The sequence below is a fragment of the Myripristis murdjan genome, chromosome 8 (genome assembly GCF_902150065.1).
Source record: "Myripristis murdjan chromosome 8, fMyrMur1.1, whole genome shotgun sequence".
NCBI classification, from domain to species: Eukaryota; Metazoa; Chordata; class Actinopteri; order Holocentriformes; family Holocentridae; genus Myripristis; species Myripristis murdjan.
The window spans coordinates 9418512-9562690 of record NC_043987.1 but is presented as its reverse complement, the minus strand read 5'-3'; the positions used below and the strand labels follow the sequence as shown (position 1 = coordinate 9562690).

At 40.2% G+C, this 144179-nt stretch overlaps 6 protein-coding genes across 8 annotated transcripts in view; 3 read left to right on the top strand and 3 right to left on the bottom strand.

Annotated features, from left to right (window-relative positions):
• Nucleotides 1–29079, bottom strand: part of LOC115363648 (thyroid hormone receptor alpha) — a 147047-nt gene extending 117968 nt beyond the window's left edge. For both annotated transcript variants that reach the window (XM_030057921.1, XM_030057922.1), the window contains exons 1-2: nucleotides 28898–29079; nucleotides 10113–10216 (exon numbers count right to left, since the gene is read on the bottom strand). The gene's annotated coding sequence lies outside the window, so the exon portion shown is untranslated. The remainder of the gene's footprint in view (nucleotides 1–10112; nucleotides 10217–28897) is intronic.
• Nucleotides 29080–35331: 6252 nt separating this feature from the next.
• On the bottom strand, nucleotides 35332–97336 carry nsfa (N-ethylmaleimide-sensitive factor a). Of its 2 annotated transcripts, XM_030057312.1 has the most exons (21): nucleotides 97241–97336; nucleotides 68283–68368; nucleotides 63739–63838; nucleotides 63587–63626; nucleotides 62483–62649; nucleotides 62233–62340; nucleotides 60106–60181; nucleotides 58123–58278; nucleotides 57135–57334; nucleotides 55658–55823; nucleotides 52298–52372; nucleotides 50228–50415; nucleotides 48735–48830; nucleotides 47581–47737; nucleotides 46515–46648; nucleotides 45227–45373; nucleotides 42776–42910; nucleotides 41199–41312; nucleotides 38761–38816; nucleotides 38311–38368; nucleotides 35332–36587 (listed from the first exon to the last, which is right to left on the bottom strand). In XM_030057312.1, the coding sequence occupies exons 1-20, from the start codon at nucleotides 97250–97252 to the stop codon at nucleotides 38338–38340; spliced, it is 2244 nt and encodes a 747-aa protein (XP_029913172.1). In that variant the 5' UTR covers nucleotides 97253–97336; the 3' UTR covers nucleotides 35332–36587; nucleotides 38311–38337. The 2 variants fall into 2 exon arrangements, with proteins under 2 accessions (XP_029913172.1, XP_029913173.1); XM_030057313.1 differs by lacking the exon at nucleotides 38311–38368.
• Nucleotides 97337–101582: 4246 nt separating this feature from the next.
• Nucleotides 101583–108429, bottom strand: LOC115363208 (cyclin-dependent kinase 5 activator 1-like). The gene is made up of 3 exons (XM_030057314.1): nucleotides 107858–108429; nucleotides 106034–106681; nucleotides 101583–105764 (listed from the first exon to the last, which is right to left on the bottom strand). Exons 2-3 carry the CDS (start codon nucleotides 106547–106549, stop codon nucleotides 105273–105275), a joined length of 1008 nt encoding a protein of 335 aa, XP_029913174.1. The 5' UTR covers nucleotides 106550–106681; nucleotides 107858–108429; the 3' UTR covers nucleotides 101583–105272.
• A 5044-nt stretch (nucleotides 108430–113473) lies between these two features.
• On the top strand, nucleotides 113474–116783 carry rpain (RPA interacting protein). Its single transcript, XM_030057053.1, is given in 8 exon segments — nucleotides 113474–113664; nucleotides 113766–113957; nucleotides 114716–114788; nucleotides 114958–115075; nucleotides 115896–115914; nucleotides 115916–115960; nucleotides 116223–116363; nucleotides 116662–116783. Coding segments are annotated over 8 exon segments (690 nt in total). The 5' UTR covers nucleotides 113474–113592; the 3' UTR covers nucleotides 116692–116783.
• Nucleotides 116784–120144: 3361 nt separating this feature from the next.
• Nucleotides 120145–132031, top strand: LOC115364111 (26S proteasome non-ATPase regulatory subunit 11A). Its single transcript, XM_030058539.1, has 13 exons — nucleotides 120145–120295; nucleotides 121094–121195; nucleotides 122569–122765; nucleotides 124239–124296; nucleotides 124682–124876; nucleotides 126334–126478; nucleotides 126938–126998; nucleotides 127309–127371; nucleotides 128299–128424; nucleotides 129235–129270; nucleotides 129390–129441; nucleotides 129831–129973; nucleotides 130706–132031. Exons 1-12 carry the CDS (start codon nucleotides 120205–120207, stop codon nucleotides 129971–129973), a joined length of 1269 nt encoding a protein of 422 aa, XP_029914399.1. The 5' UTR covers nucleotides 120145–120204; the 3' UTR covers nucleotides 130706–132031.
• A 1850-nt stretch (nucleotides 132032–133881) lies between these two features.
• On the top strand, nucleotides 133882–141131 carry LOC115363900 (homeobox protein Dlx3b-like). The gene is made up of 3 exons (XM_030058241.1): nucleotides 133882–134411; nucleotides 138016–138200; nucleotides 139389–141131. The coding sequence occupies exons 1-3, from the start codon at nucleotides 134060–134062 to the stop codon at nucleotides 139845–139847; spliced, it is 996 nt and encodes a 331-aa protein (XP_029914101.1). The 5' UTR covers nucleotides 133882–134059; the 3' UTR covers nucleotides 139848–141131.
• Nucleotides 141132–144179: the final 3048 nt, after the last annotated feature.

The following is a 144179-nucleotide window of genomic DNA, read 5'->3' as shown; positions in this document are numbered from 1 at the left end:
TTCTCCAACAGCAGCACTGAGCAACCTTTTGTCTTCACTGTTCTCAACTCTCTGGTGACTGTAAATCATTCATATCAAAGCCAGGTGTATTGCTCTGTTATGTTGTTTGGTGGCCATTGTTGTTTCACAAGCTTCTGAAAGGCTGGACCAGGATCACAGGGATAAAAAAAATGGCTACAACCTACAACCAAGAATCAACATCAAGGATTTATGTCCTAGCACAGCAGGCAGTTCACCTCTTATAGCTACTGTGTCTTTAAACTCCGACCAAAACACATTTCTGACTAGCTGTGGGATTTCAAGAGTAGCACTCAATCTTTGGGCAGTTTTTGGTGAAGTTTCCCAACCAGCTTACCTCCTGGACTGGAAAATAAACTCTTCATCCACAAGCTGAGCTGATGAAAAATTTGAGAATAAACACCCTATAGTAAGATGCAGGTCATCAATCCTTGAAATAAATTAAAAGTATAAAAATTATAAATACATAAATCCCCAGAGTTTTTAAACAAAAAATCCCCAGCCTTTTCACTATTTCACCAGCCAAATATGATTTTAGGGAAAAAAAGATCCTTGTGCAGAATATAATGGTTGTTTAGAGTAGAAAAATTTGCCAGCCACAAGCATGACCAGCATTCAGCTGTTGATAGGCATCATTTCCCACCTTACTCATCTGTGGCATGCTGGGATAGCAGCTATGTCCGCCTGTGCTAACACTAGATATTCTTGATGCACAGCATACATCTGTGAGACTGAACATTAATCATATTTCTTGTCTCAAGAAGCGCCTTATGAGTTATGATGTTACCCTTGGGCCTGGAAGCTCTCGTCTATGGCATAAAGCAAGACTGAAAATAAATAGAGCGCTTTGTATTCGTTACTCTCCCTTTGGATCTCTACATTACGGCCATAATGGAAATAGCAGGGATAATTTTGTAGAATATGTAGGCTGATGTGCTGATGTTCTATGGCTGCATTATGTTGCAATATGAGATGGTGTTTTGTCATTGCCACAATTAACATCCCTCAGGGGGAAAAAAAAAAAAAATCAGAGATTACCCGCAGAATGTCGACACACTCTGTGGGGTTTAAAATGGTTCCCTTCAAATCTGGTGAATACCATCATGGAGGATAAACTCCCCAAAGATCTACATTTCCGCTGATCAAACTGGAGAGTACAAGCAAATGGTGTACTGAAAATGCTATATCAGTGAATAAATTGTTTTCTATTGATTGGGTTCTGACAGCAATGTCAGCATAAATAGAACAAGAATAATTCTGCAGTCCAATGGGCGTATCACTGCAACATCCTCTGTCAGTGGTCTGACACCCCTACTAAACATTTATCCATACTATTGTGTTACATTCTCTGAAAACCGTGAGCCACCAAACGGCATATGTTAGGCCACTCCCGTCTAGCTCTGCATCCCCAGACTTTGTCTGCAATGCACAGATACTTCCCTCCACCAGAACCACACATTAAGCAAAACACTCTGCGAGTTATTATACTCATGATGCTGCACCTATATGCATTAAAGAACATTATAGAAATGCACAGACAGGGAGGACAAACCAATTGGAGGATTGGCACCACACTCAACAGGAAGTGTCTCCATTAGTGGCCCATTAGAGGTGGTTGTTTTTATTTATGTGTGGGTCTGGGCAGCACTGATGATAACAAGGAATGTTCCTTTGACCATTAGGCCCATCAACACACTCATCCTGCTACATACTTTTTCTGTCTGCTGAACAAGGTCTAACTTGGGCCAAGGCAGCTGGTGACAGATTGGCAGATTGATAAAGGAATAGGCACTTGCACCATTAGCAGTATGGAGGAAGTATTTGGACTAAAATAAATAAACAAATAAATAACTATATGTATAAATTGTATGGAATGTCATTATTAAAATATATATGCCAGAGTTATTAATTACAGTGTGAAATGGCATCGATGAATGCATCATCAAACAAATAATTTAATACATAGCTATACAATTAAGTCTATATTTAATTATTTATCTTAGTGTTGTAAGGTGTGGCACATATACTGTGTCTATCAACTTCTTCAGGTTTTACAGCGTCTTCACTGCCTGCAATCTCAGGCAATTGGTTTTTCTGCACTAGATTTTCTGTGACATCGACAGCAAATGAATAGATTAGACAGCCGCACCGCAGAGGGATGAGCTACAAGCTAAGAGTAAAGTCAAGGCTTCAAAAAGTTGCTCTGAGGTACTTCAGAAGCAGCTAGCTTCACACAAGAGGCTGTTTCATGAACTGTCAAGCCACACAGCACATAAAGCTCAATTGATTCAGCAGGAGTATATCTAAAGAGGGGCAACCAGGCTGAGCAACGTTGCCTCTGCAGCATTTATCATGCAGCCTAATTCAATGAACAAGTTCCTTTAGGTTTGTGAGTACAGCATCATTAGTGTCTTAGTCAAAGAGGGCCGATATCGGCGCAACTGCGTCAGAGAAGCCCACAACTTGTTTTGAGAGACTACAAGGAGCAAGTGCGTCCATTTTTGCGAGCACATCCCCTGCTATATTACACACAATATCTAAGTCTGCCGTCACTTTAAAGTAGGCAGGAACAACTGATTCAGATTCAAGGAGTATGCAATCAAAAGTGAGAAGTGCTTAAAATCCACCCACTGCCTTTTCACTAATGAAATTGTTAGATATATCTATTTCACTGCATGCCAAATTTTGTGAGGCTCAGATAAATAAATTTATTAGTAGATAAATGTTATAGTTTATTCACTTGCCTCTTAATTTGTATATTAAACTGTGTATTTAACAGCACATATGTTTATTTGTAATATTTCACAATTTGCTTATTTATTTTACATTATCCTAAATATTCCTCCTTTTAACAGAAGCCTTTAAATGAGATTACATTTGCTTTATTTAGTTTGGTCACAATTTAATCATGGAGGTCTTTTGAGATATGTGGTCAATTATAATAACTTCACAGCTACAAAATATATACAGACTATAACAGTGGATGAACCAGTGTGCTGGTGTAGCTTAGAGTGAATTTACAATGCTATGACATTTTTTTTTATTAAATAAAGAGATGGTATAATAAATAAAAATTGCATTCAGATTCAAACAAACTGGCTTGTGATGACACTTTTTTTTTTTCTTTTAGTTTTAAGTAGGTTAATGCATTTTGTGCCTTCAGGTCCAGAATGTACTTGCATATGCTCCCAGAACGTCACAAAATGACTTATGCAACATTTAAAATGACTTAATAATCGAGGGTGCAGTGGATGTTTGTCTCACTTGTTCAGTGGCTCTGAAAAGCCTGTAAACTCACTGTTCTATAAAGGCATGCAGCCTAACAAGTGAACTGAAAGCATTCATCTTCTTTTCTTCTCACAGAAAGACCCTGAAAGTGTAACAGCTATGCAACACTTTCAGAGCTAAACTGTAATAACAATTGTTTTATTAGCCAAAGAATTACAGTTGGAAGTACTGTTTGTACTGATTCCTAAATGCTCTGCTGTAGCCATATATGGAATAGACGAGAACATTCCAGATTCAACCATACATTTTGAAAACAACAACTAGCTTTACACAGCTGAGTGTGTAATTTCACAGTGTGCCATTCCCACTGCAGGCCTTCATGCCCAATTCTGAACTGATGCTTGTATGTGATTTCATGGATGATTGTTCATATCTATTTTAGGATCTGACTAGAGCTGAAACAATTAGTCAATTAATCAATTAATTCATAAAAAAAATGTCTCAATTATTATTATTAATTAATTGTTTTAGTCATCAAGTTATCAAGCAAAAATCAATTATCAATTTGCTGGTTATAGCTTCAAAAATGATGGGATTTTTTTCCTCAGTTTTATATCATTATAAACAACTTCTGCATACCAGAGTTATGTTTATGCAGGTGTGGAGGAATAAAAATAAACCAAATGTAGAAAAGAGGTTGTCCTACTGCTACAACTTGCAACATGTCATCTAGCACACCATTGATCAGTTGTTTGACATCCTGCGCAATTATTTGTTTGTTTCAACATTTTATGGATTACGCAATTATTCTAAAAAAAATAATAATCAGTGAAGAAAATATTCATTAGTTGCAGGCTTAAATCTGACCCTTATCCAAAAACAATGTGGAGTGACAGCAATATGCAGAATACAAACAGCTGTGAAATCTGAAGAAACCAGAATGCTAATCCTTATCATTATGTTAATCTCCTTTCGCCTATTACAAGAATATACTATGCAGTTCTGACCCATGACTGGGCATACAGAATTTTCTCTATTCTTGCCACATGATTGGCAATTTGTGTGTTATTCATGGAGTACAATTATATTTTAAATTTATCACTATTTCACTGAACATTATTAATTTATACTGAGGAAAAACAACTGAGATAATTATTGTTATTATTATTATTATTGTTTCATTGCCCAACCCTCAGTTTACATGGTTCTTGCCACTGGCCCCACTCACCAGTAAAGTATGTGCTTATTTCATGGTTTTCGTCAGCTGAGCCAAAAGCGTTCTGACTTGAATCAACCCTGGAAAACTTAACATGGTGTACCTTATAGATGGTGACGACCTCGCGCACCTCGCAGTGCTAACGTGCTGTGCCTTCGATGACAAATTGTGGAGCAATTCCACATGACAACTGATGGGGCTTGAAAATTATGCCTGTATCAGGTGAATATAAAACATTTACTCATTGTTATGGAATGCTGACAAATACCGATTTCAGCGCTGCACATTGGTCACATGCCCCAGGATCTGATTTTGTACCACATATCCTTGTTGTCCAGATTAGATATGAAAATATATATATATTATTCTGTGCAGCTTTTGGCTGTTCATACTGATGAGAAAACAGCAGATCTGCGTCATGTCTGTGTGTGTGTGTGTGTGTGTGTGTGTGTGTGTGTGTGTGTTTGGGAGGGGGGGACTGGGACACTTTCAGCAGCAGTGTGAACACAACCATGGAGAGGTGTGTGTATGTGTGTCTGTGTGCTGTTAAACTGCATTAAAGAGACTCGAGAGTGCGAAAACAAATTGGCGTGTGTGAAAAATTAAATTACATCGAATCACATTAAATCACCCATCGTGTCACAATATGTCACGTCATGTCTCATCACATCACATCAGACGGGGCTAAAGAGTTCGCAGGAGCAGCTCTGCGAGGATCCAGCCAGAGACGTCTTTCTGCGGCACCCAGCACTGCACTAATCTCTCTGCTCTGTTTACCCTTGATTCACTCAGCAGGGGTAATAAGGGCACACGACCATTATCCATTGTCTGTACATTTTTCCAGCAGTGGGGGAGCTACCACTTTCAGTCAGCACAGAAACATACACACACACACACACACACACACACACACACACACACACACACACACACACACACACACACACACACACACAAAAACTCATCCACACAAGCACTCTTCATTTTGAATCAAGGGAACTGAATGTGAACTATTACAAACCCTCACTACTGCACTCACAAACACACACACATGCACACACACACACACCCCTACTTACCAATGCTGGAGAAATTTGAAAGACATTTCATGATGATTATATTTATTGTTCAAAATAAACAAACATAAATGCAATCAAAGGATGATTAAGCTTTGTTTAATGATCTAAGTGCTGCAGAGGAGATGGGAGCTGGGATTAGGCAGAGCAGAGAAATACTGTCCTGCAATCTAAATTACTAACTACAGTACATGGATAAATAATACATCATTTTATGGGACACACTGCTGTACCCACTCCTCTCCACTCCATAAAAGTCTGATGGTCACACAATGTACCAAAAAAACAAGTGTCATAAGAAGTTGTTTTTGTACTGCTCTGCCAGCTGCTCAAAACTACAAGTCATGAAGCTCCTCAATACTGATAATAATAATAATAATAATAATAATAATAATAATAATAATAATAATAATAATAAAGATGTCCCATATAAAAAGGTATGAATGTGACAAAGTTTGCAGGGTGTTTGGGAGAATTATTTCCTGGCAGAGTAAGACTTCCATATCTTCCTGTTGGTGTCAGGTGATTGACGGGAAGCAGAGCATAACGTAATGATATGAAAACACTGAACCCAGGCGCAATGAAATAACGATAAAACAGAAACTTTGACATAACCAAATTAGAGCTTCATGTTCTGATGGATTATCAACCTCGGGCAATTTTCATGTCTGTGGAAGCTGTTTTTCCCATTGAACCAAGAAGGAATAGTGACTTCGCCTTAAAAGGAATAAAAACAGCCTTAATATCCCCAACTATACTGACTGTGCGCAGACAACCGGGAATGATGCTGAGGACAACATACAGCAGACCAACAGAGGTCAACACAGACCACTGGCACAAACAACAAAAAAGCAAATAAATAAAGAGTAAAAAATTAAAAGTAAAAAATTAAAAATAAAATATTAAATCAAATGAAATTAAATTCAATTTAGAATAACAATTAGTATGAATTAAGGGTCAAAAAAGAGTTTTCATTTAAATAGTATTATCTCTCTAAATTTCAGCATCCTGGACAATGTTACTGACTTCGTCTGTTTGTATTACAAGTTATTTGCTCTTTGAATTGCTCTTTCATTTGCGCTGCACTTAACAAAATCTGACTGCATATATGAAACATCTTCAATTTGGTACACCCACGCTTCAAAAAAAAAAAAAAAAAAAAAAAGACACCTGGCATTAAAACAAAAATGAACAGGGATTAGTGCTGAAATCATGTTTTAACATAAGAGCTGTGTAACATTTTAGATAATATAAGCAGTTAAATAAGGGATAATGCACAGCAAGCTGTTGCAAAATGTGCAATAACGACCAATTTGCTGTATATTGTGAAGCTTATTACATGGCTATTTAAAGACAATGATTGGACACAAAATATCGATTTAATCTGATTTTATTACAAGCTAAAGAAATTTAGAGGCTCCCCGCATGTGTTTCCAGGAAATTTAACAACCATTCAGACTCGGCCTCATGTGACTCCAATGGCGTCGATCACTCTTGGACTCGTGCGACTCTAACGATAGTCTTTACGGCCAGGAGCACTGACGAACCAAGTGGTATCAATGATGTCGATAACGACCACACCGAAGTTAAATACCTGGGACTCCCCGCCAGTCTGGCAGAAGTGAAGAAGCCTCATGGATGAGAGGTGAACGTTTTCAAGGATCTACAACAGCGGTGGGGAAGGCCTCCAGGCCGTATGCGCCCAGTGAGACCGTTTGATCTGACCCGCTAGGCAATTCATAAATACTAAAAAACAAAGCAACTAAAACTGCTCTCGACGGCAAGGACCTTTACAAGAAAATAACATAAAATAGTACATGGACCAACACGTCCTTCAGGGTGGTCCCCTCTGGCTGTATGCCTGTCAAGGTCAGAGTAAACACACACACATTTGTCATTGCGCACATGCATCATGGCGACTGTCAAGATAAGAAAAGTAGATATGAAATGTCCAAGAAAAATGGACAAAAGATTATTTTTTTGTTGAAGTTTGTAATGTTTATTGGAAAGCATGTCATGACAGCTGGGAACATGCTGAAGTGGACGAGTTGCAAGGACATATGCATTTGGATAAAGTTATCGCTCTTTGGTAGAGTTTGGGTGCCCACCAAGCAGCTTTCACCAGACCAGAGACAATGTTATACAGGCAGGTTTTGTGGTGATTGAGCTACAAGCTAAGAGGCTGAAACCTCTTTCAGAAAAGTAAACAAAAGGAACTGAATATATTTGCCACGCCGTTTAATGTGGAACCAGCTGATGTGACAACCTACAACATGAAATCACTGAGCTGCAACGCAACAACAAGCTCAAAGCTACAGCAGGTACAACAACCTCCCTCTGCTCCAGCTCTACACACTGTATATACGACCCCCTGATCTACAACCAAGTCCAGTTACCCTTGATTCAACCCTCCTTGGCTTCCAGCAGAAATTCTGATGAGAAATGTCTTGACTACCGAGTGATACTTTATGATGAGATGTGAAAGAACAGTGTACTATTCAGAAATAACAAGGCAGAATATGTTCATTGGCCCAGAACTCAAAACTGTGTATTGTGAACATCAGTTTAAAAAAATGCTGTAACAGATATGAGGTGTTTTGGAATAAAACACTGTGCTAACACTCAACACTAACACGACACAACACAGCCCTCATATCCTCATGCAAACAAAAGGCTAATAAAGCTGAACTTGATAAGGGTTTCATGTTAAAGCACATCTCCTAATCTAATTAAAAAGGATTTATCTGAGACCAATTTTCTTCTCTTTTTTTTTATAGCAAAATGCCTGAGGCTTCTCCTGTCTGCTGGGTTAGGGGCGTATAGCCTCTTGCTCTGATCCTACTCTGTTGTTGCTTGTTCAGCCCTGTAGGCATAACACAATTATGCTACTGACTAATAAAATGCCAGGCATGGATTTAATTTATATGTCTGACAGCAGACTGTGTCACTGGGAGAAAGATAAGAAGAGGAGCAGACTGTCAGCCAAAAAAAACAACAAGAAAGAAAGAAAAGAAATTTGCTTTGTCTGTGTGTATGTCAGTCTGCATGCATCTTTTCTTTTTCTTTTTTAATGAACTATTATTTAACCTGCAAGTCTCATTATAATTAAGGCTACTTTGACACCTAATTTGCTTTGCAGTTTAGGTTACAGTATAGTTTCACTTGGCCAGACCTGGCAGAACTAATCATCAGTCTCATTGGGGGCAGCCAGTTGACCCTGTGAAACTTGAGCAAATTCACTTCATTCCTTTCAAAAGCCAGGCAAAAAAAGCAATTGGCAAATTAGCAAGAAATAATTTAAAAATTAATTGGAAATTAGTGAAAGGTTACACAGAAATTACCAGAAAATTAACAAAATTTGTAAAATGTAAAATTACAAAAAGCTGTGAGAAAATTAGAAAACAGTATAACATGACTACAGAACTAGCAAGAAATGTTTAGAAAAAAAGGAAATGATTGTAAAATGACTACAAAAATTTCTAAAAATGAAAATAACCATAACATGACCAATAAATAAATAAATAAACAAACAAACAAACAAGAAAATTAGGGAAAGTAATTCCACCTCAAAATTACAAATAAAAAAATAAAGTGAATTTTGTTCAGAGGGTTAAATAACGCCTCTCAAAGTAAAAGACTGGCCTCAGGCTCCTGGGACTCAGAGTTAACCGAGGTGCTGGAACAGTGCAGTTTCAAAATAATGTCTGGCTGTTTTGGTGGTGAAACAGGCAAGCATTGTGAAAAAGGACAAATCGCAGTCCAAAAAAAAAAAAAAAAATGCACATACAAAAAGAGATGTATATCATTTAGAGATGTATATCATCTACTTGACAGATGTTTAATGCAACAGTTTGGTTATTTGTGTCTCCAAATTAAACTGTGACCAAGACAAGCTCAACAGAGTTAAATCCAACAACGTTCTTCTATTCATATTTGGCTAACTGCCTTCAAAAGTTTTTGAGGGGATGAAAAGAACTTTATCCCAAAGGCAAGGTCTCTGTAAAACAGGCTATGGTCGGACCAATACACGGATTTGCCAATATAGCTAGCATAAATTAAGCTTTAATTAAATACTGGATACTGGCAAATCTGTGTCCCTCGATATGATGGAGGCGCCTCTCTGACCTCAGCTACATATAAATTCTCTGACCTCAGCTACATATAAATTCTCACATGAAATTTTGTCTTCGGATATGTCTTTAATTATTTACTGAATGTTTTAGTGTCACATGATGGTCTAAAATGCAGTTTCACCAGCTTTTCTACCCTGCCAAGAATAAAATACTCCAGGGGAACTGATTCCTTGTCATTTTTGGCATGATAGCAGCCAAATTTTAAGATAGCAAATATCAGCACAAAATACTGGCTATTGGCAGCTTCAGTACAAATATATCAGATGTGGTTTTGGCCTTGAAACAGCCACAGGGTCAAACCCGTGCAGCTGAATCAAACTCAGGAGCATTTCCCCATCTGAGTCAGTTCATCTGGGATTTGAGAATTTAACTTCTGGTGACAGGTGAGGCTGCATGTTGTTACTATCATGTAACTACCAAAACAAGTGTTGGAGAACCAACCTGGAGCTATGCAGAAGTGAGCCGGTCTTCAACCATCTGACGGTGGAGGGTCCTCTCTCAGATATATGCAGTACAAGGTTCCCAAGCAGGTTTGGTCTAAAAGTCTAAAAAAAAAAAAAAAAAAAAAACACAGAGGAAATTTACTTTTTGCATCTTGGGATTTTGAACAGTGTGTAAACTGCATGCAAAATTGTACGAAAAAAATAGTGATATTTTCTGTTATGAATGACAGAATGAGTAAACGGACCTTGGAATAAGAGAGCCAGTATCAGTTTTTCAATGCTTATACTAATACCAAGTACAAAACTAATTACAGACTGATAATGGCTAGCAATAGAATCCATTACTGTCAATGAATAGTGTAGATTTGGTCTATTAGTTCAGGTCATGATTCATAATTCATATGAAAAAAGTTTCTTTTCTCCGCCATTTGAAAAATACAGGCTTTTATGCTTAATATGCAGACAATCAATGCTTTATATGCTTTTACAGCTTTTATTTGTGACATGTTACTCAGGGCTTTTAGTGTCAGATATCTGTCTTGGGTAAAATCTAAACTCTGGTATTACCATGGTATAAGCAGCAATACAAAAACCAGTACTGATATTGGTGTATTCTTACTCAACAAGAATCAAATGTACAACGACACACATAATGCACAGATACAATCAAAATAACATCAAAGTGAAGTCAAACGACCCTTCATCAATCAATTTAAGCTCGCCAAGACAGAGCAGCTCTTTCAGCTTTAGCCTAAATCATTTTATCTTGAGATGGCAAGAAAAGGAAGAGAAGGGAGAAGTAAACTTTGTGTGTGCGTGTGTCCGTGTGAGACATGTTAAGCTGATTTAGTTTAAATGAAAAGGGAAAAAAATCTACCTACAATGTGTCCTCAGACGCTAGTAATGACTCTTTATGAGAAGGTCAGCTCCTGCCCCACATCAAATCCCGTGGCTCTGATATCAGTGAAACTTCCTCATTCGTCACAAAACAGCAGCCTTAAGACTCTTTTCCCGAGTCCTCCTTTTGAATCTCCGTTGCCCTGACTGACCCAGCGAGCTTAATGAAAATTGAGAACACAGTTAATCTTCTAACTAGTGAAAGGCTGGGTGTTAATGATGTAGCCTGTGTGACAGGCGGCACAAAGGGGCTTCTGGACACTTTGCCGGGCCAGACGCTCGCTGGCCCGCAGCAAATCCCACAACATGACGAGAAAACGTCTAAATTACTAAACAAACATCGCATTGACCCACAGCTGAACTACACTGTCAGGCTATGTGTTGCTTCCACTCCATTTACCTTCTATGGCGAGCACAGCCCAACCACTGTTGCTATACACCGCATACACATCGCTGCCTTAGGCTGCCCCCCGCTCCATCACATTTATTTATCATCAAGCAAAAAACACTCTTGACTCAGTGACGGTTAACAAAGCGATCGAAAATACTGTAAAAGACCATATTACCTACAATGAATACTATCAGACCACTGGGATAAAATTATATTAAGTGGATGGATGAATAGATGGGTAGCTAGATGATAATGGAATTGGACCGGAAATATAAAAATTTGTTCTGGGTGCGGCTGCTGCATGAATTACAGACTTTCATTTGGGTAGGGGTGGATGTAACAAGTTAATTTTCAATAAACCGCAACCTCTTTGATGACTTCAGGAGGACAGGAGTCTACATCAGCAGCCACAATGAGGCCACAGAGTGTGTATTATAGCCATCAGCTTTTTAGCTTTCAGAACAAAGCAGTTTGATGACAATAATGCCACTGGAAAGCCATTAGACGCAATCCAGATCCCTGCAACACTTAAGGCTCTTTCCTCTCCTGTTAAGGGTCACTGCTTGGGGTTATTGCGGTGGGCTTAGTGGACTGGGGAACGTGCCAAAGGCTTTCAGCGCTTTGGCCTCACGTCTGGAATACGACCACTAGCGTATGTCACCGGTCTTACACTTCTCTGTCGCTCCGTCTTGACCTCTCTATCTTTCATTCCCATCTTTCGTCTCTCTTCTTCTTCTTTGCTTTCACTGCGCTCGGGTGTCGAGAAAAGCGGCAGAGTGTATTCTTTTAAAAGTCACCGCCTGAGTCTCACTGTACAGGATTACTAAAACGCCTAGGGGGGTGGGGTGGGGGGATTAAAGGCATTGACCTTCCTATCAAAGTTCACTGTTAGCGGGGAGTCTGTCCTTTAATGTGATCCCTGGAAAACTTCCTGATGTGGCCACACCTGACGCCGGTATTGGCTTCTCTCTGGGACATACAGCTGGTCAGAGAGTGTGTGTGTGCGTGTGCGTGTGGGTTACATACAGTATATGAATGCATCTGTGAGTCTACACTAAGAGAGTGTGTGTATGTGCCTGTGTTTGTGTGACTCCTCCCTGGAGGAGCGAGTTTGTTATGAAGTCGTCCTCCCCATCCCACTAAAGCAGGTTTTCCTGCCTCTCCTCTTATCCCCTCAAAACAATACAAGCCCCTTGAGAGATGCTACAGAGAGCGTGCGCGAGAGAGAAAGGACGACACTACAAAGAGAGCAAGAGAGAGGGAAAAAGAGAGAGAGACTGCACACAGAGGGAGAGAGGGGTAGAGGGCAAAATCAGCAAATGTGTGAGAGCAGAGTGCCAGAGCAAGAGCCTGCCACAGCGAGTGAACATGGCAACAGTAAACAAGCCGTCCCTCACAAATGATGCAGTCCCCCCTCTGGGCCAGTCAGTGTAATTTTGAAGGTGGTGGAGTGAAGTGGTGAGACGCATCACTCCCTCAGGTTTTATCAAAATCCGATCAGCAGTGTCTGGGATATCACGCGTGACAAATAGACAAACAAATGAGCGATGCGGCGCCCTCCCTGGGCCAATCAGTGTCATTTAAAAAAACCAAAACATATGGATGAGATGTATAACCCCCCCTCCCTCCACCACATGTACACACACACACACACACACACACACACACACACACAGCCTACATCTCACACATACACACACACACTCCTCCAAGTTTGGTCAAAATCTGATCAGGAGTGCCAGAGATAGCCCACGTGACACATGTACAAACAAATGAAGCATGCAGCCCACGAACAGACAGGAGAACAAACAAATGAACAAATGGAGGGAGGCTGATCTGTGGTGAGAGAACAACAAAAGCGGAACACAAGAGAAATGAAGAGGAAAGAGTGAAGGAAAGAGAAGGAGGAAGAGGAGAAAGCTTGTATGAAAGAAAGAGAAAGAGGAGGAGAAAGAGAAAGAGAAAGAAAAAGAGAAAGAAAAAGAAGGAGAAAGAGAAAGAAAGAGAAGGAGAAAGAGAAAGAGAAGGAGAAAGAGAGAGAAAGGGAAAGAGAAGGAGCCTATAAAACCAGGGTTCTGTCAAGGGTTTTTTATTTTTTTCACCCTGAGGATACTGAATTTTATCACATTCCCTTTGACGGGAGCCAGGGATACATCGTGTTACAAAAGAAGCAGACTTAACAACAAGAGCTGCTCCCTTGAAAAACAGCAGACAAAGTGAAAGCTGACAGCTAGCTGGTGCAAATACCAGCGTTCATGTTTTCCAAAAAGAAGTTTTCAACTTTTTCCATACCTCGATTTCTTAAAGACTCTGGCCAGTTCACAGGACACAAGGGGTATAGCCACTGTTTAAATCCCCCTCTGTGTTTTGATCCTGCTTTTATCCTGCAGTAGTTGTGTTTACAGCCACTGTAGAAGTTCCCTTTCCTGCATTTATCCAGGATATATCCTGAAATAATACTGAAGACAATTAATTTTGAATGAGCCAAAGTGCACTTGGAGTTCAGTCAGCATGCAGGAGAAAATGAGACTCCTACACATGAGACCACACCTGTATGATGTGTCCCCAAATAAAGTAGCTTGGCAATATGACAGCCAACTAGACTCGTGTACAGTATAGCTAAAGACAATGCTTCAAAACAACACCACAACATGGGAACTACCCATGGATCTTCAGTTACATAAAATCTATAGTTAGGCATCTGTAGCTGCAATATGCTCCTTTTTGATGAAATAACCACAAATTTATCTGTTATATATGTTGGTTTTCAAACCTTTTCATGCTCTGGACCACCAAGATGACTTTTTGCTCATTAGGGACCCTTATCTCCAGGGATATTTTGGTTGATGTTCAGTTTCACATGTGAAAGGCATCTGACTGCAACAAGAAATCTGGCATGGATCCAGCGTCACTGATCTTACATTTAAATATATCATTCTAATCATTATAAATATAGCATTCTTGTGACTCATTTTTTCATCTCATTTTATTGTTCCCGGGACTTTTTGCTAATCTAATCTCCTTTTTCCTGATGTATTTTTCCAATGTCACATTTTAACACTGATAAATTGTGGTGAGATTAAACTGGACAGAAGAAAATGTTCAAATGAACTGTAACAGTTGTTGGTGAAGTGCATTACAGTGAAATCTGACTATTCGTCATTTTGTTGAGGACCCTCTGGAACCTTTTCAAGGACCTGTCTGTGACCTCGTGTTTATACATTAAAATTCCTCCATTTACCTGGAATAGTTTTTTTCTTAATGATGTTCAGGACACTGTAGAATGTATAGAATTTGCAGTGGGAGGTAAGCCGGCCATGGCCATCACAGCGACGCAGGCGACCACTGTGCATGAAGGTCACAGCGACAACAACAATGGTGGAAAGCGGCAAGAATTCAAAGAAGAGCAAAGCTAAACGCGGCGCAGGCGAGACATGTTGGAAAACATAAAGACTGCTTTTGTAACTGCATAGCAGCAGCGTTTGCTTGTCTGCCTCTTTGGTGTCTGTGGAGGGCTTTACAGATGCAGCTCACCTCGGCCTCAGGCGAGGTGCCGTTTCAAGGCAGAAGGCTTGTCACGATGAGTGACAAGTGATGGAGGGTGACCTTGACCAACTTCAGACGAAGGCGGGACCGACGATATGTAAAACAGCGGCGCGTTGTGCTGCGGCTTCAGTGGAAAGAAGCAATAATATTTTCTTGCACTTTCCCAGACATATCGTATGTCAACACTTTTCAAAACCTGGAACATATCGATTAATTTTCCACACTTGCCTCAGGAATCCTAACCACGTAGCCTGGTCCGTTACAAGAGAGAACTCGCTATGTCTCGTATCTTTTAGAAATGCACTGATACGGAATAGCAGTGCCATCTGTTTTCTTTGGCCGAGACCAATACAATAACTCAATAATAATAGTTTTGTATTTACAAAAATGAGAAGATTGGCTTATATTTTTAGCTTATAGCATTTTTAGCTTAGCTATTTCCCCACTGTCAATACAATTTTTGTAAACTGTAGTTAAAAACAAGAGATGGCATTTTTAAATGTTATTGTAACTGGTTACACCAACAAGGATTAATTTGTAAACCAGATTAAATCATGATTTAACATATTAGGTGGCAACCAACTTTAAAACTGGTTTAAACATAAGAAAGATTTGAGTTAAGGTTTAGTTTTTACCAAAATCTAAATTTAATCCTGTTGCACCAAAACTTTAAACTCCACTTTAAATTATGATTTGGTATTAGCTTTAAAGGGATGGTAAATCACGCTAAAAAGGATGATTGTCTTATTTAGTATTATTCAAAAGTATTCGTCCTCATCCACAATGATTTGAGAGTTCATAAAAGTCACTTCATCGCCACATCAACTTCATAGACTTCCAGATAGCTTTTGATAGCTTATACCGTGACACACTGTGGAAGCTCGTACAATCTGATGGAGTCCCTCCAAGATGACTGCACTGATAAGGATGGTTTACCATCAGTTTGAGTGTAGCGTCATTGTCAATGGCAACCTCACTGAATGGTTCTCTGTGGAATCTGGTGTACGCCAGGGATGCATCGTCTCCCCCATACTCTTCCTGATCGCCATTGACTGTGTTTACATGGTCTTTAGTATCCCGGTTTTGATCGGGTTTTTTAAGTATCCCATTTTTGTGTTTGTGCATGTAAACACCATATCCCGAATTCAGAAACCGGGTTATGACCTTATCCCGGTTTCAAGAAACCCGGTTTTGCTACCTGGAGTACTCCGATAGAAGCCGGGATACTGGAGCATGTATACACCTTATCCCGGTTTCTAACGGCTGCCCACCGTGTGCGCAGGCGCCAGAGTGACGCACCAGATAAACAAGAAACATGGCAACGAGAGCTTCCCATTTTTGGAGCAATGAAAAGACTGAAATTTGCCTGAAAATAATGAAAGAACTCAACATGACTACTGGCGATTTTCCGCTAGCACCTACTCGGCTCCACTCGGCTCGCCTCGGTTTCAGCCGAGTGGAGCCGAGTGGAGCTGAGTAGGTGCTAGCGGAAAAGCGCCATTCCTGTTTAGATGGCCGAAGACACAGAAATGCCGACCTGTTGTGGACAAGTTACGTGACGCTGGTTTTCCACCTCGCACCGTTGAACAACTTAGGTCACGGTGGAAATACTGAAGAAGCACTACTGAGTATTTATTAACGCTAAGCCCGCTAGAAGCCACAGAGGTCTCATGTTTGGCTTACTTCTAAATATAATAAATATATCACACTTCCCGCTCAATCTGTTGTAAATAAAAGACGTAAAAGACGTAAGACACGCCTGCGCAGAGAGGATGCAGTGATCAGAAAACGGGTTACTGGTATTTATCATGTATACAGGGATATGAATAACCGGGTTTCTCTGTGTTCCATGTAAACATCATATCCCGAATACGCTCAAAGCCGGGATAACCCTCAAAACCGGGATACTAAAGACCATGTAAACGCAGTCATTGACTGGACCATGCAAAATACCATCTCAGACAAGCCCAGAGGCATCCAGTGGACTCTCTTCACCCAGCTAGAAGACCTTGACTATGCTGATGACCTTGCTGTTCTCTCTACCAACCACACTCACCTGCAAGAGAAGACCGATAGGAATGACAGATTTGCGAAACAGATCGGTCTGAACATGAACATCTCCAAAACCAAAGTGACGTGCATAAACTCAACACCACATGCATCGATCACTGTGGATGGTAACCCCCTGGATTATGTCAAGGAATTCACATATCAAGGAAGTCATCTTAGCAAGGACAATGCATGCAGCAGGGACATTAGTATAAGGCTAGGGAAAGCCTGTAGCACATTTGCAAGCCTTCAGACCATCTGGAAATCTAAGCAATACAGCCTAAAAAACAAGATCCAACTGTATAACAGCAATGTTAAGTCAGTTTTGCTGTATGGCTCAGAATTCTGGCGAGTGGTTGAGAGTGACATGGAAAAGATCAGTGCATTCCACAATGGTTGTCTCTGGAAGATATGTTGCATCTTCTGGCCAGAAAAGATCTCCAATGAGGGCAAAAAGACAAACTGCCGCAATGTGGTGCTGGAAATCAAACACCGACATCTCAGATGGCTCGGACGTGTCCTCCGGATGGACCAGGACCACATTCCTAGAGTAGCCTTGAGATGGACCCTACCTGTAAGGTAGGGTCCATCGGGAACATAGAGGAGAAAGTAAGTAAGTAAAAATCACTAGCTGTGATAAACTGGAGTTTTAAAAGACTGAATTGTCTACAGTTTCACATGGCAGCAGGGTTTGGTGGGCCTTCCTCGGGAGTAATATTACAACCCTGCTAAGACCAACCACCTTTAGTTAAAATATCCCGCTGGTTGGAGTTGCCGCTGCAACAATATGATAGCAAACACTTTCCTAGCTAACACTGCTATAAAGCCCTGTTTCTAGAAACTTACATGTTGGAGCTTGTAGAGTTCAGGTGAGACAGTCCATGACAGACGCCGTCGCTAGCTGAAGTTCTAAATACTGAACTTCAGTATTTAGATGGAAGTCTCTCGCGTCTTCTTGTCTTCTGATATAATCTTTGTTGTGCCATGCTAACAAGCTAACAGTTACTGTAGCTGCAATTTGTCGAGGCTAATGCAGGATAGCAGGTGCAGCTGAAGAGTCAATCAAACAGGGGAGGGTGGGATAAAAACTGAGGCTGTGCTATGATTGGATGGCTGCACTCTTATGTGTATAATTAACTTTTAAATGCCTTCCCAGCAAAACTCGTCGTCTCTCTGGATAGAAAGGACTACTCTCACAGTTTCAGGATGATGATTTCTACTCCCAATGGTGACAATTCAATAAATAAATAAATAAATAAATAATGAATGAATGAATGAATGAATGAATGAATGAAAATTTGCACACTTTAGTTTACCCTCCCTTAAAACTTGCACTCAAGCTGTTAACCTTTTCAAAATGCCTGCCTTGACTAAAATAATGAAACTGTTGTGGATTGAAAAGAAAGATCTGGAAAACCGTCAAAAAAGAAATGGAGCTCCACCACCAATGCTCCAACTAATTTTTCTAACTGCTGCTGTCTGAATTTTATCTTCTGTTCTTTGGTCATATTATTTCAAAAAGTTCTCAGCGTCTCTGCCAAGCCCTCCTGACAAGGCTAACTAAATCCTTTTTTAGCTAGCTAGCACAGAGTGTAACTTTTTGTCAAGGAATACAGAGTAACTTAAAGTTGACATTTTGTGCGTGTGTGGTGTGACCCGGGGATTTTACTCAATCAGTACAACTTTGTGACACGTCCACTTGGACACATGTGGCTCCACGTCCCGAATTAACTCGCCTATAATATAATATATAATATGTATATATATATATACATATTATATATATATATATATATATATATATATATATATATAAAGCCAACTTGCTTTAGCCTCAGTAGAACCCCTGAGAAAATCTACCTCCCTCTCTCCATCGCGGGTTTAGGATTTAGGATTTAGGATAGCGCAGCCTGCCCTTAAAGGCAATGGCATCTGGCACACTGATTGGTTTAACTGGCGTAACGCCCAAAACACGCCTATGCATAATATAGCGGGTAGCGCAAGTGTTTTGCGGATAGCGGGAGGTGCACAAGATAGCAACTTTTACGGGGGAACGCCTCTTCCTAAATCCTAAATCCGCAAATAACGGGTTTAGGGAGTCTGGCGCAAGATAGGGCCCCAAATGTCTAAAGGTGGATTCACTAAACCAAGATGAGTTTTTAATGGTTTTAAATCTGGATTGACTCAATTCCAACCTAGTTTTTCTACTCTTATTAGAACTAAAAAAAAAAAAATTTGCAACAAATGATTCTGTAAATTGGGGGCACTAAAAATTTCACAATATATAATCAAATTTGCTCGAGATTTAAATTTGAATTCTTGGTTGAAATACCCACCCAGGGGTGGACTGGCCATCGGGCACACCGGGCATTTGCCCGGTGGGCCGATGTGCTAAGTGGGCCGACAGTCCCCCGACACTTTTTTTTTTTTTTTTTTTTTTTTAAATTATTATTGAAATAGCTGACCGTAAGATCAGTAGATCAGCGGCCCGATTGACACTGGGCTGGCCCAATCACACTGCTAAACAACCCCTTTTGCGTAGTTTGGTCCCGCCTGCATAATGATTTCGGCAAATAAAGTCATTGCAAGAGTTTGTTTACTCAGCACCGGGCCGGCCCTTGAGACACGCTGCTCTGCGGCCCATTGGTTATTTTTCTTTACTGACACGGGGCTGGCCCAGTCAGATCACGAGCCTGTGGCTCGGTGAGCCGGTGTGCAGTGCAACGCGAGTCGAACGTTATCTCATAGGATCTAGTGAGATGGAGAGAAAACGCTAAAGCGGCGCAGAGAAACTGCGAGAAAAAAAGCGGCTGTCAATTTTCAAACCGATCGGACTTTTTGCTTTTTCGTAATTTATCAACATGAATGAAGAACAAGCCCAAACAATGCCAGAGGAACACAATTCCCGCGGAGCGGATAGTGCCCCGGTCTGCCATGCAGGAGATCTTCGGTTCAATTCCCCACCCGGACAAAAGGCGGATTTTACTTTATTAGCCTACCTCACTTTGTTGTTAACCATGACAGTGAAGTGATTCTTATTATTCTGCCTGTCACTGGCTAGATGACACACACAGTGGCATTTAGGGTTTCTGTAATTTTCATTTCTGTACTCTTTTTGTGAATTTGTAACCCAGGTGCTAAATTATTATTATTATTATTATTATTATTATTATTATTATTATTGTTATTATTATTTTGCCTTGTTTTGTTTTGGGTTTTTTTGTTGTTGTTGTTGTTGTTGTTGTTTTTGCTTTTTTTAATGCCTTGTTCTAACTTTATGGGGAGATATATATACCAATCGAATCTGATTCAGATTTAAAGGATTTGTGTGGTATACTTTGTCGCCATGACCTTCCTATGTGCAGTCTGGACTCATTCTCCATTCATGCTGATAGGCACCTGCACTTACTGATCTGAAATAGATGCCCAAAAGGTGTTGGCCAGTTGTGGCCTGTTCAATAGGATAAAAAAGTTCAATTCCTATTCATCTATTGTATTTTATTGTTCCACTATAGTACTATAGTCCAGTATGATTGGGGCAGCCAAGTAATTTGACATATTTGAACAATTTTTTAAAAAGTAACGTAATAGTTACTTTTCCTGGTAATTAATTACTTTTTAGTAGAAGTAACTAGTAACTATAATTAATTACTTTTTCAAAGTAACGTGCCCAACACTGCTGATGACAGCTAAGTAATTGCATGGCATTATGGTTTTAAAGAGTTGCACAGTTGGTATACACATTTAAGAGAGCAAAAAGACCGGAAAGGTGTGCGTTGTCGAATGTGGTGGGCCGGTCTGGTCCAAAATGCCCGGGCCGATTTTTTGTCCCAGTCCGCCCCTGTACCCACCTTATAATGTTTTGCAATCATGGCTAACAAGGTTGTCGCCATTCAGAAACCACAGAACTGATAAATGGCTGTGGAAAGCAAATGTTTCCCCAGGGACCATTTTCCCTGGTGGAGGGAGCGTTTCGCTCTGTCCAAATTTCGAGTCATCAAAACACAACAGTGCTGCTGCTTTTAGGAAAACAACTGTGGACGACTTTATTACAGTGATGGAATACTGCTGTGGAGAAAGTTTGAAGTCTCTCAAAGTTCATTTTCATATCATATGGAATAAATGGAAACCAACGGATAGAAACATGATAAGTTATAAAATACCAGTGCTTGCTTTGGGGAAAAGATGAGCAGAAACATTAAGTTTATAAATTTTGTAAATATTACAGTAAATTCCAATGCAAAATCACTGGTCCTTTAAAATGTCAAAAGGCAAACCCAGGTTTTAAACACAGTACAGAATACATAGAAAACAGAACTGAAAATCCCAGTGTATTGTACAATATCATATAGGAAATATTCAAATACTTTGATATCTTTGCCTCTATACCTCTATTAATTTATGACAGTGTCGTAGCAATGACTATTGGCGCTTTTATAATACATTTACCATGAGATTTTTGATAAACAATCAGTAATGTGGATATGAAGACCCAGCAGGTGGAGGCATATAATCGAACAGCTAGAAAATTGTGTCCCTTTACTGTACCACTCATGCCAAATCACAATATTACAATATCCAATATCCCAGACAATATTTAGCCTCATATCACAACATTGCCATAATATTGATGTAACACCCAGCCCTTGTATTGCACTGTATCATAAATCTCACAGTCCGCTGGTGCATCACATAGCGGCCAAAGGATCATGATAAAATAATATCTGGAGCTTTCTGGTGATCCTCCATCCCTATTTTAGAACCATCTTCAGTGTCTAGGTGACTCCCTGTCAGAGGGAGGGAGAACTGTCCTTTGGCTGACTGATAGATGTTTAATTTTCTGCGTAGGAGACGCACATCAAGATCTTGTGTGTGATACTAATTTAATAGAGGCGGCATTAAATAAAGATGTTCTGGCTTTAACAGAAGAGAACAGAACATTCCAAGAAACATGTACCAAGGAAGCGCCCTGAGACTCTTTTATAATACCCTGTCTGTGTCTGTGTCTGTGTGTGTGTGTGTGTGTGTGTGTGTGTGTATGTATGTGTGGGTGGGTGTGTGTGTGTGTGTGTGTGTGTGTGTGTGTGTGTGTGTGTGTGTGTGTGTGCATATGTGTGTGTGTGTGTGTGCACTTAAGAGCTGTATAGCCTGTTTAACATGTAGTCTGTCAGACATAATGTATGACCTGTATATCCTCTTATCTACAGGAGGTGACTTCCTTCTCTCTTCTCTCTCTCTCCCTCTCTCTCTCTCGCTCGCTCTCTCTCTCTTTCTCTCTCTCTCTTTCTCTCTCTCTCTTTCTCTGTGAAAATCCTTTCGCATGAAAGGCATGCAAGCTGCTACTAGTTTAGGCTATCATCTCTCTCTTTTCTCTCTGTCTCTCCTTATTTTGCACATTTCAATTCCAAAGAGCTTTGTTGGCACAGTAAAAACCTGCCTCACACTGCCAAAGCAGCTACACAACTGCGAAAATATGAGTAGTAAAGAGAACACTGCACATGTAACTTATCACATGAAGATTAACCACTTAATAGACAATGATATATCAAAGTGGGGTTTCTTGTGTTTTGGTTTTTAACTTGCGAATGGTGAATAAGCAAATTAATAACAATTATTACTGTCACATGCTGGTAGGGATGAACAATATCGTAAAAAAAAAAATATGTTGAAACTATTTTGACAGTTTTTGATATGATGCACCATTTTAGCGGTAATGATTGTTTCTGCAGAATATTTTTTTCATTTTCACTGAAAAAAAAAATATTTAAATGGTGTGTGTAATGATGCAATTGTTGCTGGCGGCTTTACCAAACACATGTGTTTTTTTTATGTCTGGAGAAGAGAATTTGTAGGTCATGGCATCCTTGCAGCACCACAGTACATTTATAATGCTGTTTTATCACACATTTTACCTTTTACCAAACAACTGCAGCTCCAGCAATTTGTATATTACACTTTGTCATATTGTGATTTACATACTATTTCAATGCTGGGATGTATTACTGGTTTAATGTTGCTACAGGTTGTCACAAACAGCCACAAACTTTCCTTTAACTCTGTTACACGTGTGCCCTGGTTTTGGGTTGATTCCTGTAAACACCATAACTCAGAAAAATCTGGTTAAAGACAGATATCCACCCTGAAAAACACTTTAACACTGTCAAACAAGTACAGATGCTGCACAGTCCCACAGCGCAATTGTGAGAAAGTTGCAACCGGGACACTGCACAGGAGAATCACAGCTGAAGTTTGAATGAAAGGAGGGCATTGCTCACATGGACGATGTCACATTAGTTTTATTAGCCTATAGTCTGTTTATAATGCATTAATGCCAGGGGGTAGGCAGGTGGAGGGGGGATGTTTACCTCTATCATGCAAGTAAACAGCTGAATGAAATTATTGGAGCAGGAGTACATTGCATTTATTTTTTGTTTTCTTGTAAACGTAGCCAGTGTATAGTTGCTTAGCAAAATCGGACCATGATAAACACTGCTACTGCTATAAAGTTACGTCTATTGATTGGATTTTGCCACACGGCACAGCGATGTAACCTCCATTGTTTGCTGGTGCGTTTTTATGATTTCTGCATTTTCATGAGTGTCACAAGACTTGATACTTAGGTACCATCAAAATTTGGAAAGCGATACCAATACTGGTGTTTTAGGCACGGGAGTATGGACACAACTTGATACCTCAGCCTGTAACTCAGTGTTCTCATTCTAAAGCCTTTATGTTTAAATAATGAAACACAGTGTCAGTCACAGTGCTTACCGGACTGTAAATCCAAATGAAAGCACCGCAATCATACCATTGTATTTATTGTTCCAGCAGGACATTTTATATAGTTATCCAGTTCCTCTAATTTGAATTGACTGTATTTTGCTGGGTTGCTTTTTGCATTTGTAAGTGTTTTTATTGCAGTGCAGCCTCTTTTTGAATACTGTAAACACAAAGTTCCTGTTTACTTACTTATGTGTATGCAGAGTTTTTGAAAGGAGTGCATTTCTCAATTTCATGATACAATTTAACAAAATTCCAGCTGATAGTCAGCAGTGTGGAAATTTGACTAAACTCTCTTTGGAAAAAATATGAGAATCCAAACAACAACAACAAGTCCAATCTACTGCCTTATGAAAATGAGTGTCACATCAATGACAAGGTTTTAATGAGCACTCTGATTGGTCGACAGTAGAGCTGATACAATTAACCGCTGATCAATTAGCTGATTGGCTGAAAATGAAACGACTTTTATAAATTTGATACTCATAAGACATTTATTAAGAAAAACACGCCAAATATTAGGTGATTGTAGTTTAAAAATGCTAAGGATCACTTGCTTTTCTCAGTTACAAAATGCAAAGGACATACGCAAACCTGATTTGTCTTTATGCAAGTGTGTAGGAAATAAAATGAATAAATGAAATGCATGAATTTTTTTGTCATTTTGTAATATTTTTAGTATTACTATGTATGCCTGGTGTCTCGTGCCCCGTGGCTAGTGCTCAGACTAAGGAAGCAATGTGAAAACATTAGGCCGGATATGATAGGTATTTCTTGTCATTGTAACCTTTTATTGAAAAAATTCTTAACCGACAGTGAAAATATGTGTTAGTTGCTGTCCTAGTCGACAGTATGCATAGCCAACAAGGTTCCCTGTAGTGTCAGACAATATCTAGTGAGTTGTTTGACAAAGTAGCAAAAACCTTTGAGCCTCCGCTGCTGCTGAGTGTCAAAGTTACGACACAGCATGTTTGTTCCTCCAAGACAGAAACATGGCTCTGCCGTGGAAGGTTCCACTCTGCTACTGCTTCAATTTTTGCACCATCAAACCATCAAAAACAAAAATGCTCCTCGAGTCAGAATTCAATATCAAACTCTTCCCGACCGAGTTCATGTCACTGCACTGTTTAAGCCCATACTTAACCCCGTTAATAGGGTTACTGTGTCACAGAAACATCCTCCTCCTCTCACTTTTGGTTTACACTAATCTGCATAAACTCATACTTGCGCAGCGCTACCGGTACATTTTGGTGTCCACAACACACAAAAAGAAGCGCAAATTCGCAATAGGTGCCACCACATATATGCCTTAACACACATATACAACCTTACAAACACTTGACCTCCATGGCAATTTCACCCTCATAAGTAGGAAGCTGCGGTTGCTATATGAGCACAGCAAGTCCAATGACACCTCCCGCAAGGCTCTATGACAAACAGTTCATGAGTTATGAAAGGGGACATGACTAAAGTATAGGCTAACCTTCACCACTGAAAAAGGAACTCTGCAGAGTCCAGCGATGCATCCTACAAGCGTCTACGACAGCCGGTTCAAGAGTTATGAAAGGGGATGTGGCAACATGGTGTGTATGTCTGTATGTGTTTCGAAGTTCTTTTCGTTATAGGCCACTCCCCCTGCCACGCCCCCTTTTTGCCACTTGGCACAAACAATTAAACAGCTGTCTTTTGGCTTATGACCAGTCTTTGCACAAAATCTCGCGCACGTCTGTAAATCCATTCGGAACTTATGCACCTTCTTGTGATAGGCCACTCCCATTGCCACGCCCCCTTTCAGCTTATTGGTATGAACACAAACACACACCTTGACACAAACACACTTGACCTCTATGCCAAATTTCAGCCTCCTTGGGTGAAAACTGTAGCCGGGAAAAAGGATGGGGAAATTTTATTGGGGCGACGGGCTGACAGAGCAAGCTAAGGAGCTGCTGGTCACAGCTCATAAAAACACAGAGGCCAGCACTGCTTCCTATTGCTTATGCTGTTCATCACTTCATTCCTTTGAATTAAAAGTAATTCATTGTTGCTCAGTCACAGTGCAGAGGCACAGCCGGTGGCTCCACCTTTTTCATAGCTTTTTCCTGGCAGATTGGTCTATCTGTGGAGAGGAATATTCTTTTTATTGGCTTACTCATGGAAACATGGACACTCACTCGCCTTGTATCAATGGTTCATGTAAACAGCTTAACCTGAATAAGACTGGAGTACAGTTACATGAGAACGCAGCCAGTGAGTGGAGACAAAATGTGCCCGAACATCTTAGTTGTTTTTTTCTCTCTCACAACTGGCTAATTGGATAGATCTCTCTCGCTCTCGCTCTCTCTCTCTCTCTCGCTCTCTCTCTTCTCGCTCACTCTCTCTCTCGCTCTCTCTCTCCCTCTCTGTCTCTCTCGCTCTCTCTCTCTAAGCCCCCCGCACACCTCCCCCCTCCCTCCCCCAACTCCCCCCCGCCTCTCTCTCCGTGACGTAACACTGCCGTGGGACCTCGGGGATTGGGACATCAGCTGCCTCCGCAGCCCAGTTATGTAACTGATCTCTCTCAGACCAAGGCAGGCAGGGAGAGACCTTTTTTTTTTTTTTTCCTTCTTCCCCTTCCCCCTCCCTCAACCCCCTCCACCCCTCCACCAGCTATACACAGCTATACACTAAGCCTCAGCCTCAGAAAACCAGGACGCAGCCTTCCAGTGCAGGGAAGGCGGCGAGCAGCGGGGAAGGGGGAGGAAGAGGCGGGGTGGGGAAAGGACGGGAGGGGAGGGGGGGAGGGCGTCAAAAGAGGTCATGTCTGGCCGCTGGCATAAGCAGCAGTGATTATGGCGTTGTGTATGTATATATGCATGTATGTATATTTTCTTTAGGTTTTTTTAAATTATTATTTTTATTGAATGGAACTTCTTTTTGAATAGGCCAGAAGACTGCTACTACTACCACTGCTATTACTAATAATGGCAATAATGCTAATCATTTTGAAATTGTATTTTTGTTTAAAAAAAAAAAAAAAAAAAAAGTGGGCCACATATTGTCAACTAATCTTTATATGATTACGTAAATAATGTTTTCCCATGAAGTTAGATAAACATTTTTGCAGTTCAGCTGAAAAAGACACAATGTACCCGCCACATCTTGGTGTCAGTGGTACTGCTATAAGTTTAATTAAATATAGTTTCATTATTCTCAGACTGTTTAGAAATTGCTCTAAAATTATTACAATAAATAGTAGCAGTAGGAGGAGTAGTGGTAGTGATATCATCAAAGCTGTTTCAAAATTCCTCTCTACTAAGAAACAACTTCTGAGAGAAGGACTGATAGAAACCACTAAAAGTTGCTCAAAGCTGATAAAACTGTTGGCCACCAAGCAGATAACTGGGTTACTGCTGGGGCCCCTGTAAACATTATGACTTATAACAGTGTTTCTTCAGTAATTTTATGTAGCTGTCTGTGCTTGAGGGTAATGTTAGTTTTGGTCCACAACTGTCCCAATTTTGCACCAGTTATGGTACACGCAGTTTCCCTGGTTGTCTGCCTCTCCAGCTTTGAACTTCTTGACCCAATTGCAAGATTTTTTTGGACTTTGCTCAGCTGAACGTATATGCTTGGCAGTGTGACAAATCAAGAGCGTCACGTCAAATATGTCACGTCATTCTACTGCTGAAGATTCATTTAAGGTACACAATGTGAAATGACAGCAGTTGCAGCTATGTCTAATGTGTAGTCATGCATGGATCACGGCTGAAGGACATTTTTGTCATTTTTTCTAGATGTTCTGTGCGATTACTGAACCTTAAAAGACCTAGAAATGATCAAAAACATTGCACTTTTATGGCCTGTGCCCTGCTCAGGTGCCTCCCTCCGGCACCTCTAACAGCCGGTTTCTTAAACTATGACTCTAGGCCAAAAACGGGTCATAGTGCTACTTCTGACAGGACCACAAATGACAAAAGCAGCCATGCATTTCATTGCCTTCATTCTGAGGCTGAAAACTGTAAAAGAAAATTTTAAGAACAGTGCCCGTAGCCTAAACCACCATCCCAGACATACACACAAACACAGACACACACACACACACACACACACACACACACACACACACACACACACACACACACACAAACTCCCCAGTCGTGCAAGTCTATGGATCACACCAGCCTAATATAAGGTTATATCTGTTATTATGCATGCAGTATCATACATCATACAGATGCCATGCAGCAATCAGACCCACACCAGTCTGGGAAACACTTCATCAGTGGCTGAGAAGAACCACACTTCATATTTCATGCAGTCTGTACATGCTGTACATGCATAACTCAAATCAAGTCTACCGGCTCCCGGGGCATTTAAAGCATACTTTCCCACTCTTTTGCAGACACGGTCTTAATGCATGGAAACACGGGCATGTCACAGCAAAGGAATGTTAACGGTGACCGCGCAAAAAACACCAACACACACGCAGAGAAAACAGAAGATAGGGCCTGTGCCAAAAAAGTAGGCTATATTCGGTTTTCCTTATGGTACCGTCAGTGTCATCTGACTACTGTACAGCCTTGTGGGACAAACTGCAACACCGACTGCAAACCGGCTGGCTCCTCACTGTTTGTTGTGACTGTACACCCTGCACGCTCAAACTTGCATTATAGCCAAGCCGCCCTGAATGCACATATATGATTCGGGCCCACAGTTACGAAAGTAAAAAAGGCCGAATAGAAAGAGCACATGGCACTAATGTAGGCCAAACTGAGATGACACAGTTCCTGAAACGAGCCCCGCCGTGGGGAATGAACAGTATTAGCTGGAGACGAAGCGGCCAGCCTTCATTGCATTGACCTGTAGGCTACTGTACAGTATGCAGGCCGGCGCAACGCCAGGGTTGACGTGAGGACAGCGCTCACCTTGCATCGCCGTCTGCACAGCGCTGAGCCGAGCCTGCGCGCTATCCGCCTCTAATTGCAATACATTTCACTCTCCACCAAGGTTGGCTTAAAAGGGGGATATGACACCGTGTCCTGAACCGTCAACGTATAAGCCGATAAACAAGGAACACAGCGGGGTTTAACATGTGAAAGGAGAGGCAGCGGGAGAAAAAAACGCGTAATATTAAATCTTACCGGCGCGTCTTGGCGTTAAACGGTGTTAATTCCCTTCCCGGTAGCCTCTTTCCATCCGCTCTCGGTATGTGGAGACAGGAGCACCGTGTACGGCCGGGACTGCCAAAGCCATGGCCACGGTCGGCAGGGGAACTCTACAGCATTTAGTAGGTTTCTATGGTCGCTCCACCCCCTGCTTGTACAGTACGGGTGAATGCGGGTCAGGAGGAGTGGAGAGGACTGGGATGATGCATCATCTGTCTCAGCATCGCCCCCTACTGGACGAGCGGCGGGACTGTCGGGGTTGCGTAATCCGCAATCCGTGAATTAAAGGGGAATGGCACCCATTAAAAAAAAAAGAAGAAGAAGAAGAAAGAAAGAAAAAGAAAAAGAAAGAAAGAAAAAAGAAAAAAATCATTCACAAAATTTTCCTGTGCCCCATCCGGGAGCCATGGGAGGACATGTTTCAATAATGTAGCAAAATGAACAAGAACTAGAAATGACAAAAAAATAAATATACAGTCCACTAGTCATGACCATAATAATAATAATAATAATAAGAATGATGATAACAACAACAATAATAATAATAATAATAATGAAACATAATAATGAAATATAATAACAAGAATATTAGCAATAACAACAATAACATAAAATATAATAAAAATAATACTATAGTCATCAAAGTGCAGGAAAACATGCACAACAAAGAGTAATGCTAATTAAATAATGCCAAGGAAAACAGTACAATCCTGTGTTAAGACTGTATGCATAAAACGTATATCTCAAGTTCCTTCAAGTTCATTTATTTATAGAGCCATTCATCAAGCATGTCTCTGAGCTTATCTATGTCTAGCCATTCTCAGCAATCCATCACTGCACATACTGACGAAACACAAACACATGAGCAGTAAAACAAAGCACAGTGCACACAATAGCAGGTTGTAGCAGGATATAGTGAGCCTATGTGTCCTACATAGACTTGTCTACCTGCCACTGCCAGCCCTAGACCCTCAATGTAGACAGAGAAAAAAGTCCAAAGACAAACTTAATAGGGGAAAAAAATGAAAGAAAATTTTGGGTGGGTCAAGTCAGAGGGAGCTCCAGTTGCAGGGACAAACAAATTGATAAACTGACAAGAACATGGATGATGGCAATGACAAACAGATGAGGCAAAAAAAAAAATGTTGTGGTAAAGGAACGAAGCCATGGTGATGTAAATGTTCTATCCGCAGATCCATAATTTGGTACCTTTGAACCATAATAGAACTAAATGTACCGTCACATGCAAAACAGACACATATTTGTGAATAAAAGATTTGTTTATATTCAAAATGTTCCAAGACAGAAGTTACAAACACACATTTACATAATTTTCAGCTCTAAAATATAGAGAGCAGTTCAGTCAATAACATGCATTGTTGTATCCTGAAGCTAGAAGCTGAGGGGGGAAAAAAACACCCTTGGATTTGTGCTTCTCTATAAACAATCACTTTTGTTGTGTGTGTTCTTCCACCCAAATGAAGTTTAAATTCTGTCATGTGGCTATGAGCAATCCCAGAATATAAATTTCATCTCACATCTTCGAAACACCACAATTTCAGGAGCTCTTTCTGTCTCTGGTTTGTGTCTTTAGGAAAAAGTGGCACGCATTAACAGTCACCAAATCCTTCAAACAGTTGGTATTCTCCTTCAATATGATCTTTATACCTCATCAAAGCCTGCACTTCCATGGCTTTCTGAATGCAAAGTCTAAGAATAATTAGAAATATGGATTTTTTTAGAGGGCCCGGACTACAGATGGATCATTATAATGAAAGGTCAGTCTGGGTTTTCTTCTATAATATTTATCTGAGTGTTGACAGTGAGGTAAACCTGCATTTAATTGGAAACTGGATGGGTATGATTTAATAGTAACATTTAATTACCAAGGAAGCTTTGAAGTAAAGTATAAGACTAGCCTGCATTAAGTTAAACCACTTGTGGTATTGCATTTTTTTTGTTTGTTTGTTTGTTTGTTTGTTTGGACGGTGTCTTATATCACATGAGAGAGGAAAATAACATTTAAATTTTTGTGGATTGTTGAAAAAGACACTATGACTATGCTGAATGCACTTCATGACACAAGCCCTTGGTCTGGGGCTCATCTTGGTGCCTGTTTGACTAGAAGTTTTCCTCCACTTAGTCCACCTCGATTCATTTCCTCCTCAGCACTACAAACAATTGGGATTAGACTTGGGTATTGTATTAATGGTCGTCAGACCTCTGTGCACGGATTTGTCAAAATCCTGTGTTTTAATTAGTTGGATGTTGAAAGATTTAGGTCATAGCTCATGCAGATAGATTTATATATCTGTTGTTAAGTGTTACTTTAACAAGACATGCATGGTTTATTGCCTGTTTTAGGATTTGATTAGATTTTTTCTTGTCTAAGACTACTTTAACTTGTCTGTAGTCCTCACTTAATTTCATTTCACTAGATTGTATCCCAATTATAGAATGTGCCATATATTGTAGACAGTTACACACTTCAATCCTAAATCATCAGCATCAATCAACTCCTCCTACAAAATCTTATGAAACTGGTATCCAGGGGCCGGCATGTGTGTATTTGAGCTTCGTATGGATGAATTTCTAAACTTTATGGGCTATATTTAAGAGCAAAGTCTGATTATACACTGACTATTTACTGAGAGAGTGTGGGTACTTAATCAATGTTGTAGTTACTATTATTAGAAGTTTTGTTGTTGGTGATTCAGTGTTTTGTTTTTGTTTTTGTAGTTGTTGTTACATGGTTGTTTCGCATTATGATGTAATGTTTTGTGTTATGATGTAATGTTTCTTCTGTGGACCCCTAGAGTAGTTGCTACCTTTGTGGTGACTAACAGGGATCCAAATAAATAAATAAATGACCAAAAAGTGGTTTATTTCTTAAGTTGAGACCTTTCCTACCACTTGAAGCACTTTATATCAGTCTTCATTTGAACATCATATAAATTACTGCAGTGATATGGTCTAATACTTATCCTTGATATCTTGAGAAACTAAAGATTTTACATTATTACATTATTTACATGTAATATCATGTCTCTAATGACAACCCCACCTTTATTTTAGTGAGTATAGTACTCTGAAGCTTACTGAATGTAATATTTTTTCACAAAGCTTATATTAGGTATAATGTCATACTGTATATATGCTGAACGACAGACTCTGTGATCTAATTCCTATTTACTTCTCCTCATGCGAAAATCTAGATGAGAGAATCTTAAAAGGCTAAGACACTTAAACGTACAAACTTCAATGTGGTCTGCAAAGGTCCGCAGGTGTGGAATGAGCTTGGTGACTCCATAAAAGTTTCATTATCTACATCTGTCTTCAAAAAGAGCTAAAAGCAGATGTTGTTACTAAAGTACTTATGCTTGAATACCTGAAATGGCAGGGGGCTTCTAGCACTACGTACTGTGAGATTGTTGTAATTGCACAATAATCGTATTCTCCACTGGTCACATTTCTCTGCTTGTTGTAATATTTTAGTTATTTAATATAATTTTGTATTGCATAAATATTTATACATTTAGGCACTGATGAATTATACATCCTAAGACTACTGGAAAAATATTTAGGGTTGGTCCCCCTTTTGCAGCCTAACAGCTTCCACTCTTCTGGGAAGGCTTTCTACAAGATTTTGGAGTGTGTCTGTGGGAATTGTTGCCCATTCATCCAGAAGAGCATTTGTGAGGTCAGACACTGATGTTGAATGAAAGGCCCTGACTCACAATCTCTGTTCTAGTTCATACTAAAGGTGCTGGATGGGGTTGAGGTCAGGGCTCTGTGCGGGCCAGTCAAGTTCTTCCACACCAAACTCACCCAACCATCCCTTTATGGAGCTGCTTTGTGCACTGGGGCACGGTCATGCTGGAACAGAATAGGAACTGGAACTAAGGGGCCAAAGAGCACTGTTGTTATAGAGTCAGCAGAGCGTTGGCCACTTTTACGCACTATGGGCCTCAGCGCTCGGCAACCCTGCTCTGTAACTTTACGTGATCTGCCACCTGGTGGCTGAGTCGCTGTGGTTCCTAAACGCTTCCACTTTGCAATAATCCCACTTCCAGCTGATGGTGCAATATCTAGGAGGGAAGAAACTTCACCAGCTGACTTGTTGCAGCGGTGGCATCCTATTACATTACTATTACAGCACCATGCTGGAATTCAGTGAGCTCTTTAGAACGAGCCGTTCTTTCACAAATGTTTGTAGAGGCCGACTGCATGGCTAGCTGCCGATTTTATACACCAATGGCAATGGGACTGAATGAAAAACCTGAATGCAGTGAATGAGAGATGTGGCCCAATACTTTTGTCCATATAGTGTATCGTACCGGTATGTCTTATATGATTGTACCTATAAACTAAGTTGTGAATAATATTCCTGAACTCTCGTCATAATCATCACCACCACTCTCATTCCTCACCAGAAGTGAACAGTACCAAGGCACAATTTTGAGGCTCTGGCACTTATTCCCATTTTGCGAGACTTTAACCTTTAACTCCACCCCATTTCAGAGGGAAATATTGTACTTTTTGCTGCACTCCATTTTTCTGATGGCTGCAGCTACTGGTTACTTTGCAAAGTAAGATTTTACATGCAATATCTTGCAATCTGATACATTGTTAGAGTGTAAATGAGCTAACAGTATATAGGTTAATGCTTCATTAATTTAACACTTTTCACTCCTCATATTTAAGTACAGTTTACCATCCAGCCTCTTACCTAAGTGTCATTTGAATGCATGACTTTTACTTTGAAGAGAATATTTTCAAAATATGGTATTACTACTTTCTTTAAATAATGGTTTTTTGGGTACTTTTCCATCACTGACTTGCACAGTGAAGCATAATTTAGTTTCCAAAGTGGGGTCCTGCACCTAAAGTGATCCTTGATGGAAAAAGGCTCCAGGAGGCCCCAAGAAAATTGAGGAACAGTTTGATTTCACTATATTGTTATGCTCAGTAACCAGTGAGATGATGGATAACTCTGAACATTTTGATTGCAGGTGTCACTGCCCCACTGTTACCTCCTCATCTACAGTGATATAAAAAAAACAAAAACAACAACAACAACAAAAAAAAAAACAATATCTTTTCAGGCATCTGGAACAAATCTATTTGGGGAGCCTTGACATAACCGTGCTCGGGAACACCCTGACATTATCTTGGGTCAACTCCAGCAGGGATTCCCAGCCTCTTTTTTTTACCCACAGGACCCATTAACTCACTCCACATCATCATCACCACCTCCACACCTTCCATCGCGCCATCATTTACACAGACAGCGCTCATACTTAGCTCAGTAAAGGTCAGTGAAACCAGGCCTGGGATTTAATGACATTTACTTTACTTGAGGAAATATCCCCAGGTGCACGACTTTTTTTGGCATATTTGAAGACCAGCAGGGGTGTTAAAGTCCCAAGGGTGGGAATCTGGCCTACATTTTGAACTGAGGTGCCTAGTCTGGCATCCTTCACCATGAGACCTAAATGTAAAGTCATCTGTCTCTGTAATTACTGTAAAGGCCACAATTGTCTCACATTTGCAGCCCACCAGTACTGTACAGAAGCAGAACAGACAGAAGGGCCCCGCCTCCCTCAGTATAGGGCCCCCACAACCAATCCGTTTTTTTTTTTTTTTTTTTTGAAATCTAAATTAAATTCTTGTGAAAGATGTCTGAATGCAGCCCCTGACACTAATCCAACATTACTGATCTGATGTTTAAATATGTCATTTTTATTATATAAATATAGTTTTCATGTTTTTTGTTTGTTCGTTTCTTCTTGCTAATTTTCTGGGAATTTAGGATTTTGTTTTTGTGTGCAGATTTTCTGGTAACCATCCCTTTTCTGTGCTCAGTTTTTCTCAACGCTCATGATTTGATTTCACTTGCTTTCTTTCAAAAACGAAGGAGAAATCGTGACAAGGAAATTAGCAAGAAATTACCCCCAAATTAGAAAAAAAAAGGTACACAATTGGAAATTGTAAAAATTATCCAATTATCAAAACTGAAAAAAAAAAAAAAAAAAACTAAAATTATACACAGTATGATAAATGTAAAATTATATTATACTATCTATCCATGGTAAACCCCCCACCCCCCTCCTCCCCACACCCCCAATTTCTATCATTCTTCTTCTTCTTATTATTATTATTATGCCTTGGGCCCCCAGATGGCTCGGGACAGCACTACTGCACAGTAATTAAGAGCACACATAGTCACTATCTATCTATCTATCTATCTATCTATCTATCTGTCTATCTATCTATCGAGCCATAAATGAGACGAGACAGAGACATAGATGTTTCTTTTACCTGTGCATCTGTGCTTTTTATTGCAATAATATATCTGCATGTTGATAGATACCCACACACACACATTGTCAATGGTCAGAACAAAAAAAAAAAAAAAAAAAGCTTTGGACAACGAGCACTGAACACATGACATGAGAAAAACCCACAAATCACACCAACTGACTAAACCTGGTTTCACATGCGCACTCACACATTTGAACACACTGTCGCATGCTCACACGTTCATCCACACACACACACATTCATCCATCCACCCACACACACGCACAATGGACACATGCAGAATTTAGTTTCCCACACAAGCTAACACAAGCTCGCATGAAGAACGGATGTGATAAGTACTAAAGGTTTTTTTTCATTGTTTCCATGTCAAAAGTGCTGATTTTTTTTTTCTGAAACACTGATGATGCCATACCTACACACACCAGCTAGACTGAACTGTACTGTACGCTACACAGACAGACAGGCCAACGATCCAACATTTACTTTCACTACTGAAGTCACCTGGTGAAGTCAACATCTCCAGAGCTATGGGAAGGGAAAATCATACTGATCATAGTTTGAGACTGATATTTAAATAACTTTCATGATATAGTGTTTTTTAAATATATATACTATGTACAAGAAATAAATAACATACATTTAAAGGGCTTACATTTACACATTAAACAGCTTTTTGAACATCCACTACATAACTCACTAAAAGCCTCTCATAGATTGACATCTTAATATTCAAACGGCTTGAGGATTCGTGTCATTTTTGTATGTATACCACATATATTGTTCCTGTTTCCGAGTATACATATTGTACTAACGATAACTACCCCAAGCGGGACGAGAGATATGCAACAAATACAACAAATACGTGAAGCTAAAAACATACATGGCAATATATATTTTTTTTCCATTTTGTTTTACACACGATGCACAAGACAGCACTTTTTTGCGGTCCCCTATTGCAACTTCTTTACAGACGACAGATGTTTTTTTAACAGTACAATTCCCCGTACAATTTTTCTGTGATATGTCAGTAAGTGTTGTTGGTCATGATGAAGATGAGGAGGAGGAAGGACGGTGATGCTGGGCATAGCTGTGGCTACTGAGACATGCTGTGATTATAGGAACCGTGTATTCTTCTCTTTGAAAGGGTGTATAGATAGATAGATATAGACGGATGGATGGATCACTGGGTGAACAGACAGCTGGATAGATGATGGGAGACGGATTTCTTCTTTTTTTTCCCTCTCTCCGCCACTTCCTCCTCTTTCTCATGGTGGCCTGTTGGTGATGTGATGACAGCCTCCTCCATTCTTCCAAAGCCCTCTACTCATAGAAGCTGCGATCACTAGAAAAAACAGAAAGGGAGGACGTTTTTCAGTTTTTACGTGAGCTATGTTGCGTTTTTCTCCCACCCAAGAAAGACTGCCGATGGATGAAGAACCCTTCGCCGGCCCTGGAGTACTCACACAACACCAGCACAATGCGGGGCCGTGTCTGGAGCGAAACAAAAAACGACGAGCAGGATTTAACGGGCTATAAAACAAGAAGAAAACCACAGTGTGGAACCCTTTCACATTGTCCTGTGGTAGCATTTGCACTCTCGATCCTGCATATGGGGTGTAACACAGTTTTTTTGCTGCTTAATATGTGCATGCTCCATCCACATAAAGTTTGCTCAGAGTATATATTACAGTCGTGCTGAATGGCAGTCTTGTGATATTCAAGCTGTAAAAGTTAAAATATACTGAACAATCATAAAGCCATACAGAACTGGCTACTTATCAACTCCAGTGCTATGAGTCATAAAACTTGTCTGGACAGGAGAATAAAGGTCAGGGATGATAAAAAAAAAAAAAAAATGCACTGCTGCATGACATCTGCAGTGTCATGTGACATAAAGTATTGTGAAAGTCATATTAAATCAAAGCAGCTGTTAAGAGGGATGAAAGGAAATGGTGGAGGGCTGGTGCTGAGTTCACACCATAGAAGATACACTGAGTATACAAAATATCATAAATTAATCTGCAATACCCATTTCAGTCATGACAGGGAAATCCAGAAGGAAGGGAGGAGACAGGATAAAGATTTTTGTTTTTTTTTTTAAGAACTGTGATGAGTGAAACATGGATTGTGTGGAAGGATGTGCAACTCAATATTAGGAAAGGGATCCTAATATTTTGTACTCTCAGTGTTTAAAGTGTGATAAAGAGATACAACAAGAAGTACAGAGACTAAAACAAAATGAAATCATTAATTTGATAGAGCTACCAATGCTACTGCAATCAAGAGCCTAAATTAGCATGGAAAATAGGTGTATTGATTCCACGCTAATAGCTAAATAGCTAACTACAGAGCCCTGTCCCCTAAAAATTTTGTTCTCATACAGTGAAACTGCATTCTCACTTTTGTTTTGAGGGGAACATATCTTTGTTAGGGATTACGTTTGTTTGCAATGTATAGCAAGTTTGTAATCCCTTAGTTTCATGGTTGCACAAGAATGTAGGTGGGGTTGGCAGATGGGTCAAACAGTGGACTTATATCTGAGTTTGAGTCCAGCACAAACCTTAATCAAGTGTTTTTTATGCCCAAACCCAACCTTTCCTTTACCTTAACCAATTAGTTTTTATGTCTAAACCTAATCTTTGCCTAACCTTAACCAAGTAGTTTTTATGTCTAAACCTAACCTTTGCCTAACCTTAAGCAAGTAGTTTTTATGTCTAAACCTCACCTTTGCCTACGCTTAAGCAAGTACTTTTGGTGGCTAAAGTAACAAAACTGGCTAAAATGCCACATGACATGATACACAAGTTATCATTCATTCATTCATCTTCTAAACCGCTTATCCTCACTAGGGTCGCGGGGTACACAAGTTATGTTGATTACAAATGTACTTTTGACGCGTCAGAAACAAATGTAATCCATGGCGAAACACCTTTACCCCTAAACATAATTAAGAATGCAGTTTGGTTTGATGGGAACATAATTTTTAGGAGACAGGGTTGAACTACAAGTGTTGTTTTTCACTTCTAGCCTAGCCACTAGCCTCATCACTTTGTTGTTGACCTTACCAGTGAACAGCGAGAGTGACCGATGGCTTAAATTCGGATTTGATCGCCTTCATTCACCCTGGTGATTGCAAAATAAAGCCATTAAAAGTCAGTTTGGTGAGAAGAATTCACTAACTGGTAGCCTTTGTCTGCAAAACCAGCACATCTACTGCATGTGTGTAGTCTGGAAGTATGAGACTAAATTATTAAATAAATAAATAAATATTCCTTTGTGACAATGCTGAGCCACATTTTATGTGTATTCTGTCAATCATGTTTATGGAAATGATGACAGGTAACTGAGTTGAAATGTGTGTCTGTGTGTAGAGAGGGTCCTATGGTCAAATAAACAAAATGACAGGATGATAATGAAGTAAAGAAACAAGGATGAGGATGAGAAATAGGAAAGGAAATTATTGGGTGGCTGAGCCATGACAGTGGAGGTGATTGGTTCTGAGCGGCTGTACTCACGCCCCCTCGTCTCTGAGCAGAGACAGAAACTTGGTCACTCTGTATTCCTGATCCATCTGGAGGCATAGAGAGAGCGAGAGAGACAGACAGACACAGACACATTTAGTCACAGTCTGTTGACAGTGGAAACAACCAAATATGTAAAAGTCAATATAAAGCCCATGCTGTTGCGTCACACGTCTCCTAGCAACAGCAGCCAGCACCCTCATGGAGGTAACAAAGAGATAACGGACAAGAACAAAATTGTGTAGGTGGAGATCCAGGAGTGCCATATGTCAAATCTGATAAGGTATATTTGTTTCCAGATTTAGCTTTGTGGGACACAGGGAACTGCTCTGTACATCTAAATGCTCGGAGGCAATGTCCATGCTACAACAACAAAAAGTTTCCTGTCTGCACTGGCTTCTGCCTGAGCATGACCACATGACAATGATACATAAGCATTTTTGAAATTGCACATGTCATCACATCACTGATTAGATCTTCATTCACAGTAGTTAAATGTACCATTTTAGGGTGGACGGATACAGTTTGAATTGTAAACAGTTTCATTTTTGGCTTCTTTACTTAGCTATGGCTACCCGACCAGGTAGTATGACAAAATCAGTCAGGCGCATCAGTGGTGAAATGATGGTACAGATGGTACAGAAATTAACCATGTTTATTCAATTCTCTAAAAGAGGACTGACAACCGTCCAGGTTTTTCCTGGATTTTGCTTATCTGTCCCGGAAAAATGAATTTCATTGCAGGACAAAAAATGTCCCAGATACTGAGCGGTTTTGAGGTTTGCATGCATTTAGCCGACCTCTTCAAGTATGTTCTTTGGTATTTTCCCAAATGGAATGTAACCCAATCAAATACATTCCAGTTAGAGAATGATTTCCATTGGTTTAATCTGTTTCAGAAAGGCATGCTCTGACACATTTCAGGTATCACCATGTAGCCAAGAGATGAGATGAGATGAGATGAGATGATGAGAAGTCATCATTGAAAAGACCATTTTTGTGACATTATGCACCACTGACTCAATAAAAAGGGTCATACGCTTATTTACATGTAAAGTACTTATTAAAATTAACAATGATAGAATAGATTAATAGGAAATAGAGGATGCATCAAAAATTTCATGGTTGACTTTCCCTATATGGCTCACTATAATGTGAGTATTATTATTATTATTATTTTATTTTGAGCGAAGCACCTCTATGAGCTCAGGTGAAATTCACTCCCTCACAGAGGCACAGGTAGCTACAGGTGTGGTAAAAGTAAATGAACCATTATTGGCACTTCAAAAACTGAAAAAGCATCTTTGTGTTTCTGCAAGCATTGTGATGGTAATCCAATGACAATCTCTAGCTGGAATATATGCTGCTGGGTCAAAGCCAGCGTGTTACAGTCAGGTTATGGAGCACACCCGGTCATTCAGGTAACAAGTTTAATCCCACATGTATCTAAAATACATCTAATATTGCGCTATTAAGTTGACCATGTGCGCAGGTGTTCAGTTATTTTATCAGGTAGTTATTTATGCCTTGGCATAGTTATTTATGTCAGTCCGCCTCCTGATGCACACATCTCCACAGATGCCAGCGTTACAAATCTGTGCTCCCTGGATGTGTGTCTTGACTCGTTGAAATAAATCATGGTGCTGCATTTTATGTGGGTTTTCAGATTAGTTTTATGCAAAAAAAAAAAAAAGCACTGGAGCTTCCAGCAGAACTTTGTGCTTGACAATCCGCGTCCCACGGCAAACGACAGCAGCCCAGGTGGGTTCACTTGTCATAATAAAAAGGTTAAATATGTGTTGTACATAAATGGTAGCCCAATTAATTGTCTTTTCCCTATCAACCTGCATGAAAATTTCATTAATTTAAAGGTCTATACTTATGCTCCATTTGCCTGCTGATGGTCACTGATGCAGCTGCAACCTTGGCTATTACGCTTCTTCCATAGCAATTTTTACTTCCCCCAGAAAACAAAGAAAAAACAAATAAAAATCTAAAGCTTTTACATATAAACCCTAGCAGAGCGTGGGTGCAAATAAAGAGCGGTGCTTGACACCAATAACACTGTGTCCTTGTTAGTCATCGATTGGATGTCCAGGATTTTTACAGGACTGAGGTATGGCCACCAGAGGCTGAGTTACATCACCTAAAAGCTCTCTAGCATGTCATCAAGACCTGCTAGCAAATATGCACAATATGTGGCAAGTTATGTTTTAGCAACAACCTAAAACCTAACCTGCTTGTTTTGGATGGGAAATTTTGAATGTGTAGTCGATAGCATGTTAATACCAACTTCCTTTTTTCTTCATTTCTCTATGCACTATCAATTGTCATATGTGCCTGTCAGATTTGCCACAGCTTATGTCTTGAGCTTTTAAGACTTGCTGCTCGCTGTCACTACTATCCCTTCTTCAGTGAGTCTGCAGCTGTACCTGCAGGGACATCTCGATGAGCATGAGGAGTTTCTTGATGCCGATCCAGACACGCTTCCCTTTCATCTGATGCGCGATGTTGGCCCGCTCCTTCTCTGTGAAGCTCCCCAGCAGCTAGACAGACAGCAAAGACGTTACCACGGCATCTGCGGCTTTCAAAATGACAGATTCGACGTTTTTTAGGACATTTTTGATGCTGGCTGGAAGTTACGACCAATTTAAAACCCCAAAATAATGTAACACAGCTTGTACAACCAGCCTGTTTCCAGCTGAATAAGCCTCAGAAGTCAGACGAAACATTGACTTCAGATCTGGAATTCTGGATCAAACACTTTTTCTCTTTGGGGAAAATCCATGGGGTTTTCACATAATCATTCCTGTCACAGTCTGTGATTTAAGTTGGCGTTTAAAACTTGGACGTTTTTATCTGCACAGTTTTCTCTTAAATTGGACCGGATCCACTGAATTCTGCTGCTGCTTTCCAACTCAAACAACTATTTTGCTAAGAAACAATAACACTGTGGCACACACTGAGTACATGGCTGGCTGTTCTGTAACAGACTTTGCCCGCAAAATTTACAACTCATTCTAGCTTGCTGCTCAGACATAAAAAATATCGCTAGCTACCGTTTGTTCTGTTTGCTCAGGGGTGAAAACAAAAGAATTAAGAAGAAAAGAGTCTCTGCAGTTCTGGTCATGTGCAGTAGGTCATCATGATTGCCTAACAACTTTGCCATCAGGAATTTGTTTTTTAAAACTACATCAATTGCGCTTAGGTTTAAGAAATGTGTGATTTTTATTTATTTTTTTTTTTCATACACAAACATCCCAATGTCATAAAGTATTTTGAAGAAATCAGGAAAACCCTATTTCTTTCTCCCACAGAGGATCTATTTTTTGATGTGGAAAACCAAAAAATGCTACCTAACAATCCAGAGACAACTGACGACATGATTACTGAGGCTTGTGCAGCTGAATAATGTCCTGAGACTGTAAACAGTTTGTATGAGGAAAAGTACCATGTGAAGTAAATTATTAAAGACCATGGATTGTGTTTAGCAAAGCAGACAATAGGAACAAAACAAACAAAAAAAGTAGTAGTGCTAATAACCCTGTTCTTTATTAAAAATTATTTATTTTTGCACCTCTTACATTTGTAATTAAGGCATTTTAAATCTCGCCAGTACTTTCATTTTAGTGCATTTACTTTAAGTTTTTTTTTTTTTCAAGGACCAGCACAAAATACCAAGGTTACAGAGCCTTGGCCCGTACTTTGTTTGTATGCTCGTGTGTGCATTCTTGGGGATAGGGAGGTGGTTATGCATAATTCATAATTCACTAGATGCACATGTTTGCGTGTCTGCATGTGTGTGTGTGTGTGTGTGTGTGTGTGTGTGTGTCTGTGTGTGCGTGTCTGTGTGTGAATTTGACTGCAGTTTCTTTGTGTGTGTCCTTGCATGTGTGTCTGCGCACAGTCCAGAGCACATTTCCCTTCAAGCGTCCAAGAATGTGTGTGTGTGCATGTGTGTGTGTATGTGTGTGTCTGTTTGTGTGTGTGTGTGTGTGTGTGTTCATACCTCCAGGGCATCGACTAGCTGCTCCCCAGTAGAGATGTTGGGGATGTGAATGGTGGTGCTGAAGGCGTCTAACATCTCCATCTCCTGCAGGACGTCCTTCCGACTGGTGGTACCGATGATCAGCAGCTTCCGACCCTGCAGGGACAGAGAGAGAGAGAGAGAGAGAGAGAGAGAGAGAGAGAGAGAGAGAGAGAGAGAGAGAGAGAGAGAGAGAGAGAGAGAAATACGAATATACTCTAAATATAATGTCCATTTTGTGCTTTTTGTTTCCATTGTATTTTTCTTCCTGCTTTTTGTTCATATCTTTTGTCCAAATCTTCAACTGCTGATAAGCTGGTTTGCCAGTGACAATTATTTACAGCTTGTGAGAGTTGATTGGACTGTTTATTACACTGGAGTGGCTGTTAAAACTATCTCAAGTGTTCAATTGACTCTGATGGGTTTGGACTGATTACAGTTCTGTCAAGATACTGATCTTTACACTTTTATAGTTTAATTAGCACTGATAACTTTGTTGTGCAGCTGATTTTTTGATGAGAAGATTCACACGGTTAGGGTTAGGTAGCTGTGAGCTCACAAACCTATCATTCCAGTTTCTGTGGCTCTATTTAATGAGATACCTACTCATACAGTGGTAGTTGCTAATCCATATAAGTGTGGTAGATCCTCCAAGTCTGACCTGTCAGCTCCTTTCCTGTCGTGAGAACGAGCGCTTGGCCAGGACTGTTCTTATCCAAAATGAATGAAGTGTACTTGGCCCAGCAAACAACACGCATTCGGCAACCCAAAATGCTTTGTCCCATGTTGATTTACATAAACACACTAGTCAGGTGGATGAATCTGGGCTGTAGCCCCACTGCATAGTGACACAGTGGCAGATTTAAGAAAGAAAGTGCAGTGGATCCTTTCAAACAAGTTTTCAGCTTTAGTTCGTCGCTTGAAATCATGTTGTTTGTTGTTCCAGATCCACGTCATTCATTTTGGAGAACAGTCCCAGTTCTCATGACAGGGAAGCTGGCCAGTCTTTCTAGCAGGATCTATTACACTAACATGGAACAACAAATACCACTATATGGGTTGGGGATGGGTCATAATTTTGGAATTTTTGAAGAGTTAAAAAATTGTAAAAGGTCAAGTAGTTTATCTGATTATTGTCGTCTCTTTTAAAAATCCCTGTTAGTACCAGGTGGTGTTGGTGTTGCCATGGGACAACACCACGAGAGCTTGTGCTGTCATGTGAGTTTGGCATGTTCAGCATTCGCATTTGCTTAAGTTTTTCGAAGGAGGAAATGGACACAGTAAACACAATAAATACAAACTGTAAACAATGTAAAAAAAACAAACAAACAAACAAACAAAAAAAAAAAACACTGTTCAACGTAGTCATTTAAGAATGCTTAAAAACCATATGTCATTGTTACCTCTGATAAAAATCTGATCTACCACCAGAGAATGGTGCCTGCTTCCTCCCTCCATAACGGATGGGTGAAGCTGAAAAAATTCTCACAAGTGGCCAGTTTTCTCCCTGAATACTGAATTGCAATTTGTTGGAAATGCCCATGCATAATATGGGTAAAAACCCAAATCATCAGTTTAAAACTAAAAATCCATACTTTTCGTTCCCGGCAGCGAACTATTGCAAAGATGGTGAAGCATCTCAAATCTACCAGAGTGAAAATACCATCGACCAACCAGGCAACATTAACAGATATTATTTAATGGAGAGTTGAGATTTGAAAGTAGAATAGCATAGGGCGATGTAAATATGTTGATGAAACAGCAGGTTCACAGTAAGCAGCACTGTGTGGGTCACTCCACTTGTACAAAGATGATCTTACATGTAGTGCTAGTTAATGTATCTGTATCTGAGACGGCAGCTGGAGCACCTGCGCTTGATTAAGTTGATTTGTACTGGATTGGCTCGGTTTTGAAAAGATGATACAGGCACTTTATCAGCACTGCCAGCCGATAAGCTGAATGATACTTTGGACGTTGGACAATAGCAGAATATGTGGCCATACACACTGATATCATAATAGTATACTAAAGGTACAGTATGTACAGTTGAAGTGAGGACTGTTTAGACTCAACTGACAATAAACATGGAATAAGAACAACATTTTACGATTCCATGTAAATGATTCTCATTGTTGGCTTGCCTCAATGATAAATTAAATACTTGTTCTATGTTGTTTGCCAGTGTTAACTGATTTTACTTGAATCAACCCTCAGTTTTGCGCAGTGCACCTTTAATTGCAAAACAAAACCAAAAACGAAGTAACTGAAAAAGTAATGAGAACTCAGTGGTAACCAGTCGTGGACTGATTCCAATATGGTGCTGATAATTAATGATTACATAACTGTCATGCTACTTTGCTCACTCTGCTGTTGCAGTCATTATAGATGGCTTGGAATAAGGCACAGTATGATTAAATATGAGTATCTCCTGACCTTGGGTGGAGGTTTCTTCAGCAGCACCAGCAGAGCCTGCAGCACCAGGTTGGAGAAACGGGGGCCGATGGGGACGTAGTCCAGCAGACGCTCGATGTCGTCCACCACCACGCAGCTGAGCTGGGACTTGTAGGCATCATCAAATACCTGAGATGGGGAGGGGAGAGGCAGATGTGGAAGAAAGAGGGAAAGCAGGAGGCAAATGTAAAGGGGAGGAAGAGAGGAAGGAAGGAATAGGGTAGGATGGAGGATGGAGGGATGATGGAAATTATTGAAGGATAAGGAGGAGAGAAGACAGCAATTGAGGGAAGGAAGGTGGGAGACAGTGGCATTTATAGACCCCAGATAGAAGTTTTATAGCTACGTTTGGGAACAAAGACCATGTCTAGAGCACATCCCATTACTGTGCAAAAAGTATTTAGGCACACCTTATTTGCTCCTTTCCCTTTTGTCTCAGTTTGTACATCTCTCCCTCCGAAAAAACCCTTTTCTCCTCTGTCTCCATTGTTTGAATACAGGAACCACTGGGGGCTCAACTCTCGCCTCCCCTGGTCCATCAACATACTCCATCTATCCATCCACCTGTCCTCAACCCTGATTTTTTCCCTCATTCCTTCATTCCTCAACCCTCATCCTCCATCCCTCCATCCCTTCACTCCCATCCCTTCATCCCTTCATCCCTTCATCCCTTGACCCTCTTCCCTGCTTCCCCTCATCCCTCACACCCATCTCTCATCCCTTAACCCTCATCCCTAGTTCCTTTCATCCCTCACCCTCATCCTGCCATCCCTTCATCCCTCACACACATCCCTCCATCCCTTGAACCTCATCCCTACTTCCCTTCTTCCCTCTTCTTCTCCTCCATCCATACTCTGCAGTAAACTAATCTAACTAACTAACTAACTAACTAACTAACTAACTAACTAACTAACTAACTAATCCAAATCCATATCTTACTGGCGTGGTTTTTGCCAGCACATAGTAGCAAAACAGCTATCATTGTCCATATTCACCCACACTTACAGTTAGAGTTACATTCTTTGTTGCTGTTAAAATTCGAGTTTAAAATTCAACAAATTTAAATAAAAATTCTTAAATTGGAATAAAATAACCATAGTCAAAACCCATGTGCATTCAGGATAGTGGAAAAGAAAGGGTTTAACAGAATAAATAATTCCAGAGGCCACTGCCCTGAATAAAAATGTGATCTTTGTCAGCCTATTTGAAAAAAAAAAAAAAAAAAAAAAAGGGAGGGTGGGGGTTTAAAAATAAAATAAAGGCTACCCACCTTTTTGATTGCCTGGCACTTGGAAATCTCGGAGTGTCCAATCATCTTGTCTGGGGAGCAGATCTTGATGAAGGGGAACTGAGAGTCCTCTGCAATTTTAGCTGCCAAGGCTGTCTTTCCACTGTGGGGTGGACCTGGGAAGAGAGTGTGTGTGTGTATGTGTGTATGTGTGTGTGTGAGTGTGTGTGTGTGTGTGTGTGTATGGAGTGGTGATGGTTGGATGAGGGGCAGTATGAAAGAGCAAGAAGCAACAGATGAAAGAGTTGTTCCACTTTGATTCGAACTGTTTGACAAAACTATCCGCTGACCGTTTGACAAACCACTTCCTGCAGTAGAAGTGCGTGATTGAAGCAGAATTAATGCTTGAAGGGGGATTTCTTCAATAACTGTACAAGGTTACAATGAACTATTTGTGTGCGTGTGCGCAACTAAGCTCTGTAGTTAAAAATACAGTCTTTATATTCTGAGTGCCATCAGCCTCAAGGAACCACTGGCATTTAATGTTTTCAATGTATTTTTCTGTTTTTCTGTTTAAGTGATCTGAAAATTAATATTTACAGTGTTCCCACTGATCAGAGGTGTAGTCAAGACAGGGAAAATCAGGAAACTGATCAATAATCTGGAAATATCAGGAAATATAAGCACATTTTAGAAATGTCCACTTCACACCAGAATTTTACTGCTTCATTGCAGATTAGATGGTAGTTTTCAGCTTTTTTTCTCCACAGAAACCAGACTGTTTAGTCATTTACAACTTTTATGAGGTGAAAAACAACATTAACAAGCCAGGAAGAGGAAGAAGAAGAAGAAAAAAAGTGTTTAGGTCACTGCTGCACTCCAACCTAGTTATGGAAAATTATGAAAACGTCGTGGAATTTTATATCATGACCAAGATGGGAACCCTGGATTTAATTTAGAGTGTATAAATATAACATTTAACATGTGAGTTTGCAAGTAATTACTTTTCTGAATGTTTCTTCAGCCAAAGTTCAGTAACACAGCTGCGAGTGTGTGGGTGTTTTACAGCGTGTGAGTGTGTGTGTTAAGTGTTTGTTTATCGTCTTACCCTCCAGTAACACAGCCACCAGCGGTGTGCGGTCGCTGTTCTTGGTCTGCTGCACCAGCAGCTCCCCGTCATCCAGGACGTGGGTGACGGGATCGCCCCACTTGATGATGCCGTTCATGATGTAGCTGGCGTAATCCTCCTGGTTCGTACCAAACGCCTGCAGAGAACAGAGTTTTCTTTGATTTTATTCGCTTTTTGTCTTTGGTCTAAGGCAGCGGTTCTCAACCTGGGGTCTGGGTGGATTGCAGGGTTCCCCAGAAAAGGAATGTTTTAATTTCACCATTATTTCATTGACTAGAGGTTAGCCCAATGAGGGAATGTATAAGAATTTCACACTTCTCACTGTTCATATGCCAGTCTACAGTACAAGACAGTTCTGGAATCACTAAATATTATCATATGAGCATCCCTGAGACTACATCTTCTTAAGCACATCAAAAACTCAAATTTTCTTTTCCTCAAATAGGGTGAACACTATGGAAGCCCAAAAAGCTCATGGATTCACCAATTTAATTTCCTTTGTTTCCCCATGATAGCCAGTTACTTTTGTTTTCTTGATATGTGGAGTTATTTATGACATCATGTTTGTTTCCCAAGTGACTGAGAGTGATTTTCTTGAAAGCAATACTCTGCTTTGCCTAGATAATGAGTGAAATGTGCAAGCCAACACTCGACATGCCTTACACGCCTTCAGGAAGCCCTGAACGCAGATGTACGCAAGCCGTCTTCTACACTTGCACTGTGCTTTTGTGCAAGTTCTATTTTAAATTGGTGTTTGTATGAACTGGTGAAATGATGACATGTGTGCACGTTGCTTTATCAAGATCTGAGATTAATTATGTCTTTATCTTGGGAAAACAATGTTTCATCGTCTTGAGATCTCATGAAAATGATCCCGTTATCAGGAAAACAATGACATCAATTTGTTATCTTGCAATAATGACATACTTAACTCAAAATCTTGAGATAACAAATAAAATTAACTTATCACAAGAAACTGGCATAAATAAAATATGTGAATCCATGGGCTTTTTTGTAGAAAAAACCTTAATGTTCTATGGAAGAGCTTTGGTTGTACACGGAGGTCAAAGTGTTGTACATGTGGAGATGTTCTGCCCTGAGGAAGAGAGAGCCCATACAGAAACTGTACGTACTGGTTTGATGTCGTTGTTGAGAGATCCCATGAAGTCATCTCGGCTGACCTGCAGCTTCTCTGCCCGCTCCATGTCCACTTCCACTGTGGATGTAGCCTGGGGAAACACACACACACACACACCAAGATTATCAGACTTAACTAAAACTACAGGAAAAACCAAAACTAGGTACAAAAAATAAATAAATAAAAACTTAAATGGTATTGTTCTATTAAAAAATGAACCAAAATAAAATAAAAATAGAAAATGTCTTTAGTTTTAGTCTTTGTCAGTTTGGTCACATTTGTCAGCACAACCAGCATGAGGAGGCCTTGGTGCTGGTGTTTTAGTGAGACTAGGATGCCAATATGACTGGGAGAACTGCCTTCTCAAAGCTTTGGATTGGAATACCTATTCTGACAAATATCCCTTGCATTAGGATTAAAAAAAAAAAAAAAAAAAAAAAACTAAAACTAATACTGAAACTAATAATAACTAAACTAAAATGAAACATTTTGAAACAATAAAAACTAAAATGAAACAAGCACTCCCACTCTGGAAACTAACTGAGATTAAACTGAATAAAAAACAGAAATTAAAAAAGAAACAAAAGTAAAAACTAATGAAACATACAAAGCTATAATAACTCTCTCTATCTCACAAACACTCATTCATCGCTCCGCGGTGTTGAGGCGAGCTGGTGACTTGAAGATGCAAGGCTTCGTCCCCACAGCAGTGACCCGACACCGAAATGATCCAAAGCTAAAGAGACAACACATCTGCGAGCCTTGCCCATGTGTGTCTGACGTGACAGCAGGACATGTCAGTCAGGAGAGGATTCAGTTCGACTCTAATAACTAACCCTAATCCTAACACAATTAAAATAATAATGTACGGCCCTGGGAGGGGAGGAATATGTATTATAGAGCAAAGACAAAGTAAAATCTTCAGGAGGAAATAAAATAAAAATTTAAAAAAAAAAAAAAAAAAAAAAAAAAAACAATCCTAGGCATTTTCAAGTATTCCTTCTTGTCGACTATGAGCAACATAAAAGCATAGGAAACAACAGACAAATAATAAAGAAAATTGTATTTTCTTGAATTATCTTAATTTGTTTGTCTGTTGTTTCCTGTGTTTTTATGTTGCTTAGAAATTAAAGTCATAAAGACATACAGCCCAGGCCTGGGGCCTAAAGGACAGAACAAGCTTATATCTTTTCCTTAATGCAAAAAGAGTTTTTTTTAAACTCACTGGCTTGGCAGCGATTCCACCTCTTATTGCTGTGTTTTCACTTCTCCTTTAGCAATTGAGAATTAACTTGACGAAAAAGTGCATTACAGATTAAATGAATGATAATTACTGGAAGGCGAATGGCTATTCTGATCCCAAAACAGATTTATCTGGGAAGTCAAACATCAATATTCAAGACGCCCGAGCTGTTCCATTGACTTTGCTATGTTAATTTATGGCTCAGTATGATGATGCTGGTCTTGTGTGATTGGCTGGTGACTGACCTTGATGTGTCGGTTCATGGCGGTGGACTGGGCAGCCCTGACCAGCCCCTCCAGCTCTGCACCGCTGTAGTTCTTGGTCTCAGCTGCCAGTTCTTTGATGTTGACATCAGGAGCGAGCAGGCCGAAGCCTCTCATCTTGTTGGTGTGGATGGTCAGGATCTGGACGCGACCCTTCTCATCAGGGAGACCTGTGTGTGTGTGTGTGTGTGTGTGTGTGTGTGTGTGTGGAGGAAGGGTATAGGGAAAAGTAGAGGGCGTTGGGGGAGAAGGTGAGAATGATCATGAAAGAAAAAGAGAAAAGAGTGGAGCAACAATAGAGGTTGAGAAAGCAAAGAATGAAAAATGTGGGCAAAATCCATATCAGATCTCTACAGGGTTGGTTTGGTCAAGAGGCATCATGTGAAGAAAGTGAAGCCTTCATTTATTCAGCTGACAGATGATCTGCATCAAATCTGGTTCAAATATGTATCAGTATTTTATTAATGTTTTTTTTTTTTATCTTGATATGTATCACTATGCGATTCATATGCAAAATTTTTAAATTTCAAATGAATTTTCATCCCATTAAAGAATGGTAAACAAAACCCATGCCTAACTTTGCCATTTGTTAAATAAAATATATATATATTTGTTATCATGAATATGGACATCGTAAGCCATACACTCAACAACAGAGGAAACATACAAACAAAAACAATTTACACTAAAAGAGACAGTTTTCTATATTATAAACTTCAATATGTCAGCCATTGAAACAATATATTGAAGTGGTTTTATGAAATCTGTGCAGGTTGCAAAAACTGATTTAAGTACCATCACGCCACTGTTACAATATGTCCAAAATAATCATAATTAATCAATCAAACACTCAAAATGAAAAAGATTATTTAGCATTCTTCACAATCACATAATTGTGACTATTCATATCTTTTAAAATAATTATACAATAAAGGCGTTGCCATCAAATTATATTGCAAGAAATGGGTAGAACACACTTTTTATGAATATATGAATTCATATATTATTTATAGGATTTTTAATGCTTTTTCAAATATTTTTAACGCTTGTTAAGACAAAGAGGCAGTTTGGCCGCGTTTAATATAGACATCCAATATAGCATCCACCCCTTTAAAATATAAATGAAAGTACTTGAGACGGTTTTAAAAAGGCGTTATGAATATCCCAGCATCACCAGCCATGTTTCACCTCGTGTGAACTGGCCTGACTGCTCGTTTGACACGTTAGTCATTTCTATTTTCAGCTTAGAAAACAGTGATTCTCATAACACTTCTTTGGATTCCTAGACATTTGATCTCAGGACAGTATCCAAAAAATACATCTGATAGGAAAGTTCTATCTTTCCTCAAAAAAATAAACAATACTAAAAACAGGTAAGTGATCATTTTCTCTGGGAGTTTCAAATGTGGCTCCTTTGTTGTAAGCAATGAGACAATCTACCTGAGCACAGAAAGAGCTTGTTTCTGATTGGAGGGATTCTAGGCGTTATAACCGTCCATGTCTGGTGTCTGGTGTCTGGTCTCGCCTACTATTAGTAGTTTGGTAATGCACAAGAAAGAGTTCCAATCCTTAGAAAATAAGTTCATGCCATGAGAAACTTAAATTTGAACTTAAATTTGAGCATAAAGCTGAGCCATTTATGTTGAAGTCTTTGTGCTAGCGAGAGCGAGAGAGACACTATAAAGACAGGTCTACTAGCATTTTGTGCCAAGTCTTCCTTTGACTTTAAGAAGTGACTCTTAACTATACCGACATTACACATTTCAGTGTGCAGTGTATCAGTGAGTTTGTCCTCCAAGTCTGCTGCTGTTAACCTCTCGTCTTTGTTCATTTGCTGGTGATGCCAAGCTGTTTTCTGACAGAAGCATGCCGTGCAAAGCTGGTGTTTATTATGACAGCCATATGTTAATGAGGCAAATTTCAGCTGTATTCATTTTTATGCTGGTTTATAGCACACAAGCTGCTAATTTGACCATGTCCACAGATACAACGTGGTGCAAAACTCATGGTAGTTAGCGCCGGTCTTTGCAAATGTCCCACTGTGGTTCTTACCTATTTCCATCTTGACCTCAAACCTGCCGGGTCTCATCAGGGCATCGTCTATCAGGTCAGGCCTGTTAGTCATACCTGGAGAGGAGAGGAAAAAAGAGGGGGAAACAGTGGAGGGGTAAGATAAGAGTTGTGTGATTGCTGCAGACACACATGAATTAATCATTAAATGGAATAAATGTATCATGGTGACGGCGGTGCAGAGGCATGTCGAGAACAAGACGACGGGAACGTACATGGAGTGCCGAGGGGCAACGGAAGATATCAGCCTTACGTATCACATGTACACAAATAATTAAAGGTGCACTATCCAGAATTGCCGAGGGTCGATTTAAGTGAAGACCCTTTAGACTCAACTGACAAAAGCGGCGAATAAGCATGTAATCTGATGACTGAGTCTGCACGGATCTAAATTACATGCTTTTTTCCATGTTTTTTTTGTTTTGTTTTGTTTTGTTTTGCCAGTGGAGTCTCGCTCCTCATTTAAATCACGCCTCAACACCTTTACATGTACAATGTGAAACTGTGCACCTGAGGCTACCTGTAAATTAAGCTATAATGCCTCTCATTGTGATGCCATAGCCGCTCTTCATTCCATATGCAGCCCCATGATGAATTCAGCACCACAATGTGGACCACATATAGTGTCAAGACTTATTTGTACACTAAATCTATATTCTATGTACCCCTACTATGAATTTGTGTGTTACATTATGTATACATACAAAGGACTAAGAAGTTTTTCCTTGATGTTAGGCTGTGGTATTTTTAGTGTGGTATTAAGGCTATATTCTTCTTATTCTCTTATGTATTGCATGTATTGCAAGTACTTGTGCTATTTGTTTGTTCTGTTATTCTGAAGTTGGTCACTAGAATGAAACATCAAATATAAAGCTTTTCAATATTCTATTATTCTTCATTGTTTATTTATTTTATTTATTTGTTTTTATTTATTTATTTGTTTATTCATTTTTTATTTATTTTTATAATATGATATTGTTTTTTACTTATTTTTATTTATTTATTCATTTTATATATTTATTCATCATCATTCATGATTGCATTCGTATGTTGCTGTGAATTTTGTTTCACCTGCAAAACAAAAAAAAAAAAAAAAAAAAAAAAAAGGCAGTCCTGTACGGTTAGTTCTTGTTTGTTCTTGTTACATTGTGCACCTTTAAAATGAAGTTGTTGATAAATCATCAGCATACCTCAATATATCGATCATGGCTGCAGGGGAGAGCGGCGGAGTATGGAGCCGTATTGATATCCCACCTGCATTATTCCAATCACATTTTGGAAATACGTGGCATTTTGGCACATTAACTGCCAATTCGGTAATTAAAATCTCATTTGCCACGGTCGCATGGTTTCATGTTTGTCAAAGGCACAAGTAACCAAGAAAACATCATTCATTTTTCACCACAACAGGGAGCAAATTAACTGATAATTCCTCAGCAATTGATGGCGCCGCCGATGAAATGTAGTGAGGCGGCATCAAGCTGCGGAGACAATTTAAATTCTTTGTTTACATCTTGCAAACTGATGCACCTTGTGATTATAGCTGAGAGCAACTTTAGCTCTCCGGTGGATCTAGTGTCAGCGGAGCAGGTACTAAGGGGTCATATCTATTAAAGAGTAATGAGTGTGTAGTATTGATTAAAGCATGACTAGGTATCTCTAGTTTCAGTGGCTCTCCTCCTATAGCATGTCAGCTTTCAAACTAGTGGGGTCGGAGGAGAGGACAACTATCAAATCAATCAGGTTATGCAGCGTCAACCTAAATGCACTCACATGTGGAGTTAACCTGTCCTCTGACTCAAGCAGCACCTTTTTTTTTTTTTTTTACCAGTTACCACCATAAAAAGAAGAGGTTTGGTTCCTTTCAGTAACATTACTAGTGATAAGTTTAGTGAGCAGCAGGAATCTCAGTGAAGCAGGCCTGTGACCAGATGGTTGCCCGTCTGTGGAACCGGCTCAAACAAACATAAACACTCTCTGCTCTCTAAAGGAGCTCTCCTTGAATAAGGCGCTCGACCTCCAAGTGGAGCGGAGCGGCTCCACTGGAGTGTGAAGCTGCATGAAGGACAGCCAGTGCATCCTCAGGAAAAGCTGTCCTTGGTAAATAAAGTTTGAAAATACATGAATAAATAAATCAATCAATAACAGGGAAAAAAAAATGCTATTCTGTGGTTTTGAATGCTGCCAAAACATTCACTTCAGCATTGAAGCTGTCAGTGGCTGATGTTTTGCTTTTGGTGCCCCACAAGGCATTAATAAATAAAAGAATATCATTTGTCCTTATATAAATGTTTGTGCACTAGTTACAAACACATTCATAAATGGAAGTTAATTATTTACAAATAAGTAAACATATACAAATGACTGTTGCTTTATTTATAAATGTTATGTAGCCTACTTGAAAATTTACTGAAATATCTATAACTATCTCTAACCCTTTACTGAACCCTGATGAATATGTAAATGGTTACATATATTTACAACCATCTTTATAACCACTTTATAAATGTAGAAATGATAATATATTAAATAATTATCAATACCTTATGATGTATCAGTTTTTATTTAATGTTTTCAGTCCAAATCACATTTATCCCTTTTTTGGCCAAAAAAAAAAAAAAAAAAAAAAAAGACTACAAAAACCTTTAAGTACGCATGTTCTCCAGATTTTTTCTACTTGTCTCTATGGGCCCCTCGGGAGTCTAACATGAAATTCTACCTATAGGAACAGAACCACTAGACATACAGAGGTGAAAATGGTATTGAACGTCTTGTGTCAGTCTGGGCAAGAGGATAAAAAGGCTATGCTGCCCAGAATGTTGGAGAATTCCTTTATTAAAAGAGTCACACTATAACCACTATAACCCTTAAATAAAATGAGAGAAAATGATTCTTGAGATCTGACACACTGACAAGTATAAACATCTGGGGTTTTCATTTTCTTGTTTTTGCTAAAATGAAAAAAAAAAAAGAAAAAAGAAAAAAGAAAACAGTATGCATGTTCCTCAAATTTTTACACTTGTAGGCCATCATGGTTGAGTGAAACTCTCCACTGAAGCCCAGACAAATGAAATTTGGGGATATAGCAGCTTTAAGGCAGGGTCAGATGCCATATTTAACCAAAAGTGAGAGAATCATTGGGAATCATTTAAAAAATTAATGAATAAAATGTACAAAACAAAATGAATTTCATGGCAGGGTTTATCAGATGTTTTTATGTAGCTGTGCTCAGCTGGATCACATGACTGTCCACAACAAAAGGCTGACACCTGACTGATATGTTGTTGGGGCAGAGGTGGAAAAGCTGGGATGAATAAACCACCTTCCTCTAATGGGACGTACCGATGACCAGGATGTTGTTGAGCTGCTCCACTCCGTCAATCTTGGACAGGAGCTGGTTGACCACAGTGTCGTGCACGCCTGTGCTGCTAGCGCCCGTGCCTCTCTGCTTGCAGATGGCGTCCAACTCGTCAAAGATGATGATGTGGAGGCCGCTGTTGGCTCCCAGCTGCAGAGGGGTGAGGCACAGGGACTTAGCACATCTGCCGATTTTTAGTCATATCTTTGCAATGTATGCTATTTAATGATTTAAGTGTCCTTCACACTGTATTGTCTCATATTGTCTCATAGAAAAGGAGAGGGAATAATGAGCGTATTCAAAAGAGAAAAGGCAGAAGGAGAGTTAGGGGAGGAAGAGAATCAGTTTAAGGGGGAGGAAAGCAATAAAGAAATGAGGACAAAGCAAGAGACAGCTGGAAAGAAAATCCCCTCCCAAAAAAATGGAAGGAAAATTGGAAGGGAGCTTGAGTAGGTGGCAAAGGAAGGAAAGAAAAGAAGTGGAGGAGTACAAAGTTGGAGATTTCACAGCCCCGAAAACTGAACGAAGAAGTTGAGGATGAAGAGAGAGAGGCGGCGGGTGAGGGGCTTGAGGAGGAACGTGGGAGGACAAAACAACGAGAGGAGAGAGAGTTAAGAGGCGGGAGATGCGGAGGAGGAATGGCGAGCTAAAGACTCATTTCATGGCCCATTTGTAATTTCAGGAATGCTTGTCACACCAAAAATTGATCTGATGGGTGTTTGCTAAAAGTTAAATTGAACTTAGGCAGGGATGCTGAACCTTGCCATAGCTATGCCTTTAATTTTCATTTCAGCAATCATTTGATCTCTTCAAATTTCTAATATTTAATGAATCAGCAGCATTTTTCTTATTGCAGTAATTAGAGTAAATGTATTACAAACAGCAGCAGCACCAGTACAACTCATAACAGTAAAATAGTGGTATTAATATATCAGTACTATAACGATACTGTGATATGAGACTAGATATCATCTGTAATTTTGAATAAAATCAAATAGTGATACGGCATATGTGGTGTTATATCCTGGTTTTGAAAGCTTCATAACAGTAAACAAATTCAATTTTCTGAACTTTTTAGACAGTTGTTCTGTTATTTGCCTCTGCCTGCTTGGTCATCATACTCACATTACTAATGGCTGTTTATTGAAAACCAATAGTGAGCCCAACAGTATTGTATTTGGTCAAAAATATTGTGACAATTGATTTTGTCCATATTACCCAGCCCTAAGTAGTGGTATTCATAGTTGGAGCAGTGATATGATTTCATTTGCATAGCAGTTTTCAAAGGCAGAGTTACAACATGCCTTAAAGACAATAAAACCATAAGAAACTATAAAAGCAAATAAAATAAACAACAGAAGCTCGTGAGATGAATTATTAACAGGCCTACAGTAAGCTGTACTGGTAGCCGAATCCTAGATAGAACATCCAAGACATGAAGGATGTGCGCTGCTCCCTCACCCTCTTCTGCTCCTCCTCGGCCTCCGCAAACAGTTTCCTGATGTTGGCCTCCGACTCGCCCACGTACTTGTTGAGGATCTCGGGGCCGTTGACGATCTTTGGCTCTCGGGCGTTGAGCATCTTGCCAATCTGCCTGGCCATCAGTGTTTTACCACAGCCTGGGGGCCCAAACAGCAGGATGCCTTTCACGTGCTTACAACCTGGGAGAGAGGAGAGAGGGATGGGACAACAAGCACAGGAGGGGGTGGAAGTTGGAAAATGAAAGGACAACAAAGGGAGGATGCAAAGTGGAGAAAAAGCACTCAATATCGGTGAGAGAAAAACAAAGAACTTGAGAGAGATGAAAGAGAAGAGGAGATTATGCGTTTAGGAGGACAGTATTTATTATGCTATTTTTTATATGCTCAAAAGCCTCAGGGATGTGAAACCAGCTTATAAAAACAATTTGTGGTGATAAAAGCGATGAAAAACAGCGTGTATTTGTGCATGGGTGGTTATCAAGATTTTGCTTGGTAAAGCAAACTGCAATACTGTAATTTCCTCCACTGTGTTATTGCTACACTACATTTCCCAACCACAGGGACACACAGTGTATAACATTTCAGTCAAGGTTAGTTCTTCCTGTTAGACTCTACACAATCATTCACTTTTATGTAAGTATTATCTTTTTGGGGAAAAAAAAAGATGTTAAAAATATCATTATTGCATCTTAAACAAAGGAGCAACTTCATATGTACCAATTAAAACCCTTTTAATTTTCTTATGCATCTTGTTTCAACGGTTCTCTACCTCTTATGGAAATTAGAAAGAAAATGCTCTACCATAATATATTGCCAGAAGCAGAAAAAGAAAAATAGAATGACGACTACTGCAGTACTCGGTTCAGAAAGAAAATTCAAACCAGCTGAGGCACGCCGTCATCGTGAAAATATCAAGATGTCCTCATTTGACAAGAAATATTGAAGATGCAGCGCAGGTATTTTCTCACCCATCTGTTCCACAATGTCTGGAGGGAAGACCCGGGAAGCGAAGGCTCGGCGGAAAATGTCGGAGAACTCCTTGTCCAGACCTCCGATCCCCATCTTCTCAAAGTTCCAGTCTGGGTTGATGATTGTCTGTCGCGCCTCCTTGGTCTTTGCCTTACCTGTGAAGTGAAAAGGGGGGGTCGGCTGGGTCAACAACTGTGATAAATAACCTTTGGAATATACTTTTCTAAATGAATTTCTGAGTGAAAGCAGGGCTGCAGTGGAGTGTAAAAGCCATCAAAACTCAGTTTGCCAACCTTTTCATTTGCAGAAATAGAGTTTATCCAGCTTTTTAGCTTGTCATGAATATTTATGATCAAAATTTACGGCATGTCATAATAAGTGTATAAAACTGATGCAAGCTAGATGAGGGCAGAAAATGCATAAATTAATACTAGTTCTAAAAACTTAATCATTAAATTGGTAGTTAATTCCCTAATGACTATTTTTTTTTAATTTACTGGGTTGAATTATAGTATAATACTTGTTACACAGAAGCATGGTTTCCTATTTTGTCAGTATTTCAAGGCAGGAGGAGGACATTTGATGGTTTAAGCATCATCAACACTGAGTGCACATTTGAGTACAGGCTTCTTGGACAGCAACATGGCAGGAAACTGTGTTACGAGTCAGGACGGAAAGGGAAGAAAAGCAGATTACTGAGGGACACCATGAAAAATACAACTCGAGCCTAGTTGGACGACGGTCTGACAAGCTCTCTGTGTCTTTGCCTTAACAGACGGGGGAGTGAGAAAAGAGTGGCGTTAATCCAGTGAAATGTTTTATGGAAGACGATGCAAATTGTGTATGAAAGAGAAGATTGTCGTGAGTAATGAAGGAGAGTGTGGGTAGGTTTTTGTATTGGACTGACAGTTTATGTCTCTGGATGTCAGATGGGGGTGGCATGGGGGCTTAGTGGTTCACAGTAAAAAAGTCCTGGGTTTGAATCCTGGCCTTGTTCCCACGGTGCAGAGACAGGCACATTAGTTGAACTGGGGACTCTCAGGGCTACATTGCTTGCATGTCCTGGGTGTTTCCCTGCCTTCCAGCCTATGTACTCCTCCCATGACCCTGGTGAGGAATGTGTGAGTATAGAAAATGGATGGATGGATGAATGCATTTCAGGTCTGTCAAAGTTGGTTTTTACTGCCATCTTGTGGGGGAAACAGACACTGCAACAGGCCTGGGCCCAAAGAAGCTGCATTTTCACTGAGATAGCTGAGGTGAATAATATACTGAAGAAATCCAGTGAGACAAATTTAATTGCACTCATTGTGACTATTTCAAATTTTTGCACAGAAATTTCTTATCTTTCAGAATATTCCCTGAGACTAAGCAGGCGAAGGAAAGATAAGGATCCTTTCAGTAAGGCAGCTTATCTTAAACCCCACAAAAAGCAAAATTATGTAGAAGACAGAAGACAGAAATATCTACCTTTGATTACTCCTCATTTTATACTAAATACAAATCTAATGCTATTAAAAACTGATGCTCAAATTGCCTTTATACACAGATTAGTATTAGCATTATTACTTTAAATTCCTTTAAAACGTGTACATCAACATTTGTACATTATGAATCATCACCAGGTTATGTAATTTGTCCCTTTGGATTTGTGAGATTATATTGATAGAGGACAAAATAATAATTTAAAGTATCATAACAATGACAGAAAACATGGAACAGACATTATGCAAGATTTAAGAAATTAATATAAATAAAGAACAAAAAATATAGCTGTCCTTCATGATTATTGGTGATGATAAAATGTCAATACATAGTTCCTACAGTATAAACCTTTGAGTAAGGAAGCCAAAGTCATATTTTACTGGTCAGAAGGTCGCCACATGTTGAGAATGACCTAATCAACATTAAGATTCTGCCTGTGAGGAGGTTCTGACATTGTGGAAAACATCAAGCAGTGTGGGGGGAGGACAGGAACGTACCAACGAGTGTGAGGGAGGAGCTCTCTGCCTTCTCAAAGATCACCTGGCTGTTGCCCACCATCAGCCCAATGTCGATCTGACGGAGACAACACAGTCACAAATACGTTCCAAAAAAACAGCCACAACGTCCTCAAACACACCATGGTCAAGACTGCAAATCATATGAATACAATTATCTTTCAAGTGTTGCTTATCATGCACTGCAGTTCCCAGGGATCACCTGTCAATCAAACACTGTGGGCGGGACTGTGATGTTTTTCCTTGAATTTTCTACTCATGGAGTTTGAGTTTCTGTACGTGGTGCTCTTTTATTTGTCTGCTCAGCCATGGTGGCTATCACTGCCAAGGCTCACTAACCACTTCTTCTTCTGCTTACTTATCCAGAAATATAAAATGTAGGCTCGTTGGAGGAAAAGATTGCGCTTCAACAAAAAGATTCTCAGTGGAGTGCTAAACCCAAAATCCGATATTCAAAAAGTATGAAAAGGTAGCACATCGCAAATTGTCATGTCAAGCCCTGATGAAGGCCTTTGTCCTCCTTGACATGACAATTTAGCATGTGCTACCTATTCACACTTTTTGAATAAAATGTACACTATTTGGTAACACAGACATTTATTAGTACAAAAAATATAGCAGATTACTTAGAATTCAAGAACAAAATTTCTCTTTTAACCCTTTTCAACTTAGCCCCTTCCATTAACTTTTATGTACATTTGCTATTTATTTTTAGGTACAGCCGTGTAGTATGTATCGTGATGGTTATGATGGCTTAACATGCCAGTGGAAGAACAAGCCACTCATCACTTTCATTGCTGCTACACATCACTTTTATTACTGCCATTTGCCACTAAGTCATTTCACTTAACCTTCATGTATAGCAGTGTTGCATAATGTTGTAGATTATGTGCACGGTCCCATATGTCAGTGCCAAGGACAAATTTCCATTTTATGTCAGTTTCATGGACAGAGAGGTCCATGAAACCTCTTCAGGCTATTAAGCAGATGCAAATATTGACAAAAGAAAATTCTATGGTCTTTCAAATAATACGTAGATAATAAATAGATCCTTTCCAACATTTCTAACAGCTGAACAGGGAGCAAAACATTTTTTTTTCTTCCAAAAGGATAAAGAAGAAAGAAAAGCAAGCGATGTAAAGGCCGTGTGTCCGGTTTTCCTGTTTTGTATTTCATCTTTGATCTCCAGGACATTATTTCCTTTGCATGAAGATTTGCAGTTAGATTTTTGGTAACAGAAAGTTTTCTTTGTTGCGGCCCTATTTAGTGATTCAGCGTGATAATAGGGCTGTTTTTTCCCCCCAAAAAACTAAAAACTAGGACAACAAGAAAAGCGCACTAATGGAGTTTTTCACCAATTGCTTGAAGAAATGTCACAGAAAAACTGCACACTGTGCACTGGTGCTTTGCTGGAGAGTGCAGTTTTTCTGTGCTGAAGATGACTCAGATGATTCTTACATGCTAAATTAATTATTCACTTCCAGCCACTAAGGCGCAGCAGTGTAAGACTATTTAACAATATCTGCATCGACAATCCATTAAAAAGCTTCTGTCGCCTGATTCATTATGCGCAACGTCTGACTGCACCAAACAATCAGGATGATATTCATTAGCATAATTTTCTTAAATACTGATCATTACATTTCTAAAGGCAATGTAATTATAATGCCACCATGTGTCAGGTATTAAATGTTTAATTATGCATGAGCAAGTAAACAATATGTTAATCAGTTTTATAAGCATGCTGAATGGTGGAGGAACATTAGATCCATCTCTCTCCTCACTAAAAATGTATGAAAAAGTCACAACAGGGATCCTCTCAGCATTTCACTGGACTTTCACAAGCAATAGTTTGGATAGGATTTGGTTTGTTTTACATTTGCATTGCCTTTATATTTTAGGCATGTAGCTGGCAGTCTTTAGCCTAAAATGGTGCACCAACTCTGCAAGCAACCATTGCGAGACGTTTTTCAAATTCCAAAGTAGAGATACCCATATCTGGACACGGCAGATAACCCTGGACTACTTCAACAAATGCCCAATGTGACGAGGGCTTGTTTCTGTGGTGAAATTCTATCTAGATAAAGAGCTCTGGGCACAGGCAGGTACCTTCTGTTTCTTTCCACTGGCCGGTTCTCCCTTAAGGATGCTGGCGTCCATGGCCTCTATGTCCTTTATCATCAAGCCAAACAGCTTGTCACAGAAACTGAAGACCAACTGAGAGAGACAGACAGAGAGAGAGAGAGAAAAGAGAAGAAGAGCAAGAAGATGATAAAAACCTGAGCAACACCAACAAACAACAAAGCATGCAACACATTTTGCATCTCGTGTTCATGCGCCAGCGCGTGTGAGTGTGAACCTGCTGGGTGATGGAGAAGGCCTGGTTGTTGAACTGCTGGATGAACTCGGCGGCCATCTTGTCAGAGTCGTAGGGGGAGGAGTCGGTGCTCTTCTTCTGCAGGAAGTCGATTTCGATTGTCATGGCGCCGATGCACTGCTTGGACTTGTCGAAGTTGTAGTTGGACACTGCAAGGGACAGAAAGCACCAAACTGAGTAAACTGCACTCAAACCCAGTGTATTTAGCATGGCTGTAGATATAATTTGGCTGGCATGGCTTACACTGTGTGGAAAACAACTGAACACAATGACAACATGACTAAATATCAACAAAACAACCTGGACTGGACTACTGAAGAAGAGAAAAGAAAAGAAAAGAAAAGAAAAGAAATGAAAAGAAAATTTTGAACAGAAAAGTATAAAACTGAAAAGATCAGAACAGAACAGTATATAGTAGAACAGAAAAAGAACAGAATGGAATGAATTGAAAATGGAATAAAATAAAAACAGAGAAGAAAAAACATAAGATAATGGAAAAGAAAAAGAACAGAACAGAATTTAACAGAATAAAACTGGAAAAATGAAAAGAATATCAAAGAACAGAAAAAAGAATAGAACAGAACAGCATTGAACAGAACAGAACAGAATAAAATAGAAACAAAAAGAACAGAATAGAACAGAGAAAGAACAGAATTTTTTTCTTAAAAAAACTTAGTCTTTTAATGGCTCTTGTAAAAAAATATTGTATTGTAATCTATTGTAAAAGGTCTAAATAAAACAAAGGGAGGCTCTCCCTGTGGACAGACTGCAGAGTGAAGCGGTGGAGGTGCACACTGTTTCCTCCAGCAGGGGTTAGCATTGAACTACCAGAACCTCCATGTGGCTGCCTTAACGGTCTGGTGCATCATTATAACAAAACACTTTGCGTTTTAAATGGTGACAAAACTGCTTGTGTGTGTACATAATGAGTTATTATCATCATAAGAGGTCGCAAGATGAGCACAGGCCGCATTTGTACCGTGAAGTGTGCAAAGCGGTGATTAAACAGATAACTGGAGCTCCATGTGTCGAGGTTTTTATTCTAAAGTGAATCGTCTAGTGTGTTAATCAGACTCAGGATATTACCTTCCACCTCCTGGCCGATGGAGAGGCCGGCCCATTTCCTCTGCAAGAAAGATAAGGGAACACTCAGCATTCACACAGAGAAAAGAAATAGTAATTGTGTGTGTGTATGTGTGTGTGTGTGTGTTTGTGTTTGTTTGTGTGTGTTTGTGCACCTGAGGCAGGCTGAAGGCGATCGTTCCAGGCACCACAGTGTGATGGCCCTTGACGGTGAATACAAACTTGTGGTTGGGCGTGGTCTTCACCGTCACATGTCTGCAGAGAGAAGACAGTGAGACCCCGAGTCCAGCAAACCTCTGAAAACCCCATTTTGCCCTCCATCCGCACAAAAACAGATGTGTTTTCAAATGAACCTGATTCAGTGTGGATATGCCAGTAGCTACTGTTGGTCAACAGGTGCTTGTGTGAAAAAAAGTCATGGTGATGATACCCAAAACTCAAATTAGCTGAGAGCACTGAGATTTGATGACATCTTTGTTACACTTTGTTACTCATTGACTTTTCACTGTCTGACACGTTCTTTTATGCTCCAGCTCAGTGGTGTTCAAAGTGGGGCTCGGGGACACCCAGGGGTCCTTAAAAGGCTTCTAAGGGCTCTCCAGCAGAATAATGAATTGTTTAATTTCACTGTCATTTGATTTGCTGGAAATGGAGAAATCATGTTGACATTTTCCTCTCTCAGGTTTAACCTCACCACAATTTGTGTTCATGCATGGCATCTAAACATTTCCGTCCCCTGAAACCTGACCAAATTCACTTGATTTATCCCAAAAAATGAGGCAAAGGTGATTAGCAAATTAATGTTAGGAACATTCTTAAAAAAAAAAAAAAAAAAAAAAAAAAAAAGCTTTAATATTGCAATATGGAAAAAGCAATACACCAACAATGTCAAAGTTGCAAATGTAGGCTAACTCAAAGAATATGGGGAATGTCCCCCTTCTTTATACCTCCTGGTTACATTAATTAGTTAATTACTTCATTCATTCATTCATTCATTCATTCATTCATTCATTTCCCAGACCAAAATTAGGATTGCAGGATGCTGGATCGTATCCCAGAACTAATTGGCGGAAGGCGGGGACACTCCACCTTCCGACACTCATTACATATCATCTGGCTGGTTACATTCTGAATGGTTAGGACTGTTGCCAAGCAGAAAACAAGGCCTTCCTGTCTCCTTCTTGGGTCATTAGATTCAAAGTGTTGAGTGTAATGGATTAAAAAGAACACTTCAACTCTAGTCCTCATGCAAGGACCTCAGTTTGTGAAGCACAGCAGTGACACCATGACTAGAGACCAAACAAAGTGTAGCGAGGACAGAGCAGCCTGAGAGTGTTTCTGCTCTCTGCACACCAACACACACAGTAAGCTAATCATTGGCAGAAGCTGTCATGCCAAAATGTGAACACAGAATATGCATGAATATGGAATAAAAGTGGTTACATGATTTTAATGACAAACATATACATGCAGTTAAGCATGAGTGATTAATGTTGTTCACATGAGCAAGAAAAAATTACCCCCCCCACCCCCCCCCCACCCCCCCCCCCACCCCCACAAACACTTTGTACCCAACATAAATCAAAATATCTCTTTATATCAGACTCCCTAGAGAGTAAAATCACTTCAAACTGGAGTCCGTCGCCAACTGAAAGTCAACCTGGGGTCCAGATCATGAAGAAGTTTGAAAACCCAGATCTGATCTACTATTTTGTGCTTGGAACCTCAGTCAAATCCACTGTAATTTTTCAGCCTCATCTTACAATGCATTTCAATTCACTAACTCCTCTCACCGTGTCTGACACATTCTTTTATTCTCATGTTTTAAACCCTGCAATTATTTCCCTTAACTCTTAACTTTGCTGATGTATATTCTGCCTTTCCTTTCATTCCCTGTTTTGTAAAAGTGTGTAAAGCACTTTGTGGCACCACTAGGTTTGTGCTTTAAAGCGCGACACAGAGAAAGATGGTTTGACTGGACTTGCCGACTGGAAATCCAGTTAAAATGTGCTGCTCGTTTGAAAAAAAAAAAAAAGCTGATATATTTGTTTGATATGTCTTGTTTTTGGTGATGTGAGCACTAAAAATATGCCATGCTGTCAGCACGGTGGGGAACATGTGCACCAACAGCGTGTCCTCTTCACTGGAAACAAAAATACAGGCTAGTATGAGCGAGAAAAGCCCCACACAAGCCGGTAGAGACAGAGAGTAACACCAAAGGTTATCAAAATGATGAATTGCTCAATTTAGCAAGGGATATTAAAAAAAAAAAAAAAAAAAAAAAAAAAAAAAAAAAAAAAAAAGCTGCTATTAGAGTAGTTATTGTTGCACTGTTGAACTACCTGCAAGAGTTACTGTCTGGAAAACACCTGAATAAGGCACAAAGGTGATATGGCAAAGAAGTAGCCTAGAGATTTAGAGAGTTTTGGACTATCTTTTGGCCACAATGTCCAGTCAACTTGGTAAAAATCACTGAAAAAGAACAAACTGCAGTTGCTGTAGCAGTAAAATGTAGTATTAATTCAATTTGAAGTGTTTTTAATATACTGAAAATGTTGTAATACATAAATGAAAGCGCATCAGAGTTTATTTAATTCACAAACAGTTTAGGCATTCAGTCAAAACTGAGAAACTTTGAGAAAAGCTTTTATGCATGATGCAAATTTCATATTTATGCAGCTCGACTAATGATGTAAACACAAGGATGCCTTTGGCTCGCTGTGATCTAGTTTCTAAAGGAATGGCACAGATCATTAGCTGGTCTTTTTTCTCACATTCATCATTTTCAAAAACCCTTTCCTTGCAAACCAGAGTTGACTCGATGTAACAGTGAATCAGCCAATCGTGCAAAAACAGGGATCAAGTTTCATCTTAGACTAAAAACAATTGATGCTTTCTCAATCAGCGGCAGAATCACAACACGATTTCCATCAGCGACATTTCAGCAACAGAAAGAGACAAGGGGAAAATGCAGAAGGACTGAGATGATGTGTGAGATGTCTGAGAGCTTAATATGCTGCTGAATACTAACAGACCAGGGGAGCTTCCAGCTGTGGCTGAAAACACCCAGACAGGGACAAAGCAAGCCAGACACACAAAAAAGATGCACTGAGATTGTCGAATTCTCCTCCCAATCCTTCCCCAAAGACACACACACACACACACACACACACTGTAAATTCAAGAGGATTCAACCCATGAGCTAATCTCAAATTAGCCCAAGATTAAATTTGCAGTTGCTCAGCTTCCTACTAACAGATTTACAACAATGAAATAAGATGGGATGATGAGACTATCCACTTTGACTGACTGATTTTACAGAAAAACAAAAACTCCTCGGTGCTGAAGGTCAGCGCCTTCAATAACTCCTCTGCATCTGCCTGTGGCTTCGTTGGAGACAGGATATGGTGTCTCGGGAATTTACTCACTACACTACTAGTGACTTAAGAGGCTAATCTAAATGATTTGTGTTGCTTTTTTAGCTGTTGCATCTTCTGTGCATAAAATCGAGTTCAGGTTCAAGTTTATTTAAAGCCCAATATCACTGGTGACAGTCTCAAACAGCATGTATGCTCACCGATTTAATCATCATAGCAAGAAAAAAATGAAAAGAAATCAGGACACATGCTGCATTTAATTATATATTATAATATATTATATATATTAATATTGTGGCACAAAGAGTGAAGGAACAGGCGGTAAATCTGCCTACACCTGTCTTCTCTGCAAAATGAGGCCAGTCAATGCATGAAATGAAATGGATCTAATAGTAACTTGACCCAGGGATCACCACAGTTAGGTCAAATTAGGCCTGCATAATTTCCGCAATTAATTATCCTAGAATAATGGCATACCAGCAATACTGAAGCACTTCATTTCATTTAGAGTGCCACTTGGGGATGAAGCCTAAATCAGAGTGATCCTTGTTGATAAAGCTGTGGGAGGGGATTTCACATATGAGCAGCCTAAAACAGCAGCGAGAGGTTCATTTTTGAGGTTTCATTAACTGCTGCATTGTATGGTCGTTAATGTAAAACATATTCTGATCATTCTCACTGCCTTTTGTGGACAGCCATGTTTTTATGACATCAGGACAATGTTTTTCCTACTATGATGTTGCTAAATGCTGTTGAGGAGTTTGTGTTATGCTGGTAAAGGTGAACTCTGTAAAACTGCATTTAAGTGAGGACCCTGGAATTTGAAATGAAATTTGACGGCTGAGTCGTGATTCGCATCGTCAGCCTCACCCACTGAGTGAGTTCCATGCTCATCCCATGTATGTTTTTTGTCTGCTGAGTCTAAATCCTTCCCTCAATCAACCCTCAGTATTACATGGTGCGCCTTTAAATTTTGACATGTCAGCACTTGACACCACAGTTTGATTTGAGCAAAGATGTGTGCTGTTGTAGCCCCACTTTGTCATTTTGGTTAGTAAAACAGATTAATTTTTACAGAAAATATTTGCCTACAGTGCTCCTTTAATTTTGATTTTTTATATCTATCTAAATAAAAGGGGCTGCTGTAGCCATAATTATATAATTTCACATCAAACCACTGAGTTTAACCGTCCACATGAATGATGGACAAATTGTATTGATGGATTTGTGTTTGGATTAGCTAGATAGATGACCGAATGGCTACAAAGATGCATGGCTGTGTGCCTGGATTGACAAATGGATGAGTGATAACAGCAACTCACTGTCCTGACTGCAGATCCTTCTCGCTCACCACGGCACAATTAGTCAGCGACAGCTCATCTGTCGGGCATCGCGCCGCTTGCATGGTCTGCAGAGGATAGAGGGAGAGGGAGGAGGACGAGGAAGAGCCAAGAAGGAGAAGGAGGGGAAATAAGAAATATGTTTAAAAGATCTTGTGTGTCACCAAGCATTTGTTTTCACAGCATTTCCAGTTCTCGAGGACAAAAATAGAAGAGCTTCTGGAAGTGATGCCACGCACATCCACTTTACCTTTATTTTGCAGCTTTTATTTATCCAGAGAGAGATGACTAAGCAGTCATGCTCTTTGCCAGCAACACCCTGCCTTATATTCATACAGTTAAACACATTCACACCTGGAAGCTGCCCTGAACAACCTCAGTCTTCTCCTGCTGGTGACTGAGCAGCACCAGCAGGGCGGTTTAGTGTCAGGTGAGAATTTGTCCTGTTCAGTTCCTCCAGCTTGTTCCCGACTAGCTGCTTAGGGAATTTAACCTCTTTAACTCTTTAACACCGCACACACAGGTAGCTTCATCATTGGTGTGCACCTGAGCTTTGTTCACATCCACAGAGGTATTTTTGAAATTCTAGCAGAGATCCCAAGGTTTCCAAAGATACCAAATATGTTCGGCTGAATCACAGGGAAATGTGATCAAACGATGCACAAGACATCTAGATATTTCTTTTTGACTAAATGGTGCTGTCATAAAACAATGGCATTTTGGATTTGAATATTTACAACCAGCAGGTACACAATGTGCACAGTATGTCATATTGTTGTACAATATGGAATAAAATGTCGTTTTTCTAACTTTGAAGCAACTTCAGGCGCAATTTAAGGTTGAGTCATCTTGGTTCTCGTTAATCTAGCCAAACCCTCTCTTCCCAAGTAGATAAAATAAAAGAACACAAAAGTAAATGGAAAAAACTATTAATATCAAGATATTGACATATTGCGACACTTTTGTGATATATTATCAATACACATTGCAAATGATCAATATTGGAGTTTTCATCTTAATTTGAACAGATGCACATTTGAGTTCCTGTGAGGCATTTGAACTGGAGCTGTTTAGTCATGTCGATTTTTTATTGGAAGATTATTTTGCCTTTTCCAAGATAATTGTCCTCTTCAGTTACAGCTGATTATCATGCAATATATCGCATATCACAGAATCACCTGTATTGTGATACCATCATTGTCGTAGGTAAAATCCTGTGATAATATTGCGAGATACTCACTGAATCCCACCCCTAGGCTCTAGCTTATTATTTGAGTGACAGCCTGTATTAAGTCTTGATCAAAAAATGTAACCATTGTGTGGATGTTTTCACTTGACAGCTGCTGTGGCAGGGGCTTTTCTCACTCTGCACTGGCACAGACAGACGCTGAACAAAGTGAAACAAAGTGTGGGGAGAATGATTTAGTTTGAACGCTGTCTGAAATATGGGCCATTACAACCATTAGAATCACGTCTTTTTGCCAGGTGCCAGCTGAAGTAGTAACCCATATTAACGTGCCTGAAATACATTTAAACACCTCATCAAAGCTCATGAAAAAATGACACATTACTCAGCATGCATTCCAAACGGCCATTAGCTTTTTGCATGGAATTGTATGGTTCTAACCTAATTGTTAGAATCTAAATTATGCATTCCTGCATGTTTCATTCATAGCGCTTAATTGGTTAGGCTGTCAAATGGGATGTTTAACACTGACAGAGTAAATGGGAGGAACTTGAATCTACAAAGGCATGAGGTCTGCTCATTATGGGGATTTCACTGCACTGTTTGTAGAATTGAAATGTTATGGTGATGCTGATGCTTTATCCCCCATGTTTAGTTAGCTGGACATTTCATATTTCCTATTGACAGGGGAAATGCCATCTGCTCTGATTCCCCTTCAGATGACCCCCTGACAATAGTTTGGAAAGATAAATCCATTTTTACACGGTATCACACTGCGTTAACAACACCAGACCACAGAAAGCAGCTTCCAATCAGGCGAGGAGCAGCCGCTGTAAAAATAGAAGCAACGTCAGAAGAGAGAAAACACCACTGACAAAGACAGGAAGGAATCGATCCTGGAAACCTTTCAGCGTTACCTAAGGAGGCTATACACCCGAGATGTAATATAGCTGACAGCTTTGAGTTGATGTCTTTAAATCAGTGCAAGGGAAAAAGAAAACATTTGTGGCTATCTCTCTATATTGCTTCTCTTCTCTGCACTGCTCTCTCACCACTGATAGTCAGTCACCAAAAAGTCAGGAAGAGACAAACTGGTAAAGATGTCCGGGATCATCTGATAGTCAAGACTGCAGCTTAAGTGCCATGTCATGCTTCTTCCTCATCTGCACATTCTGATTCACCATTTCATTTCAGTTGAACAGTGCTATTTCAGTCTTTCTTCAACATCTTTTTTTTTTTTTTTTTAATCTGCAGTGCACAGCAGTAATCAGGAAGGCAATTAACTGCACTTCCTGGCTAACATATTTTCCAGTCAAACATTACAGCCTTTTTGTATCTCAGTAGTCTTATAGCACTTAAAAATGTGATTGCTTTAATTATCTTTCAGTTGTCATTAAATGTCTTCCAATATAATCAGTCAGAATGAAAATTGCTCCAGTCGAGAGAGACAGGAGAGACGCTTGCTTTCCTGACAGGCCAGTTTTCCTGCCCATGTGAAGCAAAGCTGCAGTGAAATTCAAAGGGTTTTCATGAATAGTGTGCTGCACTGAGAGGGTAAGCGTGTCTTTCAAAAACACTGCGGCTCTTGAAGAAGGAAGGGGGACAAATCATCTTCAAATTGATCCAAGAATCAACAATTTTCACTTGCGTGGAATAGGAGCAGGAGCTCCTTGTCAAATTTGTTGACAAGCCTTCAATTCTTATTCTTCAATGGCTGTTGATGTCAGCGGTTGGGTGTTGAAAAAACAACTGATTGTGACTTCATCTGGACCCATACGTCATGAACAGGAGGCCTTTCTCATTGTTCATTGAGAAAAGACAGACATGAACTTGGAGACAAGGGGTCATAAAATGATCATGTAATACATTTAAAATGCAGGCAAAAAAGCTGCAATTTGCAAAATTTATGAGATATTCATAAAACAGCCCAGTCTCACAGCAGTTTGTGAAATAGTCATGATACTGTTGTGTGGTTCCATGAGATGTTTAACTCTGGGATACTCAACATTTTTTTTTTTTTTGTAATAAACTCTCTTTGATGATGTTCGCTGTTTGTTTTGAAGTCAATAACACTAAATTCAGATTCAATTCAAAAACACTGGAGCAATGGTTGCGATGGTTGGCGAGTGAGCATCTTAGCAGAGAGGAGAGGTACAAAATGTTAAGGCAGCAGTGAGCCTCAGCACATACAGACATACCGATGCACGTTACTGCAGTCAGTGCACATGAAGTGGTAACCATGGTAACAACATTAAGCAATCAGGGGGAGCCTCAGAGATGAATCGGGCTTTACTTTGCTGCCTCGGTTAGTGGTGTTTAACCGCGCTGTAGGTCACAGATAGCAAAGGTCCCCCTCCTGCAAATTGATTTCAGGAAGTGGCTTACTCCAGCGAGGCTTTAGACACAACACAATGGACTGGTGCCTGTCCTCGTCTCTTAACATGGTTTCCCAGCACGGAGGCATTGCTGTTGTGTGCTTTTCTGTTTCTGTATCAATTGGAATTCAGTAGAGGTTCATCTGACACATTAGTTTGCAAACATATTGGCCTTTTATTAAAAAACAGACACCAGCCACTCAGTTCTATTTGATTCATTTGCATAATTTATCAGATCGCCAACCTGGGAAATTATTCTAGTGCGCTGTAGGAGTATTTTAATAAAACCTCAGGCCAAGCAGCAATGGAATGGGATTTGTATACTAATCCTAGGCGATGGAGATTGTTTTCAGTGGACTTGCTGCATGTAAAGAGCATTATTTTTGTGAAGTTCTTCAGCAGACAGAAGATAATCAGGCAATGCAGAAAAATAACACACTATAGAGAGGAATGGGAAGCTTTGAGAAGATGGTGCCAGAGAAAAAGCTGTGCTCTCTGAAACCCTGGGCAGTAGCTGCTGCTGCCTAAATTTATGTCAGAATTGCCAATCTCTGCCTTTCAGAGATGGATTACTGTTACCTGTGTTGCTGAGAACAGGCCTGTGGACAGTTCTGGTTGATGGGAATGGCTGACAAGATAGCAGAGCGAAATGTGCTTCATGTGACAGAGCAGTTATTTGGTATCCATATACACACACTGCAATGTTGGAGATGTTATTCAGATGCCAGGAGGATAAATTGAAGCTACGTTTGATCAAAAGTTAAAAAGTAAAAAAAATCCTCTACGTGGAATCAGTAACCTGTTTAATGTTGGCTTACTTATACTAATTGAGCCACTAGGCTAAGTGTGGCAGCTGCATGGTTTTGGTTGGCACTGGATGTGTGATATGCCCAGATTGCCTGAGGAGATCAAAGTGTGTTGCCTATCAAGCATTACTGTCTTGATATTTGATATTATGGTCCATTTAAGTGGGCTGGAGTGGAGGAATTAGTGTAGTGCAAGGCAGATCTGCATCTACATCAGCAAAGAAAAAAAAATATGTGTCTCCAAAATCCATCAAAACCTAATTTATTTGAAAGCAGTGTAATGACATCACTAAACACAAAACACACTGCACTGGTGTAATATAACATATGTATTGATTGTCAGATACCTTTCAGTTTGCGCTAGCACAAGCTGTTGGCTAAATGGCTGACTGTGACACATCCTCTGCCAGCTACGTTTTTTAGACTAGGATCATTAGATTCAGAAGAAAACGCTGAACATTTTTAATGTATCACATTTGTTGAGGCAACAAAGACACACATAAGGAGCTTGTAGAGCAAGATGTTTCTGTGGGGATCTGCTGGCAAAATAATTTGTTGAACATGACATCACTGGCTTTCAAGGGTTGTAGGGTAAAAAGTAGATGTCAGATTGCTGTGACACTGTTAGATTCAGCAGAAATTGCTGAACATTGTCATGTATGATATGTATGTGTTTCTTTCAAACTGTGGCCGTAAATAGTGAAAAACTAGTTTAGATTTCTGTTGGTTGGTGCTAGCAAAATCTATTTTAAACATGATGTCACCGGCTTTCACAGGCAGGAGGGCATCTGTTTCTTGGCATCACTAGATTCAGCAGAAGACACTGGATTTTTTGGTATGTAATACGTTCAGTTCAAATGCAGGCATGAATAGCAAAAAAACAGGACAATCTGGTAGAGAATGTTGTGGGACATTTTAGTGTTATGCAGATATTTGAGGGTACTCGGGACACTGAGTGTGAAACCAGGACAATCGTGGACAAAGCAGGACATCTGGTCACTGTAGTCTAACATCTCGATTGGCTGAACGCCAGAAAAAACATTTAGTGTAAGTAGTAGCTGTGTGCGGAGGCACCACTATTTGTATTTGTGTTTGTTTTGGGGCAAAATAATTCTGATTCGAATTTTGAAAAAAGTGGGCGTGGCTTATACGAGAGTAATTTATTATTTTTTTAATCATTGGATTTTAATCATAAATAAATGTAAAATAACTGAATTTCCTGCTTATTAAAACTATATAGGTTAAGGAAACCCAGTCTAATGACGATGTGTTCTGTAAATCAAAAGAAATAAAATATTCACATTTTTTGTGCACCGTGACTGTTACTGTCTATTCTTTTGCTCTCCGTTGTACCATGTGGGATAAGATGTAGTTCCTGGGTTAACGCTACTTCAAATTAAATTGCTGGATGTCAAAGACAACCAAGCTAGCATTATGCTTCCCAAGCAAACTTGATTGTGAAGGAATCACATGTGTTAGATAAAGTCAAACTTATTGAAAAGTGTTTGGAAGTGTAATTTGTTAGGCAAAGATCCATTATTTGTAACTTGCTGAATATGGATTTGGATTCAGGTGCATTCCTCATAAGCGGGTATTCCATCGGAGTTTTATTAGAGAAGCATGACTTTATAAGGATCTCTAGACTACATCGGGACAACGTTCGGAAGACATAGGAAATAGAGAGGTTGCTCCCATGAAAAAAACTATGTCGGGATTACATAAATATGATCTACTCAGTTCATCAGTTTGATGTCAGGTGAACATAAGGCCGATGAAAATGTCCCACCGGGGTAGTTATACAAGCATTTCAAAGTGTCTGCGTCTGTGAACAGGGAGTTCAGTTTCTCCTCCAAACTGCTAAAAGAATGATTTTTTAAAAACTAGGAATAAAATAAAATCTGCTTTGAAGCTGCAAATTCAAAGGGTCTAGTTTTGCTTTCAGAAGCTGCTGACCCACCAAAAAGACTTTCACAGTTTTAACGTCCCATGGTGCAAGTGTTGCTCCAAAGGGTTTCGTGCCTTGCTGAGAGTAAAACTCCTGGGGAAGCACTTGAATGTCTGGAAGCTGACTCAGTAAAGGATGCTCGACTTTCCCACCAGTACACAAACAAAGCATAACAGTAACATTTGAAAATACTACGTGTCCCACAAACTTGAGACACATTTGTTGGTAACTTATTGATGTATTCTGCTGATGAACAGGCATGAAAACACAAACTCCTTGCAACTATGTTGGCCGAGTAAAAAAAAAAAAAATGTATATTAAGATTTCCCTATTGGTCAAAAAAAAAAAAAAAAAAAAAAAAAAAAAAAACTTCTTTATCTCTAAAATACAGAGGGCTGTCATTTTGTCTTGCAAGATGTTTTTGAGCCATCAGAATTTTTTTGGATTTCATGCTATCGATCATTTTGACACACACACACACACACACACCAACTCCAATGCCAGATACTGCAGTTTGTCTCATTCTGGAACAACCATTTGCAAATGTACAACAAACAAAGAACATTCTGGACGTGACGTCTACGTGGGAAGCAGCCTTTCATTTCTCCCTCGTCCCTTTTCTCCATAAACTACAGTACCTGCTGTTGTGGGCAAATTCCCATCAGTCATTATGATGTGGAGGAGCGGACAGACATTGTAACTGCGTCATGCGGTTTGGCATTGAGTTTGTTATTCATGTTGCACATTGATCATAAACCTGTTTCCTAAAAATCCACACAAAGTTGAGCTCCAAACCACGCAGCTGTTGTCTCGAGGCTTCAGTCCTTCATTTACCAGCTGCCTCTCCCTCATGCAAATTTGTGGATAACAATGGATTTAATTGGTAAAATCTACTCTATAAGGGATCAAAGTCATCACTTGGATTTTGAAACAAGGCCAGTTGGTCCTGACATTTTGTGCACTCACGCAGTACACACAGTATATTGATTTATTTTCCCAGCTAGCTGTTGTCAGACATGTATAATGCTGTTCAGGATGCAGTACAGGGTGTACAGTAGTGGTGAGTTCTGTTTGAAGGTGTGATATGTTTGGGTGTGGAAAAATGTCACCTCGGTGAAAAAAAAGATGAAGCAGAGAACAGGAGAGAGAGAGAGAGAGAGAGAGAGAGAGAGAGAGAGAGAGAGAATGATAATAGAAGGCATGAGAGAACAGAGATGTGATTTGTTGCTTTGTTTGTCAGGTGGATCCCAGTGCTAATCTTCCTGGGGTTCAAAAAAGTAAATTGTGAGAATGAGAGACCAAATATGGACAGAATGGGGGTAGAGAGAGAGAAAGAAAAGGATAGAAAAAATAGGCCCAGGAAGAGAAAAAAGGCGAGTGAGAGAGAGAGAGAGAGAGAGAGAGAGAGAGAGAGAGAGAGAGAGAGAGGGAGGGAGGCTGGTGGAAAGCACTGCAGTGCTGGCATCTCGCCCGGATCACGTCCTCACCTGTAGTCTGGCCTGACAGAGGTGAAACAGACCGCGACCAATGTGTCCAGACAGCCTTAATAAAAGGGACATTTCACCCATTATGAACCTCAAAACTTCCAGGTCCTTGCCCTCAGTCTCACTGATTCTCCAGGACAGGATTTCATAATAGTCCCTACGCAGATGTTTCATTCGAATGCTTTGATTTGAATTCCTGAAAAGCTTGATTCATTGAACTTCAAGCACATAAACCGATCTGAGGCCATGCTTATTTTTCATTTTCACTATGTTATTAAGCTGAGTAAGCTCCCTGAGGAGGTCCAGGCGCACAGATCCAAAGTCATTTCTCAGGAGCTCATAAATTGAGTAAATCTGCGAAAAAATGATATTTGTCAGATTATAAATGATTCAGCTTTGTTTCTCCTTAAAGTGAAGGTTGTTTAACCAGCTTTTACATATCATTGCTTCAATCTCTCTCCACTCTGTCCTGTAAGTTTCTACTGTGGAGAAAAGAAGAATAGAAAACAGAGAATAATTTTTAGATTAGTATTTGTCTGACTGGCTTGAAAACAATTCCGCCCAGTGCCAGCTAAAAAAGACAGACAGGGGAGTGAAAAACCTTTCACTTTGCTTGAACAGATGCCAAATGTAACTCCAATTATGGTGCATGAAGAAAAATAGTTTGTGGTAATGGAGATGGGCAACACTGCCCACAGCTGGGTGAGGAGGGTGGCACAAAATGAAAACCAATGTGAATGACATAGAGCGCTGCAAAGAACAAAAGCACAATGAAATACTGTTGCAAATAAAAGCTGGCCATGGTGTTCTGCAAAGTGGTTCCTGTCCACCTCTGAAAACAACCATATGTCTTGAAAAGCTGTAAACGTCAAGCTTCATGATTTATCTAAAACCCAAAGCAGCTGTACGTTTTGAAAACCAGCCTCTTTTTTTCTGCCAATGCCCTCAAAGTTAGGATGTGATGGCACCTCCTCCTCCCTCAGCCCACGCTACCATGAACACAATGCCACGTCTGTTTCAATATCAGCTCTTGTGCAAGTAGACATGAGGACCTGTTGGCCACAAAAGTTTAAGGTTTCTAACTCACACTGTACATGATATATTGACAGTTTTTTTTCTGTGGCACAAGGTTGCACATTGTTCTACTGCGGCCTCAAGGCCTCTGCAGCTGAGTTTAGGTGATCCAGCATTCGCAAATAGCTACCACAGAGTAAGGGAAATGAGAGAAACGAGGGAAAACTTCCTGTTAATGGTTTAAAGTCTGAGTGGAAGCATTTAGTGTCCTTTTCTTTCGTTTCTTTTTACTTTCACGTTGCCACTATGCAAGCAATCTAATCTGTCATATTGTCATGCCCATATCCTAGCTCTGTCTTTCAAGAGCAGAAACAGGCACAGATTAAGTTACTGCAGCAGCAAAAACCAAGTTATCTTGAAGCACAATTGAACTGGTGGTGAAACGTCCTGATTAGTTGCTCTGTGCTCCTCTGGGCTGCTAATCCACAATACTGGATTGTACTGGATTCACCCCCATAGCCAAAAAAGCTCCCAAAATAATGCTTTTAAAGCATAAATAAACATGAGCAAAGTGAATTATGACAATTTAAAAAACAACAACGCATTTTGAGGAAATTAATTGTCTGTTTTCTTGTTTAGTTTCCTGTTTGAATTGGAAAGTAGATCCGGCATGTTGTGTCTGCAGGAAACTTCTTCATAGTAACCATGGGCCAGGAAAAAATCACCCGACAGTATTTTCACAAATAATTGTAATTACACAAAAATTGGGAACCGGAACTCCTTATTTTTTTATATTGTCATAATCTCCTTTATCAGGTTCATTTAGTGTTAATTTGGAAGCTGTTTTGCCGCACTATGGGAATTCATGGAGACAGAAATGCAGAATTCAGGATTACCACCCAGAGGGGCACAGAGCAGCTAATGAAGATCTTTTACACCCAGGTAAAAAAAATAATAAATTAATTAATTAATCAATTAATCCATACAGTTAAAAACAGGGATTTTTATTATTTAGTATTACTGAGTTCTATTTTCATCATCCACTAAAGCTGAATTTGAATGTTAAAGCAGAGTTATAATGGCTGTATTTTCTACTGTAACACCTTCCTGCAGGACCGAGTGGGCGGGCCCCTTGAGCAGGAGTGTCAAACTCAGTCACTAAAAGGGCAATATTAAAAAAATCACAACCAATTCAAAGGCCAAACAAGTCCTATACTTAGTGAGCACTTTTGAGCTTAAGTGGTCATTCCTAATAGTGACTCATCAACAAGGATGAACCTGACTTAAAGCATCCCTCCCCAAAAATATCTTTCTATTAAACAGAACAAGGATATCTAACTGGTAACTGTCTCTTCTTTCATTACTGCCACATCAGTTCTGCACATGAGACAGTCAGACTTATCCTCATTGCAAGAAAACAGGTAAACGACCAACTCTTGTAAACACCTGTTTTCCACTTTTCATTGTGACGTTGCATTGTAGCGGACTTCATCGCGAGCTAGCTGGCTAATAAGAGTGAGCTCGTCAAGAGGAGAAGGGGGCGGGGCCACACTGTGTTTCATGGTGCTGATAGCACAGGGCATTGCAGTGCATGCTCAGTTTACTCTGCTTTGAAAAGACTTCAGATTCTCAGTTTCATTTTGATTTCTACACCCAATGATGACAATAAAAACATTTTAATGAAAATTGAAAATTAATAGTTTGCCATCCCTTTAAGGGTTAAACATATTTTTCCACTAAGTGTTATATTCTGATCTACATTAGTAAATTCCAAATCAAGCAAAGTCATTTTGTTTGGGCTTTAAAGATGAAGCGCTGTGTATGCACTGCAGGGTAGCATGACACAGGGAAATGACTGGAGAGGGAGTGGTGATAAATGGATGCTAATGAGTTAGCATGCACAGTCAGTCACAAGCTTGACACTGCAACTCAGTCACTTGCTTGCAGTGATGCCAGGCACTGTAGTGCTGATGTTGTGTGTGTGTGTGTGTGTGTGTGGTCTGTCAGCACCAGCGGCTTGACAGCAGTTAGTATCTACTTCCTGTATACAGCCAATTCTCCAATCAGAGAGCTACAAATGGTCTCTGATGGCAGGGTGCCTGGTGTAGTAGGGAAGCACATGTCGTCAAATATGTTGCACATGAGAGTAAAGCATATTCATACATACATACCTTGAAAAATATTACAACCTTTGGGGAGCCGACGGAGGCAAGCAGAGAGCAGAGAGGGAGGGGGAGAGCACAAAGATAGTATTTGAGACGAATGGGGACTAAGTGCAGCAAGCTGCTGAGGCTGAGGTGCAAAGCCATTGTGCCTGAGGACAGATGCAGTCACACTGCATGCAAGCACTCACACACATGCATGCGCACACACACATGTACACACTGAGGGAACTTGGGACGGTGCCAAGTGCATGCAGAGTAGAGTTGGGGTTTTTCAGTTTAAATGCATTTTCTGGATTGAATTCAAACCATTAAGGGCCAGAAACCTTTTTGAGTGTAGACTTTGTTATAAAATTGTCTCATTCACTTTCTTATTTTTTTTTCAAGTTGCCAATTTTTCCAGTTAGTTATTGATTATACCCCAAATCTAGTGGCAGCATGATTATGTCAACCATATGCAGAGTGCATGCCATTATACAGTTTTGTGTCTGTCTGGATGGCTATATTCATTCTCCACATTACAAACATGGTGACAAGTGTCTCAGTGTGGTAAAGAGAAGTGACAGCCTGAATGCACTGGGAGTGATTTTGACGTGTGTCAAACTCACTTTCCGGTTGAATCCATTGTTTTGTATTGCATACCACACACCTCCAGCATTTTGACAAGCTTCAAACCACCTTGACGCTTGGATTTCAGGTGTGTTTTCAATTTGGAGGTGCCAAAACAGAAATGGACAGACTGGATCTGCTGTTATTTGACAACAGTCAACTCAAAGTTAACAGGAAAGGGGAGGTGAACAAGTGCCACAGGGCCCGCTGCTCCCAAAATACACACTCTGGAGTTCAGTGACTGCGGAGAAATGTATCCACCCCTCTTTAGTCTAACCTCAACCTGAGGAAGCCCCTGCCTAAATGTAACCAAACTTATGTAGTGAACATTTTTCAAACTTTTGAGGTTTTGGAATAAAGGTCGTTTGTTTGTTTTCAGGGCAATGGGATGTCGAATCAATGGGCAGTCCCCGGGGAACAGTCATCAGGTAAAAGCTTCTTTTGCCCAGCGGCTGACTTGCTGTGAAGGTATAGCCTATCCAGTGTCTGTTGGGTTCAACATTCACATTTATTAAATTAGTGGATAGACTAACTTGTGCACTGATATGCAGAAACGTTCCAGCCAATAACAAGTCTACTGCATCAAACTTGAGTAAGCATGCAACACTCGATGTTTTTACCAAGAAAACACAAAGAATAGTGTCAGGTCAACACATAAGGCGTATTTAGCTAGTCTGCTTCATAAACAATGTTTCAAAGCGTGTGTTTGATTTATTTCTCCCATCCTTTTCTAATTTGAGAACTGCCTGAACACTCAAGCTGTCTATGACATCAGGACAGGATAGTGATGATGATAATAATAATAATAATAATAAGAAGAAGAAGAAGAAGAAGAAGAAGAAGAAGAAGAAGAAGAAGAAGAAGAAGAAGAAGAAGAAGAAGAAGAATGATAATAATAATGGTAATAATAATTTCATGGTCATATATGACGGGATAATATTACTACTATTACTATTACCTCTATTCCAACAACTACTACTACTACTACTAATGATAACAATTATAATCTTGGTCATATGGTCATCTATCGGAACTGTACACAACTGCAGTTTTCCTCTCTCCATAGACAATATTTCTAATATTATAAAAAGTAAAAAGTAAAACCACCATCGTAGTTGTGAAGCCAGTTGGGTTGATAAGTGGTCTGTTGAGGCTAGATGCCCGCAGTGCGTTTAAAAGAGCGCCAGAAGACACAACCAAAAAGAAGGGCATAAAACACTCTCAGTGCATTCAGGCCTTGATGGACACAAGACAGCAGAATAAGCTGTTATGTTGCTCTGAATGAATGTAATCAGTGAATGGAAGAATGAGATGGTTTAGATGGTCTTGTGACGTATTTTCATATTTTACACTGAATCAGCCAAGGCCAACTATTTCTAAAAATCCACAAACCTTCATCGCATTTAAAAACAGACAAAGCATCACAAGTGTTGCAACAATGTGGGAAGAAAAACACATCAACAACCCTTTACCAAGTGGTCATGTTAGTGACAACTACTGACATGAATTCTCTGTGAGATCCATTGCTCTTCTACCATAATATCACTTCACAGCTTCCTCAAGGCAAAGCCTCGAGGAACCTTGAAGCAATTTCTGATGCCATTTAAACTCAAACACAATAGAATGCAACTAAAATCACAACTCGAAGGAGTGAAACTTTGGTAGGAGCAAGAAACCATGGTGTATATATAATTGTTTACACTGTCTCTGTGGTACTTACTACACAGTGCTTTGTGGTTCTGCCTTGAAATTAAGTTAAACCATCAAATGAGCAAGCCTTTTAATGCCCCTTAATTGTGAACTATAGCGTAGATTTATGTGAAAAACCATGTGTATGAGCATGTGTAAGTGATAAGTCGATGTGCCAATATTCAATATATTGCAGGACAAAAATATGGAGGCAGCAAAGTGATTTGTGGTCTTTGCGATATTTTGTTTGCATGTAGTAATTACAAATGAGATAGCTCACCCCACACAGTTTCACAAGCTCTGCATTGAAATTTCAAATTACATTATCTGCAGTTTGTAATGACAAAATTTTTAAATTGCTGACCTTCTGGTAAGCCTTTAAGTGCTGCTAGAAAGATTTATGGCTCAGTTATAAACTGAATTCTGCACAGTCATAGTCTGTTGTTGAACCTTTTTTTAAAAAAAATTACATCAGATTGTTTTATCGAATCCCATACTGTGCATTGAATTTTCCTGTGAATAATAAGCACATCGTCCCATCAATAGTATGTGTGCAATATATATTGGAGGGAGTGAAAAAAGTCCTATTATGTCTGTTAACTTTGGTCCAGATGTGCACCGTCCTTGCCTGAAGCCACTGGAGACACAGAGCTGCGATATGTCAACCATCCTTTAATTTGACAGGACAGAAGGCATTCGAGGTAATATAGCCTATTAGGTGACAAGTAAATACCCAAACTGCACTGGACCATATTTTTCTCCACATACACAACCCCAGCTCTCTGTGGCCTGGAAATCTCCTGAAGCTTTTAGCAGTTTATTACACCTCTAAAGCCTTAAACCTCCAAGGAGCTCCCAGACAATTACACTACACAGGCTGTTATTTGACACCAAGGCCCAGATTCACTTGAATGTAGCCCAGCAGGCCAGTAAGCGACAAGCATTACGTTGTCCAATCACAGTCAGGAGGCGTGGTCTCGGTCCAGAAATCAGGTGGGCAATTTAATAAGGCCCCTGGCGACTTAAGGACGATGACGTTAAGGTCAGCAGAGGCAAAAAGCATTACAGAGATGACGATCTGCATCAGTGCAGCTGGTCATGCTATATTTCATGTCAGCCTTGTGATAATGAACACACAGCCAGGGTAGGTCAAGCCACAAAAAAACAAATCACTGAATGCTTAAATTATAGAACTGAATGCATGGTAGAACCAGTTATTTGGAAATGTATGTGTTACAAATCAGTGCCAACTGTATGTCATCCTTTATATTCAGTCCACAAGTTTTGTTCCTCCCTTTTTTAATCCACCCATTCTTCCTTCTTTCCTTCCTCCCTCCTCTTCTGCTTTTCTCCTTGATGAAAATATCTATAATACTGCCTTTTGGCATCACTGAAGTTCAGCATATTTCAGATGATGAAAGAATTCAGCATCCTCTCTTAGCTTTATTTGTTAGAGGTAATAAAGCTTCAGGCATTCTCTGTCTCCTCCAGCTCGCAGATATACATAAATATAGATACATATATGTATATATTTTTAAAAATCTGTCTCCTAAGGTCTTCAGTTGAGTTACTGTAGTCTCTTTTGGTGACTCTTTCATGGTGTCTTGGTAGTTACCTGTCCCTGACAAGATCAAAACCAACACTCCCTCTCTCTCTGTCTGAAGAAAAATAGTTCCCTCTTCGCATAAAATAGTGAGCTTAGCCCTTTCATCTGCTAGCTGTAGTGTGAAAAGTCATTTTAGTCTAGGGTTTTTGTGTTATAATTGCTTAATGTAATATGTATCCCTCATTTTCTCAGGAATCGTTTTTCAGCAGTAGCTTGTGTCAAAAATAGAATTCATGCATCCCTGAAAATCATCATCTGAGACATCATACTCAAGTATTTCAATACACCATGGCAGCCTTTAAACTCATTTATTCAACCGTCTCCCCCCTTGTCCTCAGTTGCCTGCTGTACCTGAAAACATGAAAAGCCTCTTGCTGCTTCTCTGTTTGATTTAGTTTGAAGGGTTAAAATGCATGCCGCTCCCTCCGTCCATCACCTGCTCGCAGACATAAAAATGAATCTGTCTCAGGGCTTTCTGTGAAATTATTTCAATGCACTGTGGCAGCCTCATTTACTCTGCCGCTGCCTTGCAATTGTCATTATCTCCAGCTCCAATTCTCGGCTTATCATCGCTGTCTTGGGAGGCACCAGTGTCACTCTGTTCAAGGACTTCAGTTATTGTTTCTGCTTTTATTTCATGTAGAACATCAAGTCTCTCCGGCACCTGTATAACAACATATTCAGCTGTATAAATGCTGTATGTCCTCCTATTATATCATTAGTCTCTGCTTTACTATCTCTACATAATCAAAATATGTGTCTCTAATTATTCTGATGTCCTGAATGATTTTTATTTTGAGTTTTAAAGTCATCAAGTCAATTCAATTGTGAGTGTTTTCCTTATTTTTGGCAGTGATCTATATCTAGAACTGCATCCCACCCTGAAAATGGCCACTCCCTAGATCTCTTACTCTAAATATTCCTCTATTTGAAGCTGTACCGCTGAATTATTCATTATACTGTGCCTCTGGGGGCATATCCAGTGAGCTGTCTGTTCTGGGAATCAATGGATAATGAAGAGGGGCGATTGCATAGATTGCAGTTGCGAATGCAGCAGGTAGAGGCTGAGGTATCCGTGGTTGAAGTTGGGGCTGCCAAAATGAAATGCCTTTGCCATCAAGAAAGAAATCTGCAGTCGACAATCTGTGGACAGCCTTAGGATTTTCCCATCTTGTCAAATATTTCTTTAGGGTACTAGGTTAGTGGTGCTCAAAGATGCAGCACATGCACATCTGTCTCCAGTGAGTCAAATCCCCATATCTTCCTCACCCACTTGCTGTTATCTTAAAGGTAAGAAAAAAAATCACTTCTACATCCTTGGTGCCTTATTTCTCACATTTCTTTTCATATCACTTCTTTCTTACATGACCCGTGTAAAGTCACAGTTGTCAGGACGCTGCCCCTTAGATCTAGCATGTGTCAAAGAACAAAAATGTGTGTATGAATACTGTTCTGATATCAGTGATGTACATTTTTCAAGAGAAAAAGAGGAGTCAAAAAGGCCCCTCACACAGGAGTAGGAATGTAGCAATCAATCCCCTCCCCCCATCAATCGACCAATAAATATTCTGGAGGGGTCACTTGTGATTGGCCAATCACCATTTCAACTGGCCGATCGATCACATTACAGGCCTGCTTCAATTACTTATGCCATCTGACAGAAGTTAAATATGGTCTATAAACCGTTCTAGTGGTGGTCTTGGTATTTTTCATTTGTTAAGTGCTAGGAGTGAAGCGCAGATTCTGAACTAATTGTTATCATTCATTTTGCTCATTTCCGCATTATGACTTTCATAGCCTGTATGATTACAAGTATGTTAAACTGCTGAATGTTTCATGAATTGTCACAGTATGATATGATGGAGTGAAAAGGATTGATATCAAAACGGTTTTGGAAATGGTTTTCAGCTGATATTATTGAGATATTCTCACCCCCATTTCACAAAATGATGCAGGTAAACACTATGGATGACAATGGATGTCATCTCAGCTTTTATTTTAGGGTCATATTTACACAGGGTTTTTTTTTTTTTTTTTTTTTTTTTTTTGTAAGAGCAAGCCAACATACTGGCATTAATTCCACATCAAAAAATGATTGTCTGAACTTCCTCAATATAAAACCTTTTTAATAATGTCCCCAGTCCTCAAGCACATTCTAACGTTTAATAAATACATTTAGATAAAAACTAGGTTTTATTTACATCTGGTTAGGCCTGAATGTGGAGAAGCCATAAGGACTGAGCTTCACGAAGTGTTATTCTGAAATTTGATGTCCCTTTCACGTGCTTGTTAATATAAAATCGACAATCAGATCAACCGCCCGTGGCATTACAAAATCCATTATTGGAACTGACCCAAAAATGCTGATTGGTGCATCTCTGCAGAGGAGGAGAGCAGCTCATTTAACCACTCAGCTGTGAGGGCAAAGCATCAAAGCCTTTTTAGTTTGAGGAAGTAACTCTTTCACAGCATCTCTGAAAAGATTAACAGTAACTAATGGACTGAAATAGACTTTTTCACATAAAATCCAATCAATCCAGCAGGTGACTCAGTGACTAAGCACTCCAGTTTTCACAAAGGCTAATAATTCTCCCCAACTGGGATCAGTCAGGTGGTGCAATCTTTCCTCAGCCTTTTCTGAGGGTATCAGAAAATCAATGTCAAACTAATTTATTACATCATTAGAGTTCAATTTGGAGACTTTGTAGACAAACTTTTTCCTCCAAGCTAATGAAATTTAAGCCAAGTGCAGTAGTTCCTACAGCAGCTCGCTTACACCTGTAGTGACAAACAGTATTCAGTTATCCAACGGTGCATTTTTAATCGTGATTATTAAAAGCTGTAACTAAATAAATAATAGGGGAACATCTGGAAACAACGTCATGGTTCTTAGTTGCTGGATGGCATTTCAAGTCAACGGCCATATATCCAGTATCTGCCATCAGCCTGAGCTTTCCCAATGCATTATCAGCTTAATATGCTGCCTATGGGAGCCAAGTCATTTCCCCATTTAGCTAAATCACACTAAGTAATTTCTTGGCTTCCTTCCCCTATTGAAGACAATATTAAATCAAGCGGTTTCAGGGCAAATGGTGCCATGGTTTCAACACAGGAAATGATGGTGCTACCCCACCAGCTCTAAAGTGATGTAAACTATTAGAGATGAGCATGAGTTGTGACTTAACCTAATATGAGCACTTTAAGGAATATTCCGGTGATTCTGCATGTTTAGCGTTATATCTACCAAACGAATTTACTTGGTATTTTTGCTAATCTTTTCCCAAAGCAAGCAGTCATATTTAAGAACTCTGATATCATTATTCCTCCCTTTTATCTAGCCATTGGTTTCTATTTATTCCAATACAAAATGAAAATGAATTTCCAGAGACTTCAAACTTTCTTCACACCAGTATTCCATCACTGTAATAAAGTCGTCCACATTAGTTTTCTTAAAAGCAGCAGCACTGTTGTGTTTTCAGGACTTGAAAAGGCCCCTTCCCCCTGGAAAAGAGTCCCCAGGGAAATGTTTGCTTTCCACAGCCAATTATCAGTTCTATGGTTTATGAATGTTGATGAGTTTATCTGCATAAGTAGACTATAATAAGGTGGCTGTTTCAACCAAAAATTCATGTTTAAAAATCAAGGGATTTTGATTATATGTTGAAAAATCTTTAGTACTCCCACATGATTTGCATGATTGTTTATTGCAATGTAAAATGTGGGGAAATTATAGTAAATAAACAAACACTCATAATCACTGGTGTGGTCTGTTAATGGCTCTGTGGAAATTTGGATTCAAACAAGATTTAATACAAACACTCATGATGGCCTGATAAGCTTTGCATCTAAGATTATAAAGCATAAAAAAAAAAAAAAAAAATCAGTTGGCCTTATTGTAAAATAAAACTGATATGCCATGAAGGCATGTGTAAAATGTGAATTTTCATATGGAAAATGACAGAAAAAAATCACTAACTGCCACAACTGAAAACTGAGATTGGATCAGCTGCAACTGAACACACACACACACACACACATACACACACACACACACACACACACACAGCCTTTCAAACGATTTGTCACCATTCCAAATCAATACTCAGAAGGCTGCAGTCCTCTCTCAGAGAAATGGTCTGCCACATATAACCACATATCCATTCTGTGTAATCAGGAAAAGTAGTCCCTTCTAGTTAAATGATCACATTATTTCATGTCATTTTTGTATGTAAATATGACTCATCTGCTGAACAGCTGCATGTCATTTAAAATTCTCACCATGCAGCTTTGTAGAGCTGCTCCCAGTTTTCAATTTGTCACATTTGAGATAAAGCGAGTCACCTGCTCTCAGTAAATACAGTGTATGCTGAAGTGATCTACCAGGGTCTCACGGATGAATTTGGCGTCTGTGTTCTCTGTCTGTGTTCTCTTTATTTCCAAACAGGTGTGTTTGGAAATGGGTGTATTCCTTTAACATTACACCACCATCCATTTTCAGTAATGTTGCATTGTTGCTGTACCCACGCTGAAGGTCATTCATGTCCTCAGCACTTGCACACACACACACACACACACACACACACACACACACACAAACACACACTCACACACTCTGTCAGCATGTCTGTGTTTATCATTATCTGTGCACACTGCATGCATCCATTTATCTGCCGTGTGCTTTTGCGTGTACATGTGCGTCTGAGTGAGTGTGTATGCGTGCTTGTGTGTGTGTGTGTGTGTGTGTGTGTTGTTGTTGTGTTAGCTGTCTCCTCCACAGCACAGAACGGCTCTCTAAATATAGCAACGGCTCAGAGCTCAGAGAGGAGGGCCCTTCATCAGACAGCTAGGGATTACAGATTACACTCTCTCCTACACACACTCTAACATGCATACACACCTTCTGCCCGCTGGAGACCCACACATTCCTTGACACACACCTACACACATGGTTAACACATTATTGATGCACACCAGCAGATACAATGCACATGCACACAACTATATAAACATACATATGCGCGCACACACTCCCACTGCTCATATATATGCCAATAAAAATCTATACACACAAAAACAAACAGATGTTTCTGCTTTCATACGGCCAAGAAATAAATAAAAAACAGAGGTGGAATTTGACAGGTGCACTACATGTTTCAGGTTTGATCTATGTGTGTATATGTGTGTGTGTATGTGTGTGTGTGTGTGTGTGTGTGTGTGTGTGACAGAGAGAGAAAGGGGAATTAATATGTACAGAGATTAAAAGAAGAGGAAAACAAAAGAGAGAATGAAAGGAGAACGGGGAAACCATCCTGCATGTGTGTGTGCAGTGGGTCGCAGGCCCTGGTGGGCAAGGCTTTGTTGTTTTATCAGGAATCAAAACCATGACTGCAGGCTCGTCTGCTATTTTTGGAGCCATGTGCAAAGCGCAAAATGTGACACAGCTGAAAAAAAAAAAAATGTTGATGTTGCAGTTGGCTGTTTCTTGAAGTAAACCCATACGGCCGGAGCAGAGAATGTGTTCAACGAGTTCTTGAGAAAAAAGTTGCCAAGACTAACGGGGGCCAGAAAAGTCAGGGGTGAAATAAAAGTATTCACTGTGTTGGAGGGGAGAGAGAAAAAGAGATCGACAGGTAGACAAGAGCACAGAGAGACAGTAAATTGAAAGAGAGAGGGAGACGGAGAGAAAGTCGCATACAGAGACCTGAAGCTTTCATCTTTCAACGCCCACTCACTTGTTCCATCACATCACTTGCAACCAAGTGGGCGTGCGTTCTTTTTTTTTTTTTTTTTTTTTTGACTGCTTACTGTTGGATCAAAAGAGCCCCCATCTGAAAAATAGTCAGAACCAATAACATTCAAAAAAATGTTGATGACTCTCCTGAATATTAGCAACATTACAGCAGCCATCATGTAGTTAATCTAATCTGCCTAATGTTGGCTGGGCACCCTGCCATGGTACAGTTAATGGCTGTTATGAAGAAGCCCAACCCAGTCACCAGAATTACATGTTGCCATTTTATGATTCTGCACACCAACAAATACACCGAAACCTTTGTCCAAAAAAAAAAAAAAAAAAAAAAAAAAAAATAGATCCATATCGACATTTAAACTTATTGCCAGCGTGGTGGAGCCTGTATCAACGTCACAACCCACCATTTTTGTTTGCTTTGTTAGCCACCAAAGCTACTTGGTTAAGGTTGGGAAAAGATCATGATTAATGTTATGAAATGTTAGCTAGAAAATGTTAGCTAAAAACAAACTGTTTTTCGCTCACTTGATATTATATCCTGAAATTTGACAACATGACATTTCAAGGTGTCTCTGGTTCGCAGAGACCTAAAATGCCAACATTTTCCCCCTAATAACTGGACTGACTCTTGCATTAACACATAAATAAGTAAATAAATATATAAATAAATAAATACAATTTAAAAAATAAATATATTTACAAAATCCTTTTTGGTTTGGATCAAGCAGAGTGAGTACATGTACAGTGCCTTTTAACTATTCTGCTGCTTACTAAGTTTAAATCCATTTTATTTTGCTTCCTTTATTTGCTTTTGCTTTTTTAAAATTTATTTTACTCTTGGAGAGTGCTAAAAAAGTACTCTGCAAATTAAGTTATTGTTATTATTGTTTTGTCCTCTTCCTCTTCTTCTTCTCCTTCTTCTTATTTTTACAGTATTGTAACCATTTAAAATGACGTACTTACTGTTAAATTAAATTAGTTACTGTTAAATTAAATTAGTTTTACATCAATGAATTCACTTTTCTGAGATGGATTTATCTTGTCTGACATAAATTGATCAGATTGTCTTTGAAGTGCAAAATACCATCTCCTCTGCACTCTTGGGAGACGAGGCACATACTTGAGGCAATTAAGAGGACTTCAGTCTATAACTGAAATCGTCTGCCACGTACTGAATGGCCTGCACTCATTCGAAACAGCCGAAACAGTTAGCAGCTGCAGCATCCAGCCAGTAGCACCACTACTGTCCTACATCACAGCTAGAGGGGAGTGAGATATTATCACATTTTTCAAAATGGGTGGAGTATGCCTTTAACTTATGGGCTTACCCAGGTCATTTCAACTCAGTCACCAGATTATTTGAGTAACTTGGCTGCAAATTCGCATTACATCTCGTAATGCTGCTGTTTCAGCAGTACTTCCGCTGGTTACCAGAGTATAAGGTCGGCAGTTCAATTCCCACCACGGCCAGAGCCTGTTCGAGTGTCTCTGAGCATGGCACCAACCCCTCACTGCTCCAACTCCTGTGTTTGCATGGGAAGGATGTTGTCCGTGTTTACTTCAAAGCACAGGTGAAGGAACAGAATCCCCAGTTCAAATTGCTGGTTAAAATAACAGATCAATATTGACTCTTTAATGACTTGACAAGGAATGCTGGACTGGATAAGCCTCATTACCCTCAAACTGAACACACCGATCACCCACTTGTATCTTAATAATGAAGGTGTACTTGTGTGTTTTTCAAAATGAACACCACAATCTTCTCAGTAGCGGCCTGAATTGTTTACAGTAACTGTATTAATTACTCAAATAAATTACACTGCTTCCCATAGCTTCTTGACTGTGGTAATTTTTCTTTGATGCCTACTTTACATTTGCAAACATAAAAAAGTGCAGGCTGCAGGCACATTTGCATGCTGCCATCTCCGAATGGCAGTAAGAGGAAATGATTTCAAAAATTTCAACGTCAATATCCAGAACTCCTGTCAGTTGATGCTGGTAAACTGCACACAGCACGCTCATGTTGACCAACCTGGCTGGTCTGTATCCTTTATTCCAAAGAACACAGAAGGAATGAGAGAAGGAAAAGATCTAATATTGGTCGGTTCAGTTTTTTTTTTTTTTTTCTGGACACAGTGCTGCTCACTGCTGTTGACAGTTTGAATGCCTTCTCGAGGTTTGATAATCATTTCTCGAGGATGGAGACATGTCTAGTAGATGAAAATCCTGCCTAGTGCAGCTTTAAACCATCTTTAATTTGTCTTCCTCTCACAGTGCTGCTCAGGAAGATCACACAGACTTTCTTATTAAAAAAATGATCATGAAATGATCATGCCTGATTAACAGTTGTACTGGAAGAACTCCAGCTGCATCTTCCCACACTGACTGACAGTGAGTGGCGGCCGCAAGATCCAAGCAGGCAACAAATCAGTCTGAAATGTAATCCATCAAAATTAGGCTGAGACAGGCAAACCATGGCAATTTTTATCTTGGTTCACAGTTAGTGTCAGTAGTAAATTCTCTTTTCATTCCCCTCTCTCCACAGAGAAATCAGCAGGCAGGGAGAATCAGATAAAGAACAGCAACCTTGTAGCTGCCAGGGAGAGAGTGTCTCGCTAAAGGAAACTACAGAGGCACTTGATAACTTGTTAGGTTGGACTTTTAGCTATGCAAATAGTCAATCAATTTCTCTTACTTTCCCTATTGAAAAATCCTGTATTATCCTGTCGGTGTAATTATAAAGGCCATGAAAGCACATGAATACTTTAAAGACATACTGACGTGCAGGCAAGCTGATGAAAGGCTTTGGGAGTGATAGAAACAGCATTAAGCCCTGAAGAAAACAAAAAAATCAAAGAGCGATGAATAAATAGATGAACATGTACCGAGGAACAGCGACCTTGCAAACAAATACCACTATATATGCACACATGCTTGAGCACCCACACCTATTCAATTATATTTCCCAGAAGCACAGCCGCTCTGAAGGGAGAAATAGTTACAGCAGAGCCAAAACAGGTTAGTGTGACTAGTTCTTCATAATACTGGCGTCCTCCTGCCTTTTCTCCTGTGTCTTGTCTTTTTCACAGGGCTTCAGTCTAACATTACTTCACCAGAAACTCTGTGGCTCTTCGGTTCCGCCCATTGAAGATTCATTGCCACAATGAGATTATTTCTCACAATGAGATTATTTCTGCCTCTGAAGTAGCTCTGCCTCTAATAAGTGTTTGAAGAACTAATGAAGCTCTCCATTGAACTACAGGTTAAATAGTTCCCACAAGGAAAAGTGCAAAGGAACGTCTGAAGTCAGAACTTCAAGTTTAAATTACAGAGTTTAATGCTCTGAATTTGCCAAAATATGATATAGATAGATATGAGGTCACAACAAAATGGGGGACAACACAATAAAGTCAATAATAAGCAAACTTTTCCTCTGAATGGATTTTTATCTTAAAACACTGTCCGCCTTAATCTAGCTTTCTCTGCAGTCTTTATTTTGTGATGGTATGGATTTATGGCAGTTCATTCTTTTATTTTGATGGACCTAGCACTAGCAGTGAAGATGACTAGCTGTAGCTAGACTAGCTTGACTTTAGCACCCAACATTAGCTATCCCCATTGACTGTTGTTAGCAAGTCATTTGCCAGTCAATGGAAAACACCATGAAAGTCAGTCTGTTTGCTGACATGGGCTTTTAGGGGATCTACCTCCCATCCTGCTGCCTCTGAGCCACTTTTATATTAATCATTTAGATCATTAATTATCTGTAATAGCCATCATTAATCATCATTTTAATGATGTTTTTGTTCATATGTGCAGTTTATCTCTTTTGAGTTGAGCGTTGGGCAGAGTCCATCATGCTGTCAGTCCGTGGAATCGTTATTATTCCCTTTAGCTCCTCTGACAAGCTGCAGTGTGCCCAGCAACAGCACAAGACTTCTGGGCAAGCCAGTGTGAGGTGTGTGTGTGTGTGTGTGTGTGTGTGTGTGTGTGTGTGTGTGTGTGTGTGTGTGTGTCAGTAAAGGGGGGAGGTGACAGTCACGCCATTGGACACTGTTGACTCATGCTGGATGACCAAGAGGGGACTTGTACCACCATATCCTCACTCAATATCTACACACTCACACACACACACACACACACACACACACACACACACACACACACAAACAGGGAAAATGTTATAATTTATTAAGGTCTACCAACACTACTCCCCATCTCATGGGGTAGAAAGCAATCTGAGGTTACATCAACATAGGGGACAGGCCAGGATCTTCATTCTCCTTCCATTTACATGTAAAGCAGGTGCAATGATGCTGTCACTGCACATATTATTGATTGTGGCTGGATAAGATTTCTCATGTGTGACCAATTAAACTAGAATGGCGGAGGGGAAGTTTATTTTTTCTTTTCTTTTTTTTTTTTAATTAACAGAAAATGCACCCCCTGCCTCTGTCTTTATTGGCTTGAGATCAATTCAGAATTTGTCAACAGCTTATTAATGTAAGACCCTGGGAAAATTTTAATGAGGAAAAAGCCAACAAACTAATACAAATCCTGCTTGTATGTGCACTAATGCGGGAAAAAGGAAAAAGCTGCTTGCAGAATGCACATATGAAGTGTTATATGAATGGTCAGCTGTTTGCAGTATGTCTTACATCGCTTTGTTGACTATATATGAGGCCCAGGTGTCCTGATATGTGATATGTCTATGAGTATATACTAGCGTCAAAATGCTTGGGCATGGATGTCACTGAGAGAAAGATGTGAATTTATTTCTTTGGGCGTTAAAATTATTTTGTTAAGCCTATTTCGTATTTTGTGATAGAAGTCTTACTGAGAACAAAGCGTTTCTATGCACTTCATCTCAATATTACAAATTTCCCTGGATACATGAGGGAACAAAATGTATTCTGAGTGTCACCAAGGAAGCAGAAGTAAAACCACAGTACTATTGATATAGATATCAACAGTTGAGCATGAGTTCATTAACAAACATGATTTTCAAATTGGTTTATCTTCCCAGAGCAAACTAGAGCAAACTGCTTCAAGATTTTTGCTAACTGAACATTACCTTTCCTTCTGTTTTTTAACTGATTCAGAGGACTTGCCGTAGATACACTGTGTTACATCATGCAGAAACTTTACATGTGAGATTGTTTACCAGCTGGGTTACCTGCTGGACCGCGTCTGACCACAGCGAGCAGTCTAAAGGTTGGCTGAACTTCCCAGGACACGGCATTCGGCCAAATCTAACACCTGCAGTAAGACCATTTCCTGCAAGGGGCAAGCATCTCAACACTATGACCAATGTTGCTCCGGTAAAGAATACACTGATTTCAACATGATGTCTGAAAAAGACTACAGACACAGCCAGTTGTAACATCTCATTATTCAGATACCGCACACATGACTGGCCGATATTCGCCTTTTCCACTGCATGTTAGCGGAAGGTAATTACAAATGACATTTCAGGGTAGGTGGTAGCAGGGGAGATTTCTGATAAGTTGCAGCTGTTGTGGATAATGGATCTAATGGATCTAATAAGAATGCAGCAATAACAACATCTGCATCATAAAACTTTCTTGACCACTGTACACATGTGCTGAACCTTAAACCACAAATTTTACAGCTAAAATGCTGAATGGTGAATGGAAAGCAAACATTTGGGATAATTTGGATGAAAATGTCATCCAAGGCTAGAGCCACAGCTGGTAGAGAGGGAGACATATAAAAGTAATAATGAATAAATATCCTATGTGTCTAGACAGGTTGATTGATTTTGAATTGGTATAAAGAATAATTCATCATCTGATTTCTGAACATGGAATGCTGACAGTTTCTTTTGTAACACTGTATTACATATAGGTAGTATTTACAGTATTAAAACGAATTTGTTCGTAAGAATAGCATGCAGTTTTTTGTTTCTTAAAGCTTTGTATTTCCCTCAGTAATAAGAGTCAAATCTGAGATTTTATTAGAACTGAATTACTTTTAGAATAGCTGATTTTTTTTCCCACTTACTTTGAGAGGTAATATAGACTTCTCTTATTTCTCATGACGTGGCAGGGTCATTCATTACACTATTGACCAAGCTCCCTGAGGTGCTGTGCCACATCCTTAAAGCAGCCAGTCAGCCTGCTAAGAAAACAGCAGTGGTCAAACTGCCTCACAAACTGCTGCTGTTGGAGCTTTCCTGTGCCTGAGCTCTGCATCAGAAACATCAGTGCTTCTCTCCAGCTACATTTGGTTTTGCGTTATTTTTCAACAGAACTAGAAATACAATTTCTGTGTAGCTCAGTGGGTGGGGCATTAGAAGTCCCATTTCCATTGCTAAAAATCTATGCACGCACGCCATGGTAAAGATCTTTCAATAAAAGCAACACCTAAAGGCGTTAATGTTCAAGTGGCTGCAGAACAGTGGAAAACTTCATCCTAACCAACCATTTCACGATTTCTCAGCACTCAAGTCAATATTTACTGAGCATCTCAGCTGTGTAAATGCTTTTCAGTGCATTGTGAGTGAGTGTCAAGGGTGCCTGTCAATATGTGCTGCAGTCCACAACACTGGGCAAGAAAATACAAACACTTAAGAGGAAAAGCCAGTGAATTGGGTAATTTTATTTGTGATCAGCAGTCTGCACTTGCTCTGGGATGAGAAAGGTGGTGAATAAACCTCCCAATGAAAAAAGCACCAAAACAAAGCCCTCACCCACAGATCCTCACATTCATTACATTCATTGCCTTTGTGGCCTGACATGAGCACCATGTTGGCATCATTACAAGTTTAAGAAGGCTATTTTGCTATTGCTAGCTGCTGGCATCCTGCAGCATGATTCTGCACAATGACTGCACTGGTTTCATGGTGCCACTAACAGTGTGGTTACTTACTGAGAAAAAAAAATAGATACAGCTTAATGTGAGATAGAGGGATAGACAGGAGCTTAACACAGCAATTTATATGCTACAGCCCCCTGAACAACCACTGAAATGATGCCCAGCCTTGGATTTAAAGGCACACTATGCAGTTACAGGAAAAATTAAAAATAGCTGTTTTCTATAGAATAATCAAAGACAAATGCATAGCACACATTTCTAATCACAACAAAAATCCAAATGTTGAAAGATGTTCATTTATATAGGATCACTACAGTGAGACAGTTACCTGTAACCATGGGTAACCACCTTCACAGACAGTTCCTCTCAGTGTGATACCTTTATTAGGAAATTGCTTCCATTTGGAAGGTGAATGTATTTACTAAGCTGTGTTTCTGTATTTGCATCCCTAGTGTTTACCCCACACTGTGCTATGCCATTTTTTTTTTCATTGTGACTCATTTTTAAGTCACTGCAATGAAAACAGAAATAGGTGCTGCCTAGAACCATATAGCACAATATTTCTGCTGCCAAAACCCTGGAGACAATTTGGTTGGGGGGGGATAAGGGACAACTGCATCATCGAGAAAGCATCAGTTATTATGCATGCTAATTATAGGGTTTTCAAAGCTAAGAAATAATGCACTTTATCTCCATCTACTGTTAAATCAGCATAGTGTGATGTGGATGGTGGCAGGCAGCAGACCAGGTTGAGACTGTTTGGTGCTACATGCACCTGACATCACGCTACATCCTACAGTGACAGGTTGTACACAACCCACCAGTCGCACCATGCAGCACTCTGCTGCTCAGCAGCTCCTGCAAAATCATCTTACTAGCAGAGAGAGATCGCAGATTTGAGTCTGTAAACCAGAAAAACGAAGCCGCGGTGTTCTGACCACTAGATAGTTAAATAGCAGTGGTGGCATGCTTGGACAGGGGAGGGTGCACACATTATTTCGATGTTAGGACCACAGTCTGCCTTTCAAACAACTGTCCACCCCTCTGTTTAGATGCATAGCTCAAACGGGCTGTCAGTAGCCCCATTTTACGCAGCCGCGTCGGCTCAAGGGCAAGCGAGTCCAGGATTAACGGACCAATTCTCCCAGCTAATGCACTGGTTAGTAAACTAAGCGGGGGTTGTGATACTGGACCGATTATGCAATCCTGGCAGAAATTATTTCGAACAAATGCCACGATTACAGAGGCTGCAGCGCCGTGTTAAATAAACGCCAAATTTTGCAGCCGGGACGATTCAGGCGCAGTGACATTCAGGCGCTAACGGTACCAGGACTGCTAGCAATTTGAAGGCAGACAACGCTAGTCCAATATAATCCGCCTCGGTAGGGCTTTTCCTACTTTTGACGGACGGGGAATCAACGTAGCATCGCGGGAATAATTGCATAAATGTTGGAATAAACAAAACGTATATGTCTTACCCGGGCAGCCATCTTCGCGGTTGCGGTAGCTCAGAGATGCAGCTCGGGAGAATAATTCATAGGGCAGCGGGGACAGTGAGCGGAAAGCAGAGCAGCAGACGGGTTTATAAACTGCAGCGCATCTCGCTATGATTGGCTGAATCGAAAACGGAAGCGTGACAGTGAGGATGTCACCTATAAGCTCGCGTGCTTGAGGAAGATCACTCCTCTTTCCGTGCCCCCCATTGATCCTCTGCCATGCGGAGCGCTCACGTGGCAGATGCCATTAATAAAATTGACACAAAAGTGGGTAAAATACGCTTCATATATGACTCACCGCAGCAGCGCGGCTGGAGCACGGCTGCAGGCTCTTATATGTGGGCAGTATGCACGTTTTCGTTTGTGGAGCCTAGCCCTGCAAAGCTACATGCTTTTGTCAGTGATGTATGTTTGTACAATGGCATGTATGGCACTAAAACACGTGGTGTTGTTTTTCAGTTTTCATTTGGTGTATGAAAATGTGGGCTTTCAAATCCTTTGAGATATTAAGTGTGAAGGCTTGTATGAATGAATGTAACCTCGTTTCAGCTGAATAGATTAATTGCAAAGTCATTTTGTCTTTGAAAATCTTGGTGGCAAGCACGACATACCGGTTATTCTTTAGTTTAATTGAACATATTGCCATCCATTGCCTTCTCATCTCATCCCATCTCATCTCATCTCATGATTGCCGTTGGCAGTCATGGACTGTGATGGTCAGGAGGTGATTAAGTTTTACAGCACTACAGTCATTTCAGCATACGAAAAAAAAAAAAATCAATTTAGCGCTTGTATCTGATCGGGAAATCAGATTCATACTATATAAGAAATGCAACAGCATTTTAAAGACTGTATATAGAAGTCTTGTTGGAAGTGTTTTAACTTTTAATATGTGGACATGGTGTGGGCACCTGGGGTCCAAGAACAAAAACAGACCAGCCAGAATTATGAACATGGCCAGTAAAATTATTGTTAAAGAGCAGAGGCAACAAGGGTGTATATATAAAATCCAGGTGAAACAAAACGCCGGACAAATTGTGTCTGATCTTGTTCATCCTCTCTTCAAAGAATTCATAAAACTGCCCTCGAGAAGACGCTATAGAGCCACTGGAGCGTCCAAGAACATTTGCAAAAAGTCTTTCATACCAAATGCTCTGCTAAAGTCGTCAGCACCATTCACACTGGAACCATGTCCGTCATTGCTGTCTGTGCTCTTTATGTTGTGAAAATGTTTATAATTGTACGTTTTGTGATTTCGTGCGATGTATTCTAACCAACTTGTGAAACTGAAGACAAATTACCACAGCTGTGGACAATAAAGATTATCTAATCTTATGGGAAAGTGACGTTGGACGCCCCTTCCGTGTTTTTGCCCTCGGTTTGTTTACTTCAGCACCACGGACAGCGCCCCCTGCCTCCCAGAGTGGAGCTGGCATTCAGTCTGCACAAAGTAACATCACTATATGGTAATAGGTAATGGTGTCTAGCAGTGAGAGAAAATAAAGTGTGAGCTCCCATCACTCTGGCCGCAACACATTTTCAGCACCCTGGACAGCGACACAGTGACCAACCTTGGCACAGACCCCTCGACCTTGTTTCAGTCTCACTACTAACTTCTGTGGTCCTGTTTTGATTACCATTTGCGATGTACTGGTTTAGTGCTGCTCATGTTTATTAATTTTCAGTGGAATTAGCTGTTTTGACCGGTTGCTCTTTTTTAGATTATAAATGTCACTGAGTTTGAAGACATTGTATAATATGCGTTCAGACTGAATGAACAATGTTATGGGAACAAGCTTATGTGGACGTTTTGAAAATGGCATATCCTTAATAGCTTTGTTTGCCATTTCAGTAATCCGGACAGGCATTGGCCTTTTCACTTTAAGCACCACGGAGAGCGCCGCCCGCCTGGGCTGACCTTAAAGCTCTTTCAGCACCCCGGACAGCGACACTGCGACGAGCCTCGGATTGGAAAACCAACCAGCGTGATGTTTTTGTTGTAAATCAGCACCTCCATCCACAGGACGCGAGGACTCACTGAATGATTTGATAAGGATGAAAATGACGTAACTCATTTGATATGCCCCCCACAGTCACGACCCAACACAACCCAGCTGATCAGCCATAGGAGATTTTGGACCGACGAAATGAGGAGAAATTTTTCTAAGTTCCAGAGACTTGCTTAATCTATGCCAAGGAACACTGAGGCTGTTCTTATGGTCAAACACCTTACTAAGACACATGTTTGTTTTTCCTTTAATTTGTCACTTCTCTTTACATTTAACATTCGGGGAGAGGTGTGTCCAACTAAACAAGTTATTCCCAACTCACATGTAGCCCAAATCACAATGCAATCACAATGCAACATCTATACAGGGAGATTAACTGGGGAGCTGTTTCTAAAGCTTTCCTTGGCTTTTGCTTCCCTCTTGCACGTAGCATTAAAATTTCAGCACCACAGCTTGCATGACATCCATGCTCCACTGCTCTCTTGGAGCCCCTTAACTTCACCTGTCAACACCATACTCTCTCTGTTGCAAGACAGGCTACAATAATTGCACTACCAATTACAGGGCTCCGTCTTAGTTTGGAACTTTTTCATTTGAAGTTGTTCAAACTCCCTGAACACCACTATGTGCCCTGTCCAAATCCACTCAGGCTTACCCTGCAAAGCTGTCAACAAGTCAACAATTCTCTGCTCCCTTGCCCTTGGTCAGGAATTCTCTGTACTGCCTGGTTTATACTTACTTTATATGTAAAACTATAGACCAAGTATGAGCAATGATATGATGTTGAGGGCCAAAGTTCTGCAGGTTTTGCAACCTACTACTAAAGCAATTAATTTTACTGAGTAGTTTCCACTCCCAGGCTGAAGATAAGAATTAGTCTAATGAACTGGTTTCAGTGAAAACTTACCTAAGCCCCAACATTCATAGCACAAGGTTTCCCATCACTGAAAGAGCAGTTGTCACATTTGAGTTCAGAAAACCCCAAAACAATAATCATGTTCCAATACTGACATCTATCTAACTATGTAACCACATGATATGAAGATAAAAGCAAAGACAACATGCTTGCAAAGGTTTTTTTTATATAAAGTAACTGTAACAGTTGGTCAAATTCTTCTTACTTCTCACATACATAGTCATACACCCACAGAGTCACAGACTGCAGCATCAGTACTCTAGTAACACTAGTAGCCTTGACTTTTGTTCAACAAAGTTTTTTTGTTTACACAATATGATTCACAAATGAAAAGGAAGGAAAACTGTAATAACTTCAACTTCTTCATCATCATCATCATCATCATCATCATCATAATAAGCTTCATATGTTACACAATAGTTTTTGTCTTGTATGTGTTGCAAGATAAAATATGGCACATTGTTATGAATTGATCAAGGATGAGAGCATGAACAGGAGGGGGGTGTCGGCCCCTAGTTCTCCCTCCAGTTCTAGTTCCATTCAGAGGATGTGTTTCCTTTTCTCGCTTCCTATCCTTGATTCCTTTCCTCTTCTTATTGTCCCTGCACAGTTGAGAGGATTGGAGCAGGTGGAAGCAAAAATAATAGAAACGTGGAGGGAACTTTACTCTTCAGTTTTTCTCCTCTTTGGAGTAATCCAAAGAGAACATACATCATTATTCTTCCTCCTTTTTAACATGTCAAAACCCTGTTATGGACTGCTTTAATAAGAGACATAACATCCACACCATGTTGAGCACTGAATAATCAAAATATCAAAGTCTGAGTGAGTTTGTATGTTTTCTACTCAAAGAAATAGAATAGAACAACTAATTGCTAACAGTAAACAGAAATGCTACCATTCTCTACAAGCAAATTAAGTTGCACAGTACATCAGAGAAACAGGCAATTGTAACTTGTCTGCCACAGAGTTTAGATAATGTTGCTGTGGAAATGAATGCTGTTTAAGGGTGATTTGAACTGAAAATGTCCAGAACAGCTTCCACAGTGGCACTGAGCCAAATGACATTTTTTTTTCATGCTATCAAGTCAACCTCAGACTCTGTCGGACAGGCGTTAACATGTGGTGATATATGATCACGATTTTGATAAGCAACAATAAACTACCAAAAAAAAAAAAAAAAAAAAAAAAAAAAAACACAAAACAAAACAAATACATTTTAATTATTCAGTAGTCATCTTGTGAATGTCATTCAACTAAATAATGCTACTTGTCTACTGTTCAACCCATCAGCAACAGCTCGGAGGAAGGACATGTAAACAAGCTTGTTTGCCATGGGATTCATTCTTCAGGTGCATATTTGTCTCATGAGGTCTAACTCTGGTTCAAGGCTACATTATTTTACAGCACAATACCTTCTGCAGCCCAGTTGGTCTTTAGCTATACATAAACACAACCAGAGTTAATACATCACCCGTCATTTGGAGACACCCAGCCAACAGTGGAGACGTTCATGGCACTCTGTTATGTTCACTACTAAGCTGTTAAATTCTCTGTTGATGAATGAGGAAAAACTTTTATGTGCTGTTCTGCCACTAGAAAGGCAAACAGATAACTGTTTTCAATAAGTTATTAAGTTGCTAACAGAATGTTGACGAGGCCTCCGGCATTGATGAGACTCCAGTTTTGGTTTGCAAAGTGACGCATTCACTTTAATCCATCTTTACTCTGGCCATCCATGTCCTTGCTATATCAACAAGTCATTTTTGTCCTCATCTCAGACATGTAACAAAGTAGAGAAAAATGTATGCATGATTGCGTACTGAAATAGTCTTTCTTGTTCAGCAGTCAGAGACTTGTAGTGTTGGTTCATAGAGCATTTTGTTTTGTTGGTTTCTATTTAAAAACATGGAGTCTTTTAGAACATTATGGCACAAGATCTCCACCCTCTTTGAGAAGGTGGGACTTTTCTAAAACTGAAGACAGTTTGTTGGCTACAGGCAGGCTAAGTAATGTGACATTATGAAGGCAAGGAATCTCTCTGGAGGGAACATGATGAGGACTGCTGCATTGCATTTAAAAAACATCCTGTCAAAAAATAAGAAAAACAGTGCTCAGTTTAGATTCACAAAAATACATCTTTGACTTAATAAAACAGACTATGTGAGGGGTTTCTGAGTCCAAACATAATAAAACAAGTCTCAAGAGAATTATTTAATCCTTTGGTTCAAGTAAAAGCCTTGAATCACCAAAAATTGAAGTCTGAGGTTTAGTTATGACCAGCAGCATGCTCATGTTCAGCAATGGGATTTTAAAATTAAAAGGTATGAGCTGATGGACAAGAAATATTTCCAGCTCATGAGTGGAACTGACTGTGTTTTATTTGGATGCAGAAACAGCATTATATCCATCGGGAAGATGTTTACTTAGGCATTTCTTTGACTTCAGACAGGATACCTGCCTGTATGCACTGTAGAGGTGCAACTTTTTACATCTTTGCCTCACTTTTCCTCTGTTGGTTGTGATGGGCATGCCTTCAGGAATTTGCAGGTCACATAGCCTCTCAATAACTGAGCTTTGGTAGTTATGCAAAGCGAAAGGGTTTATTATTTAAATTTTAGAGGGAAACAGGCCCCCAAGCACCACAGAACCAAGACCAAACCCAGCATGGAAACCAAACTGCGCTAATATGGGCTAAACTTGTACAGTAGCTTCCACTGGGTTAAAAATAAGTTTTCTTGACATGTTCCCTTCATTAGAGATTTCTTGTGCAAAGCTGCGAAAGCAAGCCGAATGAGAACCCAAATTCTGTCATCTTTAGGATGTCACATCACTAAGTCTAGCTTTTTTCAGTTCGGTGTGGCCACCACTTAGTCTCTTCTGCAATGCATGTTGTGGTGTGTCCAACACAAAGCAGCATGCAAGGAAACCTATAGAAGCACACATGCATGTCAACACAATTCAGTGAAGAAATAAGAGCCATCAGATCAGCAGGCCAGAGAGTCTCTAATATGGGATGACTAGACTGGGCCGCACCAGACAGGACAGGACTGGTTTGGACCAGATTGGACCAGATGGACATAGAGAGAATCTGTTTTTTTGTTTTGTTTGTCAGTTTGCTGTAGAGAGTAATGAGGTAGGGGGGGCAAGGGGCGACACTTCAAACAGCAGCGATGGTCCCTCGAGTCAAGAGTCGACAGCAACATCAAAGTGTTGCGGTGGAAGAAAAGTCAGATCCGCCCCTGCCTTCACCTACAGTAGTCACTCGAATCTCTTTCACTTGGGATATAATCACATTTTCTTTCACCTGGACTTGTGTAGCCATTGGTCAGGAGGAATCACATGATCTATTCTCCCAGGCCCAGAAGCCTGTCCTCCATGTCCCAGCACCACTCATCCGTCATTCTGCGTGAAGTGCACGACATAAGCACAATGATTTGAGATGGAAATGAAAAGTGTAGGTGAGAATCAGCATTCTCGGTGATACTGCAAAGCACAGAGTAAATTTGGGAGTGAAATCATTTTCATTTTTTCTTTCTTTCTTTCTTTCTTTCTTTCTTTCTTTCTTTCTTTCTTTCTTTCTTTCTTTCTTTTTCTCTGCTTCTGTCTCTCTATCAGTGGGTGGAAACTGACAGTCACCTGTATATAATGTTCAAATGTGGCTAAGCATTAGGACAGCACCAATATAGACAGCTGGACAAAATGCAGGTAAACAGAAAGGAATGAATTAATTCTTTGCTGAACATCTTGTCTGGGGTCAGTATTACATTTTCCTGTGTTTTAGTAGATGTAAACAGCTTAGGCCGTGCTTACTGATCGTTAATCAGTGTTCAAGGGATTACATTTTCATACTCTAAAAATAAATAGCTGGTGTCCCAATTTAAAGCAGATTTTCTTACTGTTGATTTTCTGTGCTTGATTGACTTAACCCACTTTTCCAAAAAATGTGCCCTAAATGTTGTTATTGTTTGTTTTTTTTTTTTTCTTTTTTGGAAATTTCACCAGTGCTCCGCATTGCTAGCGTTGTGTGAGTGCAATAAGCTTGGGCAGGACAATATAAGGAATAAGGTAAAGGGGAGTTGGCAATATGCAGGTGATCAAGTGTGGGCTTCACTATGCAAGGACATGAAGTGGTCTCATGCAATGTGGTTATCGTTTTTCATTATCGCTCTGCTACCCTGACATTCCTCTATTGTCACAATGCCTGGATACTATCACACTGACTAGTTCTTTATTTGCCTCTTCTGTTGTCTTTATATCCTGAATCTTTATAATCATTATATAACCCATTAAATATGTACATGAGCAGTTTACAGACATATTGACTGGCGTTTCCAATCTCTTCATTTGTTATTTAAAGATAGAAAAATACTTGCTACTTCAATGGGAGCATATCATTATTTATTCCACAAAAGCAATGAATAGGTCAGACTGAGGTGTGCCTCATGGCCTGAGGTAAAAAATAAATATCACAAAGATCATGTCTCTTTCTCACAGGCTATTACTGTCATATCATGAAAGAAGGCCAGGTGTTTGATAATAAATGACCTTCTGTTTTTATTGTCTGTTACATCAGTCTTGACACACTTATGATCATATCTCTTTCAAAGCCTCATATTCTGAGCCAAGCAGGCTCAGACATTTGATGTAAACAAGTTACCTCTCAGTCTTGAGAATCTAATCAGATCAAGTTGTTTGAGATAATGTGGCTGATGGTGTGTCCAGCACGATGATTTCGATCTGCGCTGTGATTGTAAAAATGCTCCAGAGACTAATTGCTGCCTCGAGGCAAGACACAGGAGATCGGTTACTGCCTCCATCTGATAGCCTGTTAGTGCTTAAGTGCTTCATTACCCAATCCAAAATTATTTAAATGCCGTATTTATATTGCTCTTTGTTCGGTTTTGTACACAGCACATCAACAGGAAATTTGGTTATACTTAAAACATTAGAGACGCCAGACAACAGTGCTGATAAACTGTAGTGCTACACTGCATCCACAACCAGCTACCCATCCATCCTTTCATGCATCCTCACCCTATTAACTCCATCAATCCCATTACCTCCCTCCCCCCCTTCCAGGTTCCTCTTATCGGTCAAGACCAATGAGGAGCCTGGTCTTCTCCTCCTCTTTCTTGCTCTCATTCTTCAGGTCAGCAAACACCTGGGTGAAGAAGTGCGGGTCGGTGTTGATCTGGAGCATCTTGCCGCTCATACGGTTGATGATCTCCAGGCAGCGGTCCCAGAAGGCCTCCTTCTCCGCCTCGACCAGGAAGGGCTTCAGCGGGTAAGAGATCTCGTTGCCCATGTAGGAGTAGGACAGGTACAGGCAGGTGAGTAGCGAGGCCTGCAGCTCGCGCTCAGAAGCCACCTCAGCAGAGACCACATCACGGCACAGCATGTAGAGGAAAACCACGTTGGCGGGGGTAATGAAGCCCTGGTCCTGCCAGCCCTGCAGGAGGAGAGAGCGGTCCACGCTGCGCAGCCACAGCACTGGGTCCGTTGGGGATAAACGCTTCAGACGGTAGCACCGGCGGCACAGGAACTCACCCAGGCTGCGCATCAGCTCACTGGTGGAGGCCTGGATAGAAGGAAAGAGGGAGGAAGGAAAGATTTAAAGGAGAGAGAGAAGTGACTGATGAAAAGAGGCATAGATTGAATTTATAATAGAATGCAAAATAATAGAAGGAGGAAGGGAGACAAAAACACTTGGGTAGATAGATTGAGACCAGAAAGGAATACAGAAAGATGAGAGGGGAGAAGGAAGACCAAAAAGCATGAGAAACATCTAATCAAGCAACTATTCACTCTTTAACTGAAAGAGAGAAAACCAGAACTGAAACATGTTACCTGGACGATGACGCGTTTCGGCGTGCCAGCTGCATTGGACGACTGGATCCCAGAGCCTGTGAGGGAGTTCTTCTTGGTGGCAACAGTAGCTACGTTGGCCAGGGTCTTGGAGGTGGGCAGGTGAGAGGAGGTAGTGGTGGTGGTGGCCGAGGGGTCCTTGCTGGATGAGTAAGACGACAGGTTGGCGCAGGATTGGGACTTCTTCAGCTTCAGGCTGTTGGAGGCTGAGTTGGTGGAGGCCGCTGTGTGGCCATCCGGAGAGCTCCCCTTTCCCGCGTCCCCACCGTCCAATGGCAGCTTCTTGGAGCCCTTCCTCTTCGCTGACACAGCCACGATGCGTTTCCATGGCAGCACGCTAATGATGGAGGGGCGTTTGAGGCTCTTCGCAGCAGCGGTGGCAGTGTCCTTAGCGTTCTTACTGTTCTGGACAGCCGTGTAGTGGCCCACTGTGGCCGGGCCATCCTCAAACAGCGCCGCCTTGCGGTAGCTTGGGGACAGTGACAGTACCGTTCCCATGATGTTTAGTGTGGGTTATCAGAAGGAACGAGGAGGGATGAAGTAGGGAGCCGTGGGGAACAAGTTCTCTGATTGGAACAAACAAAGAGCTTTGGAAGAACTGAGGTGTTTCACCTTGGGAGGAAGCCTAACCTGTGAAGAACAATGAGAAACACAAGAGGAAAGGTAAAAATTTACCAATATATAGAGTGTATACAAAATGCAAAATCACGTCAATCAACAAAAAGCATCAAGGATGCCTCATTGCATTAAATGAGTCATGATTCAAATTGTATGGTAAAAGCGAACTAATGCGCGATTCCAATTAATTGTTTTAGAAGAGAAAATTAGGTGAAACACATTCAAATACTCGAAATGAATAGTCAAAATCCATAATTAGAAGTGCCTCTGATACAATATGAAGTTTTAATAAATGCAGTCTTTAATACTTAAACAATTTTAACGTGTTTATTTGTCTGATCTGAACACAGAGCTAGAGTATATTAAATCTTCTAACTGCTAATTTAATGGCATTCCTTCACAGGGGTGCTGTGTGGTAGCTGGAAGGATGTTTGAAAAACGTGGAATAAATGTTCACATATGGCCACATAAGGGGTTGGTTTGTTTTAGTGTCCCATAAAATCAAGATCTTCCAAAAATAGCGTAGTCCACAGTGTCAGGTAATAAAAACCGTCAGTGGGAGAACTTAAACATACCAATTAATCAAATCCTTATTCAGTTTTATTCTCCGGTCCAGACTTAGTCAATACATTCAAATCATATCGCTCACTTGCTCTGCATTATGTATAGCATGTATTTGCATCATCGGGAGTCACGTCACTGTAAAACGGGCCTCTCGCCACTCCAGTGTTCATCAGTATTATATAAGGACCAAGATAAGGCCACAGAGGCATGAGAAAGAAATCTGCGCAAGCATCCATCTTAGCTTCAAAATGGAAGCCTTGAAAACACCACCCCCCTCAACACAAGGCACCCTCAGAAATATCAGCTGATACAGGCCTATATTGTCAAACATAGCGCCTGTAACCTAGCTGGACTGTAAATAAATACAATGGTGCTGCCATTAGAGCTTGTTTGATCAATTGTTGAGCCAAAGAGACAATCAAAACAAGTGCAAGAATCAATGCAAAATGAAAGAGAGATAAGTCTTAATGCGCTTGCAAGTGGCCGTATGTATATTCCTGATTTGTAAAAACGTATTTGATGTAAGCCTGCTCAGTATTTTTTTATTTTTTATTATCTGTAAAGCCTTATGGTGGTTGTTGTCATATGCAGCAAAACAATTCGTCATGCTTTTAGAGCAGTTACCTTTAAATTAATCGAGTCTTCTTATCAAATCCATGTAGACTCACACCTTGACCCTTTTCTACCAGGTAAATGCGGTCAAAATGTGACTGCTCTCAGCCTGTTCTCGGTTGATTTTCACACCTCGGCCGCCGACATAAGCGTGTTGCTCGGAGCTGTCCAGGGTTCCTGGGCGTGAAGACGGTTCGGTCCAACGTGGCCCACAATCAGTGAAAATAACCCAGCGTTAGGCCTACAGGTTCTCCTGGTGGGCGACTTTGGCGATCTAAATCTTCATTCAGGAATAATGCAAGTCTCTCGCTCGTCGGTGGAAATACAGATGCGGAACAGATGCGAAATGTGCTTCACTCGCAGTGAGGGGGAAGATGTCTTCCATTGAGAACCGAAAATCTATACGATCAAGGCTGTTAATACCCGCTCCCGCTATGATGCTGACAGCTCGGACGAACCTCCCTCATTACATAAATAAAACACAACCATCAACCTCAAATTAACATCAACTCAGAAGGAGATGAATTCCGAGAGACGAGGGGGAAAATGGCTACTACACATTCCAAAAATAGACGACAGCTTATACCCTTAGCTAAGCAAACCTGTGAGAGAGAGAGAGAGAGAGAGGGAGAGGGGGGGAGAAAAGCCCAGACGCTTTGATGCGGGCATCTGCAGTTATTCGGGTTGGTTGTAGGAGGGAAACGACGCCTTTTCATTGGCTGCCGCTCGGATGCTGCTGCTGCTTTCTGTCGCTGTCGCAGCCTCACCAGAGAAGCCATTGGCCGCCGATTGGAGAGTGCGCTGTCCGCGGTGCTGAAGCAGCCAGACAGATGTGTGGAGCTGCTGTTGTGACAGCCTGTCCGCCCAGACCATGCGGCTGTGGCAGTGTGGGCAGGCTCTGAGCACCGAGACAGCCCATTTTTATGAATCAGTTGGAACAGGCTCAGCTCCACGCAGTCTCAGGAACCGGCAATTGGTGGTCTTTCTTTGGTGTGCAACCCGGCTGCGGTCAGATGCGTTAAGGTGCTTGTGGCACAGTATGATCTTTTAACAGTACATTTGGTGAAAAACAGCATTACAAGGATGAACTGCCCCCCTCTTCTTCATTATTTGTGCCTCAGGCACATATAGGGAATTTTGATGTCCTCTGGGTCTGTAGGGGCACAGAGTTTTCCCAAAGCATGATTGTCTTTGCTCACAAGGATGCTGAGCCCTTTCCCCAGTTCTTTATCAGCGAATTAGCCCACCATGTTTCACTTTTTTATTTCAGGTATGTTTTTCAGTTCGGAATGTTGCTGTTTTTCAACCTCACCCATAATTCTTCTCACTCAGGATTTTTTGATTTGGATATATGTTTTTTTTTTGTTTTTTTTTTTTTTAATTTTGACAAAGAAATTAGTAAGTGTTGATTTGCATTCAGGTTACTACATTGTCCATATTCTTGGCTGTGTGTGCCCAGGGGAGTGATCCAAAGTGGCCTCTCTTCAAAACTCATGTACTTCAGATCAAAGTCCAGTTTTCAGTCCAGCCAAAAACTACAACATTTGTTTTTAATAATCGGCCAGTTTTCCTAAGAGAAAGTTTACAGGTTTTTTGTTTGTTTTTTCTTTCAGAAAAAAAGAACAGCTGCCCTTGTGGCTCAGTTAACTAAGGTGCAACATGTACTCACATATCTGCAGGAACCAGGTAATTGAAGGAAAACAAAGAATCTTAAAAAAGGAAGAAGAAGAAGGAGACGACACGTTGCATTTTTACTAAGAGTATGAATCCTTGCCCAATAGGATCAAATGTCTGCCTGTTCAGTCTGTTGCCAAATGCTCTATTTGCAAACTGTAGTAAAGCCCGTCATGTAAATGCTGGTCTAGTCCAATTTATTTAAACAGTGACACCACGACTGGGTTAGCTCTGCTCAGCGGATAGAGTACCATGTTCTGTACAAAATGATTCACAAAATCTCCATCAAAGTGAAGTCTAAGCTTGAAATTACTATTCAGCGAGAGGGGAAGAATAATTTGTACAATGAGCTGCTGCTTGACTGAACTGAGAGCCTCAGTCCTTTGGCCCTCTTGCAGACTAGTGATCCAGGCTGGGGGGGGGGTTACCTCTGTCAGTTATTGATGAGGGTGTGATCAACTAATTACAGTTACATTACAATATAACTTTATTGGTCCTCAAAGGACTATTTGATTTATTGGGCATCAGAAAGACAGATACACACTGTCACACGCACGAGACACAACTGCCACCAAAGTGCTACTCCTGCAATTAAAAGCTACAGAACATCACGGAATGAAAATTATCGGATGAGTTTCTAATGAAAGATTACAATACTTTCTTGTGTAGTAGGCCAAAAGCAGATTATTTTTAATTGTTCATCTTATTTATACTTCAGTATGTTTTGACTTATACACATGGCTACATTTTCAATTATGTCCATTACAGAGTACAGGTTTAGTTGACTCTATAAGCACTGGCCTGCTGTAAACTGTCCAAATGTGGAGCCTTTCACAGTGTATGGTCAGTCAGCAGAGAAGAGTAATATACCTTTATGTTTCCAGTTATTTTTTTCAGTAAAATATGAAGTTTGTACTCTCAGCCTTTTACAACTTCATAGACACAATCACATCTTACAATCCTATCTTTTGTAAAATGCAACCCAATCACTTTTACTTAATATTTCTGTGAACTATTCTAAAACTATACATAAACATTTATAAATCCACTGACCCACTTTCCTTTAAAATACTCAGTGCTCTGTCAGTTGGACAGTTATTTGAGCCAAAGGTTTTGGCTCACAGCTCTGAGGCTGGACTATAACACAGCGCTGACACCATTATTCAGACTTTCTCCACGCCAGTTAAGTCATTAAGTACTACTGACTGTAGGTGCTGGTAGCGAAATACCACATGGCTCCTCCAGGAGCCCCATTCCTTGTGAGGTTCTTGAAGGATCCTTAAAATTCCTTATCAGGTTTCTTTCTGAGTGATGCAAAAAAAAAAAAAACAAGGTTTTCATGAAAAAGCTACAGTTTTTTTATACACTTTTATGTAATTTTGTGTTTTGTATTTTATTGATCTTGAAAAAGTTTGATATGTAACCCCCCGCCTACGGTTAAGGTGATTAGTGAAGTGGGTAAGGTTATCTCATAGAGTATGTAAGGGTTTTGCTAAACTGAAAAATGTCCTGATTAAATGGTAAATTCTACTGCTCATTTATTTAATTGTTTATTTTTTACTTTTACTTTTCTTTCTTTCTTTCTTTCTTTCTTTCTTTCTTTCTTTCTCTTTTTTACTATCTCTTGCATATTTGATCATTTATTTATTTTAGTGGCAATGCTACTGTCTTCTCTATTTGAATTTGTTTCAATTTGTGTGGCTTTTTTGTATCTTTTTTTTTTTTTACTTCATTTTATTGTAAAGTACTCAAAGTTGTATATAAAGTTGTGTGTGTGAGTGTGTGTGTGTGTATATATATATATATATATATATACAGTACAGGCCAAAAGTTTGGACACACCTTCTCATTCAATGCGTTTTCTTTATTTTCATGACTATTTACATTGTAGATTCTCACTGAAGGCATCAAAACTATGAATGAACACATGTGGAGTTATGTACTTAACAAAAAAAGGTGAAATAACTGAAAACATGTTTTATATTCTAGTTTCTTCAAAATAGCCACCCTTTGCTCTGATTACTGCTTTGCACACTCTTGGCATTCTCTCGATGAGCTTCAAGAGGTAGTCACCTGAAATGGTTTTCCAACAGTCTTGAAGGAGTTCCCAGAGGTGTTTAGCACTTGTTGGCCCCTTTGCCTTCACTCTGCGGTCCAGCTCACCCCAAATCATCTCGATTGGGTTCAGATCCGGTGACTGTGGAGGCCAGGTCATCTGCCGCAGCACTCCATCACTCTCCTTCTTGGTCAAATAGCCCTTACACAGCCTGGAGGTGTGTTTGGGGTCATTGTCCTGTTGAAAAATAAATGATCGTCCAGCTAAACGCAAACCGGATGGGATGGCATGTCGCTGCAGGATGCTTTGGTAGCCATGCTGGTTCAGTGTGCCTTCAATTTTGAATAAATCCCCAACAGTGTCACCAGCAAAACACCCCCACACCATCACACCTCCTCCTCCATGCTTCACAGTGGGAACCAGGCATGTGGAATACATTCGTTCACCTTTTCTGGGTCTCACAAAGACACGGTGGTTGGAACCAAAGATCTCAAATTTGGACTCATCAGACCAAAGCACAGATTTCCACTGGTCTAATGTCCATTCCTTGTGTTTCTTGGCCCAAACAAATCTCTTCTGCTTGTTGCCTCTCCTTAGCAGTGGTTTCCTAGCAGCTATTTGACCATGAAGGCCTGATTGGCGCAGTCTCCTCTTAACAGTTGTTCTAGAGATGGGTCTGCTGCTAGAACTCTGTGTGGCATTTATCTGGTCTCTGATCTGAGCTGCTGTTAACTTGCGATTTCTGAGGCTGGTGACTTGGATGAACTTGTCCTCAGAAGCAGAGGTGACTCTTGGTCTTCCTTTCCTGGGTCGGTCCTCATGTGTGCCAGTTTCCTTGTAGCGCTTGATGGTTTTTGCGACTCCACTTGGGGACACATTTAAAGCTTTTGCAATTTTCCGGACTGACTGACCTTCATTTCTTAAAGTAATGATGGCCACTCATTTTTCTTTAGTTAGCTGATTGGTTCTTGCCATGATATGAATTTTAACAGTTGTCCAATAGGGCTGTCGGCTGTGTAGTAACCTGACTTCTGCACAACACAACTGATGGTCCCAACCCCATTGATAAAGCAAGAAATTCCACTAATTAACCTTGATAAGGCACACCTGTGAAGTGAAAACCATTTCAGGTGACTACCTCTTGAAGCTCATCGAGAGAATGCCAAGAGTGTGCAAAGCAGTAATCAGAGCAAGGGTGGCTATTTTGAAGAAACTAGAATATAAAACATGTTTTCAGTTATTTCACCTTTTTTTGTTAAGTACATAACTCCACATGTGTTCATTCATAGTTTTGATGCCTTCAGTGAGAATCTACAATGTAAATAGTCATGAAAATAAAGAAAACGCATTGAATGAGAAGGTGTGTCCAAACTTTTGGCCTGTACTGTATATATGTGTGTGTATATACATACATATATATATATATATATATATATATATATATGTGTGTGTGTGTGTGTGTGTGTGTGTATATATATGTATATATATATGTATATGTATATATGTATATACACACACATATATATATATATATATATATACACATATGAAATGTGCTATATATATATATATATATATATATATATATATATATATATATATATATACACATATGAAATGTGCTATATATATATATATATATATATACACATATGAAATGTGCTCTATAAATAAAATGTATTTTTATTGTTTTTTGTTGTTACTAAATTGAATATTAATTTTAATAAACCAAATAAGGGATTTCGTTGAGAATGTTGGTTTCTTGTAGTTTATTTATTGTTTGTTTGTTTGTTTGTTTGTTTGTCTGTCTGTCAAAGCTCAAGGAAATCCTAGGGCTCCCACTCGGGAGCCATAAACTACATAACCCATCATGCAATCGGAGGTAATGCGCACCAACTTCCGGTTAGCCGGGTTAAAACAGCTGAGATGTTTTCTTTTTGCAGTCAACTCCTCCAAGCGTAGCTGAGCTTGTCTAAAAAGGATTTTGTGTGTATATATTTGGCAGCAGCACTTTACAATGGACGCTTTGCACAGACACCGCTCTCTTTACAAGGGGACGACCCCGCCGTGGAAGGAAGCCTACCGCAAAGTGAGAAGAGTTGATATAAAGTTAGCCAGTTAGCTAGTTAGCATGTCATGTTCATGTTGTGAGGAGCTACAAACACTAAATATTGTTTTGTTTGTTTACAGCGCTGCGTCGACAGGCTCAAAAACAGCCGGTCGCGTTTGCTGGAGAAATATCGTCAGATGGGCGAGAGCCATCAGCGGTGCGGCTCCACGGCCTCCATCATCGTGCAGGAGGTGATGGAGGAGGAGTGGAGCGCCCTACAGTCCGAGGACCGCGGCCTGCCCTCCCTGTGGCGGCCGGAGGCCATGGCAGAGGTCGGTGTCTCACTCAGCACAGACTGCTGTTTCTCACTGGCTTCAGCGGGGGGAAGAGGGTTACTGAAGTAGAAGTACTAGTGCTGTAAAAATGTCCTGAAGTAGAAGTAAAAAGAGTGACTGTTTCAAAACCGTAACCGTGAGGTGTGATCTTTTCCGGTTGAGAGTACAAGGTTCAGATTAGTTACTTTAAAACTGAGTTGTGCAGAATTGCCGAGGCTTAATTGAAGTGAAGTTTGGGAATGACAAAAAGTGCACCAATGAAGAAGAAGCAGATTCCTCTTCCCGTCTTTAGTGACTGGGCTTTTATTGTGAAAGGTTCCACAGTCTGTCATTATCATTCGTTCCCTGAAATGGATATGATTTTAAAATGTGGTAGTGAAGCACAAAACCCAAGAAAATTTTTACTAAAGTTAAACAAAAAGTACCAACTTTAAAAATACTCACAAAAGTATAAGTTAAGAAAAAACCCATTAAAATACAGCCACATGAGTAAATGTAATTAATAACTTTCACTTAAGATTTTCTCTCTCTTCTTCTCTTGCTTCTGCTCTCAAAGACTTTCTCTTACATGAGCTTTATTTTGTAGATTTGTGTTCAGTTCAGAACAGAAACAGAACATACACCTTGGCACCAGAAAATCCCAGTACTAAGGCTATCCACCAGAAACTGTCACTTTTTTAACTAATGTTTTTCAGTAAGTTGTCAAAGGCAACAGTATCTAAACAAATCAGATTGCATCCTCATTGTCTTTACAGATGTTCAGTGTCATGAGGGAGTATGATGAGCTGGCAGTGCTGGAGGAAATCCAGCAGGAGCTCATGGCTCAAGGTAACACATTTCTGCATCATTTTCTAAAACCAGACAGTTTCCCCGGCCAGCCTCCTTGTTAGAGGAGATCAATATGGCAGTTATACCATTAGAGATATTAGTATTGGAAATGAAGATGTTTGGGATGTGTGAATTGTTTCCTAATGCACATACTTTCTTCTTGCTGTAGAGCTGTCCATTATTGCAGAGTATGAGAGGAATCAGCAGTTTGAGGAGCAGTACATATCATCTGTTGTTGAAGGGATGGAAGAGCAGGAGATGCAAATTATTTGCCCCATATGTCACATGTGAGTCTGGATCTAAAGACCTGGCTGCCACAGCATAAGGCATTAACCATGACTGATGTATGTGTCGAATTATTTTCAACTATGTGTAATTAGGAGAAAATAAGAGGTTTCTATAACAAAATGACAAATTAACGAGAGATTATGATAAATTAATCAGACCTAGCAAAACCAATTATCCATTGGCTAGAAGTCTAGGAAAAACTACCAGATTTGCACTGTAGCTGTGTTATGTTTAGCAAACATGCTGTCAAAAACACTGATGGTTGACATGGAATGCAGAATTCTTCAAGAAAGATGGAAAGCACGGTTATTTTATTCTAGGAGATAAATAGCAAACCTGGATGTTTTAAATTTGTTGCATTTCTCTCTTCTGCTTTATGTAATTCTACATTATCTGTTACTTTCATGAGCCAACATGCAATTTCTCATTGGTTGGAAGTGGGAGGCTAGAAACTGATTGATTTAAAATAATAAATCAGACAGTAGCTGACAATATCCATGTGTCGACTCAGGTCATATTGACATTAACAAAAAATAATTCGACTCCTGTGAAGGTCTCATTTGAGCAAATGTGGGCCGCTACCTGATGGTAGCGGCCCCTGAAGTCTGACACCCCTGATCTACATGATGCATGACTTTTACTGCAGTCTAAGGCTAACCTATAAAGATATTCAAAACCAGCGAACGCAGCTGAAAATGTTATTGACATGAGCTACACTGTAAGTTCTGTGGTTGTTAGACATTGCTTATTCAGGGAATTTGATAGCAAACGTGTTCATTGCTCAGCTTTACTTTCCACTTACCTGCTCATTACCTGCAGGAACAACTTGAACATCAACAGCCCATTTCACCTCCTGCCCCTGCGGACTCTACATCAACACAAGGGTTTGTTGGAAACTTCTTTGTCTCTAAAATGGCAGATAAATGAGGGATTAATTGTTTCTGTGTTGTGTATTAAAAAGATCTAGAAGTAATTTTAGTGTTATCAAATTAGCTCAACCAGTGAAGGTGAAGTCATTAAAACATATGTAATTGTATGCCATACCTGCAGCCCATTTTAAGGCCAAAATTGTAATTCAAAGACTGATGATAGTGTGTGTGTGCGTGCGTGTGTGTGTGTGTGTGTGTTATGCCTTATTTTTTTCAGCAACGGAATATCACTCCCGAGGTGCTGCGTTGTCTTCTGGAGTCCAGAGTCTCGGAGCACATGGAGGAATGTCTGCACAACCCCGTCTTCTGTGCAGCTGCCAGCACCGACGGCTCTCCCAGCCTTATGATAAGCTGCAAGGTGCGACTCAAACACTGTAAAGTCACTCGCTACAGTGGCCCAGAACTGTAGCATTAAAGTGGTAATCTGCAAAGTTGTTTTGTTTGTGGTAACATCTTTGGTGCAGTAATTTGTATTATAATATAACAACATTGCAGCCATGAAAGAACAGCATCCCATTTCTGAATTCTCAGTCTTGATATAATAGGTAATAATAAATATGATCTGATCATGATCATTGTATTCCTTGTTAGTACAAATGCTTATTGTTTTTAACATGTGCATTGTGTGATGAAGCTGTTTTGCGTTTTTGTTTCAGGTGTGTGACTACCTGTCCATCGTTCTTTGAAAAACAGGTGCTGCTGTTGTGGGTGGTTTGTCTTGTTTTCAGGTGTTTCTGTGTTTTGTCAAATAAAGGCTATTTTTTATATTTGATGTGTAGATATTGTCTTTTGTCACTTCAACAGAGATTAGACATGAAGAAAAATGAAGGGCAAGATTGTATCTTGATATATCACTGACTGTTTTAACGTTTTGTTGACAGATTACACTGACTTCCTGTTGGACAACAGCAGTTAATGACAGTTTCTCTATACAGCATGAATTCTGAATCGGTTTTTACATATAAAAGCAAGTGTATTTAAGTGTATTTATATAGCAGAATGTGCCTTACAAGCATATTGAAAAGAAACAAGAATGGTTCACAGCAAATGAAAGATTGAAATAATAAATTACAAATATAAAATTGATGTAGAATGGGTATAAAACAATGTACAGAATAAGATTCAACATAAAATACAGTGCAGAAATGAATGGCCTTAGGCAAATGGAAGTGTTTATCCCCGTTTTTAGTGCTGTTTTACAAAGCAATCATGAATGGCTGGTTAGGAATTGAGAGACAAGATTATTGCCATTCAAACTGAATAAAGTCAAGTACTGTAAGTGCAAAATGTAGCGTTGAGTTGAATCCTTTGCTTATTGAAATCTCTTTAACTGAAACTGCTCTTTAGGCGGAGATGTGGCTTTGCTGTTTATGTACTGAGAATTGTAGGCTTATAAAAATTGTTCCCAAGTGACAATTAATTTGCAGCAGGATAAAGCAATTACAATTAAGTGCAGGGCATCAAGATGAACAACCTTAGAAAGGTCTTTGTGATAATATGGCTCTAAAAATTATTATCAGATTATCAGAATTATCAGATAACTGTCCAGTACAATACTGTGTTGCCTTAATTGTTCATCCCTGTCAAGGACATAGCTGGATGTACTGTGTTGACCCAGGTCTTAAATACCCAGAGCTGTGTTTATTAACCATTCCCATTAAAAACAGCATTCTTGAAAGGTTATTTAGCGGGTACATAGTAGCTGGCATGAAATCAATTGATTGCCTGAGAATCAGAGAGCTCATGTGTTACCATGGCAACTGCAGTTGAATGAACATTGCAGTTACAGCTGTGATGCTCATTTTAATTTTAGGTTACATGTACTGTATGGTCACAACAATATTCATTTACATGAGAACAATATTAAAACTCTGTGGAGCCATGTAAGGTGTGAAGGACACTAGCATTATACATTGGGAAGTGTCCCTTATATCCACTTCCTCAGTGCTACTGGAAATAAGTAGAGTGTGTGTCTGTCTCATGTTGCAGGGTTATTCACTGTTCCCTGGAGACTGTGAATATCTTGTGGTGAGTACTTTGCTATCTGGACTGCCTGATTTTTCTGTCCATAGTATTTCAAATAGCCCAGAACAGAATCATGTGATGCATCGTGGAGCTGCTGGGTCCACCAGAGGACTATCTTCTGACGGCTGGACAAAGAACAGAGTTGTTCTTCAAACTAACTCCATTGTACCGCTGGCAGCGATGCTGGAAACTCAAGGTAATGGAGTGGATTTAGTGTAACACACAGGTAATGAGTTTGCTGCAACAGAATAGGCTGTTTCTTTTTAACGGTAAAGAAAGTGACCATTAAGGTGAAGGTCAGTCATCTCAGCAGTGATGTAAGATAGTGAACGGCCCTTGTGAGGAAGAAACTATGAATCAAGCGATTAAAAGTTTGCTCAAACAGACTTGACTTTCTTTTAGGAGTCAGCGAAGTACAGCAGAGGCCCCAGGAGGTACAGCTTCAGGTCTCTGGTTCAGCTCAAGGAGGTAGGTGCTCAAGCAGCTGCTGATCCAGGAAAGTGAGCACACACAACTGGGCCAAGTCATTTCAGCCTTTCATTGAACACCAAGGAGAATTTGACTGATTTTCTGTTTGACTCTGTATGTTTTTTTTTTTTTTTTTTTTTTTTAATGTGGGTTCTGGCTGACCAGAACAGGGCTGAGGCAGATGACGTGAGGGACTGTGTTGACCTAATAAAGGCAATGCTAGAGATAAATCCTGCACGGAGGATTATCCCTGGCGAAGTCCTCGGGCACCCCTTTATTTTGAGGCGCATCTTTGACCACCCCTGCCACCAGACCAGGCCTCAGCCACTTAAGAACTTGGACATTGAAAGCAGGAGCAGGTAAACACCCCTGTGACTCTGAGGAAGTTGATGAATGTACCTGAAAGACAAATTAGAGGGATCAGTGTGTGTTAACTGTGTGTGTTTTCATTCAGAAGCCCAAGGGCAGCTTCACCGACACAACGGCCAGCCATCATACAGGTGAAGCTTGCGCCAGTCAGGGAGGACATTCAGGCTGCCTCCAAACAAAGACCCAGGTACCATGAATTTCTCTGGTCACTGCATCATCCCTCAGAGAGTTAGGCCTTCCTGAGAGCAGATCACAGAGTACTGTATGTGCACTTATGTGGGAAATATGAATGGATCCATTCAGACAAAAATATATTTCAGTCTAGACTTCCCATGATTCGTATTACTATGATTAGTCTTTTTATTTTTAGTCCAATTATTATTATTATGATTAGCAGTAGTAGTGTTGCATTAACACTGGGGTGGGGGGGGGGGGGGGGGGGGTGGGGGGGGGGGTTAATGCAACACTGTCTGTATACACCACAGAGTTTTTAGTAATAATATTGGCTCTGCGGTGGATAGAAACAATAAACAACACCATTATTGCATCTGTCAACTTTTTAGCATTAACAACCATTTGATCTAGCAGATCATCAAGTAAAACAGATATTGACCATGACATATCCCGGATGGAAATTAAGGGCATATGTCCTTACTTATTTTGGTGTGAAGGGGAAATGAGCAGGGGCATAGGCTACTCTGGCAAAACAAATACTCAGAATTCAGCATGTAGACCTACAGGATCCATTAAGCAGAGCTGAAGCTAAAACGCTCAGCAGAACACATGCACAATCAGTATGACAGGAGTATTGGGAAGATAGGGAAACTGGAAGACGCTAGAATATATAAAGACATGTTAGTGCTGGGAAGGTGGTGGGCTGGAAACGAAGGGAAAATTGACCTGTGATACAGGTCTCAACTATAATATAAAATAGGCAAGCACCCAACCAGAAAATGCATACACTGCACACAAGATGCACAAAAATAAGATTCGCTATAGAGAATACAATATCAAGAGAAATCACCTTCTTCGGTCACTAAGGAAGGCTAAACACCATGACTTTTCATTGTCAGGTCTCTTGGAGAAAACAGCAGGCAAGACATACGGTGCCATTATTAGCCGTCGTTAATAGAATCTAGTTTATTTTTCTTTGTTTGTTTGTTTATTTGTTTGTTTGTTTCTTTCCTCCCTTCCTTGTGTCTGTCGTTTCCCACCTAATCGCTTGTTCCCATTCCAGTCCAGTTAGCGGCGGTAATGTACGTCTCAACTACTTTGCCCACCGCCAATAAACACTAAAGAAGAAGAAAAAGAAAGAAGAGGAGCCAGGCAGAGGAAAGATGGCAGCCGCGGCAGTGGCTGAATTTCAGAGAGCACAGTCTCTTCTCGGAACAGACCGGAATGCCTCTATTGATATCCTACATTCAATAGGTAAATACACTCCGCAGCGAGTCGTGGCAGAGAAACGAGTTTTGCCGCGCAGACTGTCTCAAACTTCTCCCTCTGAAATTGAGCGGTTGAGGTAGCTAGCCAGTGTTGCTATTAGCCAGTTAGCAGCTAAGCTAGCTAGCTAGCCCGGCGCTGGCCCGTCTCTTTCGCCTTGCTTGCACAGTGAGTCAGCAGCAGTGGGCTAGCCTGCTAGCAGCGCACCGGCTAGCCAGCCAAGCTAACGTTACCTAGCCTGGCTCATTCATTTTCAGGATATTGGGTGACAGTTGGCTAGCACACGTTAGCATGCAGGAAGTGTCGTTAGCGGCTTCTCCTCGTCTTGTCAGGCCGAGTGACAAGGAAATGAATGTTAATATTAGGTCGCTATCAACCATTAACTCCTGTGGCAGTAATTCAAGCTAATGCACCACATGATAGGACTCTTCACTCTTGTTAATGATCAGCTAGCTAGTTGTCTTCAGCGCATATTGTTTTATTTGACAAGTCCACTAATTCATCTCTTTCGCCAGCCACTTGGCGGCTTGCCATCCTCCCCAGCCTAGCCTTGAGATAACTTGATTTTTACTCTTGTTTTCTACTAGAGAAAGTGTGACTGTGTGTGTGTGACTGTGTGTGTGTGTGTGTGTGTGTGTGTGTGTGTGTGTGTGAGAGAGAGAGAGAGAGAGAGAGAGAGAGAGAGAGAGTAAAGCATCAGCATTTGTCAGTGTTTTGTATGTCGTTGTGATTCCTGTCTATAAGGATCTAATGACCAGCTAATGTCTCGGTGTGTGCGTGTTTTAGTGAAGCGGGACATTCAGGAGAGTGATGAGGAGGCGGTGCGTGTCAAAGAGCAGAGCATCCTGGAGCTGGGCGGCCTGCTTGCCAAAACAGGACAGGCAGCAGGTAACATCATGTAATATCTCAAATTTCAATTGGATCTGGGCTGACATGAGTAGGTGCCTCTAACTATTCAACAGTTTTATGGGGTCACTCCAGTTTCAAATGTGAAAGCTGCTGTTTTAGATATAAGCTGTATCAGGCCCTAACTTGACTCCCCATCCCAAGTTATTGTGACTTATGCTGATGCTGTTCAGCTCTGATAATGACATTGTTTATGCCACTTACTGAATGAAATACAGTTGGACATAATAATCACATCCTTCCATGCTAAGCCTCTTTGTAAGCTACTTTTAACTTATTTGGCTGCAAGATGACAATGACAGAAAAACGAGATGTCCTTGCCAAAGTACATACAGTAGGTTCTTCAGCCACTGGGCAGGATAGCAACCATCAACATAAATTTCTGCTGTGGCTGGTATGTTTGACTATCATGCTTACAATTATGGAATGTCACCAACCACCTTTGAAGACCTCTTCTATTTTAAAAACATACTCAGTGTGTTCAGTAGATCAGAAAAAAAAAAAAAAAACATGACATGTGAAAGAGACCGGCACTTTAAGAGTGTTGGTCCTGTGAAATGTGCCTCTGAGTCATGTTGCAAAGTTGACTCAACTTTGTCCGAGCTGGTTGTAACCTCTCACTGAAAAGTCATTCTAAAATGTTTATATGTAATAAGTATTGTCTTCTGGTCTTAAAGGCTGCATTACAGTAATGGGATGTGATCATACTGTTGTAGCTGCTCGCTTATGTGCTTCTACCTGCTTTGTCATCATATCCACATTACTAATGACTGTTTATCAAAAAATCTTCTGTGTAAATATCTGAAAACACCAAAAGATCTTTTTCACACATAGAACTCAGTTTGATATGGAAATAGCAGTGTCAGCACAGGTTAATAATGAACAAAAAATTTAATTAATGTCTTTAGTAACTCCAGTGTTTACCCTGCTATTTCAGGTCAAAATTGCTTCGGTGAAAAAGGTCTATTGTCATCCATATAATATCGTCACAATATTGACAACAAGGCATGCACTCCAAGATGGTGGCAAAATTTGATTTTGTACAAGTCGCACTATGTGGGTATGTGCTTTGTGTCACATCACAGCACAGAAACTAAAATTGACAGATGCTCATAGCTAGAGACAGCTGTCCACACTGTTCCATTTGCAAAACATATCCAAGTGACATATTTACTTGGAGATTTTTTTTTAATCAACAATGGTAGGAAATGCATTGAAGTTTTGAACTAACCATGAAAAAAGGCTTTTTAAAAAAATTGCCTGAAGAGCACCTAGCAACTGTAATTTCCTAACCTACAGCAAATATTCAACCCTTTTCCCTCCATGCTGTGCCCTACCCTCTACCCTTCTGTCAGAGCTTGGGGGTCTGCTGAAGTATGTGCGCCCGTTCCTCAACTCCATCTCCAAGGCCAAGGCGGCCCGGCTGGTCCGCTCCCTGCTTGACCTCTTCCTGGACATGGAGGCTGCCACGGGTCAAGAGGTGGAGCTCTGTCTTGAGTGTATAGAGTGGGCCAAGGCTGAGAAGAGGACCTTCCTTAGACAGGCGCTAGAGGTGAGATTCAGCGAGGAGTAGTCTGATGATGAGGAGCTCTTTTTTTCAGTAGAAGGAAGGCCTGTGTATACGGGCTTCTCAGGGCTCGTTCACATCAATCATGTTTGGACTTACTTGACCTCTGGAGCGTTTACTTATTTGTTCAGTTGGTTTGGGCATGCAGGGGCAAAGCCATTCAGATTCTGTCACAACAGTGTGACTCCAAGTGTGTCATGTGTGTGTTGTGTGTACTCAAGCATTGTTGAATGACAATAAATATGAACCTGAACTTAAACAAATAACCAACACACCAGAAAATGTGAGTCCTGTTTCAAGCAACCTGTGATGCAGTTTGTTAGGATTGAGAACATAATCTGAACCAACTAAAGGAAACAACCCCAAACTGCAAGGTTTTATGGGTATAAGGAGGCAGATGTTGATGTGTGATTGCAAAAGGTACTCAAGTTTGCAGAGTCTAGTGTAACAAAATAAATAAAGCAAGGGATTGATGTTCATATTTAGCTATTTCTTGACAGTATGAACTAATTTTTCACATGGTAATTAGGCATCAGGAGTCTCAGCAAACCACTTCTGCTCTGGTTTGGGCTAAAGAAAATAAAACCTGCAGGTATGATGACACCCTAAGGTGAGAAGAAGAAGTTTCACAGACAGGCAGTGCAAATGAACCATAGTGATGAAGAGGAGGATCAGAAGCTCTTTTGGAGTGTGTGGAGTGAGCCAAGGCCAACCCACTGGTAGCTTCCACTTCTCAGTGTGTAACCAACAAATTTGGGCACTGATGAAATAAGAGTGAGTATGCCCAGTCAGTCTTACATGGATAAATAAAAGGTTAGGCCGATATCTTTGCTTACACTGTGCCAAAATCAAGTAGAGGAACCTCTTCAGACTAGTACAAGCCTAAGGCAGGTTTGTTTATAGGTAAATATGGTTCATTGGTAAAGGAGCAAGCAAGTGACCAGTTTGTTACAAATGAGTAATGGCACTGGGATGTGGAGCCTTACCTCAAGTCCAGAGAGTGAGCTTAGGCAGGGCTTCATCAGATGAGGAAGAGGAGCCTCTGTTTGCATGCTTCAGCATTGCTGGCTGCTTAATATGTGGCTTCCTTTCAGTTTGAATCAGCTCTGTGTCTCTTGTTATAAGATGGCCACCCACATGAAGACAAGGTGAAGGAAAGAAATAACAAATGTTCTGCAGCAGGCTTACTCTTCCATTCATTCTGTATGTAGTCCGACCAGTGCACAACAAAGGGCATCTAACCTCCGGCTGCTCCAGCGGAGCTCCTTATTAGCTAATTGTAGAAGATTGGTGGTATCATGCAGCTCCCAGATCTGAATGTGTGTAACTGTGTTAATGTGAAGCAGTGTATTAGTGGGGAAAAAGGGTTTATTCTCAGTCAACTTGTAGCCCGGTTTGTAGAACAAACTGTCGGCTTGTTTTGGCCCTGTACTGACTATTAATCTCTTGTCTCTCCAGGCTCGTCTCATCTCATTGTATTTCGACACAAAGCGCTACCAGGAGGCACTACAACTTGGTGAGAGACCATCATACGTATGGAGTTGTTGATTTTTATGGTCAGGTTTACAGTTACACCTAGTTGAAAGAAGGAACCTTATGTATAAATATAAATAGTAAACTATAAAGCAGCTTTTGTTATTTCCTTTTTCCTTGTTATTTCCAAAGGGAAAGTCCAAAACTACATGCCATCCCACTTCATTTAATAAAAAAAAAAAAAAAAAAAAAAAATCTGTGGATAGCTGATGTTGAGCATCAGCCTTACACTGTTTTTTCCCTGATGGGTAAATAGATTAAAAATAAACTAAGTAATTGGATCATTCTTCTAGCATTGTAGGCTGCTGCAGTGAAATATACGCAGGGTAAATATTATGCTGTTAATTCACTTCACTGCTCTCCTTCAGGCTCCCAGTTGCTGCAAGAGCTTAAGAAGATGGACGACAAGGCCCTGCTGGTGGAGGTCCAGCTCCTGGAGAGTAAGACTTACCACGCACTCAGTAACCTGCCCAAGGCCCGCGCCGCCCTCACCTCTGCCAGGACCACCGCCAACGCCATCTACTGCCCACCCAAACTACAGGCAGCACTAGACATGCAGTCAGGTAGGAGGCAGGGCACACGTGACCAAACTTCTGTTTGCTGCACAGGAGCTTTTGTTTAACTCTGGGTCAGAAACCAGAATCATTTATGGGTCTGGTACTGGTGGGACTTTGTTGCAGTTTACAATTATTTACCATGTGTTTAAACTACAGACAGTGCTAGATATAGAGACAAGAAGGATAGTGTTTATTAGACCATGCAGCAGGGCTCAAACTTTGTTGCTGGCCTGTGAGATTGAATTCATTTCACCCTGGGGACATTGAATGTATTTAGTTGATGTCCCTCAATAAAAATCTTGCCAAGTCGCACCTGGCAGAGACGGATATTCAATGTCTGCTAACAGAGATGCGAATGATTTGCCCCATTTGCCCAAATTAACTGTATTGCCATTTTTGTGTTTTGTATTTTCACTGGTGGGGGAACTGCACAGGATGTGACAAATCAAAATTTACAGGCAAAATATAAACAGGGTTCGTACGGGTGCTTGAAAACCTTGAAAATGCTTTGATTTTAATGTTGTGTTTTCAAGGTTTGAAAAATGCTTGAATTTTGGTTAATATGCTTGTAAATGCTTGAAATCGTTTCCATATTTCTGGGCAGTCTGACTAAATGGACCTGAATCCCATAGAAAACCTATGGGATCAGCTGAGTCGCCGTGTAGAGGCTCGTAATTCTGTTCCCCAGAACCTCAATGACCTGAGGGCCGCCCTTCAAGAAGAGTGGGATGCCATGCCTCAGCAGACAATAAGTCGACTTGTGAACAGCATGAGACGTCGTTGTCAAGCTGTAATTGATGCTCAAGGGCACATGACAAGTTACTGACACTGACATTTTTTGTTGTGGTATATCCACCACTGTTGTTGGCTTTTGTTTCAAGAAATTGTTTGAGATGAGGAAATCACCAGTGTATGCTTCTACTTAAATGCCCTACTTTCATGATATAATATCACTGTAACTTTTTACATTTTCCATAAATTTCACCTAAAAGCCAAATATCCCTAACTTTTTGTGAGTAGTGTGTGTATATATATATTTCCTTCTGATTTTTAATACTGCATACCTGTATTTCCTGTATGCAGTATTAAAAAAAAACTCCTAAACAACAGCAGTGAGTACTATGTCCAGAGAAAGCTGGATTCACCAGTGATGTATGAACCTCTTCACCACCTTCCATGCTCACTAGGTGCTAGGCAAAAGAAATGTAGGTCTTCTGGGTACTGAACTCCTCAAAACTCAAAGTTACCTCTCGCCGGCAACATGTAAAAAGGCCTGGTGCAGTTTTAAGAACCCAAGAGGTTAACAGGATGCTACAGGTAAGACTTATCTGTAGTGTCCTGCTCTCTTTCAATACACAAAGACTTTTGTTAACCAAGTGGACAGAAACACAACAGGTGAAGAAAGCTGTGTTCTGGTTTTCTCCACTGTTGCAATAAGCTGTGTGTTTGTGGGTGTTTTTCAGGGATCATTCACGCAGCAGAGGAGAAGGACTGGAAGACGGCCTACTCCTACTTCTATGAGGCCTTCGAGGGCTACGACTCTATCGACAGCCCAAGAGCCATCACAGCGCTCAAATACATGCTGCTGTGCAAAATCATGCTTAACGCGTAAGTTGTTTACCATTCAAATACAACCGGATAAAAAGCAATTGCCAACACTATATCAGATTGACAAATGGCTGCACAGTTAATCCTGTATACCAATATCACAATTTTAGTTCCTTCAGTCACTAGCTGTAGAATATTGGTAAGACTGAAAAATGTTTCTAATAATGTATCAGAGTATTTTACACATGATCCTGCAGCTCTGCTTTACGAATGCCTGCTGCTATGCAAAATCATGTTTATTTGCATGAGCTCTCTGATAGGAAAAGAGTTTGAATTTTATTTGCACTCATAATACAGATCAACGTTGTCCTTCAGAAACTTAATATCTGCAAGAAGTCCGCTTTTCAGAACTTTAGAAAATTGGTTCAGGCTGATGGGTCAGCACCTAAAATGGGTCATGGGCTTTTTTTCCTGCTCGGTCTGATGTAGCTTGTTTCTTGTTTTCTTTTTTCTTTTCAGGCCAGAGGACGTCCAGGCTCTCATCAGTGGTAAACTAGCACTGCGGTATGCTGGACGACAGGTATCAGTCTTCATTCCCTGCTAAAATTTAAAAAAAGCCACACTGCCTACAGCTGCAAGGGTCTCTGAACTCCTCAAACACAAGTGCTACTAGGGAAAATGAGCATGTACCTTTAATGTTTGTGTCTTAGTTACCTGTGTTGTTTTTTTTTTCCTTTTTAATATAGTAAAAAATACCTGCACTTGATTGTTGATCATTAACAGTAAGCAAGACTTCACAAAATTAAACTCCCCCTGAATTCCTTTTTTGGTTAAAGTTGTTCATCTACTAAATGTCAGCCTATTAATATCACTCCTCTTGTTTTCCACAGACAGACTCGTTGAAATGTGTGGCACAAGCCAGCAAGAACAGATCGCTCGCAGACTTTGAAAAGGTGTGTGTGTCTGTTGCTGTATGTTGACCCTGTTTCTTAGTTTTGGCCAAGGACAATTTTTTTGGTTGAACAATATTTTTCAACTGTGGGATTTTGTGTATCCACTCATATTCAATGAAGTAAAGCATAAATTAAGTCTGTGGAACTACTATTGATTGCTTTCATTGCTAGGATTGGGATGTGTCATTAGAGTTAATGTTGCAGCAAGATGCAATAGCTGTGTTTTACAGCAGCCATTTTGAAATGAAAAAGCAGGGTAAATGAATCCAAAAGTTTTGTTTGTGAATCTAAAAGTTTTGTTTGTAAATCCCAAAGTTTTGCTGATGAACTGAATCACTGGTGGAACCTACAGTGAAAAATGTAAGATGTGTCTCTATTGGCCAGTCTCGATCACAGTGACAGATTGGTCCACAGTTATAATGGCAGTATGGGAGCTGCTCTCATCCACACTCCTATCCAGAAGGTGTCAGTAATACTTTTACTGTTACTGTTACTCACTATGAATGTTGTCACTGCAGTCAAGATCGGCCAACAGAGATGTGGCCTGCCCACAACATTCAGCTCAACAGCAAGGAGAACCTTTGGGTTTGCAAACAAAAGCAAACAAACACAACTTTTTGATTTGCAAACCAAACTTGGATTTTCTAACAGAAGTTTTTAATTCGCATTTTAATTGCAAATTTATTTTACTTCCAATAAAATAGTTTTTGATTGAAGCGTTGATAGTTTTGCTCCCAGTTCTGTTATTTGGTTGCAAACTTACTCTGTTTGATTGCATAATGAAGAAACAAAAAAAACATTCCCTAAAATTAAAGGTCTGTTGAGAAAATCCTATATTGATGGGTTTTCAGTTTTAGACTGTCTTTTTCCATTAATTCATTCAGCCTGCATTTTTAATTAAAAGTTCCTCTGCCCATGCTATCCAAGGCACTAACAGAGTACAAAGCAGAGCTGAGGGACGACCCCATCATCAGCACCCACCTGACCAAGCTGTATGACAACCTGCTGGAGCAGAACCTCATCAGGGTCATCGAGCCTTTCTCTAGGGTCCAGGTAATCCTGCCAGCATCTGACCACACACAGCATCTGTCAACAAATCATTTTCAGTCCTGGCATGTTTATAAAACTGACAGTTGCCGTCCTCAGTTCTGATTAGCTGAGTCACATTCAGATCTGTCACAAAATGCTCGGCAAGCACAAAACATTGACCACAGAACTGTTCATTTGAATGTAAATGAGCAGCCATTCTGTTTGAATACTGTTAACAAGTCATATTGCTTGGCATAATATAAATGAAACAATGTTTGTATGACAGATATGTTGTAAATTTTACAGTGGCCTTTTAGCTAGCTCAGTCTATTGCTGCTTATAGCTGGAGTGGAACCTCAGCCTGGTCAGGGAAACTCTGTTCAGGGTTCAGGCGTGAACCCTGGACTTTGTAATTATAATTATGATGATGAAGCTGAAGAGCGCTGTCTGACATCAGTCAAATCCACATTGTAACTGAGTAAGGTTATGCTCAGGCATTTGTAGGCTGTTGGTCCATTCACTCAACAGTTATGTGAAATTACTGTTGTAGCTGTGGTAGCTTCTGTTATTTTTCTGGGGTTCCTGTATATATTGTATATGGCTATGGTGTTCTCACAATACTGGAATATTGACTTGAATGCCAAATTTAATATGTAAAGACCCCATGAAATTTTATTCATTCATTTATTTATTTATTTAGTATTTCCTCTTGAAACAGGGTGTTTGGGCACAGGATCACTCACAAGTGCAAACCAACAAGATATCAGTATGTTTTCTTTGTGTCTAAAGTGTCTCCTTTAGACACAATTATGATGCTTTTTTCTCTCCTCACAGATAGCACACATTTCCACCCTCATCAAACTCTCTAAGGTAAGATTCTGCACCTATTCAGTGTTTTCTTTTTGGTTTTCACAAAAGATGCTATAAATCATGACACAGATGAAGAAGTATTCAGAATGAAAGATCTAAGATCTGAATGTGCCTTGCAGGGAGACGTGGAGAGGAAACTATCACAGATGATTCTGGACAAAAAGTTTCACGGTATGTATTTACAACACTGACAAAACACTTCCGGTCCTTGTAACTTTAGCTAAGCACAATGGAATACTCTTTATTGTTGTTAACCTTCTCTGCTGAAGAAATAGCTGAATATAGCAACAAAAGTAGAACACTAATCTTGACATTTTCACATCTAATCAACCAAACCAAATTTACCTTGCCAGAGGACTCAGCCTTACATTTTGTGGCATATTGGTGTGGTTATTTGCTGCCACCCAAGTTCAGACTGTTTTCATGTGCTTAAACAACAAAACTAAATGAGTAAATACCCCAGAATTTCATGAAACTGCTTCAAACATGCATTAGATGAGTGTGGTTTTGCAATTACTGAATTCCTCAAGTGCTTCACATTCTGTCTCACCTCCTCGCAGGTATTTTGGACCAAGGTGAAGGTGTACTGATCATCTTCGATGAACCACTTGTGGACAAGACGTACGAGGCAGCCCTGGAGACCATTCAGAACATGAGCAAAGTGGTGGACTCACTCTACAACAAAGCAAAGAAGCTAACATAGGTCAGCCCTAACATAGCATTCAGTCTTAACGGTGCGCTCACACAGGGAGCTGTCGCTGCAGCACCAGCAAACACTGTGATGCCAGCAACTAGAGCAACCCTATGAGGTTGAGCTGAATTCAGCTTTATGCAAATGACCGGCAGTGCCCCTGAAGCAGCAGCCAATTGCATATTAGGATTGAGCTTCTTCCTGTTTACTTTTTTCCTATGGCAGTTCAAAACTAACTGAGAAGAAACTCATTGTGGCAGCATCTGGTTTTCCAGAGCTTCATAGCAGTTTGTTTATTTATTGAATATAAACCTAAAATCCTATTCTTGGAAGAAAATGTCATATATTGTTGGGATCTCTGGAAAGCATGATAAGGGCTTAAAGAAGCTATAAAGTCAAATTAGTGCATACTATGCCTTGCAACTATTTTAAATACATGAGAGTATGTTTGTAGCTTGATTATCAAAATGGAATTTATTACCACCTGCTTGACTCCTTGGCAACGATGGCTAAGAGGTGAGCAAGCAGCGCGATGCCAGTGACTAAAGTGACAGCTGCTGCTTTTGGCGCTCCCTGTGTGGGTGCACCACTACGAAGTACACCATACCTTGCAAATAACAGGCATGCTCAGTCTGCAGTGATGACTGTTTATTCAGTGAATAGTTATTGGATATTTTGCAGTGTATGGAAATACAAAAATCCAGCTGAATCAAAATCTCAACCTGTCTTTGTCATCTCCCTCAGAGAGAGTGGAGCATCAGCCCCCCTGTCGGGAGTGACGCAGGCCAGTCAGACTTCTGTTGATCACTCACTCCAACCCAGTAGGGAAGAGGGGAGGAGGATGAGGGGATTACAGACACTTCACAACCCAGCAAGCAAATAAACCAGCTGATCAACTGAAAACGACCTAACAGAGCACCAAACTGGCAGGAATACGCTGCCCTCTCTTCTTCCTCCTCCAGCCCTCTGCTCCCCCCTGCCTCCTTTCATTCTTACTTTCTTCAGATCTGACTGGGTTTGATCTGACACAAAGTGCTCCTCCCTATGGACAAATCCAGACACTGCGCTCCTCTTCTCCCACCACTGGTTTCTTTGTAAAAACTGGGCAGCCTCCTTTTTCCCTCTTTTTTTCTGTGTTTCTCTCTGCGCTGGCCATCAGGGAATCGTGTAAAATAACAATAAAGAATACATATACAGTACTTATACATACATGTATGACAAAAAAAATCAAAACAAAACAAAAAAAAAAAAAAAACATGCTCGGTCTGTTCAGAGTGTAAGGGGGATTAAAAGTGAGTTGGTTGGCCTGTCTCTGTCACTGGACTCACTGCCGGGTCCGTTCGGCTCTGTTTGCTCCATTTGCCAACCACCTTCCGAACCTTTTACGAGTTGTTGTTTTTTTTTTATTTTTCTGTTTCACTGCGGTTGTGAAGAACTGACTCGCCCTCCTGCAGTTAACCAGCTCACCTTCAACTGTTTTCAGAAATGCAGGACATGAGCTCTGCCCTGCCCTCTCCCCTCCTCACCACTTCCTCATTGCAAACTTTGCCCACCCCCCTCCTAGGCCCTTCACTCCCAGCAGTCTCGCTCATTCACAAGGCATTCTGGGATTTGTGGAGCGGACTTGGAAGCACCCAACTGTCACCCCCTGGGACCACGCCACAAGAAGAGGACATTCGTCACCATGTTGGGTTCTTCATCTCCCACCCTCCCCTCCCCCCTGCACTCACACTTCCTGTTTGTATATAATTATTGCCAAGCGCCTCTGATCATCCAAGGCCTGATGTATTCACACTGTCCCCTTTTTTTATAATGCTTAAGAACAGAATAAACCTCCCCACAGAGAGAGCTTGGTCAGTCACACAAAGTGCTTTTGATGCTCTTGTTTGTATGGGACGTGACTGGAGAGAGCTCTTCGCATTATGAGATGCTTTGTCGTGTAGAAAGGGGCAGGATCTGGTTGGAAAAAAAAAATCAAGCTGTAAGTTTCTGGGGATTTAATTTTGCAAGGACTCAAGGGTTTACCATATATGACATAGAGAAAGACAAATGCTAATAAAAAAAAAAAATGAAACCTGAAGATGTGTGATTTTAAGGGTCATGAAAATATGTTAAATGGTCCTAAGCTTGGTGCTTTGATATTTCAAACTTCAGTCTGCCCCCTCTGGTGTTTTGGCATGGAAATGTGAATGCTGTACTCTCTATTGGCAGCTACCCTTTCCACTGCTTAAAATGCATTTAATTGCCCCTTTTGTGTTCTGTTGCCTGCAATTAGATGCTTGAGGGACACATAATTATATATAAAATACGGAAATGCTTATTGGAAAGTAATTTATATTATAAACTCGTGTCAGAAGGATCTTAAACCAACTCTTTTGCCATAACTTCTCTCGAAACTGCTTAAGGCAGTGATGGATAGAAGCAATAGCTTGGATTTGTAATCGCTTCAGCAGTGAGTCATTGTTCATCTGTTTAAATTAGTGTACTTCTTGCGACTAGTGATTTATTACTGGTTTACATACAAATCCCAATATATATACACACAAATCCCCATATACATATATATATCTATCTATATATATATAGATAGATATATATAGATAGATATATATCTGAGGATAAAATCCTTTTCATATTTTATTTATTTTTTTTAAACATACTGCTGTTTTTTTTTCCCTCCTTTTTGAATTAAAGGAGACAGAGTGAACAGTGACATCTGGTGGTCAAATTGTAAACAACAATTGAATTCAACTTATTCACCATTCAAGCAGAAGCAATCACTCTTCCAGATGCTTTAACCTAACCCACACAGTCTGTAAGAAGTGTGCTTTTCTAGTTCATCTGCCTTCTCTAAAGGGCAAGCTTTTAAATGATTAAAAATACTTGCAGTTTAGATCAGAAAATATAAATCTTATCAGATTGAAAAAGTGGAGCACTCAACACTCAGCTCATCTCAATACAAAAGGAAATTGACAAAATAGGGAAACAAATTATTGTAGCCTAGGCTGCAAATGACTGTTTTGTCACATTTGTCGAATATTGTTCAGATGGGCTGGTTTTACATGTAGACAAATATTACGTATATACCAAAAGAAGCAATTTGGCAACTCTTACCTCTTTTGGTTCCAACCCGGTGCTGGCTTAACATTTGATCTGACTGCTTCGTAGTAATACTCACATTGGGAATTACAGTATGTCTAGGTGGCCTACTTTAAAGTGAGGTTATAGTGCACTTGTATCCCCAGTGGTATCACTGTAAAAGGATCCCTAGGTAATGGTATATATTTTATAGTTTGGCCTGATATAGTATCCATCTCAGTTTATAGGCCTACCACAGAATCATAGTCTTTTCCCTAAGGCTTGGGCGAAGCCTGGGGCCAAGTCTTTAACATATGTTAAGATGGACAGGTCTGTTTAAATAAGTCCTGATTAATTGTAAACAACTCACAACAAGGCTCGACAACAGCAGTCGGCTCCGCATCTGCATGTGAATGCGTGAGAGCACCGCAAAGCTAATGCGTAAATACTGCTTATCACAACACCATTATGCACGGCTTGTCCTGTGCTTCAGCCACTGAGGGCAACTGCATGCCACTGAACGTTAAAACTGCACTTTTGTAAATGATTGTATTGGTCTGTTAGACGTAGACACATCTCGGGGTAAAGTTAGAGCCTTTACACAGGCCTGCCGACTGTTTATGCGCTTTGGTGCAGGCCAGAGGAGAGGTTTACTGGAGGTTTCTGTGGGGAGAAGAGGGGAGCCAGACAGGCGACAGTCAGGGCTGTCTTGGCCCCAGGGCAGAGGCAGGGAGCGAGGAGACGAACCAATGAGAGAGAGACATCCACTCCCTCTGTCCTGCCCGGCTTGGCTCGGCTCGGCGCGCCCTGTAATTAGGCGCTCTAGTTGGGTTGGGCGCCGCCACGGTGGACAGCCTGGCTGCTGCGTCAAGGGACTTTGGGTTCGCCAAGCTTTCAGACTTTGAGGATTTCTGCGCGCCGAGGACCTGCAAAACACATTCTTCACAGGGTTTGGGCTGAACTAAGCTCCGTTTTTCAAACATCACAGCCGACCTGTGATCAGAGAAAAGAAGCTAAAACATGAATGGACAACCTGTGCCTGTCTTCGAGGAGAAGAAGCCTTCCCTCCCCGGGGCTGGGAGCTCCATCTCGGCCACCAAGGACTCGCCGACCCTCCCGGAGTCCTCCTCCACCGACATGGGCTTCTACAGCGGCCAGACGGCGCACCACAGCCCGCAGGATTTCTACCAGGCGCAGCAGTCCTATTCAACTCAACCCGTGAACCCGTACACATACCACCACTATAATCTGAATGGGATGGGTGCAGGGGGTGCCTACCCTGTTGGCAAAGCAGACTACTCATACCCACATGCAACGTATAGACAACACGGGCCCTTCAGCAGAGACGTGCACACAACGCTACAAGACGTCGGTAAGTTTTCCCGGGAGCATCGTACTAAATCCAAAAGTCCCCGATTATTAAAACTACAAAAACCGTCCGTGCAGACTAACTTTTTTCATGGATATATAAGAGACAGTGGATGATGGCAGGCCAGATATCACTGGGTCAGTGAAATAAACACTCAGGTTTACCTATCTTGCACAGACGCGCCTCGGTGCTGAGCTTACCCCTGCGGTGATTTTTTCCTTACTTGACTTTGTAATAGATTGTTTGCCACTGGATCTTTGTTCTTTGCGTTTCATTGTAATTAGAAAAAATTGGACATCCCAAGGCTGAGGTATGGCCAGTGTCCATCTTTTGAATAGAGTGGCCGATGAGCTTTACGCACGGGAAAATGTGTTTGTTTTCCTTTTGTGCCAGTGGTCAGAGTTTTCCACTGCTCCATAAACTGTCCCATGACGCGCTTCCAGGGATCCGTTCCGTGAAAAATCTTTAAACTGTCACAATTTATTATGCTTCACTATGTTGGGTTATTTAGCTGAGGCTCTGTCAGCTAGAATAAGTCTAAAACTAGCATAAGCCTTAATATTATATTTGCATTATTAAGGACTAACAGGAAGGAGCGCAATTAAGTGCCAGAGCAATACCATGAAAATGTCCCTGAGGATACAGGAGAGAAGTCTTATAGGAAAAGAAATAAGAGAAATATGAGCTATGGAGAAAGGCAGAGGGCTTTTCTTTTCTAAGTACAAGAAAAAGATGAGGGAGAGGGGATGTGATTCATGCAGTGCAATGGGATATCGTGACATCATGAGGTTACCCGCAGGGAAAGATATCAATTAAGATTGATGGAGCTAAAGCTAAACAACTTGACCTGTTACTGGCGCTTTTGTGTTGCATTTGCTGGCGGCTTACAACTTCCCTCCCAGCTGCTGATAAGGATATTGATGGCAGCCTACAGGCCTGCAGCATAACTAGATTTAACCTGCAGAGGTTTATGCATGACAGTCAGAGACCTCAAGTGTAAACCCAGTCATCACACATCACATGCAGCTTAAAGCACATGTGAGGTGGTATCCTAAATGGCCAGTTACAAAAGCCTGATCATACATTCTAGACAGATGTTATGAAAATCACAGCATACTCTGAATATTGTAGGACTGTCATAAAAGTAAAGTGATACCACAAAGTCCAAAAAGGCCACTTCAACTCCCACTTAAGAGGATTTAACTGACAGCACAGGAAATAAACAAAAAACAAAAAACAACAACAACATACAGCCCAGTATTAGCCTATATGAATACTAAAATAATTTTTCATAGGAAACAACATCCAGCAAATACATTTACGCAACGCATACCACTTTGTCTTTTTAATTCTCATTTTTCTCTCATGGTTTTTAAATCACTACCTCGTTCTATACAGGTATGCTTTTTGCCTTACAAGCTTGGAAGCACTCTCCAGTGCGAACAACGGTAGAAAAACAAACTTGACAGACTGGTGTGCCGTTTTTGACATTCCTGTTGGGAGCCGACTCTTGGAAACGGCCCCAGGGGACTTTGGCCCGGGGCCACGAGCGTCAGGTGTCAGTCACTCTTGGTGTTTGAATCATCCAACACCGACGGTTCCTTATCACGCAACGCCTCGGCACGCCCATTGTATATGCACCCACCAAGTACATAAGTACACAAACAAGAAAATAAATCAGAAAAATGTTACATAAGAAAATAAGCAAGTAAATAAATAAATAAGCAATCAAGTAAGAAAGTAAGTAAGTAAGTGGATAAATAAAAAATAGAGCCATAAGTATATATAGGCCTAGTGTACATATATGTATGTGTGTGTGTGTGTGTGTGTGTGTGTGTGTGTGTGTGTGTGTGTATATATATATATATATATATACACACACACACACTCACACACACAAAAGTAAACAGATAAATATTTAAATAAATAGCTGAATAAATATAAAGTAAGTAGGCAAGTTAGTATATAAATAAATAAAAAAATGAATAAATAAGCACGTTAGAAAGTAAGTAAGTCAGTAAGTGCCTAAATAAATAGACCAATAACTAAGTATGTAAATACAAACATAAACAGATACATCTTTAAATAAATAGCTGAATAAATATAAAGACAGATCAATTTAGACACAAATAAATAAATCATACAAGGTTGTGTGCACCATGGCATATCTTTCAAATATATGAAAAATATATCCTGGGAAGCAATGTTGAATGTCTCCTGGGATCAGCACTCTATAACATCTGTAGGTTAATAATATTTATTACATAATATAAATTCATATACATTCCATATCAGTTGTTGTGCCATGGTGAAAATAAGAGTAAATCAATGTACACAAACCATGGAAGTGGCCTTTTTTCCTCATGCATTGCTTATGGTAAAAAGTTATGTGGTTTGCATATATGCCAATACACAATGTGGGAGGTTTTATGTCTAAAAGAAGAAACAAATCTGATATAAGAATAACTGATGACAAAACAGGAGGGACATACAGTATACAAGCAGGCTGCCAGGCTACATGAAAAGCACCTATAAATCTCTCTCGCTCCACGTCTGTGGGAGACACTCAAACCAAAATTATAAGTTCAGAGTGCTGTTGGAATTTCTTTGAAACTTTGGGGTTGTAGCAACTGTGTCTATTTTTGTTCTACAACATCCCGGCACAAACTGCCATGCACAGAGCCAGTACAAGCCAGAGTGGATTTCATTGTTTGGTGGAAAAAATAGAATCAGGCAACCCTTATGAAAAAGAGCAATGTAAGACATACAATGCTATATAGATATTGACAGCAAAACTCTTGCTATAAGATTATGGTGATACACAGGACATCAAAAATACCATAAAGTACAATTACGTCACTTGAGACTGTAAAGTGCCATGTACAAATGTGAGAGTCACAAGAATATTATAAAAAAAAAAAAAAAAAAAATATAGTGAGAGCAAAAAGTATCATAAGGACACTATAACACTATTGAATACCACAGGCATACTAAAAGTCCCTATAGTATTATGACAAGAGGATTATAGTGACACTATAGGTGATAATAAAAAATACCACAAATTATACCATAAGGTTACTATATACTCAATAAAAGTACCACAGAACTTCCCCAAGGGAATATTAGCAGAAAACTATAGGAACATTACAGTGATACCACAGGTTATTACAATACCATGAAATACCACAAGGTCATTACAAACTCAATACCAAGGACCATAAACACACGTTAAGCCACCATAGGAATAGGATATATCTATCTATCTATCTATATATCTATCTATATCTATATCTATATCTATATCTATATCTATCTCTATCTCTATCTATCTCTATATCTATCTATATATATATATATATATATATAGATAGATATAGAGATAGATAGAGATAGAGATAGATAGAGATTATAATCCCCACCACCACCCCATCCAACCCCCAACCCCTGTGTTTGTTGGTTAGGAAATGGAGGTATGCAATGACAGAAAAGAACAAGTCTTTGCCTGTAATATCATGATAATAAATAGGATTTAATTGTGAGAATTCGCCTAATACCATGCAATCCTGTTCTCAAGCCTCACTATTTTCCCTTCTGCCCCCTGCTTTAGTGAAAGAGGAGCCAGAAGTGGAGGTTCGGATGGTCAACGGGAAGCCCAAGAAGGTGCGGAAGCCTCGGACCATCTATTCCAGTTTCCAGCTGGCCGCCCTGCAGCGGCGTTTCCAGTCAGCCCAGTACCTGGCCCTGCCGGAGCGGGCCGAGCTCGCCGCACAGCTTGGCCTCACCCAAACACAGGTGAGTCAAACCAATAGAATAGAGGCGACTAGAATAGAATTAAATAGAACAGAATAGAATAGAGGGAAAAGAAGGATCCCAGATGACCTTATTGGTGTGATGAGCAGAGTTGCAACTCGTCTTCCTGTTCAGTGTAATCAGTCAAATTTCCCTGCTCTAATGGTTTACCGGCACATGATTTATGCTCACACGAGTGATAAAACACAACCTGTTTTCTTAGATGTTTTATGAGTGCCTCCGTAAATCACTGTTGGATGTTACACTCTGTTTGCACTTAAAAATGCAAACAAAAGGGACAGGAATTAACATGAGGGAATTCCTACTGCATTTCACATGTTGTGATAAGCCATTTGTTTTGATAACCTCACGAACTGAATATTGTTTATGACCAATTCTGTCAAACATTCATAATTACAGGTGCATTAAATAATCTGTGATATTTGTTGACCTCTACCGGCTATCCATAGCAACTGCAACAACACTGATAGAAATAGTCTCTTCTTACAAAAGTATCTGGGACATTTTGTGCTCTGACACAATAAAGATTTATTAATTATTACTTATTTCTGAAGTATTTTATTCTCTTCTAGACAACTGTCTAACAGCTGCATTAAAAAATGACTTCAAATTAGTCTACTAAAAAGTGTCCGATGTAAAATTGCACTGAAGTGAGTGTAGTGTAGAATTTTTATTAAAGGGATAAACCCCTTGAGATGTCGCATCTCATTTTCGAGGGGGTCCCTAACATAGGTACATCAACTGTGAGGACCATTCTGATTTTGAGCAAAAAACGTGGAATAAGCAGGGAATTTCAAGGTTGAGTGTACATGGTTCTCATCATCAGGCTGACATTGAGGACCCTTTAGACTGAACTGATGAAAAAAGTGCATAAAAAGTGAAATAGCACAATATTTAGAAGTTGAGTCTACATGGTTGTTATAGTTGGCCTGAGTTACATAGTGAAGTCACATGTTTATTCCAAGTTTTGGTCATTTAAGTCTAAACAGTTCTTACTTCAATCCCTCAATTTTTCATACTGCAGCTTTAACAGCTTGAAAAACGAATGGAATAAAGTATGCTATTGTAACATCATTGATCAGAATATTATCAAATCACAGTATGGCCAAAAGAAATATCTAAATTACAGTAGCTACAATTTTTGATGGTTTATGATGGTTTTCCCTATAGGTCAAAATTTGGTTCCAGAACCGTCGCTCCAAGTTCAAGAAGCTCTACAAAAACGGAGAGTTTCCCCTCGGGGATATCCCTCTTGACCAAAGTCCAGATGCCAGTGATTCCATGGCCTGCAACTCTCCCCCATCCCCGGCTGTTTGGGAAAACAAAAACAGCAACAACAACAACAACGTCAACATCATCAACAACAACAGCAACAGCAGCGTTGCCAGCACAAATGGCAACAGCAGTAGCAGCAGCAACAAGAATAACGCAGGGCTGGATCCTGCCAGTAGGGGGCAGGGTCTCTACCAGCCTCTTGTCGACTCATCACCGGCCTTCATGGGGGAATATACACACCAAAACTGGTACCAGCAGCAGGGTGCACACTTAGGTTTACCACAAACGGATCCAACTCACCACACGCCGCCACCAGCACCGCCATCTACACAAAGCATGGGTGCCGTCTACTGACTGTAAAAACGTGGAAAAGACGAGAGTCGTGAGTGTTCACACTGTGCGCGTTTGATTATATGGAGTGGTAGTGTGACCAAAAAACATTCTGACAGTGGTCTCAAGACAAGAGTCGAGACTGTAAAACCTGACTGGGACGTCAAATAGCCCTTTTACAAAAGTGGATTTCCAGAAGGTTAAACAAACGCGCTATGTCAGAGGTTGTAGTGGTTGGACAGCGTGACTTTCCTGAGTCCCAGGCAGGCCTGATGTATTGGTGCAAGAAACCAGAAGGTGATGTTGAGCTCATGGTGGCTCATGACATTTTGGTTGCACAAGTTACAAAATACAATTTAATTACTGAGGGGGAAATTTGATAGGAAGCATCACCAACATGTTGTGTTAAATCCATAGCAAGCATCTCCATTTTGACAGAGTGAGAAAAGTCTGGCAGGATGCTCAGTGGAAACTTGGCTTCTGTGTTTTCAAAGGAGCTTTAAAATACTAAAGAAGGGTCTATAGGTGGCTCTTGTCTTTCTTTTCTGCACCCTATGAGAATGCTGTTTTTGTTTGAAAAGCCTTTTTGTTTCTTATAAAATTCAACATGTTGCACATCAAAGTAGAACTATTTGACTAATAAAAGACAGCAGTGTCCCTCAACAAAAATGATGCCCTATGTTCACATTATATCTTATTCCAACCCTGATTATTTCCTACCTGTGCCACAGATCTAATGTTTGCTTATCAGGTAAACTTTGTGTCATTGAAGTGAGACAAATGTCTTGGTGCCCACAGTAGCTTGGCTGAGCCAGCAGCAGCACAGACAAGAGCAAGGAAAGCAAAAGAAGCCAAATTGCCAGCTTGGCTGGTGTTCAGGGAGACGCCTCAACGCAGTCAGAACTGGAAGGTACATACTGTAACCCAAATGTGTTGGAACAAGTCTAGGTACAGAAACGGATGTTACGTCTTTGGTGAAGTGTCTGTATGTGAATTTGTGTCTTTTTGACATCGCTGTCAGTTCACATCTGGGTTACAGGGGTTATTAAGAGCAGTAATTCTGAATTGAGCACTCAGGCCAGAATGCACGAATTTGAATGAGATGTGTTGGTGATATGTTTATCTGTTTGCGGTGTGACCGCTGAGAGCCATGCTGTCTGCACGCCGCCTTTGAGCTGCCTATGCAAATCAGTGCAAAAGTCAGATGTGTTTAACTGCACGTACTTTCCTGAATGCATCAACAGAGTTGGATTTTTCTCTTAGTTCACGCTAACAAAGCGCCGATCTCTGAAACAGTTCCTGTATATATTAGATATATATATACACACACACACGTATGTATGTATATATATGTATACACACACACACACACACACACACATATATATATATACATACATACATATATATAAATATAATAAACTCAGGTTTTTTATTTATAGAGTCAAATGTAGATCAAAAGTAGCATGACAGTCAGTGCCTTAGGAGAATTTATTTGAGAAACTATATGTAATGTGGAGAAAAAAGAAATAAATTGTATTTCGACCTCTTGCTGTTTGGATTTTTACCCAACTCACACACAGACACAGGCGCACATGCGTGTGCATGCACGCGCGCACATACACACACACACACACACACACACACACACACACACGGACATTGCTGACAGTGCTTTCCTGCTGAGTCCGTCAGAATGAGTCAGACAACAGATACAGGTAGTGCCATCTATATATTACACACACACACACACACACACACACTCACTCACACACACATGCAGAAGTGCGTGTGAAGAGACTGTGGGAGGTGACAGTGTAGCAGACACTCTGGAGTCTCTGGATCCTAATAACACACCGCCGGCAGATGAAAGAGAGAGAGAGAGAGAGAGAGAGAGAGAGAGAGAGAGGGAGGAAGGGAGGGAGGTAAGAGAATGGGATTATAGAAGACAGAGAAAGAAAGAGAGACTGGTGTACACTCCTTTCATGTGGCACACAGTTGGAAAGGGGAGGAGAGTAGCGTGTGTGTGTGTGTGTGCATGTGTATGCGTGACAAATGAGTTGTCCATCTTCCAAAGTTCTCTCTCTCTCTCTCTCTCTCTCTCTCTCTTTCTCTCTCTCTCTCTTGCCCTCCAGGCTCTTGAGCAGACAGCCAGCCAAACCCACAGGTTTGACAGACGAAGGAATGACATGGAAGAAAACCAAGGATAGAAACACTTTCAAACAGTGTTAGAGACCCAAACACAAGAATAAGACTCATAAAATGACATAAAATAAACTTGGAGATGTCAACTTTTCTCTCTAGGACCATGAAATCAGTTTTTTGAGGTATTTTGGTGAAAAGTGGAACTCTTGGTGTAAAGCCAGTAATTTACCATGGGTTAAGTGAATCTTAAAATGTTTATTTAAAGTTTAGTAAAAGCACAAGTTCTTATGACAAAGGTTATTTTGACATATGAAACTCTGATATGTCCTCACATTAATGAGTAATGAATTTCCAAAGAAACACATATTCCCTTTTATGATTACTCAAACACAATTTAAAATGATGTCCAACAAATGCACTGTTGACGGCATCTATGCTGCTCTTGATAAATGAGTGAGGGCAACTCCTATAGGCCTATATGGTGCTTCATTGGCTCAGGTACTAGTTTAGAGAAGAAAATTGTTGTATTGTAATTATTTGCTACAGTTTATGAATCTGTAAGACATAAAACACAAACCATGTAATAACTTTTTATTACTAAAACGTCAGTGCTACCTTTGATAAAGCTCGTTGCCTATCACCCAGCACAGTGTGAGCCTGGAGCACTGCAGTAAATGTCGAGTAGGGGACACATGGATGATTTGGGTGTCTATTTTTAAACCATAAAAATAGCTCACAAGTAATGTTGGGTAAGTTCCTCAAAAAAAGTAAGCAAGTAGCAATAGTCATTACTTTCTAGAATTTGTCCATGGCCAAGAAATAATCAGAATTTACTACAACAGTAACTGTAATTTGATTACTGAAAACTAGAAACCTAAACTCTTTACATCTTTACTGTGAAAAAGTATCTATTTACTGCATGTGAGTAAAAATAATCTAATTCCCCTTAAAAGTAAAAAAAAAAAAAAAAAGTATATGTATATTATGTAATAAAAAAATGGTTTAGAAATATTGTATTTTAAAGCCACAATGAGTGAGGACCATTTAGATTCAAGTGTGGTGGAATAAGTGCATAGCAATTATGAGAACCATGTAGACTCAGCCTCAAATTATGTGGTCAGTTCAGGTCAGTTCAGTGCTTTTATTGTCCTTAAAGGGGGATTCTTTATTCATTACTTTCTGTTCCACTTATATATCGGTTGCATTTGAATAGTCATCATTTTTGTATTGTCAGGTATTACAGCTTTAATCTCCATAGCTGCCATATTCACCGCCATGTTGGCATGAAAAACTTTATGTCATGTTGGCATGGACAGGAGCCTCATGCTGGCAACACCAATAACATTTTTTTGCTGCTACAGAAGCAGTGTGGCATCAAATTTGTATAGACCTCTTTTAGACCCCAGCTATTTTGTCATGAAATAACAGAAAAAAAACACAGGTTATACTATGGGACATATCATCAAGAAATGGTTCCATTAGGTGTAACAGAGCTGCTCCAGTCAACCAGCATGAACAACATCAGGACCCTGACTCTGTTAGTCCTGAATGCAGCTGAAGCTAATGTCATTATAACACCCGCGTTTACCTGCTATTCCATGTCAAAATGGCTGTCAAAATTGTCTATTTTAACTTGCCTCAGCTTCTGTGGCATCTCTTAAGCATCAAAGAGCTGACTGAACCCTCAGAACTCCTGAGACTCTTGAGTCTCAGGAGTTCTTCCATGAGCCTTTGAAATATGTCAGTAGTCTCCCAGCAATCTCCTCTGTTCTTCAGGGAACCTGTTCTTGTACATAGTTCAAAGGGCAACCTAGGAAAGAATTTTAAAGATCCTTTACAAACTCCCTTAAATATAAGAGGTTCTTCGAGGAACCTCACAAGGAATGTGGTTCCAGTAGGAACCATGTGACATCAAGTAAATGGGTATTCTGCATGGGCATGTCTTTAGCAGGGGTGCCCACATGCTTTGATATAAGTTAGAATGTAAGAAAAGTAAGCATGACAAGACATCAGGGCTGTGAAGAACGGAAAGCAAAGGCATATACAAAGGACTTCAGGGGACTGAAGCCCACTTTCTCATGTGCACACATAAGTAGACTTGAACCCTCACTGGGTGTGTACCCTAAAGCACGGATCCACTTGGACTTCCTCCATGCTTGTTTCAGAGGTGTTTAGGCTCTTACCATTCCTGTGCTGAGCCTTTAGCCTCCA

Bases quoted from the DNA above. Each gene is read 5' to 3' on its own strand.
- LOC115363900 (XM_030058241.1), top strand. From the start codon at position 134,060: ATGAATGGACAACCTGTGCCTGTCTTCGAGGAGAAGAAGCCTTCCCTC. The intron at 134,412-138,015 runs GTAAGTTTTCCC...CCCCTGCTTTAG, and splicing joins CACAACGCTACAAGACGTCG to TGAAAGAGGAGCCAGAAGTG. The intron at 138,201-139,388 runs GTGAGTCAAACC...TTTTCCCTATAG, and splicing joins TTGGCCTCACCCAAACACAG to GTCAAAATTTGGTTCCAGAA.
- LOC115364111 (XM_030058539.1), top strand. From the start codon at position 120,205: ATGGCAGCCGCGGCAGTGGCTGAATTTCAGAGAGCACAGTCTCTTCTC. The intron at 121,196-122,568 runs GTAACATCATGT...CCCTTCTGTCAG, and splicing joins CAAAACAGGACAGGCAGCAG to AGCTTGGGGGTCTGCTGAAG. The intron at 129,442-129,830 runs GTATGTATTTAC...ACCTCCTCGCAG, and splicing joins TCTGGACAAAAAGTTTCACG to GTATTTTGGACCAAGGTGAA.
- LOC115363208 (XM_030057314.1), bottom strand. From the start codon at position 106,549: ATGGGAACGGTACTGTCACTGTCCCCAAGCTACCGCAAGGCGGCGCTG. The intron at 105,765-106,033 runs GTAACATGTTTC...CCTTCTATCCAG, and splicing joins CGAAACGCGTCATCGTCCAG to GCCTCCACCAGTGAGCTGAT.
- nsfa (XM_030057312.1), bottom strand. The intron at 38,817-41,198 runs GTACAGCTGCAG...CTATGCCTCCAG, and splicing joins TCATCGAGATGTCCCTGCAG to ATGGATCAGGAATACAGAGT. The intron at 38,369-38,760 runs GTGAGTACAGCC...TGCAATCACCAG, and splicing joins CTGCTCAGAGACGAGGGGGC to GGTGAATGAAGGCGATCAAA.